The sequence below is a fragment of the Mugil cephalus genome, chromosome 15, assembly GCF_022458985.1.
Source record: "Mugil cephalus isolate CIBA_MC_2020 chromosome 15, CIBA_Mcephalus_1.1, whole genome shotgun sequence".
NCBI classification, from domain to species: Eukaryota; Metazoa; Chordata; class Actinopteri; order Mugiliformes; family Mugilidae; genus Mugil; species Mugil cephalus.
In genome coordinates this window covers 23,408,889-23,553,067 of record NC_061784.1, presented here as the reverse complement: position 1 = coordinate 23,553,067, position 144,179 = coordinate 23,408,889, and the positions used below count along the sequence as shown (strand labels likewise).

The 144,179-nt window shown below is 40.4% G+C and overlaps 5 protein-coding genes across 6 annotated transcripts; 3 read left to right on the top strand and 2 right to left on the bottom strand.

The window, feature by feature from the left end:
• Nucleotides 1-17,865: 17,865 nt before the first annotated feature.
• rad50 (RAD50 homolog, double strand break repair protein) lies at nt 17,866-43,649 on the top strand. The gene is made up of 28 exons (XM_047607837.1): nt 17,866-17,956; nt 19,006-19,143; nt 19,455-19,538; nt 19,661-19,812; nt 19,891-20,076; nt 20,243-20,447; nt 20,581-20,709; nt 22,019-22,184; nt 22,747-22,805; nt 23,342-23,476; nt 24,952-25,158; nt 25,249-25,431; nt 25,540-25,697; nt 25,793-25,968; nt 27,316-27,553; nt 29,442-29,631; nt 30,301-30,427; nt 30,555-30,748; nt 31,505-31,615; nt 32,996-33,088; nt 33,187-33,300; nt 33,677-33,804; nt 33,902-34,003; nt 34,496-34,618; nt 40,483-40,568; nt 40,657-40,799; nt 41,559-41,692; nt 43,018-43,649. Exons 2-28 carry the CDS (start codon nt 19,015-19,017, stop codon nt 43,202-43,204), a joined length of 3,939 nt encoding a protein of 1,312 aa, XP_047463793.1. The 5' UTR covers nt 17,866-17,956; nt 19,006-19,014; the 3' UTR covers nt 43,205-43,649.
• Nucleotides 43,650-57,427: 13,778 nt separating this feature from the next.
• Nucleotides 57,428-60,080, bottom strand: pou4f3 (POU class 4 homeobox 3). The gene is made up of 2 exons (XM_047607219.1): nt 59,809-60,080; nt 57,428-59,448 (listed from the first exon to the last, which is right to left on the bottom strand). Exons 1-2 carry the CDS (start codon nt 59,929-59,931, stop codon nt 58,507-58,509), a joined length of 1,065 nt encoding a protein of 354 aa, XP_047463175.1. The 5' UTR covers nt 59,932-60,080; the 3' UTR covers nt 57,428-58,506.
• Nucleotides 60,081-62,939: 2,859 nt separating this feature from the next.
• On the bottom strand, nt 62,940-84,482 carry rbm27 (RNA binding motif protein 27). Of its 2 annotated transcripts, XM_047607912.1 has the most exons (21): nt 84,287-84,482; nt 82,371-82,489; nt 81,531-81,658; nt 81,237-81,316; nt 79,380-79,561; nt 78,601-78,921; nt 77,991-78,218; nt 76,017-76,214; nt 75,162-75,308; nt 74,382-74,535; nt 73,946-74,099; nt 73,265-73,498; nt 73,035-73,166; nt 72,130-72,255; nt 71,903-71,977; nt 71,603-71,779; nt 71,346-71,450; nt 69,075-69,299; nt 67,193-67,276; nt 66,947-67,066; nt 62,940-65,227 (listed from the first exon to the last, which is right to left on the bottom strand). In XM_047607912.1, exons 1-21 carry the CDS (start codon nt 84,343-84,345, stop codon nt 65,126-65,128), a joined length of 3,150 nt encoding a protein of 1,049 aa, XP_047463868.1. In that variant the 5' UTR covers nt 84,346-84,482; the 3' UTR covers nt 62,940-65,125. The 2 variants fall into 2 exon arrangements, with proteins under 2 accessions (XP_047463868.1, XP_047463870.1); XM_047607914.1 differs by lacking the exon at nt 76,017-76,214.
• A 249-nt stretch (nt 84,483-84,731) lies between these two features.
• lars1b (leucyl-tRNA synthetase 1b) lies at nt 84,732-106,442 on the top strand. The gene is made up of 32 exons (XM_047607226.1): nt 84,732-84,856; nt 85,142-85,263; nt 86,237-86,324; nt 86,411-86,491; nt 86,673-86,810; nt 87,013-87,174; nt 87,406-87,518; nt 88,198-88,261; nt 88,342-88,430; nt 88,520-88,745; nt 88,835-88,922; nt 90,520-90,596; nt 90,719-90,772; nt 90,865-91,005; nt 91,286-91,363; nt 92,200-92,285; nt 93,113-93,178; nt 93,270-93,352; nt 94,612-94,750; nt 94,912-95,124; nt 95,801-95,858; nt 96,112-96,175; nt 97,614-97,797; nt 98,779-98,869; nt 99,044-99,184; nt 99,860-100,000; nt 102,344-102,454; nt 102,579-102,689; nt 103,957-104,061; nt 104,408-104,503; nt 104,660-104,792; nt 105,526-106,442. The coding sequence occupies exons 1-32, from the start codon at nt 84,851-84,853 to the stop codon at nt 105,729-105,731; spliced, it is 3,555 nt and encodes a 1,184-aa protein (XP_047463182.1). The 5' UTR covers nt 84,732-84,850; the 3' UTR covers nt 105,732-106,442.
• Nucleotides 106,443-107,670: 1,228 nt separating this feature from the next.
• On the top strand, nt 107,671-114,605 carry plac8l1 (PLAC8 like 1). Its single transcript, XM_047606204.1, has 6 exons — nt 107,671-107,755; nt 108,101-108,230; nt 109,094-109,347; nt 109,735-109,961; nt 111,058-111,194; nt 111,500-114,605. Exons 3-6 carry the CDS (start codon nt 109,322-109,324, stop codon nt 111,629-111,631), a joined length of 522 nt encoding a protein of 173 aa, XP_047462160.1. The 5' UTR covers nt 107,671-107,755; nt 108,101-108,230; nt 109,094-109,321; the 3' UTR covers nt 111,632-114,605.
• The last annotated feature ends 29,574 nt before the right edge of the window (nt 114,606-144,179 follow it).

Below are 144,179 nucleotides of genomic sequence, written 5' to 3'. Positions count from 1 at the left end.
TTTCGTGTTTACTTGTTGTTATCTTTGACTAATATCTAAATTTGTCTGATGATCTGAAACGTTTAGTTGTGACAAACGTGCAAAAAAATAAGCCTCACAGAAGCTTTTGAAATTCTTCGAAGAAAAACATCATAAACAGGACGTCTCCCGTCTGTAGCTGAACTCTGAGGAGCTACACAACATCAAGAAGGCGTTTTTTTTTTTTTTTTTTTTTTTTTGGGCCATCCGTCAACAGAGTCGCTTGAAAAGCAGAGACACCGTTTAGCTCTCCTCTCAGAAGTGATTGCTTTTCAAAGGCGAACTGGGTTTTCTTTGCTGCACGGTGATAATGAAACATCAGTGGGAACTGATGAGACTCGTGTTGAGGTGATTGTGGCGAGATGACACCGTTTGTCAAACCCGGCGCAGCATCAGATTATTCTCTGTGAGGCAGCTGAATGGAATAAAAAAAAAAAAAAACTCCAAAATGCAATATTTAACTGACATGCTACTGTGTGTTTTCATGTGTCAGAAGTAAGAAGGGAAAAAGAGAGAGAGATGGAAAGAGAGAGAACGGGTCACGGGAAAATGTGAGACTAATCCGTGACAGTGATGTCCCTCAATGGAAACAGAGACCCCAGCTTGTAGACTGATCCCGTCTCTCCCTCTGTCTTTCACATTCAGTCTCTTCCTGACCTCTAAATCCTCTTTGTATGTGTGACAGCCGTCAGGTCCCAGGTTGTTGCTGCTGCTGCTGCTGCTGTTGTTATTGTTGTTGCCTCTAAACTGCAGACACGGAGCAACATGAAGGAACAGCACTAATCCCTGCACTGAGCCTCCATTACATCCACTCCAGTCACATCCCTGACCTGCACCCTGACAGCACAATGAAGAGAGTTCTGTTTTTCATTAAACTTCTTCTTGATTAAAATCTATATTTTTCTTTCTGAGCCTGAACTCTCACACGCAACAATCAGCGTAACACAGGATGTACAATAACAGAATGTATCTGCACTCATGCTGCTGTTCTGTCTATTCTAAAAACCTTGTGCAATACATGTTTACGCTTTTACCACTTGCTGCAACTATATATTTTATTATTATATTTTCAATATTTTGTATTGTATTTTGTATGGCATTTTAACTTAAGCCTGTAAATCTTTGTAAATAATACTTTTGCACTATTTTGTGTATACTTGTGTTCTTATGCCTTGAAAAGAAGAAGCGCTCCAGTCTCTGGTTTCTATTCTATTCTATTCTATTCTATTCTATTCTATTCTATTCTATTCTTAATTTTTTTATTGTTTCTTGGTATCAGTCATAGGCTCCAGGTTCCCACTATTGTGCCCTAAAACGATTGTGTTGTCTTGTTTGTGTGTTCAGGATCATAATCCTGCTGCGTGATATGGGTGAGTGATACTGGGAATTTTGGTATCAATCCGATACCAAGTAAATACAGGGCTAAGTATAATATCCCTGTAACGTCACTAATTAGCAGTAAATTCTATTTGGAGGTTCTACTTTCTCAATACAGTCCTTGTCCCAGTTTACATGCAGCACAAGAAAATAGAATAACTGTTCTCCTCCTCCTCACTAGGGGGCGATACGTGTCTTTTCGGCGGGTTAATACCACGTTAATACGGCCCGATTTCCGGGTATAATAAACAAGAGTCGTTCATGCGTCAGACCGGCATTTAAACAACAACCAGACGGATAATAGTACGTTTTTTAATCTTATACGTAATGTTCGCGCTACTTCTGGTGCAGGTAAGATCCGCGCTGTCCCTCAGACGGCTCCGTTTCTCTTCTTCTTCTTCTTCTGTTATCGGCTTCTTGGACGTGTTTGTTCCGGGGTCACACGCCAGCGCAGTGGTGGTGGAGCATGCGCACACGCATTATCCGATGAAAACTCCAATTCAATCGCATTATGCACTTAAATTCTCCTGTTATAATCCAATTAAGGCAATAATTCGTTTTTTTTCACGTGCATGTAAACACACTGACTGTAGGGCATCCCTGCTAACCACTGAGCCACTGTGCCGGCCCTTCTTAGGTCTGTCTACCTTGGAGAAATTAAAAACACACAGCAAACTAAAGCTCAGGTCTCAGGAGGTTAAACGTATCCATCAGTGGTCATAATGTTGTGGCTGAGTTTAAAAACCCTGCAGAGAAGATTTCAGCAGAAACAGGGACTTTTCCACTGGTGTGGGTGTTTATGAGTGTGGATGTAACTCACACATGTGTTAACTGTCCTTGTTGGACTGTAGCTTATAGTGTTTGTGCATCACAACACTCGTTCCTTTTTCTTTTCTTTTTCTTTTTTTGGTGACAGCTTTTTATGCGGCAGACCTCCAGCTGATCTCATTGAGCCATCAGGCACTTAATTACCGCTTTGCTCGAATTCCCTCCGAGCTAAAAGGGTATTTATTCACACTACATAAGATAACGGGGACAGAGGTGACAGCAGGTAAATGCGGAGCGATGGCACACTCCGATAAAAAGACACTTTCATCCAGCCGTAGTCACAGCTAATAAGAATCAAACAGAAATACAGAAACAAACTGTGTATTTTAGCTTTTTTTAGTTTTTTATGGGCCCGTTTCTCTGGGTACCTTCTATAATCTCATGCACACATGCATATTTCATCTCACTTTCTTCTTCTCATTCTCTCCCGTTCACATCCACCGATTAAAAAAGGTTCCCTGCAGCCGATATTCTGACCATCTGGCTGTGGTTTCATTTGTTAAAGTAGGTTTATAAAGACGCGGAGGCCGCAGTCACGCGGAAGGTTAATCTTGGAGCATATTGCACTCACATCATACGTGTTTGGGTTTCTACCTTCGCCAGGACTCTCATTGATATAATGCGTTTCCCTTTGTGCTTCATGCTCACGTTCATCATCACAACTAACCGTAACTCTCGGCTTATCTAGTTCTGACCTAAATGCTAATACTGAGTTTGAGCATTTGTCATAAATCCCAGTGAAATTGTAAATTAAAAGCTTTTCGAAAATCTGAAGTCTAAGCTAGATTTGATCCATCTGTCGTATCTACAGGTCAGAAGTGATCACACGTTTGCAGACAGATTATCCATCGTAGCTTCATTTATTCTTTGAGTAAGTTTCACTATTTTTTGTTCTATTTTCTAACCCAACAACAACAACAACAACAATAATAATAATAATAATAATAATAATAGTAATGGATTATTGGATGCACTCTAATTATCTTGCATCCAAAAATCCATTAAAGCATCCAGAGCTCTTAACACATATCTCAGGATCAACATTTGTTGCATAACTTTATGACGACATCCCTGATATTATGCAGGTCTCTCTTTTGCCTCCAAAACAGTTAGTGGGGGAGAGTTTTGAGGGGAGGGGCCTCTGTGGATCATTCCACAGATACTCAATCAGTTTGGGATCCAGTGAATCTGGAGGCCAGGTCAACACCTTTGCATGTGTGTATTCATGTCAGGCTGCATCCTACTGTGGGGTGGGGGGTCTGGTCTGGTCTGGTCTGGTCTGGTCTAGGTGGGTGCCACATGTGTAAGTAACATCCACACCGATAATGAATGATGCAAGGTCCAAAGCATGGAGGTCGATGCTCTGTGTTATTTACTTCTCCTTTCAGTGGTCATAATGTTATGGCTGCTACTAACTACTGCCCATCCCTATTTATAACAAAACAGCCGTAGGTTTCACGTGTGAAACCACTGAGTGAAACTGTCAGATAAATGAAGCAAACTGCATCAGTTTGAATGTTTCAGTAGAAAAGGTAGAAAACGTCTCGACGGTTTGATATTTCTCCTTCACAGTCGTACGAGGAGGAGGAGGAGGAGGAGGAGGAGGAGGAGGAGGTGGAGGAGGTATCGTCTTTTACCTGCAGGGCTCCTGCTTCTTAGGAGCATCACAGAGATGAATGAGGAATCCTTCACAGAGGTCATTCATTGATGATAATATACAAAGAACCTGCTATATGTGTGCGTTTTATGTGTTTATTGTGTGAAAATATAAAGAGGGAGAAAATGTAAATCTTTTTACGTGGAGGCGATGAAGATGGAGCCACCGTTGAGTCCGATCTGACTCCGTGCTGACTGTGAGGAGCCCGTTTGTCTCGGAGATGTCCTCGGGCCATATGCTGTGCACCAAAGGACTCGACAGCGAAGGAAAAGCCTTTTTTCTCCGGTTATTTCTGCGGCAGCGTGGCAGGACACCGGACAAGTGTTACGGCCTCCTTATGAATTTTAATCACTTGAGGGAGTTTATCGACGTCTGTTCGCCACATCGCGTCTTTTAATCTGCTCTGCCTTGTTCTTTGTCTCACACTCGTGCAGTTCAGTGCTGAGAAGACGCTCGCTGCTTTTAAATCCTAGTCAGCGCAGCTTTTTATCCTGCTGCAGGAAGGTCAAACTCTCTGAACTCGGAGCTCTGGATGTCCTGGTTTAGGCGGCGATTTGCCACAGCAGCCGTCATGAAGGACACAAGCGTGGACTGTGTGAAACGAGGCCTTTCACAGAGAATGATGACGAATGAAACACCTCTGTTCTGTTGAAGCCTCTTAATATAAGCTTATGTTCGTTTTATATTAGTTTTTTCCCAAAGTGTCACCTTACTCCGTGTCTGTCTCTCTGAGACTCTCTGAGGAGAAGTTTAATCATCAGGGAGCAATGGAAAGAGAAAAGCCGTCGCTGGGAAGTCATTTCGTGGAAAATGCTGAATGTGGAAACGGCACAAAAGTGGGAATAACTTTCACAAGGATGATTATAGTGCAAGCGAGTTTATTGCAGTGGGAACATTTATGCAACTTGTGCCATTAGAAATAATAAACAATAATAAATAATTAAGTAGTTAATTGGCCTATAATTGACAGGTGATCCTGATAGATCTTTAATGCTATGACATATATAAAGTCCAATTTCCCTCCAACGAAGTGGAGAGATTTAGATCTGGCCTTGCTGGAAGACATCGCTGCCGTGCATTCAGGAGAGAGCGCGTCTTCAGGAAATGTCAAAACATGTTTGACCACCGTGAAGAATGGTTCATGAGCCGTTTCCAGCTGCCGAGGCGCGTTTTGATGGAGCCTTGCAAACTCCCTGGAGCCGCATCTCCATCACCAGACACACCGCTCTCACCCTGAACCTCCTCAGGTACTAGTCCTGTCCGCCCTCGGTTTCCTGGCTGCAGGTACGTTCCAGAGGGAAAAAGGAGGATCGAGCTGGGACTTCACAACCCACTGAACCCTGTGTCATCCCTGAAGGTGTTAAATGGCATCATAAAACAAATGTCCACTGACACTGCTCTGTTCATGTGGCACTAAACGGACGAGGTTTACAATGGTTCTGATTTACTAACATACGCACGGTGGTCAGAGCAAAATTGACCTGTACGCATGTGTCATGAACCCGACGGTGATTTGGTGCAAGTACTTTTTTTTTTTTTTGCAGAGAATGAGTGTACGGACCCATAGGAACTGATCAAATAAAATAAAAATCCTTTAATTTAATGCTGTGACTGACATGCACCCAAGAGCTGTGATAGGTCAGTAGTGTGTTTCCTCTTTAGTATGTCGCTGCTTCTCCATCTCCACAGTTTTTTTTTGTTTGTTTTTTTTGGATTAATAAAGAATCTGTAAGATTAACTGAGGTGTCATGGTTCTGTGTCTTTGTCATATTCCTGTGAACGTGTTTCTTGGTTTCCTGTCTGGTCGTCCTCCTTGTGTTTTCCCTTGATTGCTTTATTGGTTTCACCTGTGTCTCATCACCTCCCTGCCTTTCCATCTGTTCCCCGTTGCCTCGTTTTAGTCATTTTGTCGTCATCCTTACTCAGTAATTTTTATTTTTTGCCTGTGTTTTGGTTTACCTGCCTTTTGTTTCCTTTTTGTTACTTACTTAAAAATACTTTTGCCTTAATCATTTACTGTCCTGCACCTGGGTCCAACCTTACAACCCACCTTTCCTGACAGAACGACAGAACCACATCATGGACCCAGTACATTTTGACCTTGTGACGAGGCTGAGGAAAGAAGGTGAGCTGTAGCAAACTCTGGCTCAGGCCTGAGATTCGGCCTCTTTGAGGGGACTTTGTTCGTCATGAGGCGACATGGAGGTCGGCCTGCTGACCGGCAGCCTCTGACGTTCCAGACTGTAAACCACATGGCGGCTGTTCCCCAGCCTGCTAGCCATCAGCTAGCCATCAGCTAGCCAACCTCCAGCAGCCGGTCACCTCTGCTCCTGCTCCGTCACCGACCTCCAGGTCTCAGTAATGAAGCACATGCACAAGTGCAAAGAGCTGCAGTTCATCGAGTGGCCACTAGAGGCTCCAAAAGGGAACAAATCCCCATAGATGCCCATGTTAAAAAGCCACAGCTTTATTAAACATGTTTACAGCCTGGTACAAAAAAACGAGTTAGTCTCAGTAGTTTATTTAACTATTGGTTTATTTTTTATTAAGGTTTAAAATTAAGGGCGTTTCAGCGTTGAGAGACAGAGAATTGGGTGAGTGAGTCTCAATGTCTGACACAACCCCCATGTCACTATTTGGAGTAAAGCTCATACAACATGGCGACCGCAGGCTCCGCCCACTTCACACTTAATTTACAAGGTTCAGAATCAAATGATGATGTCACAGTGGGTTTGTCCACAGTGTAAACAGTCAGTGGTTACAGAGACTCTCGCCAGAAATGGCTACGTGCAAAATCTAGGTCCCTCTAAAAGCATCTTAGGGAAGTTGTAGTGATCAGACGTGAGACCAGAACATGCAAACAGACGTGCAAGAAGCAAGACTGACAACAACACTTGCAAACACATATTCAAGAGTAATTTTGCTCTTTGCAACTTGCACATTTAATTAACTCGTAAGCTTGAGATTAAAACGATGAAAAGGTTAAACAGGACTGTCATCCAGTAAATGAGATTTTTTTTTTTGTAGACAAGGAGACACTTCCAACTCATTGATGTGTTACAAAGCCAGAGAAAGTGTTTCTGACAGAAAGCCCTGAAGTGTGAGGTGTTCTTCAGAGGTTAAGACCCTGACAGTGAGGACAGAGATCCAGACAGTTGTTCTCCGCAGTCGTCATCATATCATATCTCTCGTAGTTTAATTCAGCCTACGCTTGTTAGAAAGTGCATGAGAGTTGGTCCAGCATTTAATAAGATAAAGACGTCTAAATCTACAGGGTTTAATATTAACATTAACAGAGGTATTTAAATATGTGACACAATGAATATTATTTCATTTCCAGTGTCCTCGTTCAGCTCAGCGTTAGCATTGTTCCTGATCCGTCCCCGGCTCTGAAGATCAAAACGTCCCGTAGACAAACACGGATACATCTGTTCCCGTCCTCCGCTGTGAACGACACACTTTCATCAGCGCTCCTGTCACTCAGCCCGCGGTCACACAGAGTCCTGGAGTGTTGTCTTTAATAAAGCTCCAGGTGAACTGTCAGCTCCTGTGCGCTCGCCGACTCTGACATTAATAGAAAATGTGTCGGTGGAATCACAGAAACGTTATTTTATTAAATGTACGTTTGACGCAGAGAGAGACTTCAGGCCAAGTCGTCCGTTAATCGCGGTGGACGTCACAGATTCATCGTTTTACATCATGATTTAAAAACGTGTTGCTATGTGATGGTATGAATATAATGTGCTCAGTGTTTGACACATGAGAGAAAATAATTAATACATGCATTAGTCATGATGAGAAACAGACAGTAATTTAATGCCTCAGTGGAAAATAATGAGCTTGATTAAATATTTGTCTCCAGTGCAAACGGAGTCTTCTCATGTACGTAACTGTGAGACTGCACGTTTCAAATTTCTGCAAATCTTTGGGAAACAGCTAAATTCAATGTTATTTCAGCAGAAGGGATATTTCATAGATGAAATGCTGAATATAAACAATGTACTAACACTTTCTGTCCCTAAAATATTTTATTTCCATTTGCGCAAGTACAAGAAAGTAGGTACATGTACACAGGAATGCTTGTGCAAGAAAGTAAAAAGTAAACATTTTAACCACCGTTGGAACCATTATCTTACATATTTTGCATCTTTAATTTAAAAATGAACTGTGTTCATGTATTTACATGCAGTTCCAGGGTTTTACCTAAAGGGAGCTCCAGTGTGGAAACGCACAGAGTCGTATATTAGAGAGAGTCTGTCCAACTCTAATCATGGCGCCATGTTTGCTACATCAGAGGTTAGATTCTACAGTGTAACTCTATGTTGAAATAAATGTCTTATTTCCACCATTAACGTTCCTATAAATGTTATTGTCACTTAAATATCCCAGCGTCTACTTCCTTTAAATATCTTAAATGAGCTGTAAAAAGCTTTGTAGCCCAATCACCTCATCAGTCATGGAGCTGTGTTTACCTTCTCCTCAGTCTCCGTGTTCATCCATCACTGTTAAAAGGTGGAAATTACTCAGAAAAATTAGAAAAACTATTAAACTAGTCTCACTGTTGTTTAGTGTTAGCGTTATAGCATCAGCATGCTAGCTATAATAACTTAGTAGTAACTGAGGTAAAGTTATGTGTCAGTTAAATGTGTTTATCTACATGGACATAAATTACATGAACACATGGGTTTCACAGTATATATATATAGTAATTCCTTCCAGACAGAGGATGAAGTTTTACATTTCCGTGGCTGCATATATTAGATCATGCATGAAATATATACTTCAAGAAGTAAGATTAATATGGGATGTGACTGTGATGGTGTTGAATTCTGATTGCTTTGGTTCTTCTGCTGTTTCCTGTTTTATTCCGTGCTCAGTCTTCTTGTTGGATTTATATTTCCCTTCTCTTTGTCATGTTGTTTGTGTCATCAGGTTCATTTCCTGGTTTTAGTTTCTTTAGTTTTCTTTAGTTTCTCAATACTCGGCCTTTTTGCACTTTCTTAGTTTGTAGTTTTTTTTGTTAAAGATTTAGTTTCCTTCCTTTTGTGTCCTGGATTTACTGTCACCTCCACCCTGTGTTATTACTTCTACATACCCTGAAATTAAAAGGAAGAAAGAAAAAGATGCCTTTTATCAATAGTTTAAAATGTAAAAAAAAACTTTATTCACATAGAATAAAATAATCCAAATAGTCTCTAACACCAGCAGCAGAAAAAAAGTCATTCACAGAGGAAGCACATATATGTGACGCAATATTTGTATCATACTGTATTTGTATTATATTTTAACCTCCAGAGAGCCTGCGTCCTCATATGGGGACGTTAAGTTTTAAGTTTGTGGCAGCTCATTCTGCTTCATTTAGACTTTTATCTTCATAACTAGACACTAGTTGGTGTAAAAACACGACAGTGGGGATTCATTCTGAGGCCGATCACGTAACAAACGTGGACAAAGTTCAGAACCTCATCAAATTTTACAGATGAATCTTTGTTTAGTTATGACTATTAACTTTTCTAGTTCAATTCTATTAACAGTAACGAGCTATAACTAATTAGCAAGTACTTGATTGAAGACATTAGGATTTCATTATTTGCAATTCTGCTTTTGCACAGGAATGTTCAGACATGAGAATTAACCTTTTAATATACTTTGTTACACATTAGTGACTTTATTATAATATTGAGTGAAATTACCCGTGTCCACACATGAGGACATAAATGTTTCCAAGCATCGTTCAAAGATGATGCTTAGTTTTTATACTTATTAGATTAGATTTGATTTAATTTTGTATTTGTCTCAAACAAACACAACCATCACAACAAACAGTGACAGAGAAAAGGAGAAGAAAAGGAAATGAAACACTCTGTGCACATCTTTAGTAAAGTGCATTTTTTTATGTATTTCCCCAAACCTCAACACAATAGGACAGATATGGATCAACAGGAGCATCGTACAATATTAGAGGTGATTTCTGATCTAAAACATGTTTAATTTTACCAACTGTCCCAATACTTCTGGATACTTTTGAGCACAAATATTTAATGTGAGGTTTCCAGCAGAGCTTCTGATCCATTATAACACCAAGAAACTTAATTTCATAGATTCCTTCAATTTCCACATTTTCAGCTTCCAAACATACGTCTTAGGTCCTGCTAATAACAAATAAAGAGAAATGGGGAAATTAAAAATGCATAGCAAACAAAAGCTCCGGTGTCAGGAGGTTAAAACATTTCTATAAAATATGAGTTCGTGGGTCAGGACTAGTGTGAAAAAACATTATCTTTTCAGCGTCCGTGGGGTTGGAGGTGGGGGGGGGGTGAACTCGCTCGGCTTTACCTCTCCCGATTTCACACACCATCTCATTCTCTATTACCAAAGTCGCATCAAAGTGGAGCACAGAGCTCGCAGCTGAGATAAAGATGGAACGAACAAACAATATGAGCCTCTGCCAATGAATGGGCCCCCGAAGCATCTGCTCGACACGTTCGCGTTTCTGCTCCAGCACACATGATCACACGGTTTGAAATTCAACACGGTATTAAAAGAAACTTATGCGGCATCGGCTCAGTGTAGCAAAATGGATCCTTGGAACAAAGTGTATTTGTATTATAGAGGCGGCCGTGTTATTGTTATTCAGCACAAAGCTGCTGCAGATGACAGATCACAATCGCTTTTAGTGAAATTAATGGAAAGCAACAGATGTCTGACACAAATCTTAAATCATAACATATAGAAACAATATAGACTAGAAGTGCCATTAGGAAAGGCTATAAAAATGATTGTCTCTTTTTCCCTCCCCTCGTCTCTCTCTCTCTCCGTCTTTCCTCCTTCTTCCCTTCCCTCGTTGATGTGATGTCGAGCTGCTCATTGCCGCAGCCGCAGTGGAAGGTGGCTAATTTATTTCCCATTACGAGTCCGGCACGAAGCCTCTGACCTTGTGCGCTAGTGTCTGCAGAGGAACTCCCCTCGGCTGCAGAATCTGCTACCGTGTGCGGAAAGAGATGGCAAAGTGTGTGTTTATGCATGTTTGTCTTGTGTGAGGAGTGTGTGCGCCAATCAGCTGTGACTCATCAGAGAACGGACATTTTGAGAGGAGGAAACTGGTCGTCCTGCTTTGGATGGCCGCTGTCATCAAGTAGTGTCATTGCTATGGGGTGGGGGTGAATAAATGAATAAGGCTCAGCTCATATCTACTTCTCCTGTCAGTGGTCATAATGTTGTGGCAGATCGGTGCAATATTTGTTGCATTTGGCACAGCATTGTGTATAAATGCAAACTATTTGCATTCCCCAAAAGAAACATCCTGCAGGATAGTGTCTGCAAACCATTGCATTACTGTAACATTCCTCAGATCCTTTGCTGAAAAGAGGTGATAGAAAACTTAAAGATGCAGCAGAGGTTTCAGACGTTGTCATGGAAATGAGTGTTTATATAGTGAATATTGTGAAAGCTGATGTGTTGCCATGGAGTCCTACTTTCAAAATACCTTCCAGTAATGACGACGTTTTAATATTGTGGCTGATATAGTGTATGTGGATTTTACAGGTATTTCTCTAGCTGCTGCTGCTCCTTCACACAAATTTGGCCAATGTCACAAAAAAAAGGGCAAGATTTGTGTGGTTTTCATGGGCCTGTGAAGTCGGACATTTGTCAGTTTAAATTTCTTGAATCTGAATTACCAGCTACAAGCGTTTTTCATGGAGGAGAGACTTTTTAGGCGTTAAATGCTTCATTCCAGCTTCTCTGGAGGTCAGAGCTGAGATTGATGTTACTACCAAGCTGGCTGCTCGCCCGAACAGGGCATATTATGGAGGACCAACTCTGCCATAATTAAAAATAAATCAATAAATGAATAAATTTTAAAAAATACCTACAAATATATGCCATGAATGAACTTATTTATTTATGCATGCAAATAAATAAATAAATGGAACTTATGGCATATTATAGTATTTATTTATTTAATTGTCCCAGAATCCTTTGCTTTATTGTTGTTTTTCCGTTTCCTGTGATAACAGAGTCTCCCATTTAACAACAGGGCATTAAGTTAACAAGAAGGTGCAGAAGGTTTCAGAGTCTGGTAAAGATTGAGATTTTAAAATGAACGTATTTTTGTGTGTTGTCAGTGGTTTAAAACACTCTCAGCATGAGATGCCAGAAAGAGAAAGACATAAAGGTCGTGTCCTTCTACAGTCCGCTGTCCTGGCATGGTCGTGGTCCCTGGGGTGCATGGATTTCTTGTCTTCTTTGGCCACACCTGAGCAGGTCATAGTGGAAAGGACAGCCAGCAGAAGACTGTTTATTACTGTTTATTGTCACATTCATACCAGCTTTTGTTGCTCCTTTGCTGCGCTGCCTGTTGAGGATATTCTGACGTAAGAAAATCCTAAAAATAAAAGGTTATTTCAATAAATCACATCCTGGCTTCCTGCAGGATTTTTTTTTTTTATCCACGTCGTCTCAAATGTAGAAAATAAAACAATCAATTTAAATATGAAGTAGTGAAGAATCAACCCTCAGGAGTAAACAACTCCCGGATTGTCAAAGTAATTAAAGCCTTACTGGGAAAAGTGTTACTGTTACTGTAGCTGCAGCTTCATGTTCACACATGCTACGTATGCAAATAAACACATTTCCCCAAATGTCTAATTCTCTCTTCAGAGTAAAAGCGGTAAGTGTTTCATGTCTTCCATAGTCACAGGAATGAGGTGACAGCCCACACAATGCAAATGAGACTGATGGCAAATGTTATGCAGCTAGCAGCTTTGCAGCCGGGGCTTTATTCAAAAGCTACTTCACAGGCAGAGAATGACTTACAGACGGATTTACTTTCTCACAGAAGTGTCGTAGTACGACGAGGACAACTGCACCTGAATGCAAACTCTGTACTGTCACGGAAATATTTATAATTAATTCTGTTATTCTGTCTTTATGTGCATGTGTGGAATTTATATTTTTAATGCAAAGAGTAATTTAGAAAGAATGGACAAAGTCAACACAAACAAAGTTCAGAGGACATTTCTGTGACCTCATCCACCCACTTCCACAGGTCACGATCCACCAAATCCACTTGGTTAGAAAGTCACCAGGTGTGGAAACGCACCCAAGGGCCTGGAAGTGAGCGCGTAGATTCGCAGACCTGCTTGGAAAGAAGTGTGTAATTGCTATGCAGAGCAAAACAAACGCTCCGTTCATTGATGAATTATGGATTTGACTTTATTTAGATGCAAAGGACGTCTTTGAAGTGCGCGGACGAAATAAAAGCACTTGGTTATGTTAAGTGGGTAGAAATCGGTGGCATGTGTGACATAATTTTACATTCAGTCCATAGAGTGTGTGTGTGTGTGTGTGTGAAGTGTATGAAGTGTATGAAGAGCCTTTGTCTGTCCGATGTCGTACTCGTTCCCTCTCCAAACACTATTATCAATAATGTACTAATTTCCAGTGCATTTTCTATTTTCCTATGAAACCTTGAGGATAATGGACCATATTTTTCTTTTTTTTTCTTTCTTATTTGTGCATAATAAAAGATAGGTTCATTTTAGAAAGTATACTTTAAAAAGAATAAAAATAAAACACTGCAGCTGGGTTACATCTGTGTTTACTGCAGAACCAGAGCATTAAAATGAATGATTCACAACAGGCTGAAGGATGCTGCTCTAAAAGTTTTTTTTTTTGTCCAGAATGAGAAGTGCTTCAGTTGGAAAAGCTTTTCACAAAACATCTGTCTGTGCTGTGCACTCTCTGAACCGGAGCCACGCCGCGTTTGCACAATAACCACAAACATGAAATCAGCGGCTAATTCCGATCTGTTATTGTGTGACAGCAGCGTCATTTTTAGTTATTAGATTAGATAGATAGACAGATAGATAGATAGATATAAGAGAATTGAAATAAGTGAATACAAGAAGGAAAACGAAATAATGTAGTTCTGAGATTATCTGACAGTATAGAATAGATACAGCCACAGGTTTTCCTGAGAAGACACAGGGTTTTATTTGCTTTCAATCTGCAGTCTCACCACTAAATGAAACTAAATACTAAATACTGGTCCTCTGATGCTCTTAAACCAACCACCGCATGTTCACAGTGACTGTTGCAAGGTTTGAGCTTTTTACTCAGGTTTTCTATTGTATAGATGAGTGCAGCATGTTTGTGAAATAGTTTGAAATACTGTGTATGAACGGTGCATCACGCCCAGTCCTTCGCTATCACTGCAGACTTTTTGTAGACTTGCGTATCTCTTCCTCTTGCATGACATTTTTTCCTGTAATTCATCATGTCCTTCGCTGGCTTTTTGACCCGGAGTAAATGAATAAATGAATAAATGTTCAGCCATGCATGAAGACAAAGAGCAGAGTGTTTTGAAGAGTAGCTGAAAAGAATCCCATCATGCCATGGGAATATTTCTGTGCAGTAAAAAGTGTATAGAGGATGGAGAAGGATGGAGAGATGCGACACAAAACCTTATATTTTTCAACATTAAAAACTTGTATTTTGACCCTTTTAATGTCACATGCGTAGAAAATGCAACCTGAAACCTATCAAGTGCATTTTGTAAGCGACAGCCTCCTCCACTGAAACTCAAACTCATCTCGACAAATCCTGACTGTGTGGGAGGTGCTGTGCCAGATTCGCACAAACAGCAGGACTTTAAAATCAAAAAGAAGGAAAAGATGTTCCGAGACATTCTGCTGCTGCTGCTGCTGCCGTAAAGCCCTGAGCACATTACGAATGTGAAGTCAGACAGCCAAAAAATGTCAGCGTGACACAGGGAAGTCATAAAGCCAGCTCTCCTCGTGACAGCAGCAGAGTACGGTGCAGATCGCTTTTATATACGAATGCATGTACAGCTGAACAGTTCAGATTGAAATGCAGGGAGCGTTTCTGGGTCTCGGAGAGAGAATGGATTTCAATCTGTGCCACAGGTTCCAGGATTCACGTACAAGGAACTGAGAAAGATTAAGAAAAACCTTTATTTGTCCTGAAATGAAAAAACTGCAGTTTACAACAACAGACAAGAGAGCAGCAAAAAAGTCTAGGGTGTAGGTCCTGCAGGGGGGTCGCAAAATCTTTAGTTGATTAGACATTAGATTATTATTCTACAAACGTCACAGGACAAAAGTGCAAAACTCCATCAAATTCTATGGTTAAAACCTGTTTATTTATGCTTATTAACGCTTCTAGTTTGATATGACGCAAATTTAACACATTTTATCAATAGCAATAAGCTACAATGTCACTAGTTAGCAAGTACTCGTTTGAGGACGTCGGTACTTCGTTGTTCCTGCTCCTGTTTCTGATTTTGCTCTGGTATTAAAATAACCAGTTTTATATTTTGTCAAACATTAATGACTTTATTATAATATAAATATTGAAAAAATCCCAGTGTCCACATATGAGGACATTGTTTTTTTTTGTTTCTTTTTCAAAAACTACTTCCTACTTTGAAAGATGATGCTTAGATTTTATATTTCTTAGGTCCTGCTGATCCCAAATACCTTGGAGAAATAAATACAAACTAAAGCTCGGGTCTCAGGAGGTTAAACTCGGTCTGGTGCTATTTATAAATAGTGCAGTTCCTCCACTGACCCTGTAGGGGTCACGGACCCCCTGTTGAAGACCTGCACTGTAGAGTTAAGGCTTCAAAATATACGCCTGTCTTTATTCCCCTGTCTGGACACAGACATTTAATGCCTGCTTATCAAAGTGTCAATGTAATGCCTCATTTTTTCAACATAAATACATGAAATTATCTTTAAAGAATATTTTCAAAAGCAAATCTCTCCCCAAAACATAATTAACAAAAACCAGTGTCTTTGTCCACGTCAGTATTGTACTGAATGCTCCTTAAGAGTTTCTCATGACATGAAGTGCATATATTTAATGTCCCTCCTCCTACAGCCGCCAAATGTCTGTCTCCCCAAGGACACTGAAGCCATTTAAGGTTTAAAAAAATGCCCCTAAAAGAACATTTGTCACAATGAACAATAGTAAGTACGGCCTGGATCATCAGTTTATCACGGAGGATTCAGAGCAACGAAACACGAGATCAAATTAATGAGCTTTTCTCCTTCTTCTTCTTCTTGTTTTTTAAAGACTTTCTCTTTGTCGAGACGCTTTCCAGTGAGTCAGAAGGCAGACGTCCCCTCGGGATTTAATAAAAATATTGGCGCTGCAATTTTTTGTAGAGAGAGGACTTCATAGAAATGTCAAATAACAGACAGTTCAGAGAAAGGTAAATCTGTCAGTCTGGGTTTTGTGTGTGATGTGATGAATGCTGTTGCTTGTCGGTCCAAAGCTTCTATGTATTTTTAAAACAGGAAATATAACTGTGGTTATTTGGCTGCACCTTTTTCCTCTGACACCACGTTTTGATAATAAGTGGGACAGATCGTTCATTCCAGTGCATTTTTCGGCTAAATCCATTGGCTGCTCAGATTGGGTGGTGTGACAAAAAAGGGGTCACGGGACTGGGCTTTGACACCAAGACATGCACATAATAACACACAAATAATACACAAATACCTCCAGTGGTCCAACACAGGACACAAGGTCACGGCATTTTCATGTCAGGACAGAATGAAAATAGAAAGAAGGCCATGAGCTGGACAGACTGAGGCACAATGAGTCAGTGGGCCGATAACACAGACGGACTGAGTCAGTGGGCTGAAAGCAGAAGGCAGTGTGTGTCTTTGTGTGTGTCTGTGTGTGTGCTGTGTGTGTGTGTGTGTGTGTGTGTGTGTGTGTGCGCGCTGCAGTATTTCAAGGGGCAGTGAACAGAGAGGACATCAGGGAGATTATGTTCTTGGGTTTTTAGGGGGTTAGCTGCAGGTGGGGAACACCAGTCCTGCAGCTCCCTGTGGATGTCTGCAAACTGTTTTACGACCTCAAACGCAGGCTCAAAATGACGCCCGCCCCCTTTTACACCTTTTAGATGCATCCACTCTTATTAAATCTTATTAAATCACATGCACATTTCATTCTGCTTGGTGCCTCTTCTTTATCAGTTTTTTCTTTCTTTCCTTCTCTGACAAATTTTTTATTTGACCGTTTTACCGCTAGAGCTTTGCAGCCGATTGTGTTATTGATCGACACGTGTTAAATTTATTCGGATTAACTATGAAATAAACAGAATAGGCGTCTTATCTCTTGGAGATACTGCGGCGGCCTGCAACAGCCTCGCTGGAGCTGTCACAGCGATACTCCAACAAATGAATGCAGAGAGGAGAGGATTATGGTGTCATCTGAGATTCAGCAGCACTGACTTTACCCACAAGGGAACACTGTCCTCTTGTGGTAATGATTTGAGATGAGAGATGGCCAAAAACATCCACAATATGTACCACACTTAGTGATGAGTGATGTGAAGCGTGCACAGCATTAACTGCAGTCATGTTAATAGTGGCAGATGGTTGTTTAACTGACTATGCAATAAATGAACAAGTATCCCATGGCTTTTATCGGTTTAATATTTGATGTATGCATAAATGACAACACATAAATGACTGTACTAAAGTCTAAAGTCTGCACAGGTAACATACTTTCACTCAAGGTGGATTAAGCAATGCGTGAATGTGCACTTCAGCACGCGTGTGTTACGGAAGGTGTTAAATTAGTAGCACAGTTTAGTCATAAAGATAAAACAGATTCCAAGAAGAGCCCGTGTAAACCATGATTTTATCTGATTTTACTGGTTAGTTCTGTTGTATATAACCACAGAAGGGTACAAGCTGCGGCCACAGATTTGGAATTCATAGAGGAGAATCTGGGGTTTGTACTCGTCATTCGCCCCAATTGTGGCACGTCCATTTTTATCGTGTCATAACGAAGTCACTGCGTAAGTCGACACGCGTGTCGTGGGTCCACAAACAAACTATTTAACCGCAGAGAATAAACAACTGTATAAATTAAGTGAGAATCGCCGTTCTATGCCTTCTGATTCTATGTCCCCGTTCCTCATCCCGGAAGTTGATTTCTGGTAAGCTCCTCCTCCTCCTCTCACGTTGCTCTCCAACCAAAGCGCGAAAAGTGGAGTTTCACATCTCAGCAGCGCAGGGATAGGAACCACATCAGGTGAATTAACTTCACAGTATACACCTATATCCAAGCACTGAATGACATCCGTTGTTGTGTTACTCTACGGCCGCGTACTCTGTAAGTTCCGGCTAAACGCTGCAGCTAGCATGATAGCCACAAGTTAGCCGCTAGCAGCCTGAGTTGTCAGGCATGTAAACACCGTTAGCTTTTCAGATTTTCAATTCATTCTTTATGTACATATAGAGTCAATAAGATTACAGACGGTCTCAAAATGCTTTACAAAATCCGGTCTGAAGCCTTCACAGTAAACAAAAAGACGACGGTGGCAAAGAAAAACTACGTTTTAGACTTCTTAAATGAAACAGCTCGGAGATAAAAAAAAAAAATAAATAAATACATGTTATCAAGATGAAATGAAGAAACGATGGCAATTACGGCTCATTTATTTTTTTTACACATTTAATCGTATTTAAACGTATTTAATAAACTGCTATGTAATATCAAAACCAGTGCAAACTGTTACCGTAATAACTGTAGTCAGGGCGCAACATGCTCACTAGCGGTTCCCATCCAGCTGCCGTAATAACTGTTAGTGTAGTCTGTGCGCAACATTTTTTTTTCCATTCATAAAAGGTTGAAACTTGGGGAAGTGCTTTTACGGTCGCCCTGGTAAAGACAGAAAAAGTGAGAGAACAGTAGGAGAAAGGAGATAAACATACATCTGACTTAAGAAAATACGTAGAATCTGAGGATGATACAAATTCAAGATGTAGCTGATGATTACACATGTACAGGTACAGAGCAATGGAAAGCAGTTTAGCATAAAAACAGAAGTGCATTAAACCGTAAGTGCATAAATAGTGTGGGATATAAGCAGTATTTTTTATAGCATATGGACAATATTTGCAGATGAAAACCTGTGTACAGGTGAGTGAGCACTAACAGTGCAGAAGTAATAACTAGTAGTAGTAGCACAAAATTGCATGATGAGTAATAGATAAGAAAGAAGAGGACAAGAGCTCTGTGCTATTCGCTGTTTCCATATGTTCTGAAATTGTACCCGTGTTTTCTGCTCTCTCTTTCAGGAAGCCAAAATGTCAAAGATAGACAAAATGAGCATCCTTGGGGTGAGGAGCTTTGGGATAGAGGATAAAGACAAACAAGTCATATCTTTCTTCACTCCTCTGACAGTTCTGGTTGGACCCAATGGAGCAGGGAAAACGGTACGAGGAGATTTAAAGGTCGACTGTGAAGCGCGACCAGTGGAGGATGAACAAGATGTTCGTCAGTGTCTTTGACAGGAGCCAGCGGCTTCACGTTTTAGACACATGGATTCCCAATTTAAAGTCTTAAATATGAGCATATTTTGCATTGAAGCTCTTAAATTACATTTAATCAAGTCTTAAATACATATGTCCATTTATTGCCGCTTCATTTGACAGTATTTTCCTTCCTTTTCCTACTTGGTGTAGGTCTTAACTTGTTCAAACCTGCAGAAACCCTGTGGAACATTTTCTGTCTTTGTTGTTTTCAGACTATTATTGAATGCCTTAAGTATGCAACATCAGGAGAACTCCCCCCTGGATCTAAAGGAGGAGCTTTCGTTCATGATCCAAAGGTGAGTTTGTCTGATTGAAAAAAAGTGTTTAGTTTGAAGTGATTATTCTGTGAAGTTTAATACATTTCACAATAGCTGAGGGGCTCTTTGCGCTTGTAAAAGTGACGCTGTGTGATTTGCAGGACGCCCATGAGACAGACGTACGAGCGCAGATTCGACTTTTATTCTCAGACGTCAACGGAGATAAAGTCACGATCCATCGCTCCATGTCCTGCACGCAGAAGGCGAAAAACTACTCCTTCAAAAGCTTAGAGCAAGTCATCACAAGAATGAAGTGAGTCACCGATTAAAGTTTTTGACGTGTTGTTGTCCTGCAAAGCTTCTGTAAATTGTTATTGTCTAACTCTTGCAGGGACGGCGAGAAAGTGAGTTTGTCTTCTAAGTGCGGTGAGCTGGACCGGGAAATGATTTCCTCGCTCGGTGTATCGAAGCCGGTCCTGAACCACGTCATCTTCTGTCACCAAGAAGAGTCCAACTGGCCCCTTAGTGAAGGCAAAGCTCTCAAAGACAAGTTTGACTCCATCTTCGCTGCAACCAAGTAAATCCAACACGTTGTTAATCCAAACCATTTATATAGGTGGGTGTGAAAAATGCTGTCAACTAAGAATGCTTTCAGCATTTATCCACACCGGCCTTAAACGTTTGCACGGTATATATGTATTTATTTTAATCTGCATGCATCATTTCGATGTTTTCCTCTGCAGGTACATTAAAGCTCTGGAAACGATGCGTCAGCTGCGTCTCAAACAGAGTCACACGGTCAAAGAGTGTCAGGTGGAGCTGCGCTACCTGAAGCAGAACAAGGAGAAGGCGCAGCAGATCAGAGAGACCGTGGCCACTAAGGAGGCTCAGCTGATGGCTTCAAGAGACAGCGTCCAGCAGATAGAGAACCAGATTGATCCGCTTGAGGTGGGATTCTTAAAATCATAACTTTATTTTTGTCCAAATCAGGAAACACGCAGAGACAGTGCACAGTAATGTGTACTAAAAACAGCAGAAACATCCTTTGTGTTATTCTTTACTTTTATAATAATGTTTTCAGAATCGTTTGATGGACATTGACGGTAAATTGGGGAAAGTGGTGACGCTGGACAATGACATCAAGGCTTTAGACAGCAGGAAGAAACAGATGGAGGAGGACAACAAGGAGCTGGAGGAAACAATGGAACAGGTAACACAAAACAACACAATGCAAAGATCAAATCAAATCAAACTTTATTGTTACATGTGGATGTGACACAAAGTGGTTCCTATGGATTAAAAACCACATACAAACAGACACAAGAAAGGTTGATCTGAAGCTAAACTCTCATTGGTTGGTGTCGATTTCTGACGACGTGATTGGTTCTAAAGTGACCAGATATTCTGCCTCTAGTCTGAGTTTATCTGAGAGGGACATTTAAAAATGCAGAGAAGTCTGATATAAGAAGAAAATTACAGCTCAGATTAGTAAGAAAAGTCAAAGAAAAGCCAGATGAAGGAGAGGAGACGGGAAGTCAGACTCATCTGAGTTCATCCGGACGTAAACTGTCTCTGGTAAAAGGAGATGAAGGTGGAGACGATCAGAAATGGATCATTATTCATGTTTCACACTAGAATGAACTTTACATGATTTTACAATGTAAAACTTTCTGCTGCTCTGAGCCAGAAATCTCCACTTCAGTCGCTCTGACACAAACCAAACTTAAAACATTTATTCCTAACTACATCCTGCAGGTATTTACAGAGGAGATTTATCATATATCATTCAGAGCCTGATTTATAGAACATTTTACTTCTAAAAACATGTCAAATATTGTTATTTTTTTGGACTGTTGAAAGTATTTTGTGATTAATGGAGCGATACAAATAAATATCCAACATTCCCTCTGTAAATACCTGGAAATCTAATATGTTAACGAAAAGAAACAAGAATTTTGAACCTCACTTTATCCATTATTCAGATTTGTGTTCTGGAAATATGTGCAAATTAGTGCATATTTAAGTAGATAACTCCTCATTTACATATTTAAATATAAGTTCACAGAAAACTTGTAATACAAAAAAAATATTGTATTTATGTAAGTAATAAACTGGAGGAGTTTCATGGTGATATCTGTCTAACCCTATTCACCTGTAGAGTCTGGCCTTAAGTATGCATTTAAATTTAAAATAATTTAATAATCTGAAATTGTATAAAATGAAATGCAGGAACAAAGACGACTGAGGTTAGAAGTGGAGACGACACATCTTCTAATTTGTTTCTCTGTTGGTGGTTTTATTCACCTCAGCACCTGCTCCGTAGCACTCGAGCCTCCACTTATAGCGACATACAGATGGTGAATGAGGCTGTTGTAAATGTGCAGTGTGAAGCCGATCCATTATTGTCACTGTACTCGCTGGTATCGCTTGATTACGGTGGGCCCATATGTTGTTTGCTCGCTGGTTTCCCTCGGTTTTCTGAGTCGTACTCACCGAGCAGCTGTGTGCGTGTTTGGCAGGTTTTCCAGGGTTCGGACGAGCAGCTGCAGGAGATTTACCAGAACCACCAGAGGACGGTGAGGGAGAAGGAGAAGAGGCTGACGGAGTGCACGAAGGAGCTGGAGCGAGCCGGACGAGAGTGTCAGAGGCTCAACAGGGTGAAGGCCGATCTCCTGGTGGAACAAGGTTCACACACACATGCACCACAGAAGCTTTTAAATTCACCCAGAATCACATTTTAACTGAATTTAAACCGTGCAGCCTGAAGTACAAAGGGGTCAAAGGGGGTCCAACTTTTTACTAGCAAGGTTTACCTAATAAAGTGAGTGCATGTTCCATTCTTTATTTACTTGGAGTAGATCTGGAAACATTTCCAGTAAGGAGGCTGTACTTTGATCATGAATAAAGATCCATGTTGGTTTGATATAAAATTAGCTCCTGACGCTTCCTCTAATTTAGTTCAGTTCAGATTCATTGATATGCAGAAGGAAATTAATTTGCCAGCAGACATCACATGACATCAACAGAGCACAATGACCACAATAAAAGGAAATAAATACTACTAATAAAAATACTACTAATAAAACATGACTCATTAAAGTGCAAACAATGTATAAAGTGCATAGTAATAAATGAGAAGTAAAAACTATGTGTACAGACAAAACAGACAAACCTAGTCCAGAAACTTAAGCTTTGCCGGACGGAGTGAGACGTGATTTATTGTTTTATTATTATTTCATTGTTTCAGGTCGTCTCCAGCTGGAATCTGATCGTCACACTCAAAACACCAAGAGCCGCGATAGTCTGGTGAGAACCTGCTTTAACCTGATGCTTGATCAGATCGTGTGACGTTTTCAGCTTCACTCGAAAGTGAAACTCGGCACCGGTTTGTGTTTGACATTGAGAGACCGTGAAAAAAACAAAGATATGATAGTTTTGATTTGATTGTACGGCCGAGTTTGTTCATAGTTTGAAATATTTGTGCAGAGTTGATTACATCTCAGTTTGACGTCTTATTTTACATTTGAAATATTTAATACGAAGCCCTGATGTAGATTAGAATTACATCAAATTGTTTTTTATAGTAATAAATAGTATATTTTCTCTATTCAGATTTGATGATATTTGGATGTTTTTGGGACCAATATGTTTATAAATTGGGTTAAAGAAAAAGAAAATGTATATATATAAATAAGTCAGATGATGGAGGTGAATTTCTGCTGTCATGGTGTGGGAAACTTTTTCTCATGTGATATTTAAAGGCAAAGTATTATTTTTTATTATTATTTTTGTGTGCTGCTTAATGCTAATGAGAGAAAAACTCACACATCTCCGTCTGGCAGGTGCGCTCTTTGTCATCCTTTCTGGAGATGGAGGGATACGACCGGCCGCCCTTCAGCGCTCTGCAGCTGGAGAGTTTTAATCGACACGTCGCCCAGAGACTGGAGCAGGAGAAGGAGACGGCTGAGCAGGTTATGGTAAGAAATGCTCGGGTTGATTCTAAAACAGCAGCTGTTTAAGATCCTCGTCTTAAAGGTGTGTTTTCTGTCTGACGCATGAATTCATTCATTTATTAAAGAAACAGTTAAAAGCAGAAAGAAAACAACCGATAATTAGTGTCTGAACAGGAGTAGGTTTTAGTACAACTTATACTTTCCCTAATCAGGACGCATTTTTAAGTCAAAAATGTTTGTGCTCCACCTCCGTCCCCATAAATACAGCGGCCATATAAAGCTTTAATATTATTTAAGATGACTGAACTGAATCCTTTTAATTCTCTGTTGCTAGGCAGATATCCATCTTTACTCTCCAGTTTCAGTGTGCAAGTACAAAGTGGTCTGATAACAACAATCATTGGCTTCTCACATGTCCAATACTTGAAGGAATAAATGAAACTAAATAATGAAAAGAAAATTATTCTCACTTATTTATAAATAAATGGAGACAAAAAGTTTCAAAGCTTCAAATGAGTCATGAAAACTGAAAAAAAAAAAATTTTTTTAATTGATTTAAATTGGTACTTTGTTGCAAACCCATCAAATCCTGATAATTATATTTTCGCGATATCAACAAAAATGTAAATAATAATGGCAAAATCCGGGAAATGCAGCTTTAACTTTATTTATGTTGTTTCTTCTTTTTTTGGGAGATGAATTACACTCAAAATAACAGCAGAACGGAAGAAAACGGGGACAGATGTGGCACTGGATCATTTACACCAGGAGTGCCCATGTTCTTCCCAGTGGAGGACTGAAATTGAATCTGGGGGAGGGTCGTGGGCCAAAATGTTAATTTTGTTAAGTTAAATATGGTTATATGTAGCATGCATGTGAAAAAAAACACTATCACAAATTAATTATGAAAAATGAATGACACTGAGTAATTGTGCTTCACATTTATGTTCAAAAAATGACGCATAAACATTTATCTCACTTCTTTAAATAAGAAAAATAATTGAAGAACTCTGAAATATTTGAAGACAGACATGGATCATTGCCAGACCTTGGACCTTTATCTTCAAATATAAAGACATTTAGTGCAATAAATAAAATAACATGGGACAAAACATGCCCCCATTACTCATACAGACTTTAGCCATACAACACACACTGCGGTGGAACCGACCTTAGTAAAACAAATAATCGCTTTCACAACTTTTTATTTTTTATTTTCGTCTGTGTGCTACTGTCTATCACGCTCCATCTGCATCCTCTCAGTAGCTGCTGCTCTTCTTCACCTCACAAGAGTTGAGCTGGTGGGAGCTCAACAGCGCCACCCCACCATCAATGTATCCCAATAGTATTTTCTGGTCAGGAGTGGAACTGCACCAATAAAAAATATCCAATGATGCAGGAAGTTTTGGCCAGAATTTACACAATATTATCATATGCACATTTTTAACACGATATTGAAATTTCATTATTTAATACCACGATTATCTCCTTCTCTTTAGGCAGACCTGCAGGAAAAGGAGCAGCAGAAGCAGCAGTCTATCGACGACATGAGGGACAAGAAGACCGGCCTGGAGAGCACAGTGAGTTTAAAGAGAGACCTGCAGGGAAAGAAGCAACAAGAGCTGAGGAACATCCGGGCCGACCTGCAGAGGCTGGAGGGTTCGTCTACTCGGCTGCAAGAACTGGAAAACGAATTGGCCAAAGCGGTGAGAAAATGCACGTCTGTTTATTTATTTATTTATTTCCTTTCTATGATGCGTCCCTTAAAACCCGGTTTGCTTGTCTTTTCCTCTCAGGAGCGTGAGCTGCAGGCCGCGGTGCAGAACTCCAATGTGGAGGAGCTGAAGGCCGAGGTGGTGGAGCTCCAGAGAGAAAAGGCCGAACTCGACCGCACGCAGAGAAACCTCGACCAAGAGATGGAAATGCTCAACACGCACACAACTGCACGCACGCAGATGGACATGCTGAAAAAGGACAAGGTAAGTGTGTAAACCACAGTCATCCCCTTTCTCTGCTCAGTAACCCTGAGTGGAAATCTTTCCTCTTCTTTCTTACCTCCTCTCATCTTCCCTGTTTCTTACGCCCAGACGGAGAAGGAGGAGCAGGTACGTAAGATCAAGTCTCGTCACAGCGAGGATCTGGTGTCTCTGCTGGGCCACTTCCCCAATAAGAGAGAGCTGGAGGATTGGATCTACTCCAAGTCCAAGGAAATCAACAGCACCAGGGACAGACTCGCAAAACTCAAGTTAGAATTTATTTTTTTTTATTATTATTATAATCACGTTAAACAGGACAAAATCTTTTACAGATGTGTTATGTTGTGTTTTGCATTAATTTCAGTAAAGACTTGGCGTCGAGTGAGCAGAATAAAAGCCACACTGCTGCTGAGCTGCGTAAGAAGGAGCAGCAATTAGCTCGGGACGAAGAGAAGTTCTTCAATGTGTGTGGAAGTCAGGATCTAGAACAAGACCTGAGCAAACTGCAAGAAGACCTGGAGAAAGTGTCCAAACAGAGAGGTAAATGACATCTTACCATGTTTTATAACGTTGTTTAGATTTCAGGAAGTGTTTAGAAACAATATAAAGTCTTCTCCACTAGGTGGAGCGAGAACCTCATATGATTCAGAGCCGTATATTAGAGAGAGTCTGTTTAACCCTAATCATGGCGCCATGTTTGTTACATCAGAGGTTAGATTCTACAGTGTAACTAGTTATTAATGTTATTAATATGTAAAAGGTCCTCACTTAAATATCCCAGTGTCTCCTTCCTGTAAATATCTTAAATGAGCTGTAAAAAGCTTTGTAGCCCAATCACCTCATCAGTCATGGAGCTGTGTTTACCTTCTCCTCAGTCTCCGTGTTCATCCATCACCGTTAAAAGGTGGAAATTACTCAGAAAAATTAGAAATACTATTAAACTAGTCTCACTGTTATTTAGTATTAGCATTATAGCATTAGCATGCTAGCTATAGTAACTTAGTAGTAACTGAGGTAAAGTTACGTGTCAGTTAAATGTGTTTATCTACATGGACATAAATTACATGAACACATGGGTTTCACAGTATATATGAGGCTAGCTGCTATTTTTCTAAGCCTTCAGTCTAGATAACTAGCTAGCATAAGGCTAGCATAAGGCTAGGCTAACTTCAAACTTCATTTGTAAAGTGAACTGAATCAACTTTATTTTTCTTCCAACCTTTGTTCTGGTACTGGTTGGCTTCACCAGTCAGAGAAACAAAAGTTAACATTTTAATTAAACATTTTAAATGAATCTTAAATTAAATGCCAGTATTTTAATTAATTACTTGAATAGAATAAAGAATCTAAAGAAATAACAGCTGATCCACTGGCCTGAAGATCAATCCATATTTAACATTTAATTTCATTCATTTTAACATTTGACAGAACTTTAACATGTTTAACTTTGTTTTCCCTTTTGTATTTTATTCTTTTAATTTATCAAACTCAAAATGAAACATCACACATTCATCAAAAAGTCTGTGAAGTCAATGCTGCCACGTGTTCCTAAACGCAATCTAACCAGCAGTTAAACGTGAACTTGAACGCAGCGCTTCAAACAACAAGAAAGTAAATAAAAAATTTCATTGGACTGAACCCACGAGTAAACTTCTACTATCTCAAGTTTGTTTGAATGACGGAGGAGATCCAGCAGCTGGTTATCTACCCTGATGCACTCTGGGAAGTGTAGTCCTACGATCCAAGTAGTGTTGAAAATATGGAAACGCTCCTTCCCTGAGATTCAGCTCAACAAAAGTCATGCATGTGATCATTTTGGCACATGGCCTAACGTACTGTACATTTATGAATTTATTTATTTATTTCTGTTTTATCTGCCCGGTGAAGCCATGCTCGCTGGAGCCACAGCAGTGTACACCCAGTTCATCAGTCAGCTGACGGAGGAGAGGGAGCCCTGCTGCCCCGTGTGCCAGCGAACGTTCCCCTCAGAGTCGGACCTGGAGGAAGTGATCAGCGGCATGCAGTCCAAGCTACGCCTGGTCCCGGACAAACTGAAGAACACGGAGCAGGACCTGAAGAGGAAGGAGGGCAAGAGGGATGAGATGATGTCCCTCAGGCCTGTGAGGTACGATAGGGCAGCCACAACATTATGACCACTGACAGGAGTAGTGAATAACATTAACATTAACATTTATTCCCCCAGCTGGAGCAAAAACACTGCAGGTTTTCTTAAATTCTCCAAGTCACTCTAATCCCAAACTAATACAGTTAATCACTAATTATGGCTCTTTCTCTGGATACAAAGTTAAACTTTCCCAAAGTGACACATAAGCCCTATTCACTCAGGACTAGTTTTTTATTTGGGGACCTCTGGTAATTTCTGATAATAATGGAGGTCGCCTGTAATGTTAATCACACATATCCATGATTTGTAAAGTAAAAATGACGCCATAAATTGCCTCAACCATAATTCTCGTAACACAGATCCTCTGATAAAACTAATCCAGTGCAAATCGACATCTCTCTTGATTTGCATTTTGTCTCTTGAGAGTCATGAAGGATGTGCTATAATTCAAAGTTTGGACAGATTTTAGAGCTCAAAGTCGAGATATCGCTGAACTATTCACCCGTTTAGACGAATTAAACCATTAAATCATCCGTTAATGTGTTCATCTGTGAAGGTGGAGCTGATTTAAATGTCGCTAGGACGTTGGTAATTCCTTCCTCGAGATAAATATTTTTAAAAATATATTTTTATCATCTGTTATAATCTGTCTCTGACACACTGTGTGAGTGAGACGGGAAGTAGCAGAGCCACGACAAAAGATTTGTGAATTTGAGTAAAACACAGAGTTAGTTTATTTTGGTGAATGCGCCACATGAAACACAGACACAGGACGTCCTCAGGTAAAACTAATCCCGCGTGTGAATACGGTTTATGTCTCTTCGTAGCTCATCTAGAGTAGAGTCTAACCTCTCACAAACTTTTTGATGGTCCCCAGAAGGTTTCTCTTAAAGCTGTTAAATACAGTTTCCCATTCCTTAAAATGCAAGTTTAAATTGAAGAATACTTGAGTCCCTGCAAATGGCTTTAGATGGATTTATGGACCTTCTCTTTTCGAGAACAGATCATATGAAGTCTGCTCCACTAGATGGCGCTAGAGTCTCACATCAGTTAGATTTTATCTCTGGATCTTTTTCTGTCTCTTCATGTCGGGTGTGGAGTGACACAGCAGCCTCTGTTTTTATTATATTAAATAATAATAGTTATTATATTAAATCCAACATTTAAAATCTTTACAGCTTGAAAGGTTGAAAGGTTGATATTCAGAGAAAGAAACAGCCGAGTCTTACAAACGCTATCTTTCTATTTCTAATTGAGGTGGTTCAAGCTTCTATCAACTGGCGTAACTTCAGTGGTTGAAATTAATATGAAATCAGATGAAGTCGTTTTATTTTTGCAAACATTAAAAAAGCCCAGTGCTACAAGAAATAAAAAAAAAACAAAAGAAATCAGTAGTGCTTCAGCTGGTATGCGGTTGCTGCTATGACCTCCAGAGTGACAGACGCTTCCAGCCACAACCACAGAAAAAATGAAGACGAAAATGTTACAGGGGCGGATTTTCTAGGTAGTAAGTGTCTGAATGACACGTGGCAGCTCATTGACGAGAAGCGTTACAGGACCCACGTCAGTGTTTGACTCTCTGGTCTGGGAATACCGTGTTATTAAGAAAACCACTAACACCAGACTCTTTCTTTCTTTCTTTTTTTAATTTAAATGTACGTAGTTTAATGTCTCAGTTTACTCTGAACTGAAAGCATAGATGAAATAAACATGGAATCAATATATAACCCACACACATATAAAACACACGTGTGAAATTCTTTCTTTATAAAACGGAATTCAAATACTTCTGAGAAAGTTCTTCCTAGAAACGTGTGTCGCTTGTAGGTTAAAGTTATGAATTCAGTATCAACTCAAAGCACATTTCCTTCCCTGTCTCGTCCCGCAGACAGTCCATTGTGCAGTGCCAGGAGAAGGAGCTGCCCGAGTTGAGGAACCGCCTGCAGACCGTGAACAGAGAAATCGAGAGGTTGAAGGGAGACGTGGAAGAGCAGGAGACTCTGCTCGGTACCTTGATGTCTGAGGAGGAGACGGCCAAAGCCTGTTTGCAGGACATTTCTCTCATGGACAGATACCTGGTACCGTCCTCCTGTCGGCCTCAGCCTAGACTCCACATTTAATAAACTTCCATTCCATTTTGCAAAAATAGCTCTTAATTTCTTTTCTTGAATTCCTTAATGCACCGATCAGCCACAACATTATGACCACTGATAGGAGACGCAAAAACATCTTGTGACAATTCAGTGTTCTGTTGGGAAACTTTTCTTTTGGACCTGGTGTTCATTCATGTGGATGTTACTTAGACACGTAACCCCCACCTAGACCCGGACCAGCCCCCCAACACCCAACCCCATAGCAATGACTCTCCCCCAGCAGGAAGCAGCCTGACACAGACACAAACACAAAAACGCTTTAGGAACAACTCAAAAAAACACGAAGAACAGCACCTGGCCTCCAAATTCACTAGATCCCAAACTGATCAAGTATCTGTGGGATGACCTACAGAGGCCCCTCCCCTCAAACACCCCCCCTCCCCAATACATTACAGTATATGAGTCTGAATCAATGTGCATCTAAACTGACACTTGTTGTAAAGCTGTATCCTGGTTTTATATTTTCCTCTTTCTGTCTCCGTCCCCTTTTCTTCCCGTTAGAACCTTCTTCTTTTTTTTTCATGTCATTTATTAAGTCTCTGACATTTCCACATGTCCGTCCCTTTTTATAACTGTCTGTTTTTGTCTTTCCAGATGGACCTTAAAGAAGTGGAGCGTAAAATAGCTCAGCAGGCCGCCAAACTCCAGGGAGTGGACCTGACCAGAACCATCCAGCAAGTCAGTCAGGAGAAACAAGAAACTCAGCACAAGCTTGACACCAGTAAGACAACAACACACATGTCAATTAAAGTCTCTTCTGTGATGTGCTCCTCTACTTTCACTATTTAGATCCAGACGCTGGTTCTGAGTATAGCTTCTCCTGCCTTTGCCTGTTTGCTAATTTTCAGCGTCCAGCAAGATGGAGCTGAAGCGTAAGCTGATCCAGGACCAGCAGGACCAGATCCAGGTGCTGAGAAGTGCCGTGAACGAGACGAAAGCGGAGAAGCTCCAGCTGAGCAGCGACATGCAGAGGCAGCAGCAGCTGGAGGAGCAGTGTGTGGAGTTCACCACCGAGATACAGGCGTTGACCAGGGACATCAGGGTACGTCCTGTCACGACGAGTCGAAATCTGAACCGAACCTGAGCAGATGATACATGACGGTTTAACTGAAGATGGATAAAAGGAAAAACAGAATTCGGCAAAGATTGTGACGAAGTTGGTCACTATAAATAACAATCGACCCATTCGACCTGAGAGCAAACGGACGCACTAGATGGTTGGACATCACCAACAGAAATTATAAATCCCTAGAAGATCAGACACTTCTCCGATTTCTTGGTGCAGGATCTGTTGTCATTTGGTGAAAACGTGCAAAACCACTGAAACAGCACAGAGGGAAAGAAAAATAAAATGTGTCATGATGTGATAACACTGTAATGATCACAGCATCACTTTCACTCTGCACTATCGTCGCACTTTCACTTGATTTATATCCGCTGTTGGCTAAGAACAGTATCAATAACAATACAATAATTATTATATTGTTATTATAATTAATAATATTGTTTAAGCAGATTCAAATGCATTAAAAACTCAAACATCACAGTTGCATTGTTCTAGTTTCCTCCACATCTGTAGCATCTAGCTAACGCCAACATCAGCTCTTTTACCGTTTGAATTACTACAACATCCTGTCACACAACCGCGCTTCACCCTGTTGTTTACCCACAGAAATGGCGCCGATTACCCAAAATGCATTGCGGCGTTTGCGAATGTGATGTCACCAGGATCATAATTCATCATTACTGGGTTCATTTTATTTTCAACGTGGTGTCCATTTTTTTTTTCTTCTCCCAGGAGGCAAAAGAGCAACTGTCGCCTCTGGCTGCTGCACTGGAGAAGCTGCAGCAGGAGAAACAGGAGCTGGTGGAACGTAAGAAGCAGAAGCATCAGGAAGGACAGGACAAGGTGGACACATCACCTTTTATCTCCTCTTTACTTTACCAGGGCTTGAAGTATTAAAGCACCGTGGTCTCTGGATCTCTGGTGTTTGATCCTGATTAAAAAAAAACAGATCAACATTTAACAGTGATGTGGGACATTGTCAGGGTGGAGCAGTCAGTTGATTTCATCTACCAATAAAATGAGAGTAACGCAGCTTTCCCTCTTCAAGCTAACATCACTAGCCAATCAGAAGTAGGGTGGGCTGCCGCTGATGCTGCATTCAAGATAACTTGGGAAAAACGAGCTCTGAGTTGTCAAACTCAGAAATTACTGCTTCCAAAACAAAAACAAATATCAGCTGCACATATTTAATGTTCAGCAAATGGTGACAATATGCCAAACTTATTTTTTCTCCTCCAAGTTAACCTGTAACATGAACGCTGTGATATCAGAAGTGCCTGTGTCTGAAATCCCTACTGCCCATGTATCATTTCACTATTTACTGAGCTCAGTCCCATCAGCTTTCATAACTTACAAGTTATTAACAACGCAATGATTTTGTAACAAATATGTGTGATGTTCATGAGACATAATTATGTTTAAAAAAAGTTTCAAAGATGTGTCTCACTAACAGCCACTAACAGTGGTGGCGCCACTCAAGATGCAGTGGTATCACTAAGGTTTGGGACACCACTACATAATGGTCCAAAATTGGCTCCTGTGTAGGGGACGATTTTGGACAGAGCCTGAATTTTCCGACTTGGGAGTTTTTGTGAAGGCATCATGTAAGCTGCCGTTTCTACATCTAAGTCACTGATGTCGTGAAGGTGGAGAGTAAATATAAGAAGCTAGGAGAATGTGTCCTAAGTTTTGCAATTTAGAAGAAAAGGTTTTTTTTCTGCTTTACTGTTTCTCTTGGAAACTCAGCAGTGTTCAGCCCCAAACTGTTTCATACTCTGCGTGGACTACATTTCATTCGTTTGTACTGATACTCTGTACCATGATGCTAACGGTGCTGATGCTAACAGTAGTAACCAGACTGATCTGGGTGCTTCATTTGGTGCCAGGTAGTTTTTAATTAGCTTAGCCTCCTTAGCTCTATTGCTGCAGTTTTCACCTGCATGGATGGAATTAAACCTTCAAAAAACATTTGTCAAAAGTTTGTCAGGACTTCACCTCAAAAGATGCGGACTGGTCAACCCCTTAAAAATAAAAAGACACCATTTTTAGACAAAGTTTGTATGTTTTGATTCTTTAAGCCCTGGTTTCAACAGTGCCAGTTTGTCTCCGGTATCAGATAAAACCTGAGATCCTTGTTTTCTCCTCCCGTTTTATTCTGTTTGCGTGACTTTAGAATGAATCTGCTCGTCTCAGTGTAGTCACCGTTGTGTGTCGTACCTACAGATCAACTCCATAAAAGACAGAGTGAAGTCAATCGGCTCCTTGGAAAGAGACATCAATAAATACGTCGACGACGGCAAAGACGAATACAAAGAGGTAAACTGCAGCGCCACCTTTCCTTTTTTATTTGTGCAACTTAATCATGATCTCCTTTCATATTAAAGGCTTAACTAAGGCGTTTATTGTTGTTGCAGCAAAAAGAGTCTGAGCTTCAAGAAACCAACACTCAGCTGCACGAGGCTGAGAAGCATAAAGAGAAGATTAATAAGGAGATGGGAAACATTCGTCAGGATATAGACACTCAGAAGGTACAGGCTCCTAAGAGTTTATTTTTGTCTTTCTGCATCTTTTGAAACTTACTAGTCTGAAAGCCAACCCAACACCATGCCTCTTGTTGTAAAATACATAGATGTCATAAAATCTCTTTGTTTGATTGGTTGTAAGACCATCAAGTTGCATGCAGAGGTGTTAAATCTCTGCATCACTTGAAACATGGACCTTAATTAAATCCAGAAGGCGTGTTAAACTTAAATTCTGATTAGAACTGAGCCTGGTTCTGTCAAGCTTACACCTCTTTTAAAGAAAGTTACCAGTTCAGTCTGTTGAAACGTACTTTTACTTCTACTTTCGCATCAGTTTGACAAGAACAGAGGTAAACATTGTGCATTTCTAACATTTCTCCAGGTCCAGGAGCGCTGGCTCCAGGACAACCTGACGCTGAGGAAGCGCATCGAGGAGTTGAAGGAAGTTGTGACTAAACGCGAGACGCTCATGAAAGAAATGGGCAACATGCAAGTGCGGCAGCTTCGCCAGTAAGATCACTGCACCGTTACCAATAAGCTCTTTGAATCTGCCCCAGTTTCTCCTGCATCAGCTGTGAAACCTTAATGTCTTTCCGTGATTGTCCAGGGAACGTCGTGAAGCGGAACATAAGCTGGAAGACTTGAAAAAGCAACGCAGTATTGCAGTGGGTCGACAGAGAGGCTTCGAAGAGGAGATAATGCATTACAGGTGATATATGCTGTTATATTATATTATATAATCTTGTCACACTATAATCTAAGGGTCTGTGATTGCACCTGGTTATGTGTTTTTATTGTGTGTCTTAGTTTGTCTTAGTAGCTGCTGGAAGAGGAGGGACAGGGACACATTAATGTGGACAAATCTTGGCTTAAAAAAAGACACGAAAAGTTGTTGAAGGTGTTTAATTAACACGTTAAGTACCAATATATTCCCTTCTTTCTCGAGTCTGCTCATCCGTAATGAAACACGATTCATTTAGATGAAAATGAATGATATTTAATCGCGATTAATCGAAATTAATCCAAAGCAACCCTGTGATTAATTAAAATTTTAAGCATTTTACAGCCTAATACATATATATGTGTATCTGTCTATAGACATATATTGATCTGTTATGAGTAACTGATTTTAGTGACTATCACAAAATAAAGTCAATAATATTGTAATATATTTTTTTCTCTTTGAATTGGTTTCTTATAGAAAAGAGCTACGAGAAGATCAGTACGACAAAGCTGACGAACGCTACAAAAACAAGATGATAACGATGAGGACCACAGAGCTGGTCATTAAAGACCTCGATCTCTACTACAAGGCTCTTGATCAGTAAGTTTTCTGCTAACATATGCACTCTTTACCACAAAAAGCCACCCTGTTAATCTTCTATTAACAAATGACTAACAAAGCAGAGGTTTTGTAAATAGCAATGTTACCTTATGCTATACCTTTTTTTGCATGGTGGTCGCACCTAAATGTTTAAGATCATCGAACAAATTGTTTGAAACACAGACTGTGTAGATTGTTAAATTAATGTTTTTTTATTATTAAGGTAAAACTAAATCCATACCTACATGGTCCTGTGTGAAAAAGTGATTGTCGCCCCTGTTAAAACATAATTGTGGACATTATGCAAAGATCCAAAGACATTCAGTAACAAATGAGAAAGAAAGTCGTTCAGATCTGTGAGTCTGGAAAAAGGTTATAAATCTATTTCTCAAGCTTTGGGACTCCAGTGAACCCCAGTGAGAGTCATTATCCACAAATGGAGGAAACGTAGAACAGTGGAGAACCTTCTCAGAAGCGACCGTCCGACTGAAATTACCCCAAGAGCTCAGAGACGACTCATCCAAGACGTCACAAAATACTCCACAACGACATCCAAAGACCTGGAGGTTCTCACTGAGTTCTACTCAGTAAAGGTCAGAGTTCATGACTCCACCATCAGAAATAGACTGGACTAAAATGGCCTCATGGTAGAGTTCAAGACCAGAACCACTGCTGAGCTACAAGAACAGAAAGACCAGAAAACTGATGAAAAATGATCCCAAGACTTTTGGGAAACTACTCTGTGGACTGACGAGACAAAAGTCTCAAAGGAAGGTGTGTGTCCCATTACATCTGGAGTAAAAGTAGAAAGTCATAGCAGCAGTAAACTATGGTGGTGTGATGGTCTGGGGCTGTTTTGCTGCTTCAGGACCTGGAAGACTTGCGCCATGAATTCTCCCTAAAAACCCTGAAGGAGAACGTCCGTCTATCTAGGGGGGAATCACTTTTTCACACAGGACCATGTAGGTTACCTTAATAATAATAAAAAAAGAATCTTCATTTAAAACTGCCTTTTGTATTTACTTGTGTTATATTTGTTTTATGATCTGAAACCTTTATGAGTGACACATAACAGAAGAAATCAGTAAGGAGACACTTTTTCACACCACTGTACCTGTTATCAGATTAATGTCTTTTCCCACAGACGTTTGAGATGCTCATGTGGGCATTTACGCAGACTGGTGACACAAACTGAAACAACTTACCGTGACGCATTTCAGGCTAAAGCTTCAGCTGTGATTATGATAAATTTTTTAATATAAATCTTACTTCACAAAGTAGAATAAGCATTTTAATTGCCTTTAAATATGCTTAAAATCTCAAAAACACAAGAAATACAAGCCCCATATGCATACCGTCATTCAAACCCATTTGTACTCTTGTGTATTATTTTACGTGAGTACTTTCTCTCGTAACCTGTGTAGTTTCAGTATCTTGCACAGTTTTGGGGTCATTGCATTGATCTCTTCACACGCTTAAACATTATGACCACCACCGTCATTTAAGGTTACGGTCGCTGTAGTTGGTATCTTGTCACAGTGACACAAATAAGCTCACGAGGTGGAAACCACAGAGCATGTCATTCACTTCACTGTAGTTTTCCTGTAATAGGCATCCATCCGCTGCCTTCCTTATAATAACTTTGAAATCAGGTCAGAACCACAAAGCTTTTGACATTGTCTGCTACAACATCACTGGCAACACCAGGAAGTGGTGGTAATTCTTCTGTGCAGCATTTCTTCTTTTAGTTCCTTGCCAGTCAAAGTGTCTGTACCAAGAAGTTGAGAACTTTCCTTCCCATTCTGACCTCTCTCTAGATCATCTGCATCAGGAGGGTTTTTGAGACACCAGACACCTCTTTGCTCCTCAACCATTTTAAATCAGTTATCTTGTCTCTGCAACACTTTGTTTAACCACGTCTCATCCGCTTGGCAGCATGTGTGCTACAAATTACTCACAAATCGTTTCTCAGATTCATCATGCCTCTTCACTTTTTGTGAAATATCAATGGTTTTTATGCCTCATCACAGAGGCCCTGTGTTACACCATGCTTCTTATCTTCAGACAAGATCTTTATTGCTTCTCGTGTTCCATGGAAACTGTGACTTGCTTAAAAATGTGCCACGAAGACTTTAACGAAGGCCTCCTAATTAGCAAAGATAATTAAAAACGGAGATTTATACCTCTTGATTTTACTGAAATCCTGCTAATCTGTCACTTACCTGATCACTTGATTTGCCTGCTAAGTGCAGATGTTTCTCTGAAACTGGTGCATTTTAAGAGAAGAAAAAAAAACTTTATCAAACTTTTATCGCCTACTTTTGATCACATCCTTCTCTGAATTAAAACCGACAGCGTGTCATGTGCATCGATGAGATTAAAGTAAGTCACTTAAATACATATGTGTTCGCAGTGTGATATTAATCATTAATTTGGGCGAACTGCAGGAATCTAAATTGTTGAGAATGCTGCTAATGTATTGGATCAGTGGGGTAAGACCTCAGTGAAAGATTACGAGTGATCGTTGCACGTTTCATTTTAATTGCAATTAAAACAAAGCCATAGAAAGGTTTACCCCTCTAGCTGTGAAATGCATTTCACATGTGATTGTGATTAGGGGTTTCTGCAAAAGCTGTGAGTTGAGTTTCTTTTGTGTAGGTGGACAGAGTCTAAACAGGTCATCAGTATTAATGACGTAAACTTGCACTTATCTCTTTCTTCCATCATAAAAAAAAAAAAGTAGCTTTGCTGCGTACGGCATCCAAAGGGTTAATCTACTTTTTGTCAACTGTTGGGAATTTCTTAGTTTTAGTAATGTGTTTCTTGTGACGTAGAGGATGATACGTTAAATTAGATGAAAGAATAAATAAATAAATGATGCACGGAGAAAATGCATTTATATTTTCCTCTGAATGTCCAAACTCAAGCAAAATATCATCACTTTTTCAACAATAGCACTTGAAGCTGCTCATCTAGACTCTTGAGAATGGAGTCAATAAAAGACAGCTAAGAATGAAAGCGCGATTAATTTGCAAAATGCAAAAAAAGTCTTGCATGCGCTCCCATGTATTATGGGACACAGGGTTTGGTCTCATGAAATGCGAGCACATTACTATCAGTGTCATCAAATGAACGGCTTCAGTGGCTTCAGAATGCCAATCGCACCGTTGGTTGTTGTGATAAAAATGCGCAAGTAGTTAAGGATCATCGGCAAAACATGAGAGGTGCACGTCCGCTACATGTTGATTTCTCACTGTTTAAGTTTCGACAGTTTGATTATAGAAAATTCATGTAGGTGCATGAAATGGGGGCTAAAGAAAAAGTGGCCCAGTGGAACAGCTTGATTTTGCCTGAAACGTTTGGGTTCGTGGTTTTCATCAGGGCTTTAATCATCAGTAAGTTCTTAGGTGACTGGAAATCTTCCAACGCCATCGTTTGGCTAGCCCCAATATGTGTGAATGCAAAATCTTGTGAATGCATTGAGGGAATTGGAGACTCGAATGTGGACTCATTAGGATTTGGTGGGAAAAGATCAAGACGTTCCTGCAGATCAGGCGTAACATTATGACCAATTTCCCTTTGGGTGACTCAAACATTCGACTTTTTCAAATTCCTTCCTTCGCTCTGTGTGTGAGCAGACCTGGACCGTAGAGACTCCATCTTGATTGGTAGCCCTCTCTGTGGTAATTCTAGGTATACCTGGCTATATGGATAATTATGACAAACACACCAAGGAAGTGTGAGCTCACTGTCACAGATACCATCTGAGAAGTAAGCAGCAGCATCATTTACCCATATGTGTGGGTTAGACTGCGCTGTTATCAAGATTGCAAACAAGCCTTTCAACTGACGAGCCAGGTCACAGTTTCTGTCTGAATACACAGAAAACGCTTTCATGGTAAGATGTTACGATTTTGGAGAGAAAATGAATCACTGACTCTGCAACAATTTGTGGGTGCACACAGGGCAAATCCCCGGCAAATGACGATGAGACTGACGAACAAATTCGGCTCCAAACTTACAATCTGTGCTTGTTTTTTCTTCTTTATTTGCTTTTTATTGCATTTTTATAACTTAAATCTAAATAATCTAAATGTGTTTTATTCTTTCTTGTTTGCAACAAATTGCAAACTTCTAGGATTCTTCTGATTTCACCAAAAAAACAAGAATAAAATATTATTATTTTAAATGTTTGAACGGGTTAGTGTTGTGTTGGATGGACTCATTGTCCAGCTGTTTACATTTGAAATGAAAGTGTTTTGACACACCAGTTATCGGTGACAACTTTCAGTGAGACTAGTCTATGATTAAATACCAAGATTTCATAACATTGATCGCGCATCGTGAGGCGTCGAGAAATTCTTTTAAGGTTTCAGCCTCGGCCCGATTTTATTGACCTACTTTCATATCATACGAGAAAAAAGAAACAACAGCAACTATTCTGACAGGATGTGTTGAAGAATAGCTCACACTTACAGCCCTGTATTAAAACAATGCAATGCTTTCTAACCTCACGAGACCCTGCGTCCTCATACGGGGACGTTAAGTTTTAAGTTTGTGGCAGATTATTCTGCTTCGTTTAGACTTTCATCCTCATAACTAGATACTAGTTGGTGTAAAAACAAAAAAACAATCACAAAAACAATGGCAGCGTCATTTCAGCTGATTCATTCTGCATCTGATCACGAAACGAAAGAGGACAAGATACAAAACCTCAAATTTTACAGTTTAAACCTGTTCGTTTATGCTTATTAACTTTTCTGGTTGAATATGAAACACAAATTCTACCAGTAGTAACGAGCTATAACTTCGCTAATTAGAAAGTGCTCGATTGAAGACATTGGGACTTCGTTGTTTGGGATCATCCTTTTGCACAGCAATGTTCAGATATAATTTTTTTTTTTTGAACAAAATTAACAGTTTTATGTTTCGTTACATATTGAGTGAAATAATTCCCGTGTCCACACATGAGGACATTTTTGTGTTTATAGTTCTTAAAACTGTGTAACTGCCGTAAATGTAAACATACTTACATACATGGGATTTCACCTGGGGACTGTATACGCACTCTTTGCAAATTTGCAGCGGAAAAATAAAAAGTATATAAAAAAAATGTCTGATCAAACAAAGATTTTTGGTTCATGTACGTTCTTTCTTATCTTGGGACTCAACAACAATTTCCCCGTTGGGGTCAACAAAGTTATCTTGAATCTTGTACGCGTGTCTTCTTATAGCCACAGTGAATGAGAGAAACTATTAAAATCTTTTTTGGACTCGAGCTCAAACTATTAGCAGATGTGTTAAAAAGGTTTTATGGGCTCAAATGTGAAAGTGCGATATTCTTTTGATCATGACCAAGGGTTTCGCCTCGCATGAGGGAAAAAAGAGGAAGTCACTGCCTTCGCTTCGTTGCACAGTCAATCATTTAAGTTTGGTATATTAGGTCAGATGAGTGGATAAGGAGACCTCTCATCCTCCTGTTTTCTTCCCTCGAGGCTCGTCGTCCTCTACTATATATGGGCTTCGTAGCTAGCGCTGTTTTACCGTTATCGCTGGGGTTTTGTAAACCACACAGGATTTCTTGCCAGTTTGCTAGATTATAGACAAAATGCTTCTCAGTACAGAGGAAAGCAACATCCAGCGGCCTCGCCACATATCTCCTATTATCAAAATCTATCGTTTTGTATCAATCGTAGTTCGATTAAGTTCACATAAACTTGTTTAATCCGCGTGAATTTTTTTTTTTTTTTAAATTATTATTATACTTTTAAATTATTTAATACAGGATGATGCACAATTTGCTTCATCTAATGAAGCAAACAATTATTTATTGTTAATTATCGGATCTTCCCCCCTTTACACAGAACCATCATGAAGTTCCACAGCATGAAGATGGACGAGATCAATAAGATCATCAGAGACCTGTGGCGCAGCACCTACAGGGGTCAAGGTGCATCTCGCTTTACAAAATAAATAAATTACTCTGTAGTAAGTTCTCATTCTGACCTCTTTTGCTTTTTCTTTTTTTTTGTTTTCAGACATTGAATACGTGGAGATCAGATCTGATGTGGATGAGAATTCGTCTGCTGGTGTCAAGAGGAGGGTTTACAACTACCGGGTAGTTATGGTGAAAGGAGACGCCGCTTTGGATATGAGAGGACGCTGCAGTGCTGGTCAAAAGGTGTTTATAAAAGAACAACAAAAAAAAGAGCCACAACATTATGACCACTGGCAGGAGAAGTAAATAACATATAAACCATCTTGTGACAATTCAGTGTTTCTGCTGGGAAACTTTTGGACCTGGTTTTCATTGGTGTGGATGTTACTTAGACATGTAGCCCCCAGCTAGACCAGACCAGACCAGACCAGACCGGACACCTCCCACGCCACCCCACAGCAATGACACTCCTTGACTGCAGCAGGATGCAGCTTGACACAGATTCACACAAAAAACGCTTTAGGAACAAATCTCGAAAAAACATGAACATCAAAAGGTGTTGACCTGACCTAAAAAAAAAGCTCCCTGTTTTGTTGCTGCACGTGTCTGAATCTAAACCACAGAGCGTGGACACTCCACACTGTACATAAGTCAACAGTCTGATAATTACACGAGGGAGACAAATGAATGTCCTAGAAACTTATCAGTGAAGCTCAAAGTTTGTTTTCCTGAACGCTAAGAGGGATGCGGTTTCAAAGAAGAACAGCACAAGATGTTGACCTGGTCTCCAAAATTACTAGATCCCCAACTGATCAAGTCCCCCCCCCCCCCCCCAAACAAGGCCCATTTCTTGATCTCTGATGAGTCACCACATGGGAGAACTGCACAATATTACTATTAAGGTGGTCATAATGTTACGCCTGATTGATGCATATTTTCCAATCGACGGATGAACGCGGGAAACATCGTCGTCATCGTTTCGTTCCTGTCTTGTGTGTCCAGGTGTTGGCGTCTCTGATCATCCGTCTGGCTCTGGCTGAGACCTTCTGTCTGAACTGTGGGATCCTGGCCCTGGATGAACCCACCACCAACCTGGACCGAGAGAACATCGAGTCGCTGGCACATGCCCTCGTAGAGTCAGTACACACCCGTGCATGCGTGTTTTTAACCACTGTTATTTATCACAATCTGCACTGGTTTATGCACCCTGTGGCCGATGCTGTGACCTTGAATCCAAACCTAAGTGTAGCCTGGATGCTAAGTCTCCACAATTGTAAAAAGTACGGCTGGACCGTCCCGAGGGGCGGGGCTTAGCTGGAAGCAAAACATGTCAAACACTACAGCCTGTAAACGCCAGTTAGCATATTTCAACGGACTGTTTTGTCCAGAAGAAAACATATATTTTAGAGAATACACTAATAAACTCACTCTCTGAGACCGTGAGTGTTATTTTAACAAGTTGACTCTGACTGATGGGACTATATTCACCGTCCTCTTACACTCTCACTCACTGGATGGACGATTTGACCAAATGAGGACACAGAGGGGACGAAGTCTGGTCTGTCTTTATCAAGTGAAGCCTCTAAAACAAAGATATTACAAGAAGTAAGAGGAACCACTGTGGAGGGGAATGTAGCAAAGCGCATTGTGTTGGCTAGCGGTTAGCATTAGCATTAATATGTGACAAGAATCTCCCAAATAACGATTAACTTAACTTAATTTCAGTCACGATTTATTGTAACCCACAATATTATCCAGGCTGAAACTGATGATGCATCACATGTTGATCTTATCTGATATCAAACGTGCGCTGCAGACAGAGATCGGTGTTGATGATAGTCTCGCTCAAATAATTTATTTTAGTCAAACGAAGTTGTCTGCGACTGGCAGTGACTGGTGTGCAGTAAGTTAGTGTTTCTGATTTTTTCGCTTTCGGCACCAAAAAACACAGCAAGGTGACATTTCCGTGGTTGACAGTGAGAGCGTTCGCCTCCAGCTTTTCTCTGTTTTGCCTCCAGCTAACGTCGTGACGTCACAGTGACGTAGACCGTGAAGGGGTCTGAACGCGGAATACAAAGCAGGGTGTAAAAATGTTTACGCGCCTTTAGGAATTTAAAGATCCTGAAAGGTTTTCACTGCAGCATGAATCTGCTGTTTGGTCCTGAACTAAAGGATTAGCTCTGCGCTGCGAGGCGGCTACAAGCGTGTGTGTGTTAGCACGTAATAGATTAGCAGGCGCAGTTCAGCAGTTCAGCGGGTCGGGGTGGTGTCAGTGGCGGCCCTCCCTGAGTGGTTGCAGGTTGTGGTGGCTCTCGGTGCGATGCTGTGCATGTGTGTGGGTCTGTACGTGGGGTTGGGCTTTATTGTTGCGATGCATTTTGAACTCATGTAAACTCTGAATCCTTAGCCTCGCATTGTGAAGGTGATAAACATATGTTGGTTCTTTTTCGTTCTTCTCCAGAATCATCAAGAGTCGCTCTCGGCAGCGTAACTTCCAGCTGCTGATCATCACCCACGACGAGGACTTCGTGGAGCTGCTGGGCCGCTCCAGCTACATCGAGCACTTCTACCGCATCCGCAAGAACCAGGACCAGAACTCTGAAATAACCAAGTGCAGCATCAGCTCCCTCTCGTCCTACCTCCACTGAGGAGGAGACGTCCTGTGATCAGCTCCTTTAGAATGTGCAGTAACGCTTTATCTTCTTGATTTAAATTCATTTAATTAAATTAAGTAAATCAAATTTCAAACCAAAGAGACGCCTTTAATACAATATGGCAGATTGTTATTACTATTTTTAGTAAACTTGCATCCGTTTCTGCAACAAGAACCAGGTTGATAAACGTACCTGCAAAATGTCATGTGACTCTAAAGCTTAGCATGCTAATCGTTAGCACAACCAGTTTGATGCATGTGTAACTTCTTAGTTTTTTTGTTATGGTGGTGACTCATAACTGCCTTTAATACAAGTGCACTAATGTTTATTGCACGCTCTGTTTGAAAGATAAAAAATAAATAAATATGTTGGACAGTGTTGTAATTTGCAGTCGCATCCTAATGTTTCAGCTGCTAATAAATGTTTTGAGGGAGTAAAATTGGTATTCTTTCCTTTTTCTTTCTACCCCAAAATCAACCACGTAGATGCATTTCAGAGAAACACGGCTCCTGTTCATCGACCACAATCACACAAATCTTATCTGAGACGCTGCTGACTGCATTAGTTTTTTCTCTCTCTCTCTTTTTTTTTTTTTTGTTGGTCGTGGGGCAACATGTCAGAGGCGTGGGTAGGCAAAGCGAGTATAAATGTTCTTCTGCTCTCCACCAAGACCTCAGAGCGATCTGCGACCTGACAGTTGAACAGTTGAACATTTGATTACTTCGAGGGGCTCCCTGAACTCACTTTCACCAAACTATGAAGACGACCGCGTTCCTCCTGGCCGCTGTGGCTCTGCTGCTCACTCTGGACCTGACCACTTCTGCTCGGATCGCCAGATCTAACGTCAACCTAAACGGGATAATAGACGAGACCATGAAATTCAATGAGGTGAGAGCTCCTCCTTCTCGTAGAGCCTTGATACTTTTGCACCGGTTTATTTTGTGCGTTGAATTTTTTCTTGTGGGAAGAGAAAAGTGCTCCGATGAATAATCTACTTTTTGTGTTGCTTCGTGCAGAGCTTCTACGTGGAAGACGTGGAGCATCTGGCTAATAATGGATGCAAGGTGAGGACGGAGAATTGAATTCCACTCGTGATGGTTTTTCTGTTTTCTTGTCACTGAAGAAATGATGTTAAACTATCGACGGCTTTTTAACCCTCACATACTGTTCGGGTCAAATTTGACTTGTTTTGACTTTTGACTTCAGTGAAAATACCCTAAGCATCATTATTTTAGCCTGAAATTTTATGACTTTTCCTGAAGTGACCCAAAATACATACAAATAAAAACATTTTGTTAACTTATACTTTTATATAGGTGCTACAAATGTTTGGACACTGAGGCTGTTCCGGGTCAGATTTGACCCGTATCTATTCAGATGGATTGTAGGTCCACCAGTGTGGGTCAGATAAAGGAAAATTGTGGTTTTATGGAATCTTTAAATTGTGAGAATGTACATGTCATGTTTGTGTGCATTTTACATGTGAAAGAGGTGACTGTCTGTTTTCCCGAACATTTGTCCAGGTTCGTGCAGACGCAGACACCTGCTGGTCTTTGAGGGGGCAGGGGAATCCCAAAAGACTGAAATACCAACAAACAACATGGGAGGGATCATATATGGGAACAGAAGAGAACAGAAGTCATCCAGAGGTCAGACGGTGCCTTCACATAGACACAAGATGTGCACCTGCACCTGCACCTGCACCTGCACCTGCACCTGTGATGTAATAAAATAATGTAGAAAGTAACAAATTAGAATCTGGGAATCTTGGGTTGGGAGGGAGGTGGTGGGGGTCACAACATTATAAAGATGTAGTGATGGACATCATGGCGGCAAGACCGAATGTCCAACAGGCCCTGGATCTACTCTTCCAAGATAAGTGTGATTCTGATTTAGAGGATGTGTCGGAGCAGGAAGACAGCGTAGAAAAAAATTCATCATCCCTCTGATGAAGATGACTCTGATGAAGAGGTGCAGACATTTATGTATAAAATACAGTGCTATCTGTTGGTCGTCACTTCCACATCCTGTTGCAGGCAGGACGGCAGCAGAAAATGTCATTCCAATGAGGACCCTCGAGACTGACCATCTCCCATGCAGATGACATTTTGCCAACATTTCAGCTCTAACTTTTCTCCACACATTGAAAAAAAAAAATCCCATTGAAATGACAAACTTGCAGGGGATTAATCGTTATGGCCAGGAATGGAAAACCATGAATGCAATTGACCTACATGCCTACACGGGGCTTCTAATACTGGCTGGAGTGTACAGATCAGGAGGTGAGGCTGCTTCCAGTCTCTGCAATGCTGAGGCATGAAGACTGATTGTTTGAGTGGTAAACACATGTGCAAGATCCACACATAGAAAGTGTTTCACCTCTGCTTTGAATGCAGAGACTAGTTCAGGATAATCACTTTATCTCGTGATACAGCAGCGAGGACAGTGTTCAGTGGTTATATTATGAAGTTTTCAGGGTCAATAAAATATATTCAATATATAATATATTCATTATAGTTTTTATATTTTTACTTCTTACATATATTACATGACATTATACTGTGTAACAGATCATCTTCACCAAAAACCAGTGGTGTAAAACCTAAAAAATACACTTTCCCTGCTCTTTGAAACATTTATGAAGGTTTAATCATTCATTTTTTTTAAGTGGGATAATCTATTTAAACATTCTGAATAGGTTTGTAGTTGAATATTTTGTAGAAATACTTGCTACAGGGGAATTATTGGTCCAGGTCAATTCTGACCCGGACCATACTATGAATGTACAGAATATGAACAGCATGTAAGGGTTAAAGCGCTCATGTGTCGTTCCTTATGTTCCACGCAGAGTGACTTCTTCTGCAAAGTGCATCAAATCCTGAAGGGGGATAAACTGAGCGACCACAAGATCGTGCGAACCTTGGGCAGCTACATCACACAAACAAACGTAAGAACTGCTTTCGCTTTTGTGTTTGCCAGAAGAGATCAAAGATGTAAAATGTGTCGCGGTTCACGGAGCTACAGTGTCTTTGCGCGGACACACAAATGCAGATGCACTGAATCCACTTGTCTTGTTTTCAGGTGAACTGCACTGAGGTTCTAAAGGGGGTGAAGGACACAGGCGTCAAGAAGCCACTGCCAGCTTTGCTGCACAATCTCAGGGAATGTTGCAGGAGGAAGAACCTCGCATCCTGATCGTCTCCCAGACGTGTGACCGGTCAGACGTTTGGGGCGATAACGCCGACAGGTCCCGAAAATAAAACGTGAGCAACAGGGTTGGAGATCGAATGAATCATGTTACAGTTTATTTCTTATTTCTTTTGTTTTCTCAGTTTTTTTTCTTTGTTTATGCTGTTTTTAATTAGTGCACTTATTTTATTTGGGTTGTGTTGAAGTCACATGGCAAAATATCCTTTTATTTCTTGTTAGCCATTCACCTAAGAATCATCGTCACCCTGATCTGACTGCAACACCTACACCTGCATATTTATTATTTTATTTTATTTAAGTTAATAACTGTAAAAGCGTTTTAATATATTGGGAGGCATGGAGGCTGTATGTGAATGCTTTGAGAGTGATGATTAATCAGCATTAACGGACATGCCTGTTTTTTTTTTTTTTTATCAGCTCATGTGAGATTCTCCAAAATCTGTTAAACACTCCTGTTTCCTTTCTGTCTGTGTGTGTGTGTGTGTGATAACTGACCCATGTTTCTTTAACTTTTAGATTTGTAGCACTGAGCGTTTGCAGTAACTCAGACACCAGTGTGGTGTTGAGTCCATAAAAAGCATTGCAGATTGCAAAAAATAAAGGCATTTAAAAAAAAAAAAAAGAAATGGGTGATTCTTTGAGATTTATAGAGCTGAAGTCCAATTGTAAAGATTTCTTTTTTTTTAATTTTTTTGCATTTTGCATTTTGCATTTTACACATCAGCGTAACAATATAAATGGAAACTTAAACCTCTGAAGACGCTCTTGAATTTCAGGCTACGTGAAATGGGTAGTTTATCTTCCTCGGCCTCCGTGTGTCCTCGTACGTGTTGAGGTTTTTACGGTGTTTGTTGGTGGTTGCTCGGGAAACAACTCCTCCTCGTTTAAACGTTGGGCCTCGTCCGGTCTCCTGAGAGGAAGTTTACAGCTGCCACTGGTCCTCCTGACTCCTCCTGACTCCTCCTCACTCCTCCTGACTCCTCCTCACTCCTCCTCACTTCTCCTGACTCCTCCTCACTCCTCCTGACTCCTCCTCACTCCTCCTCACTCCTCCTCACTCCTCCTGACTCCTTCTCCTGACCACTTCCATTTTTTACGGAAAAAAATACTCATGTTTCCAAGACTTCCAAGAATTATGAACATCTAACAGCTAAAATTTTCATGTAAGAGCACACACAAACACACACACACACAAAAAAAATCTTCTGGAAATGAATTCCATAACAGACCCTTCATGTCCTACATCACTGACGTCATGTGACATTAACTGGAGGCGACACTGTCACTGTCGACCATGAAAATCTCGCCTTGATGTATTTTTTGGTGCAAAAACCTCAAAAATCGAAACCACTAACTTGAAGTTTTATCACGTACCGGCCGCTAACAGTCGCAGACGACTTTGGTTGAACACGATTAAAAGAAAAGATTTGAGTGGGACAATCAGCAACAACGTGCAAACTTCATATCAGGTCAGATATAATGTGATGCATCATCAGTTTCAGGCTGGAAAACGTTATGGGTTAGAATATATCGTTACATGTTAATGCTAATGCTAACCGCTAGCTAACTCAACATCAGTTGTGTGTTTCAGGTTTGTCCAAGCAGAAGTTCTATTAACTACGTTTCCCTCCACAGTGGTTCCTCTTACTTCTTGTAATATCTTTGTTGGAGAAGCTTCACTTGATGAAGACAGACCAGACTTCGTCTCCTGTGTCCTTTCCCGAATTACATTTCATCATGGTAACTATTCCACATGTTGACGCCTCCAACAGAAACACAATAATAGTCTAATACTAGTTTTGATCCCCTCAGTTCACACAAATTCTCTCTGCTCTCTAGTTCTACTTTGTGCATTATCTGTGTTAAATTCAAGTAAATCATAAAGATTAAGAAAGAGTGAATTCATTTGTTCTGTAAAACTTGATCGGTTTATAACTCTCATAGCTCTATTTTATAATTTAAAAATAGGATGAGTATTAGTTTTATATGCATTAGATTCCATAACTCATATCTGGACACAATTGTAACCGAGAGCAATAACATGTGTAATTTTATAAAATATAGCAACGGTTTTTGACATTTTCATGCTCTCTTTCTATTTCAATATGATTTACTGTGATTTTAATCTGATTTTTAATTTGTTTGGTTCAAAGAAGAGAACAGTTTCTGCACACTTGGGTTTAGTGCAACGGTATCACTTTTATATTATAAAATATTTTTACGTTTTTGGTCATTACAAAATGAGCAGACAGGTTAAAAAACAGTCACTTGGCAGCTTTTATGCAGCTTTAATGTTCTTGAGACGCTGGCGACGGGGCCTTCAACACAAGACACAGATGTAACAGATGCAGCAATACAAACAATATCAACCCTGAAGTTCTAAATGTAAATGTGATGACACTAAAAACAGTAAATGTGGCTCTAAGGGGATCAGGCCGTCACAGAATAGATCCACAGATACACAGAAAAAATCTGCAGAAGAAGAAGCTTTTTGAACGTGCCTGCTCTTTGCATCATGATTATGACTGAAAGCTTAAAAATATTAAAGTGATACCGCTGCACAAATTCAAGTGTGCGGACAGTTTTCTCTTCTTCTTTGGGTTCTTGACTTTTCCAGCACCTTCACAAAGACTCGGTCAGGTTGAGCGCTTTTCCTCCTACAGATAATTAGTTTGGTGCTTTGTTTAAATTCAGTGCTAACGTCACTGACTTTTACTCTTTCACAGTGTTGAACTTTTATAATCGCTCCTTTAATTTTAAACACATTTAATTTTTTTTTTTCATTTAGACGTGACGCAGCTGAACATGAAACCCAGACCACAGCGAGTCTCAGTCGGAACAGAGGTGAGTGCTGGGGTGAGGGTAAAGTGTTTGTTGTGTGTATGTTTGCAGAAAAAACCGGGTGGGTCTTCGACGTTTAGAAGTTCAAATGAAAGCTGAAATATTAATGCTGGTGTAAATGATTCAGCCCTGGAATAACGGCTGAAGAACCCTCTTTTCCTGGGATCAGCTCTCCACTAATCGCGGCGCCCCAGAAATGCGTCAGGCGGTGGGGAGTCGCTTCCCTCTCAGGGAGAAACATGTTTCACCACTCTTTTCCCCATTGCCTTGGACAATGTACCCGTCACTCAGTGACTTGATGCAATGTGAGAGCTGTGGGGGGAGGCCGGGTCTGTGTGTGTGTGTGTGTGTGTGTGCTGCTGAACCGTGACTCTCTCATTACTTAATAAAGAGAATCACTCTCCTTTTCAACAGCGCTTTTTATAGGACTGGTGGAATATTCTCGATACTCCGTGTGATCTTCCTTCCTGTGTTTGAGACGAATAAAGTCTCACCTCTGAATGCACAGTGTGTGTCCCTGCACTCACAATGCAAAGACTAAACTCATTGTGCCTCACAGTGTGTGTTTAATGTTTGCATCACATGCTGCAAAATCTAAACTGCCCTTAAGTAAATGCACTTAGATGTTTTCTGCTGCCCTGTCCTCTGTATGTTCAGGAGACTCGACAAGTTTATGTCTCGTAATTCTTTCTTTCAGAAGTTATATCACATCTAGATTCAAACAGCTTCTCACTTATATATATAAAGAGTCGTCCATGTTAAAACCACAGGGTTTTTTTCTTTTGTTTGTTTTTGTCATGTAAAGAAATAATAACAAAATCATCATCCACAAACTTTTTCAACCTTAATTTAAAAAAATTACAGTCTGTTTTATCCATTAAAAACCAAAATGGCTTTACAAATAATTTTATTTTAATTTTTTATAATTTTTTTATGCTTAACTATCCAATTTCTCATGTGAATCAAGTGAGGAAATATAATAATAATAAATATATCCACTTTAATTTAACGTACTACATATTTAGATAACATTATTTACATTTGACCTCTGTCTAGTTAGAAATACATACTATCCACTTTGTTAGTAACTTAATTATATTCATTAAAAATAATAATAATAATAAATTGTGCTTTATACACTGTTGCCCATGAAATTAGATTAATTCCTCTTTTTATTCTTTTTTATATATTTATTTATATAAGACATAAAAAAAAAGTTTTATTCCAGTTATATTAGAGAGAGTCTGTCCGACTCTAATCATGGCGCCATGTTTGCTACATCAGAGGTTAGATTCTAGTGTAACTCTATAGGGATGTGCTGTGTTGAAATAAATGTCTTATTTCCACCATTAACGTTCCTATAAATGTTATTAATATGTAAAAGGTCCTCACTTAAATATCCCAGCGTCTACTTCCTTTAAATATCTTAAATGAGCTGTAAAATGCTTTGTAGCCCAATCACCTCATCAGTCATGGAGCTGTGTTTACCTTCTCCTCAGTCTCCGTGTTCATCCATCACCGTTAAAAGGTTCAAATTACTCAGAAAAACTATAAATTCTCAGAAATAGTGAAAATTAAACTAGTCTGGACTAGCCCATGAAGCACGTGACCGGCTCAGAACCAATCAGCATAGAGGGACAAATCAACTCAGTTGTCCAGACTCTCCTGTCGTTTCTGTCTCTTTAGCGACACCAGTGGCGATTAGTGGTAACTGCGTGTTTGTTTTTAAACCTCGGGGTGGGACACCTGCTGTCCTGGACAGACACCTCGTGTTTGTCTGCAAAGTGAGTGACATATAATTTCATGACGGGTTCAGAGAGCAGATACCAACTTTTGCTTTAATTTTTTTTTTTTACCTCAGCTCACGATGAAATCAGATTTGTTTTAGGTCTTAGGCCGTTAGTCTGGGTTATAGGGAACGTCTACACATTAAATCTCCACATGGGAACTCTTGTAAAGAACTGTATGCAAATGAGCTTTAATGAGCCTAAGGCAGAATAACCTGACCTGTTATTCAACCAGCATCACAGCGGCTTTGTTTTTCCTGCTTGAGTTTCTGTGTCAGATCTTTTCTCTCTGTCACCGTGTAAAAAGCCTGATGGTGGATCGTTACTCGTATTTAGGTCCGATTGATAAACGTTCTTCTTCTTCTTCCTGACTCTGCTGCCTCGGCTGCTTTATTGTGTTCCTGGTCGATTAGCCTCGGGGCTGTCTTCAGGGCCCGGGGCCGGTGGGAGCAGACGGGGGGAGGAGGGCGGGTGGCTGCATCTGCTGGGGGACCTCCTTCAGGGGCCCCACGGTGGCCGGGCTCGGTTTTCATGTCTGTCTTCAAAGGCCCCGTGGAGAGAGAAGGAGATAGGAGGGAAGATGGCTCATCAACAGGAGGACAGTATAAGACATGAGACACGGTTTATTTAAGATAAGATACTGTGTGTCTTTATTCATCCCACTATGAGGCGCATATGGGTGGAAATATAATAAAAATAAGAACATAAATAATAGAAATGATATATTGCAAACAAGGCAGCATTCAAGATATAAGAAGATTTAATCCCATGTACGTACAGTAGCAACAGCACGGAATTTGACAAGAATATTATAATAAAAATATACAAAAAATAACAACACTGTTAAGAGAAATATAGAATATAAAGACATTCTGTATGTACAGTGTGGTGGTAAAACTGGTAAATAGACAATAAAATCAACAGATTTTGGTCCATCTTCACAACTGGTTTATTATTATTATTATTATTGTTGTTGTTGTTGTTGTTGTTGTTGTTCATGAAGTGATTGAACACAGATCGACTGTATCTGTGGAATCATTCAGTAGAACACATGGTGTTTTTTAACGAGGTTCTAATTTCTGATGCAGTCGATTTAAAATCTGAATGAAGTGGTGAAAGATCATTAACAGGATGATGTCTCTCCTCTACAGGATGGATGGTGTGGCCTCCTCCTCCTCCTCCTCTTCCTCCCGTCCTCTGGTACTGGGTCCTCAGGGTCCTCAGGGTCCTCCTCCTCCTCCTCCTCCTCCTCCTCCTGCTGCTGCTGTCATCCAGGTTTAGTGCTGGACAGTTTGAGGCAGAGATGAAGTCACCTTGACAATATCAACTAAAAGAACCAGATCCACAGTCAGGACAAAAAGTCAAACAGTCTTTCTTTCTTTCTTTCTTTCTTTCTTTCTTTCTTTCTTTCTTTCTTTCTTTCTTTCTTTCTTTCTTTCTTCATTTCCTTCTTTCTTTCTTTCTTTCTTTCTTTCTTTCTTTCTTTCTTTCTTACTTCCTTACTTCATACATTTCCTTCTTTCTTGCTTCACTTTCTTTCTTTTAATTTCCTTTGCTTCCTCTAATAGACACGTCATGAGATTCTTCCTTCATTTTCTTCTTCTTGCCTCTAACGGTTCATGATGATGATGATGATGGTGACGATGAGGATGAGGATGAGGATGATGATAGTGATGATGATGGTGATGATGATGGTGATGGTGATGGTGACGATGAGGATGATGATGATGAGGATGAGGATGATGATGATGATGATGATGATGATGATGATGATGATGATGATGAGGATGATGATGATGGTGATGGTGATGATGATTATGATGATTATGATGATGGTGATGATGATGATGACGGTAGTGTTGAAGGTGATGGTGACGATGCGTTCACGGTGTCTAATCTTAATCCGAGTTTGTGTGCAGACCTTCACCTGAACCATCTAAGTGCTTTGTAGGAGAAAGAAAAACCAAATCACGCCACACTGAGTTATTTCTGGCTGGTTAGTCTTATTTCTCTGGGCACTTTGATAATGGAGAGGAGTTGAATAATGAATGGAGTGTATAATACTCTACCTCAGACCCACTGAATGAATTAACCAAGTGCATATGAGTGTCTCTAATACCCCCCTTCTCCCGCCCCCCATCCATCCTTTGTCTTTCACTACCGAGCTCTTTTTTGGCATTTCTGGAATTAGAACTGAACACTTCAGTGTAAATAAAGTCATTACAGTCTCTAGATAATAATGATAATAATAATAATAATAATGTGGTTGGGTTTGCAGACAGGTCGACCTCCAGCTCAGACTCTAAATGTTTCTTCCTGGTGAAGTTCCCTTGTGTCTGATGCAACAGCAAATTAATTGCAGTATTTTCAATGAAGGAGGATTATTAATATTTCACAGCCTCAGTGAATGTGTGGCTTAAAGTCAAATAGTGTAACTAAAAAGCAAATAAACAAAAGAGAGAATGCTAGAGCTCATAAAATGATTAATTTCTTTTAAATTTGCTCATGACTCTTTATTATTATTTTCATTTTATTTATTTATTTATTTGATTGAATGAACCAATCAGAGCTCTGAACATGAGTTGTGTTTGAGTAAATGCTGCAGTAAATCATTACAAGATTCAACCAATACATTTTTTTATTTTTTTTTTAAACCCAACAACTTCTTCTTAATTTTTAACTGTGTTCCAACTTTGATTCCTCCAGAATAAAACCACTTAGAGAGATTCTGACTTTTGTGATAGAAAATTCAGAGTCTTGTCTTTAAAAAGAGACCAAGACATTATTCAGTTACTTTGTCTTCGTCCTAAATCTGCTGGAATGACGAGATGTTAATAGATACAGGCTCCAACAGACAGATCAGACTTTCCAAACTATTCCATTTACAGAAAGACAAAGGACATGTTCACATATAAGACACTGCTGCTACAACTAAACCATCAAGATTATTTTTGTTTTATTAATTTTTCAGATTTTATTTATCAGTTAAGTAAAGTACAAAAATGTGAACGTCTGCTCACACTGTCTCTTTCTTTGAGAGCTTCCCACTTTTCTTCTTCTTCTTCTTCTTCTTCTTCTGTGGACGTCTCCTCATTTAGCCGGAGTCTGACTCCAGGACGTTGTCATCAGGAGCTCAGTCTGTGTCACATCCAACTCAGTCTCGTGTCAAAATGTGAAACACCTACGTTTGTCCACAGAGCAAAACGTATCAGTTTCACAATCCGGGCCTGAAAATTGTAAAATGTTCACGTTTTTTAATCCTGTTCTTTTCCAACACAACCTCATCTGTTGTAGAACTTCTTCTTCTCCTTCTTGACTCTTCTGAACTCAGTGAAATACTTGGAAATTCAAAATTTCAAGCCTAGACTTTTATTGTACGGCCTCACAAAATGTTTTTTTTCTGGTGAAATTATTCAGATTATTATGAAAGTTATTTCTAATTTTCATGGAGAAAAGTTCTTTCTTTCTTTCTTTCTTTCTTTCTTTCTTTCTTTCTTTCTTTCTTTCTTTCCATATCTGGTTCCTCGTCCTTAAACTAATGTAAACATGTGTTTAGAGCATTAGAACATCATCAGCGTCATCACATTAGAAACATTAGGACACTTGTTCTTCTTCATGGTTCCTAATAAACCAGTTCAGAGGGGGGACCTCGTAGACCACATTAGACCCTGATTAGACCTGACAATGTTTCCTTGATCTTCTCTGATTGCGTGCTCTGATAATGTGCTTAAAATGTTCAAATTATGCACCCACACTGAAATAATTGAACCAAATTTTATTTTGAAAAAAAAACAAATATTAATCCAGCAGGGTTTAAATGATAATAAAAAATAATAAAAATAATAAAAAAAAATTTAAATGGTTTACCATGAAACCGGTATTTGTTACAGCCCTGGAGAGGAACAATGAGATGAAGTTACCAAATATGGTTCCTGGACCCTTAAAGGGTTAACTGTAGGGGTGGGACAAAAATATCAATATGCCAATATATCGCGATACTTTTTCTTCCGATACAATATCGATTTTAAAAGAAAAAGTCATGTTTTGGCCAGATTGTGAACAACTCCCACACCTCCACCACAACTTTGTCTGCACAAGTGAAATAAATTGGAAAGGGATCATTTGGACTCAAGTTGTCCAATCAATTATCACCATCATCTGATGTACATAATTATATACAACTTGTGTTTTAGGCTGCACTTAAAATTTACGATATTGCAATATATCGCAATAATATATAGTATCGTGACTCAAGTATCGTGATACTTATCTGAAGTCCTTGTCAATACCCAGCCCTGATTAATTGTGTTGTGATAGTAAAAAAAAAAGTTCTCTTCCTTAAATTTAAGGAAATTAAAACACTTTCTCTGTTCCCTGGTTTAGTTTGCGAAGTGGACTCTCACGATGAAGAGAAACTGGTCCACCTTTAAGAGACCTTCGTCACCTGGGCCTCAGGTTTCTGGAGAGTAACACAATCTCATTGTGTGTGCGCTCGTGTGTGTCCATGCCTGTGATGCACGCAGGTAAATGTGTGTGTATGTGTGTGTTTGTGCAGAATCCAGCGGTGTAGGTTGGTCCCTCGCCGGCTCGGCTTCTTGATGATAATAGGAGGCGACTAACAGAGAGCGCAGAGGTAGCTGTCTCCCTCCGCGCTGGTCACATTCTCATTTGTTGCTACTGGCATCGGATGAATTATTGAGTTTTGGGTGTCTCGGCTCCCACCCACCACCCCTGTCCCGTCCCCTCACATTCCCTCAGTCTGCTCCCATGGATGCCAGCCACTACGTATACGTGTGTGTGTGTGTGCGTGCGCGCAATTAAACCGAGCTTTCACCCTCATTCTGTCACAAACGGTCTGCACTGCATGAAAACATCTGAAGTAAACACAAACATTTTTTATCTTCTCTCTTTGCTTCCTCGTCGGTTTCTTGTTTACTTTACTCTGAATCAACAGCAGCTGGATTCTGAACCAGTTTTCCTATAAATTGGGCCCTAAACACACACCTCGATTATTGCATGAGAAAATGTAATATACCTTTGAGCTGCTGCTGCTGAATAATTGAAGCGCCCTCAGTTGCCACATGCTGCTAATGCTCAGCAGCCTTCAGCTCAACTTACCACATAGCTGGACGTTATGATATCAATACTGGTATTACAAGGATCAATTATTCACACTGAGAGGCTCCTGTCTGTACCTGAGGACGAGAAACGCCTCATTCAGCGCAGCGACTTCTTTTGTTATTATTAGAGATATTTTTTAATGATCTAAAATATGTCACTCTAACAATTAACGTTTTTTTAATTTTATTTTGCCTTCGGCCTATTTGACATAAATTACAGAGCAGGATTAATCACCTCTCATCTTCAAAGAGAATATTAATCAAGAGCCACAAACGTTTCCGCGTATCTGCGAAGTTTTGATGGCTGAAACAACCGGCCGAGTCTCACAGGGAAAAACCACACAACCGCAGGCCATGTTCACTGAATCAGACGGAGTTTTTATTATTGCTATTATTATTATTTTAATTATTTTAATAATTCCTTATTTTGATTCCTTCATTTATTTTATTTTTAGCAGTGTTTTATTATGAGAAAGTGCCCGTTGGTCTTAGCGGATAATGGAAAAAATAGGAATTTAGAGAACTCGACTTCGGGTCAGTTTAAACCAACATGAATATACGGAAAGTCATTCATAATAATAATAATAATAATAATAATAATAATAATAATAATAATAATAATAATAATAATAACAGTTTGGTTTGGTTTTTCAATGCGTAAAGTTGTGCGCTTTTACGCAAATACATAAAATACATTTAAATAAGTGAAATAACATCTAATAAGAGAAATTAAAAGATAAAATACTTACTTGGCCAAATAAGAGAGGGGGAAGCAGAGACACACACAGAGACAGAGAGAGAAAAAATCATACTTCCGTCTTCCCTGAGTCAACCTGTGGTGCATCCAGAATCCCCCCAGAGTCTCCAGACTTCTGCTCCCAGCTCCTCCACATTACTTCGTTTTATACCAATAGGCTGTATAATTAATATTGCATCGTCATTACTTAATAATTTCAAACCTCATGCGCGACATAACCCGGTGACATGACGGCATCCATAATTAAAACCGCAGTAATTAGTGAGAAAGGGGCCATTAGCAGCAGCGTGTAGAGGACACACGTTTTGCGCTCCACGGTGTGACAATCCCTGCGAAAAAATGGAGGCCCCTCGTTTTTCTGCGCCTGTATCATACACGACAATACATATTTAATCCCGGCAGAGGTCTGGGGATTCATGAATAAAACAGCCGTTCGAGCTGCTATAAAAAAGAAAATACAGTTTACCAAGAATTTGTTATATTTGTTTATTTTATCGTCCGTTTAATTCAAGGAATTTTAACTCCGCATTCCTGAGCTTTGCGCCGAGATTAATGATGGTAATACGATTTAATGAAGCACAAAAATAAAGTCTTTAGAACTTTTAGAAAATAAACAATAATTTATTAAGTTTAAACTTCACACATTTTTTTTTCAAGTGAAATAAATAGTGAGGGAAAAAAATAAATACTTAGTAGGTGATGTAGGCCTTATATACTGTATACAGCCGAGCTATATAATAAATATATACAGCTCCAAAACATGTTCACATCAAAATACTAAAATATAGCAGCAGCCAAAGCCACACGGGTGTGCCTCATATAAGACGGTGCCATTTCCATTATTATAATTATTATTCATATTTTTTTAAATAATTAAAGATAAACAGACTCGGAGTGTCACATTTTGTGAAAGCTTTTGTGCGTAAATGACGAATTACAGAGTTCACGGGGAGCGCAGATTCAATTAAAAAAAATGGTGTTTTAAAAAGTGAGTTTTACATCCTTGGACTCCACTACATACTCCACATGTGAATTTAAAATAAAACTGAACAGGTGGACATAGATGATCGTGTTGGGATGTGGAGGATAAACTCTGGTCTCAACCAAAGGGGAAAAAAATCTATTATTTTTCTTCTTCTTCACAAAACCGTGACTTAATTCTCCTCTGCCTTCGTACGGCATCAGATTATCACCACTGACAAGTATACAACACATAAATTTAGCCTTTAAACTCCACATTATGGTGTTAAAAAATGACTTAATATCCCTGAATGTGACAAATTGTCAGGGCGGATTTACTGAACGTCCATACAGTGTGTGCAAGAAACATGATCGACAACATCAAAATCCTCTTCCTTCACAGATCAACAACACATTTAGAAGTCCAATATGACGAAATCGAAAAAGTGCAACAATGAAGAGTGAAAAAAAAAAAAAAAACACAACTGGAACCTTTTTGGAGACGATCCCAGATGAGACGTGAGGATCTGTTGATAAATCCCTGTTAGTTAGGCTACTTAGGCTATTATTAATCACTCGATCAAAAATGTAGTAGGCTATTTTATTCATGACGCGTGGAAGTCAGTGTACCGCAGAGTATTTCATTCGTTTCTGTTTTTGCCGCTGGTTGCAGAACCACACTCGAACCACGTTCTTTTTCAGGTCCAGTTTTTCGGCGATGGCCGCGATTTTTTCCGAGGAGGGTCGGGGCTGGATGGCAAAGTAAGCCTCCAAAGAGCGCTTCTCTGGCGCGGCGATGGAGGTGCGCTTTCTTTTCCTCTCGTTCCCGTTGAAAAGGTCCGGCTTGCTGCTTTTCTCCCGGTGCGCAGCCTCGGCTTCCTCCAGCCAGGCCTGGAGAACCGGCTTCAGCGCTATCATGTTGTTGTGGGACAAGGTGAGGGACTCGAACCTGCAGATGGTGCTCTGGCTCAAGGACCCCACGCCAGGGATCTTGAGGTTGGCCAGCGCCGACCCGACGTCCGCTTGGGTCACCCCGAGTTTGATCCTTCTCTGTTTGAACCGCTCCGCGAAGGCTTCGAGCTCCCTGGGATCCGACTCCACGTCACTGACGCACGCCATGCCGCCGTGCATGGACAGGGAGTGAGGGTGGGCCATGTTGGCCATCGCCTGGTGCAGCTGGCCCATGGTCTGCAGGTGGTGGTGAGGGTGCTGGTGGTGGTGCGCAGTCGTGGTCATCCCTGGAGGCTCCGGAGCACCCATCCCGGACACGGCCAGGCTGGTGGAGAGGTGGTCCAGGAGGTCCCCGGCCTCCAGGGTCTGTCCGAGGTGGTGGTGGTGATGGTGGTGGTGGGAGGCGATGGTGGAGGGGACGTGGGAGATGGGCACGGTGGTGGAGGACGAAGAGGAGGCTGAAGTGCAGGGGACACTGCTCATGGTATGGTAAGTCACGTCTGGTTTGAACGGGTGACTCTTGCCGTGAGAGACAATGCTGTCAGCAGCCGCCAGAGCCTCTGCCCGTGCCAGCAGGCTCTCATCAAAGCCTCCGAATATATTGCCCTGCAGCTGCAAGCAAGAGTGCGCATACTGGAGTCAGTGGGGAATTCTGTCAAGCAGCTCTCAGGATCTAAAAAACATTTTCCAAAGGCAAGCAGCTCTGAGGAGAGGAGAGAACCCTCCTCAAAGCGCAGGTCATAAAAATTAATATGATAGCAAGAGCATTGCTTGAACAGACATGTGGGTGAGGAGGGAGGGGGGGGGAGAGGGGTTGGGAGGGGGGGGACACAGACAGAGGGAGGGAGAGAGGGAGAGAGATAGCGGATAGAACAAAGTCCTGTCAAATCAACTTTACAGACATTTCCAGGGCTGTTTTTTCCCTCCTCTCACCCAGCATCCTCCAGCCGGTCTCCCCTGACCTGAACGTACCTGCGGGGCGGGCAGACAGACTCTGCGCATGCCCTCCGAGCCCGAGTGCAGGCCGGGATACTTGGGCTCGTGCAGGGCCGAGTGCATGGAGAAGTGCTGCTTGCCGTTCATGGTCATCATCATCCTCCTCCCTGCGAGCACCGCGCGACCAGTGTGGCCCCTGGCATGAAGGCCGGGTGGCGGACAGCTGCAGAGCTCCTTTGGTCTCCGTCACCAGACTGAGCTGTTAACCTCGGCCGCGCCTCCCGGCTTCCCTCTTCCTCCCCTCCTCCTCCTCCTCCTCCTCTTCTCCTCCTCCTCCTCCTCTTTCAGCCTCCCTCCCTCCCTCCTCCTTCCCTCCCACCAGCTCCTCCGCTCAACTTACAAGTAGCAAAACTGTGGCCTCTGTGCGCAAGCGTGCAAAAATATTCTCATCCACAGTTTCTACATTATTCTAAAAAAGTGCCCCTAAAGGATATTTATTTATTTATTTGTTAGTCTTATGTTTCTATTTAGTTGTTTCAACCCAAAGTGACAAAGCTGCGCACAGGTAAACTGCGCCAGTGTTTTCAGCACCATGGACAGCGCACGGCAGTTAACAGACTGGATGGAGAACAGAAAACAGAAAACAGTTCCGTGTCCCGAACACGCTTCAGACCGGATCACCCCGGTGACCAGCTGACCCGGACCTGGCCTGGTCCTGGTCTCCTGCCATGTGGACGCCCATCCTCAGACTTCTCAAGTGGCCGCCTGGTTAAAACTCATGAAGCCGAGGTGGACCGTCCGAAAGAGGAGCCAGTCGGGCCGAGGCCGACCGATGACACAGCGGGTCCATCCGATCCCGCTGGCCTCCTCTCCGGTTTCCCAGACTCTGAATTATTTAGCCTGGAGGTGGCAGGCATCCATTACCACGCTGGCATGTTCTTATTCATTACACAGATTAAAACGGACGAGCTCTTTTCTCACCACGCGAACCTGTTGCAGCCAAACTTTTAGACTTTGGATGGAGGAGATAGAGATGGAGATAACTTTAAAGTTCCTCTTTCGGATTTTTTTGCTTTGAAGTTTCTCTATGAAAAGCACTTATTTACATCCTCCTACCTCCTCCTAGTCTGTGTGTGTCCACACATTTTCAAAAAGACCAACCTCGCTGTATGTACAGGCTTCAAGTTTCCTCATCATACTGGTTCAGGACCGGCCTCCACCTTGATGTCACCAACGATGCCTCCAGCTACTCCCCTCAAACTCAGATTTTAGTCGATCTCAGAGAATCTTTTAAGTTTCGACAGAAGAACAGGGAGACTCCTTCAAGCTTCAAGCTTTGAACATGAATGCAGCCTTTAAAAAGTCTGATTTTGCTCTTTAATCAGGGAATTCTCTTACTGACTAAACCTTAGATTTTTTTCTAACTGATGAGAGTGTGTGAGATGTAACCACATTCCATCAATTACTTAATTGTTTTTAGGATGAACTGTCTTATTTTTTTAAAAAAACAAAACAAGATTAGACGTGAGGAGCTGTCTGTGCTTATAATGTCACCACTGTTAATAATTCAGTGGCCATTGTTTACAGCTTCATCATCCCTGCGCTTTCTCTTAAGCCGGTGACATCTTTTATGAAGAGCGTTGTCATAATTTGTGGCCAGATGTGACAGCGCACCCCATCCTCACCCTCACCCCCATCTGGCCAGCATACAGCTGCAGCTTTCACACCAGATGACCTGACTGCTGTCACTACATTCACTGTGACGGAACTTCAATAAAAACTCAAGTTAGCTACTAATCAGCTCCTATTTGTGTAGAAAGAGTCTGTTTGTTTATACGTGTAACAATTTAATTTGGCTTTTCATTATATCTGGTACGTTGGGAGCTAGTGAATTTGGAGCCCATCATCCACAATATCTATATGAATGAATGAATGAATGAATGAATTCCAGGTCCACAAGTTTCCCAGCAGAACATTAAATTGTCACAAGATGATTTATTTACTGGTTATTTACTTTTTTTTTCTTTTGCTTTATTTCATGTAAGTGGTCATAATGTTGTGGCTGATCTAACAGAGTATGTCCCATTCTCCCCAAATGAAAATTCTTTTAGGCTTAAATCATTTGCTGTAATTCAGAGACTGTATCTCAGCTTCTATCCACAGAAGTGACTGATAGTTTTACAGTATATTTGCCCCAAACTGAAATTTATTCGCTGTAAAATTATATAACTTTTGATCTTGTGTTAAAGTTTAGAAACATCGTTACCGTTTAACATTTCTGAATGACATTAACTGGTTTCTCTTCTCTTTGTTCTGGTAACCAGGTCACTACGGGACGGGATGGGCCCGGTTTAAAACCCCTTCCTCCCGGGGGAGAGCTGGAAGTTCTTGCATTAAGCTAAACAGATTCTGAGTGTTTTCACTTGACTTCCTAAAGTAAGAAACACTGATGCATTATTCAAATTAAAAAAAAAAGAAAGAAAGAAAAAAGAAAGAGTCTCTAGTCGTGATTAAACTGGATTTGTTCGGGGGCTTGTCCACGACCACGATGTCATTCGTTATTATTAGGAACAGGAAATATGATGAGTATTATAGTGAGTTTTGGTATTTAAATGCTCCTCTTGTCTTTTTCTGTAACTTACATAGTGGAAAGTTTAACCAGCTGTTCCTCATTTGTTCAGATATGGCTTCTGATTGGCTGCAGGGAGTGTCCATTAACGCCACCACCTGACCCACCTGTCAGTGACATGAATTCACATCAAAGAAAGGTCAGAAATAATGAAGATTTGCTTTTCCTGATGCTGGTTTTAAAGTTTTTAAAGGTTAGAATGTGGAAGGATGAAGAGGAGGAAATAAAAATATGTAAAGACATCACACATTTTAAAAACAATAAATAAGATAGATACTTTGTTTTGTGTCTGTGTAATAACCTGATATAAAGGAAGCAGAAGAAACGATTAGCTTCATCCTGCTCCTTCTTAAACTAGATTATTATGTATATTATTTTATATTTATTTTTTTTATTAACTCGTACTTATGTGTGTTTATGTGCTAATGGTTCAAGAAGAATAAAGATCAAATCAAATCAACCTTTTCTTCAGTTCTGCCTGTTTCAGTTGCGTTCGTGCATCAACGTGTTCTGGAATAAATGAGACCACACAAGAATATAAAGTCGTATTTTCTGGAATGCTTTTGCTTGCATTTCCCCCCCTTTGCCAATGTTTTCTCATCTTTTTAATCTTTTTTTCCTCTCTCCTTTAACTCTTTTTTTTTACCTCCAAGATCCAATTCATAATTTTTTTCTTTTCTTTTTTTTTCTCTTCTTTGTGTCAAGCGCCCCATTCCTCCATCTTTATTGGCAAAAGCAAACATGCTAGTGAATTAGAAATCTTTTTTTTTTTAAACATACAAATTACAATAAAGAAAATACATCCACATCCTGCAAATATAAACAGTAACAAATCCAAAACTATTATTCAACAAACATTTTACATTTTGTTTTTTTTTTACACTATTGAGTGATGGTACAGAGGATAGTACAAAAAAAAAGAAAAGAAAAGTGGGGGAGCTGTCCCGTAGATCTGTGAGCGCATGAAAGGAAGGAAAAACACACAGAGGGACGTGAGTAAGATGCTGCAGGTGGGAGGAAGTCGTGTTTCGCCACCGTGTGTGCGTTAGAAAACCAGTCAGGTGGTTTATATGTGCACACGTCTGACCGCGTTTCTGGGAAGTAGTGAGACCGCTACAAACTCACGAGTTCATCTCGCTGCTTCGTTCACACACACACGTCAGACACCTCCTTCAACTCCATGTAAACAGTTTGTCACAAGTTAGCAAAAAAATAACTCTCTACAGATTTAATTCCTCCCATCCTGAGGATTCTAAAACAGTATAGGTTAAAAAAAAAAACAAAAAAACAACAACTCTAACTACTGTTATGTGTGTTTTTCCTCAGTGGTGAGGAGCGAGTGGAGAAAAGCCCGGGGTGAAATATTCAGATGAGACGACGCGGCATCGACGTAAATATCAAATATGAGGAGGTGCAGAGTTTTTTTTTTTTTTTTTTCTTCCAAAGCTCTAAAAGAAACATTTAGTGAAATAAAAAGCGGGAGACGCATTGAGCTGCGCTCTCACTTCTTTGACCTCTTCGTTCCACTTCCTGCAAACGACCTCGTCATTCGCTTGTTTTTTTTTGTTAAATGAGCGAAAAACAAATAAGTACAACTGTAATTTCTCTCTCAAGCATTTACAAAATGTACAAAAGTAAATCACAAATCCTGTAAAAAGTCAGCGATCAGCTGATCGTGTAAGGCAAAGAAATTATATATATATATTTATATATATATATATATATATTTACACATATATATTAAAATCAACTGCTCAGTTTTACATTCAAACACCTGTCTATGGATCTTTTTTTGAAATCTGACCTTTGACCTGTCGGGCTCTTGTGACAGAAGTTTAGGACAAGTGAAAATGTTACACACTCTTAGAAAACACCTGTTAGTGTATTTACACCGAGTGGCACTGGACTGAGCAAAAAAAAAAAAAATAATAAAATAAAAAAAATACAAGAGGGTAAGTAAATGTGATTATTTACTAGGAGACTGTGACGTGCGATCTGTAAACATCGAGTTATTCTATTGCACCGCTTTCCTTCTGTACCTCCACCGGCTCCACTACAAACACAGGAGGCTCTGCTTTAGTTGCATCCTGCAGCTTTTCTGGGTTTTTTTTCCTGTCGACCAGAGCGAAGTGAAATGAAAGAGTGTGGGTACGGCGCGGTGCACGTACGCAGCGGGAAAATAAATAAACCTCTGGTAGCAACAGAGTCCGTGTGGTGGAATGGCTCCTCTGATCCGAGGACAAGATTTAGGGTTTTCTTTTTTTTGTTGTTGTTGTTGTTTTCTATTTTTTTTTTTTTTTTATACAAAAACCGGTGAGAAAAAGAGCTTAAATACAGTATGTATAAAAATACCTATTCACACTTAGACACAAATGTTGTGCGTTACTGATATCAATCATCTGGTAAGCACACTCCTCTCTTCTATCTATCCATCCATCTATCTGTATAAGAACAACTTTTATCTTTCTCAGCAAAAGTGACACGTGTTCAACAAATGTTTAGTCGCGGGACACAAAAAAAAACCTGTCGACCCTCGACTCTGAACTTCCTGTGATGCACAATAAAGTAAAGATGCTCTTTCGTTAGCGTCTGAAATCAATCACGAAAACACTGGAAATAATAATAAAAAGTTCCTTTGACTTCGTCTGCGCGTTGAAAAAACAAAAAAAACAAAAAACAAAAACCAAACAGCCGGAGAGATGTTGGAGACGATTCGCTGCGTCTTCATCGCCTCCAAGAACGACTCTCGTACTCGTCGTCTTCGTCGTCGTCCTCCTCCTCCTCCTCTTCCTCCTCTTCCCCGGGCAGATAAGAGCTCGCTTCCTTCTGTTCAAACGAAAGAGAATCGACCTGGAGTTTAGATTCGTGCTTCTCTCCGTGTGTGAAACATTTGCAGACTGTCCTCTAATGCTCGTTCATGGAAAACTCTGTCCCCGGCCTGGTCTAGGTGGGTGCTACATGTCTATTGGTTCGTTCCGTTTGAACTCAGAAGTCGGAATTTCCGAGTTGCGGGTTCTAACTTTCAACTGGAACTTTTTTTCCCAAGGAATTCGTAGAATCCAAGATGGCCACCCCGTGAGTAAACATTCAGGGCGTTTACATGCAGCTTAATGGAGCTATGCACAAAATTCTACTTTCTGAATGTGGTCCTTGTCCCAGTTTAGATGCAACAGAGACACGTCTTCCTCCTCCTCCACACTAGGTGGCGATATGTGTCTTCAGCAGTTTAATACGTTTGACCTATTAGGTCATATAATAAACTAAACTCTTTCATGTGTCAGACCGACATTTCTTAGTCAGATGAGGAGAACTCTGATTTTAGTTGTAACATGTTTACATGCACTTAAATTGTCCAGTTAAAGTCGGATTAAGGCAATAATTTGTTTTTTTTCACATGCATGTAAACGTACTAATTAGAAGCTCCTGTAATATTCTGTTTATTACCTCTTCTGATTAGTTTTTGTTGCATTAAATCAGTCGTACAGACAGGATATATATATATATATATATATGTTGAAATGCTGTTACAGTGTAATTTAAAATTTTTGGCTAATAACGGCTAAAAATAGCAGCCTAATAAAGCCAAAACAGAACCAAACAACACTGGGATAAACTGTGATTAATAATGTATTTTTCTCGACATTTAAATTAAACAATTAAAACTTTTGAATATTCTTAATAAATTTCTGCCTCGTGTAGATTCATCACTGGAAATAATTCTAGTTAAAAAAAACTCATGAGTTGGTTCAAGTTATCTGTTCCATTTACAATAAGTGTAGCTTAAATAGACTTAATTTAGTTCAACTTTATAGCAATAATTTCACTCTACACTCAAAAAAAAAAATTAAAATTTAAATATTGAACACACCAAGTTATATTCAGACTAGTGAAAGGCTTTGGTGGAGGCGGCCATCTTGTTTTCTCCCGTCAGTGGTCGTAATGTTGTGGCTATTTCTAATAATAATAATGGAGCGCTGGTCCAAATATATTACATGCATCCATCAGCTGACACCAAAACAAGTAGACAGTTTACGAACTCCTTACGTATCTTTTTATGATTAAATAAAAGGTTCAGACCAAAGTTAAGTTCCTTTCCTCCATCAGCCACCGTTTTTCCTACAGTCGCCTTTTGCTGCTGTATCGACGTGTGTTACTGTCATTTATCATAAGAATAAATAAATTAGTTTAAGGCACTAAACTGGAGCAGAAGTCGACTCCCTAAAACCGGAGCCGGCATCGAATTCATGACCTACTCCGAAACAAGGAAGGTCGCAACCTCAGAGCTCGAACCGTGAAATTACAGTACGAGGATTTCACCTGACAGTAATGCAGCTTTACTCCAGGGGCTGAGATGCTCTTAGTACTGAGAGGCTTGCCCTGATTTTCCACCGGGAGCCACGGTGAAAAATTTAGAAGCCCCGGAGAGAGAATGTACAAGTAAAACCAGCGAATGTAACTAAAACTTCCCAAAGTTTCCCCACTCAGACGCTTTAAGCCGACTCTCTTCCCCTGAACGGAAGCAAAACCTCGAGTCTCGCGTCGTACCGTGTTGTCCTCATCTTTGGACTCTTCTTCCTCCGGCTCTGTCGTGACAGACGGCAGCTTGGGTTTGTACCAGGAAATCTGCAGAACGCGACCTTTGAACTTGGCTCCCTGGTTGGCCGCCTGAAAAAAACAAAAAAAAAAAAAAAAACAGCCCAGTTACAGGTGCAGCTTTTCATTCAGTATAAATCACCAGAGGATCATAAAATGCTTTTATATATTATTAGTCAACGGGGTCACGTGACTCACATTCTCCGCTTCGCTCCGCGTCTTAAATGTCATGACGACGCTGTTGGCGTCTTGGTCGCGGAGCTCCTCGATCTCACCGAATTTCTGAAAAAAAAGAAAGGTTAGTACGATCAAACCAGGGATGTGACGATCGCTGGTTTCATGATAAGATTCCCGACGGTTAGTACAGAGGGTGCACAGTGATGTCACTTCCTGCCTGAGGCCACGCCCCCTGAGTGGCAAAAACACGGTGAACTGTATCAGTAAATACAGAGAGAGCAGGAAAAATGAGGATTATTAGATCAAATTAAGGACGATTAGACTCAACAATGATCCATATGAACTAGTATGGATTTGGAAAAGTGGATTCGCCTCAATTTCATTCAAGATGCTAACGCTAAGAGCTTTATTGAGAAGTAACGTTACCCATATAATACTGTAGCGTTAAAAGGATGATGAGGAGTGATCACAAATATTCACTTTATTGTTTTGTTGTTATTTACTGTTGGAGCTGAAATAGTTGCTGTCAACAAAACAACAACATCCACAAACTTATCTGACAAACCTCCAGAACGTAACTTAAGAAGTTACTTCATCAATAAATATCTATATCTATAAAAATATATCTGTGACTGGTTGGTTCAGTCAATCACACAACAGCTCTTCACCTTTTTTATTAAAATTTTACATTTTAGACTCTTTTAAAGTCTGTGATTTAAACTAATCTCCGTGATCAACTATCACTTTGTGCCACTTTCTCCTGCTGTGACATCACATAACCTCTATTACCATTTCAAACTTTTACCATCATTAAAACCGTATCATGAAATAATTCAGAGGCAGAAGCACTCGCTGCCTCAGACGTGCGTGGACAGTTTGCTCTAAAGACTCTGGAGACACGGCGCAGGTAACACTTCTACTACACAGCAAACGCAAGGTAAGTTTACTCGTAGCTGAATGCATGAAGGAACAGAGGAGAATGTCCTGGTTTGCTCTAGTTCATCAGTAAAGGAAACTGGAGTTTTAATTGTTACCCAACTTTACTCCTGTAAAGATACATGTTATTGACACGTAGCAGCAGAGCAACACGTGTTTCTGTTGTGTAGCGACGCTGCCTCTTAATTATGAATGTTTGGTCTGTTTCTGCTCCGCTTCCAATATGAACATGAATATTTAAATATGCCTCAAATGAGGCTCCTTAACCTCCCAAGACCTGAGCTTTCATTTGATTTGCATTTTTAATTTCTCCTCTTCCACTTATTTGGGACTCGTACGAACTAAGAAGTATGAAAACTAAGCAGGAAGTAGGTTTTGGAAAAAAATATGTCCTCATATGTATTTCACTCAGTATTATAATAAAGTCACAAATATGTAGTTGCAAATAGTTATAGCTTGTTACTATTCATAGACTTTAGAAAAGTAGAAAAGTTAATAAGCGTAAATAAACAAGTGTTTACTGTAAAATTTGATGAGGTTTTGTATCTTGTCCTCTTTTGTTACGTGATCGGCTGCAGATTGAATCAGCTGAAATGACGCCATCATGTTTTTACACCAACTAGTATCTAGTTATGAGGAAAAAAGTTTAAATGAAGAAGAACAAGTTGCCACAAACTTAAAACTTAAGAGGACGCAGGGTAAATTTTGAGAAAAAAACGTTCGGTATTGAAAAAAATTCTAAAGGAAACAGTGAAACATGTTTTGTTTTCACAGTTTCAACGTCAATAACAATAAATTTGCTTCTTCCATTATTTACAGAGTGCAGCAGCGTCGCTATGGTTACTACATCCCCAAGTTCACGGTGCTAGTTTTTTGTTCAAATTTAGATGTATCTTAAAACTTAAAGGCGTTTAAGTGACTCGTCGTTGGGCGAAACTCATCACAAAGAATTTTAAGACGTTCTCACCACAAAGTGCGGCATCAGCTCCTCCTTCTCCTCCTGCGTGACCCCTAAAATAGCCAGCGCTCTGGGCCTGTGGTCGACCACCATGCGGTTCACGGTGCCGCCCCGTCCCGACATCATGTCCCGGCTCCGGCTCCGTCCGCGGCCGCCGTGCGCGGCGCCGGCCTCCATCTTCCCTCTGCCCCGGCCCCGGCCGGCCGGAGGTCGGATCAGACCCAGACGTGTGGCCTGACGGAGAGAGGGGGACAGAGAGGTGGTGAGACAGGGACACATGGACGCCACCTGGCTGTGTTAAAAGAATCATTACGACCAGATGTGGGACCAAACTCGGGCCTTGATGCTGCTTCTAGTATGAAAACAAACACCCCCCGTCCACCTCCAGCAGCCTCCTACTCCATCACTCTCTCTCTTCACCATTAGTTGTCACTCCTCCATTTTTTAAAAGCGTCATCTCCTCATGTCATAACCGCTCCACGGCTTCACAGACACTCTCTCCTCCATTTGTCCCTCCCCTCTCGTCTCCCTTTAATTGTCATCCCGCTACTTTCTTACAAGGGCCCGCCGCTCAAACTTTAATGAGCCGGGGCTGCGTCGCTGTGCGACTCGCGACTGATTCGCCTTCGTTAGCGGCCGCTCCTCTGGGTTTGCTTAAGTGGCTGCGGTTTAATGTGCAGAAGGAGGGTTGGTGTATGCATTTATAATGACTTGCTAAATTAGGACCCCGAGGTTTAAGGGATCACAAAAAAAAAAAAAAAAAACCTGCTAAGGAAGGTGTTGCTAACAAAGCTACGATGTTGTTGTTTATCTTGAGACGACATCATCTGTGTCCGTGTGGAGAGGAGAGAGGTTAAAATATTTGACTTATTTTGCAAACACAACCTTAATTGCTTAAAAGCCAATAGAGACGCTAGAGAGGATCCACAACACTAAGCAACTCCATGACAGATTCTGCTGGTCTGGACTCGAGAGGCCTGCACAATGTCTGGTCATAATGTTATGCCGGGTTGGTGTGTTAGTAAATTCCATAGAGACACGAGGGTTAAAGTTAAAACAAAACTCCTGAGCCTGAACTTATTAATTTTGAGGAATTATTCAATTAGCAATTTAACCATTTAATTCAGTTTCAATTTATATAAAAACAACTGCAACTACAACTTATTCCAACTCTAAACGGCTAAATTTACATCCTAACATCTAATATTACTTATTATTTTTAACTATTTTAAAGTCCTTTGTTTGTAGTCAGGACACATTCTCATAGCTTCTTAAATTTATTCTCCATCTTTCCAAAAACAGTGACTTTCATGATGCGTTCATGAAAATATGGAAATTTCAGACTTCTGATATCACTGCGTTCACGGTACAGGTTGAAAATAAGGTTGATATGTTGTTACCATTTGTTGAACATTAAAATATGAGCAGCAGATATTTGTTTTTATTTTGGAAGCAGTAATTTCTGAGTTTGACAACTAAGAGCTCATTTTTCTCAAGTTGTCTTGAATGCAGCATCAGCTGCCCCCCCCCTACGTCTGATTGGCTGGTGGTGTTAGGTTGGAGGGGGCTAAGCTGCGTTAGGTTGCGTTTTCTTTCTTTCTTAAATAACAACAGCCTTGTTAATAGAAGTTACTAATGCTAATACTTAAAACGTATCCTGTGGTTTCTAATTATATTGAATCTGAAATTACCAGGCAATATTTTACTTCACTAATTATATCAGGAGCACATTTTATATTGGGTTTTGTGTATAGTGTTTGCAGCGTGGTATCGTAGGCATCTCTGTGGGTCTCTGCTGGATGTTGTTCTGTATTTTTGTGTTGGGACTACAGATGGAAATTAGCTTTCTCCTAAATCTGATTCACACATCCGTTCATGTCTTTGACACCGTTTAATGTCCATAAGCCTAAAACTAAAACGAATATGAACCTGTCTGAGGGAATGAGAAAATGCTCAACTGTATTATTTGTATGATATTTTCCTCTCATTCATTTACGTATTTGGGTAAAAACCTGTGCAGACACAACTTTCTGCCTCCCTCTGTAGAACTGATTGTGACGACAACCTTATCTGCAAACATCGTCTCGGGCATTTCTCGGTTTCCTCGTACTCGCCTCTCAAGAAAAGTGTCGATGATGCAAGATGCTGTCACTGCTTGCCTCTATTTTTTTTTTTTTTGTGGTGTGTGTGTGTGTCTGTGCACAGTGTGTCCTAACCAGTGGTGGCACCAGCTATCTTTTTCAGATCATTACAGTCCCAGGAATGTCGTGCATCTGTTACCTCCACTTGTAGCTGCCCCAGTTTTCTCTTCAGGTCCGTCGTGTCCTCCCCAGAGCCCATCTTCTTGTGAAAGTCCAGCTCGGCGTCCAGCAGCTCCTTCTGGGCCTGTTCATGCATCATGTAAACAGAAAAAACAGACCTGTAGTAAAAGCATGCACTAAGGGAATAATATGCAAATGAAAGCTGCTAAGCCCAGTTTGCACACTTTCTCTTTAGGATATATAATATAAAATAAAAAGAAAGTAACCCAGGCGTACATCGGTCTTGGTTTTGGGCTGGTTGTGGTTGGCTTTGCCGCCGGAGACCTGAGAGGAGGGGTTCATTTCATTCTGCAGCTGGCTAATCTTCTCCGTCAGCTCCTTCAGGGTTTTCATGATATTAGCTCTCTCCTCAGGTTTCATACCTCGGTTCTTCTCCAGGCGGTTTATCAGAGCCTGGAAGGAGACGGGCAAAAAAAAAAAAAAAATATATATAATGGAAAGAAAACAATACACAGACGGAGCACGGGGGGAAATAAAAGATAAAACATGCAGGAGAATAGTTGCAGAGATTCTTACTTTCTGACACTCAATCTGCGTCTTTAACATCTCCTGCTTCTTCTTCCTCATGTCTTGTTGGAGTTTTAATGCCTCCTAGATGGACAAAAAACAATTAGAAACATCAATATTTCAGTGGAAAACAAACTATTTGCTGTCGGTTTTATTTCCGAGGAGAACTAAATGACTAATCCTGGCTCCGCTGCTCTTGTCGCAGTCAAACTCTGTCGGCAAATCAAACAACATGCCTGTTTCTTCTTGAGAGCTTCCTGCGCTTCGAGTGCTTTTCCAGTTTTCCCAAAGCTCTTCGAGGACGACTTGAAGCCCGTGGACGTGTACGGGCCCTTCTGGGTGTTTGTCAGAGCCGGCGCCACCTGAATGCAACACACACACACACACACACACACACACAAAGAGACAAAGGACACATTCAGGCCAACAGAATGAAGATGGCAGCACAGCAAGAGCCCAGAGTTTATCAGCAGGATGTCAGAATGAATTATTCCCGACAATATCCTCAGAGACGGACAAAAAAAAAAAAAAAACAGGAACAAAAATGGAAATGTCTTGACTTCAGATGTAGGAACCAGCTGTTTAATCTGGCTTCATAATCAACTTTGAATGCCCTATAGCAGCGGTTCCCAACCTTTATTCCTTCCCTCACACCTTGTTTTTACACAAAAACAACTGTAGATCATATTCCAACTCTAAAATGCTAAACATTTTATATTAATTAATTTGTTTTGAGTTGGGACATATTCTCCTAGCGTCATAAATTTACTCTCCATCTTTTAGACAACAGTGACTTCGATGATGCCTTCAGGTAAAATCGGACATTCTATATTCCAACTCAGAAATTTTAGACTTCTGATATCACACCATTCATGTTACAGGTTAAAAAAAAGAAATAAGTTTGGCATATTGTCACTGCAGCTACTTATTAATTTAGGAAGCAGTAATTTCTGTGTTTGACAACCCAAAGCTAATTTTTTCTCAAGTTGTCTTGAACTCGGAATCAGGTTCAACTGGTGTTGCGTCCCATTTGAACTCAGATCCGAGTTGGAATTTTCAACTGGAAGGGAACCACCGCCCTATGGTCACTATGTTTTGCTAAAGGCAAAAGAAATAGCAGTGTGGTTGATTAAAAACGTACAGTGACAGCATCTGTATTTGGGTTCAGGCCGTCCGTCTTAGTCGTGGTCGTCGTCCCAGACGCTGCAGGCAGGTGAGGCTTTTGTACGGTCTTGTTCAACACGTAGGCTGCAGGATTATGCTGCTTGATGCCCTGCAGACACATAAAAAAAAAGAGAGAGAAATTGGAGGATTTTTAAAAGAAGGATATAAAAAAAATAAATTAACTATCATCAAAAGAAGATGGCTAACCTTGTGCATGTTGCCGTGCTGCGGCCCCTGGTTGGGGGGCGACCCGGCCGCTTGGCCCCCCGAGCTCTGGTCTTGCGGCTGAAGCCCCGTGTTGTTGGCGCCGAGCTCGCGGTGCCAGTACACGCGGATGAAGCGGTTGTTGAGGACGGCCTCCGTGCTGGATATGGCTCGTCTGGCCTCTTCGTTCTTCGTGTACTGGATCAGCGCCGCCTCTGGGTCTCCACCAAACACAACCTGGGTTCAGAGCAGAAAAAAAAAACCCTAAACAGTCAGTACATTTACATGCACGGGAAATAAAGAAATTATTGCCTTAACCTGAGTTTAACTGGACAACTTAAGTGCATGTACTCAGACTAATATCCTCGTTATCTAATTAAGACATAATGTGATTGAAAACTGATTTTCTCTGGCATGTATACGCCTTAATTGGACTTTAACTAGACAATGCGTGTACGCTGTACAAGATTAAAAAGCTGAACTATCATCCATGTGGTTGTTGTTTGAAATAATAGGTCAACTGGAGGGTGTATTAACCCAAGACACATATCGCCACCTAGTGTGGAGGAGGAGGAGGAGCATGTAAACAGGGATGAGGAGTCAAATATTGAGCGTAGCTTGATTGAGCTGTGCACATAAACACACACAGAGAAAACTAGAAGCCTTCTGCAGATCTGGTTTTACCTGGATATTGACGATGGTTCCAAACTTGCTGAAGTGCTCGTTGAGCTTCGTGATGTTGTTGAGGTCTCGCGGGATCTTGCGCACTTCCAACTTTGTGTTCACGTAGTGATTCCTCTTGGGGAAAATGTTCTTATGCTGGTTGTTGAAACTCGGCCTAAAAACAACAAATTTACAGGCGAATCAAAGCCGACGTAGATGGAATCAAGCTCCCACAAGTAAAATGAACCTGAAGCCTGAACCTGATCAAGATGGATTACATTCTAGTCATGGATCTTCCAGCAGTGAAAAGAAATGGGAGCGAGGCACCAATTTGATCAAATTTTTCTCAAAACTAGAGCTACAGACGATAGGATTGTCCTTTTTATGTCAAGTTTTATGCATTTAAAAACGTCACGGTTTTATTTTTAGGGTTTTTGTGTATCTGTGAAGTGCTTACTTGTCCATCCAGGGCTTTTTAGCTGCTGGTCCCTCGGCTGTGCTGGGCCCCATATTCCTCTTCCTGTTGTCCTGCTCCGAGTTGAAACGAGAGACATTACTTCCAGGTGTGCTGGCTGTAACAGCCGGCTCTGTCTGGATCACGATGTTGGCGGCTGAACAGTGGAAACGCAGAGAAACCAATCACATATGCAGTATATACAGTGCGGTAAGAGCCAGAATATGCTCAAAAAAACAGTATTAAGGCGAGACACATTGATAGATTTTGAGTTTTTTTTAAGCTATTTTGCATCATTTACATGTTTTCTATCAGACTAGTTTAAATAAATCAGTCAAAATGAAAATTTAGATTCATTTCTCTACACTTTGTCTGTGTTTAGCCTCTAATTTACTCCTGAATTCACTAAAATTCAACTTTGTAAATCAACCCGAAGTCTCTATCTGGTATATGAGGAACTGTTGTGAAGCTCTTTATCTCCTGCAGAAGTCTGTCAGCTCCAAATATGGTCACATCCTTTCTATTTATCGACCAATCATGGAAGTAGAAAGGTTGATCTGAAGCTAAACTCTCATTGGTTGGTGTTGATTTCTGACAAAGTGATTGGTTCGAACGTGACCAGATATTCTGCCTCTAGTCTGAGTTTATCTGAGAGGGACATTTAAAAATGCTGTGAATTAATACTGTATTTATGTAATTAGTAAACTGGATAAGTTTTATGGTGATATCTATTAGTTAAAAATGTTGAGCTGTAGCGTCTCGCCTTAAGAACGAAGCACTTACCTCTGGAGCCTTGTCCTTCGTTGGACGTGAGGCCGATGAGATTGGAGCGTTGAGTCTGCACCAGGGGAATGAACTGACGGTACGGATGACGACCTGCTGCCGTCAGACCTGGAGATTCTGGGTTGTAGCCCTCGGGGTCGTAGTTATCTGATGTGTAAAAAGACACAGAGAGAGAGTCACAGAATCCGTTAAGAGAGAATCTGCTGGTGAAACTATTCAAACAGGATTAAATGTGTGGACTGACATTAACATTAAAATATTATACACACACACAAACAAAGCAGGAAAATTCAAATTACAAATATACTTTTTTTGAAGAAAAAAAAGACATAAAATATAATTAAAATGAAACAATGTGAAATCATAACTTTTATGCTGCAACACAAATTAACACTCTACTGTTAATAATGTGAAAAACAAACAAACAAACAAACAAAAAAAGACACTGTGATAAACTGATTCCACCTGAACAAAATGAAATAATTCCTTAAGGAAGAAGCACTCGACACAGTGAGCGTTCATGCTAACATCTCTTATCTTAATAAACAGCGCTACCCTCTGGTCCATAGCTGTTACTGCAGCCAATACAAATGACCACACATCATTTACACACTGCATACACGACAATATTGCACACAAAATTAAAATGACAATTAACTAAAAAATAAATAAAGACTTTAATTAGTAATATGAGTTTTTTTTTAAAGCTAAATTGGACTGATTTCAAACAGAAAATGGAGGAAAAATAAAGGAAATAACACAACTAATCTTAAAATAATTGAAAAGCCACAGCAACGTCTCCTCCATAAACAAAACAACAGCCCCGATCTGAATAGGAAACGCACGTCTGCTTACATTCAGACTGGACATATTGGGGACGAAGAGACACGGACGAGGACGAGGATGGAGGCGGAGGAGGCGGAGGAGGAGGAGGAGGTAGACGAGGAAGAGTCGGTGGCCTCCCCACCCCGGGCGGTCCGACGGGAGGAGAAGAAGTAATCGCTGATTGGTGGTTGGGGGTTTCGATCCCACTGGTTGCTATCAGTGGGGGTCCTGAGGGAGACACAAGCCCAAGCTAATGTCTCAGGTACGTATCGCAGCACGACAGCGAGCGAGTCACCGGCGGCTTTAATTTGACAGGGAGCGTGGTGGGAGGTCCCGTACATCATTTAAATTTACAAAAAACTATTTATATTTAACATATATTCTTCCAAAACACATGAGCAAAATGAAATGTTAAACTGACTGATAATAGAAGCCTCTGTCTTGCGTCTATAAATCAATGAGGAACTGATCTGCTCCGTGATTTTGCTGCATGCTGCACACACTTTATGCCTTGAGCCAAATTAAACATTTAAACTGAGATTTTCAAGGGTGATTGAATAAATTATAAATTGCAACACAGTCAATTTGTGCAACCAAATCCAATAAAACATAAGCTCGTCTCTGGGAAAGGGGGGGAAGGGGGCATCTGACAGAAGATCGTTCCTTCCTGCTGCTCTTAGGCTCCATAATGACACATTTGTAATGTGTGTATCACTATTACACCTCAGGGTTCAATACTTGTACCATTCAACTGTGAACAACTATGTGAACAATATCCAACAATCATTATCTGTGCTAGGGCTGACACGGTATACCAGTATTGGTGATAATCGTGGTATTAAAAAAAATTTTAATTTCAACATTGTGTTAAAAATGCGCAAATGATAATGTCATGTAAATCCTGGTTAATCCTAATTTGCTCCTTAACGTCTCATTAAACACTATTTATTGGTGCAGTTCCACTCCTGACCAGAGAATGACATTGAGATACATTTACGGCGGGGTGGCGCTGTTGAGCTCGTGCCGCCTCAAATCCAGTGAGGTGAAGAAGAGCAGCAGCGAGTGAGAGGATGCAGATGGAGCGTGTTAGACAAACGAAAATTAAAGATAAAATAAGTTGGGAAAACGATTATCTTTTCACTAAGGTCGATTCTACCGCAGTGTATGATGTTTAACTGAATCTGTATGATTAATGGGGGCGTGTTTTGTCCTGTTTATTGCACTAGTAGGCTAAGTTTGTCCCATGTTATTTTGTTTGTTTTCACTAAAATGTCTTTGTATTTTAAGATACAGGTCAAAGGCCTGGTAATGATTGTGAGTGAGTACTTCACTTATTTTTCTTATTTAAGGAAACCAGAAAGCTGTTCAGTCATTTTTTGAACATAAACGTGAAGCACAATAGCCCAGTGTCATTCATCTTTCAAAATTAATTTGTGGTAATGTTTATTTTGCACATGCATGCTACATTATACTGATATTTAACCAAATGTACAGCAAAATTAACATTTCGGCTCATGACCCTGAACTGGGAAGATGCATTTCCTGGATTTTGCCATTATTTTTTAATTTTTTTGTTGATATTGTGATAATATCGTTGTCGTGAAGTGAAAACCTGATATGGTGACAGCCCTAATCAGTGCAACTCAATACATTTTGCATTTATATAACAACTACTTTTATTATATTATATTTTATCGTATTATTCATCTTTTATACAGTCCATTGCAAACCCCACTGCAGGACAAATAAAGGTTTTCTAATTTCTATTCACTCAAAGACAGGATGGTATGAAAGACTGATCCACTGCAGCACAACCTCATTCCATTAACATCCAATACAGTCAGAAAATTAAAGATAAAACCTGAATATATATATTTCTGATATGTGCATCAACCCACATACACATCACAAACATCCAGACTGTCATTAAAAGTGACTTTAAATGACATAAAAATGAAATGCGACTCCACACATCAGGCGGCGTATAATCGAAGCGATGCTTACCCGTCATGGGGAAGATGCCCGGCGGCGGCGGTTGGCCGTAGGGCGGCATCGAAGGCATCCTGAGGGAGGGGGGTGGCTCAGTGATCGGGGGCATGGGCAAGCCGGTCGGGGGCAAAACAGGCGGCGGCGGGAACGGGATAATGTTCGGTAGATTGACATCATCGACGATGAGGGGGTCGCTGCCGTGGTCGAACGGACACAGGTCACCGCGGACGCAAAATCCTTTTTCTGTGAGGAAGAAAAACATTTATATATATTAATCTACTACAAAGCAGAATGAAAGAGAGATAAACAAGACGAACTAAAGCACACAGAGCTCGTATTTACCACCACACGGCCTCATTAAGTAACTGGCTCCCTAGAGTTTGAGCGCTGTGACAGTTCAGAGAGGAGGCTTTGGGGACGGTGGGTAAGTATTAACCTTTCAGTGGGGACTAAACAGTGGTCATTAGTGAAGACACTAAACAAGGTGCTTAACCCTCGTGGGACGATAACATTAAGGACGCCAGTTACTGGAAAACTACATGCTAAGCCAAACTTCATCTTTCCATCGCACCGGACAGATTAAAGCTCAGACTTGGATCAAAATAAATAAAAAGACCGTTCTCACCGTCGTAATCCCTGCAGCGCTGTTTGAGGGGCTTGTTGATGAACGGCTTGCCGACGCCGTCTTGCCTCTGGGCGCCGTAGTAACCGGACCAGCTGTCCGTAGTGCTGTCGGGCAGGTGAGCCGGCGTTGCTATGGGAACCCCTCCAGCGGACGATGAGGAAGAGGAGGAGAAGGGGTGTGGAGGGGTGGGGAGGGGCAGCAGGGGCGATGGGTGCTGCTGCTGCTGCTGCTGCTGCTGCTGCTGCTGCTGGGAGGCCGATGGGGTCGAAGAGTTGTAGCCGTCCGTATCCTTCCTCTCCACCTCGAACTTTGATTTGAAGTCTGTTGAAGACAAAACGGGGAAGATCAGTTTCACAAACACGTCATAAGAGTTTTAAAAATCTCCCATCGTCGAGACAAGCAGTTGTAGGCAGAGTAACCTTGTGCGTAATAAGGCCAATTCCAGCCCATGTTGTTGAATCCCCACTGATGCGAATGCAAAGCTGTCCACATTCTTCCTTCCTTCCTTCCTTCCTTCCTTCCTTCTCAACAACTCACAGCAACACTGACTAGTAATCCGACAGAAAACCATACAACCTGCTACATCCACAACTTTGCCCAGTTTCTTCTCATCAATCTAAAGTGCCTCATATCTAAGATGTCTCCTCTGCATCAATAATGCACGGTTCAACAGCGCTGACAGCAGCTTCGGGAACCTGTGCACTCCTGGGTCTCCTCCTCCTCCTCCTCCTCTGAGCTGCTGTTATTGGCTGTGGGGTGGGGTGGGGGGAGCTTCTCACCTCTGCGCTCCCTGTCCCTGCTCTTCCCTCGGCTGCCGCTCCTGCTGCGGCTCCGGCTCCGGCTGTAGCTCCTCCCACAGGGGCTGCCCCTGCGGCGTTCGTGGCGCTCCCGCTCGCGGTGGGAGTCGCCGCCGCTTTTCCCGTGCCGGTCGAACTCGCGGCGCTTGCGTTCGTCCCTCCTCCTGTGTCGGGGCGAGAGGAGGCGAGAGAGGGAGCACATTTGAATTCATATCTTTATGCTTGTTTTAAATCCAACAGTCAGGCAGGTTTTCATGGAGGGGCAAAAAAAATGTGGGTGCAATTACATGAAGACAAGTTTATCTACAGGTACTAATATACACTTGAAATCAGCTTAAATCTCTGATTAAAGTAGTTTGCTGCTGTTTGCTGTTAAATAAAAGCATTTCCAGTTCCAAAGGCTCCTTCATGTTCACAACTGAACTGTTGCAAAATGTAAATCACACATTAAGGTGAGACACTACAGGTGAGTAGGGTAAAGATTTTAACTAGTTTATTACTTACATAAATACAGTAATTTTTTATATTACAGGTTTTCTGTGAATGTATGTTTAAATATGCAAAATGAGGAGTTATCTATTTAAATATGCCCTAATTTGCATATATTTCCAGAACAGAAATCTGAATAATGGATAAAGTGAGGTTCAAAATTCTTGTTCCATTTTGTTAAAGTATAATTTTTCCAGGTATTTACAGAGGGAATGTTGGATATTTATTTATATCACCCAATTAATTACAAAATACTGTCAACAGTCCAAAAACTTTTTGACATGTTTTTAGTTTGGTTTGTGTCAGAGCTACTGAAGTGGAGATTTCTGGTTCAGAGCAGCAGAAAAACTCATTTTAAAGTTTTATATTGTAAAATCATTTATATTTTTATTAGAAACCACTATGAACCCAAACCAGATCTACTCAGGTCCTTCTAAACATATTATCTAAACATAACACATTAAATTTTCAATAAGTTCATTTTCTATCGTCTCCACCTTTGTCTCCTTTTACCAGAGACAGTTTACGTCCAGATGAACTCAGATGAGTCTGACTTCCTCTCTCCTCTCCTTCATCTTTTCTTTGACTTTTCTCGCTAATTTGAGCTGTAATTTTCTTCTTATATCAGACTTCACAGCATTTTAAATGTCCCTCTCAGATAAACTCAGACTAGAGGCAGAATATCTGGTCACTTTAGAACCAATCACGTCGTCAGAAATCGACACCAACCAATGAGAGTTTAGCTTCAGATCAAACCTTTCTACTTCCATGATTGGTCGATAAATATAAAGGATGTGACCATATTTGGAGCTGACAGACTTCTGCAGGAGATAAAGAGCTTCACAACAGTTCCTCATAGACCAGGTAGAGACGAGTCTACAGTAAATTAGAGACACAACACAGAAGAAGTCTAGAGAAATTAACCTAAATGTGCATTTTTACTGATTTTATTAAACTAGTTGACATGTCAATGAAGCATGAATCTCAAAAATGATCAATGGTGTCACAATGTTTCATATCACCGTGGAAGAGTTTGTCCCATCAGCTGTAACTAGACGCGTCACAGCCGAGGGACAAGTCACTGGACACCAGGGCCTTCATCAAGCCACAAGCTGGACTCATGGGGTTTGAAACTAACCATGCAAATACAGCCACGAGTTCACATCTCTGCTCTACTACAGCATGCAAAACGATTGGTTTTCAATTCAGCCGGAAGATATGCTGCTGTGCTGAAAATGTCAAAATGACGATGTCGTACTTCTCACATGTCGTAGAGTGTGTGCCTGCGCCTCGGGCTTGGCCATTAAGATGTAGTTAAATATATCCCTGACACCACAGCGACAGTCATACCTGGAGTCGTTAAAGTCAGAGCGGGTTCTCAGAGGACTTCTCCTCCGTCTGTTTTCTCTCTCCTCCTCTGGAGTATCAACCTTAAGGGAGAAAAAAAAATATACGCCTTACAACTTATGTTACGTTCTGACTATTAAAAGAGGTGTAAAGATAATCACATTTATCACATGCTTTGATTCAAAGCCTGAAGGAATCAGGATGATTTTCACATAAAACCACTTTAAAGTTGTTCTAATAACAAATGAGCCATTCATTCTCAGTGTCCAAACATGGCCGGTCAATTTCTATTCTTACCTCAACAGCATCAGTCTTGACTGCAGGAGGTTTAACTTCTTCTTTAGGAACTTCCTTCACAGCAGAGTTTCCCAGGTAGTTCTTGGTCGTCAGACATTCGAAAAGTTTATCCACGAATCCTATCGTCTCTGCAAGGACAGAATTAATTGTGTGAATAGATTTAATCTCAACTAGAACTGTGCAGAACAAAATGACCCTCAGGCATGAGATCTATCGACGTTCCTGCTGAATCACCCAACACCTCAAAAAAACAAACAAATAAACAAACAAAAAAAAACATTATTGTCCTACTATGGTTGCATAATTGTACAATTAAAAATAAAGCAAAACTGTTATGCAATTTAAACACGTGGATGCCAAAAATGTAAGAGCGGATAAACTGTAGAGTACAATCAGGGGATGTTCTCTCCCTCTGGTGGCCTCATATGGGAACTACAGGTAGATGATTATAATGTTGCACACATGAATGAACTGCTGAATGTATATTTGTGGTTAGAAGACAATTCATTTATATAAATTATTAGCATAAGTATAAAGCATAAGTTCCATGAATAAGTTGGCCTCTAGTAGAATGAAACTACATGTTTTATAGTGTCAGACCAACTAAATGGGTAATACAGTTTTATGATATAAGTTGATCCATGAAGATTTAGATACGACTCTCGAATAACCAGATCACACATGAATGAAAAGTCTTTACTGTGTGTGAGACGTGCAAGGGAAGCAAGCAAAATAAATTCTTTCTGTTGTCAACAAATATATGAAAGGAAAACATAGTGTGTTTTCTTGAGAAATCAGTTTAAAAAAAAAAGTATCTGTTACTTTATGTCGAATTCATACCTTTTTGTAGAAAGACGTCGAGCTGGTCAGCACAAAGCGCTTTCAGTTCCTTCTCTGGTTTGTCTTTCTTCACAAGAGCCACAACATAGTTGGCTAATGCAGAGGGGTCAGCATCGCATCTGCAGATTAACATATATGCATCCACAGTTACAGCTATCCAGGATATTCATTTCATTATACAATGCAAACAGGAGAAAGCAGGAAGCTGAGTGGAAACCGTGACACACACAAAAAAAGGAGAAAACTAATTCTAGGTTTTGACCTTTTAACATTCTGCTGGGTGGGATATGAGACAGCAGCATCTTTTTGAACCAATCAGAAGTCTGTACACGAATTGTGTTTGAGTAAAAGCTGCATGCAATGTCATTTTCCTCTGATTTCACTGATAACAGTCAACCCCATTCTTATTTTTTTTAACTGTGTGCCAACTATGATTACTCAAGAACAATATTACATTAGAGTGATTCTGACTTTTGTGATCGACACTTCAGAGTCTTTGCTTTCAAAAGAGAGAATGACCATGCATGAGCTCCAAAGTGCATTCAGTTCACTTCAGGTACGTCCTAAATAGGTGTATTTTCTATCTGCAATGCTAAGAAGCTAATTTAGACCAACTGCAATATACGTCGTGCGAGTTGTATTTAAGTGGCCGTGCATGCAGAAGTTTTTGAAATCAAATCTAAAAATATCAAGCAGCAAGCGACACAGAACCACAAAAAACATGACAAACGTGATCACACCGCAGTTTAAAGTCCTCTCAGAGTGCAAGCACAGCGGTCACAGATCTTTTTCTCACCAGACATTTTGAATAGTCATAGTAGAGGAAAGCATAGATGTATTACTACTGACAGCTGCATACAAGCTTTTTGTTGCATGCACTACCACGGATTACTGAGCCACCTAACAAAACTGAGCCATCACTGATGCCGTACGGTGTTTACTAGTGAAAATTCCTGTCGTGTAAAAGATCTGTTGCAAGATAATAAAAACATTAAGCACAAGAGCAGCACTCTTAACATGTCCAAGCACATTTACACCCAACTGCTCCTCCTCCTCCTCCTCCTACTACTACCACTTCTACTACTACTACTACTGGGAATCTGGCTGAACCAGGAAAGAAAAGAGCAAATGTTCCCTGAGTAACCTTGGATTTTGGTTCAAATGAGACGTGCCTAAAAACTAAGCCAGCTATAAAGTGAAAGCTTAAATGAGCAAAGCCACCTGATCGGGAATACAGTGGTTAGCAATGAATGATTTTACACAACAGCAGCAGCAGCACCTGTTAAACAATAACCGTGTTTAACAACACAGCCTCCACTACACATTAACTTCTCGTTAATTATTATTTGTTTTAATTAATGTGGCTGCGTATTCTGTGTGGCAGCATCTAAATCAGTTTATGATAAAAATATCTTTACTTGGGACAAAGCGTTACAGAGCATGTGTATCTATGGTAACTCAAATGGGAAACTATTACCCTTTATTTAGGGATTAAACACGTGTAAACAATAATGGTCGTAGCTTAACTCTGTAACGAGACTACGCACAAGGTCCAAGATGCTACACAAATAATTCAATTACGAGGAGAAAGACCACAAGTTAAGCTCTGGTAAAGTTACACCATGGTGCCCTAACTGCATGTCAGACCACCCGAAAATAACAGTGCGACAAACGGGGACAAACGCCGTGCGTCGTGCACGGTTTCAACATATTTCGCTACGCTAATGATACGTTTTCGTGTCTTTCTGTGTCCACGAAACACCAGCTAGCGGCGGCGGCGGTGTTGGGTTTGCTAACTCGTGCAAGAATCTGCCATCGTATTCCAGCACGTCCCCCCATTCATGCCCGGCTATTTGTTAGCAAGCTAACGTGGCTATGTAGCGCCAAGCTAAATGTCATTTCAATTCAATACTCACATCGGCTCCAGGAGTTTTGCCAGCCACGACTTCAAGGCTTCCACATTCTCTATGATCATCGTGAGGAACACTATAATACTGACTATAAAAAGAAACTGCGTTTCGATAAGCCTACTTTCATCGTCTATAAATTTATAAGCTTTAAGGCCTTCTGTCTCTCTTCACTGGCAGGTCGGACAAGACGATTTACGGCATGGCGACATAAACCGAGTTGTCGTAACGCGGGCCTTGACGACGGACGTTGTCGAATCGTAGTTGTCAACAGCGAATAATTAAACTCGCACCGTCGAAAATAATGTTGTTTTCTGAAACTGAAAACCTTAATGTATTTGTTGCCATGCATATAAAGAAACTATTATTATTAAATAATAATAATAATTGACTGTAAATAATACGACACATAAAAGTTGCCACATGACTACATTTCCCATAAAACCTCGCGAGAACTTGGTGGTGTGTGTCATCAGCCAGACACCGGCGGCGTGGGTTTCCCTTGTCAAACTATTCTCGCTGTTTGTTCTGTCAAAAATAACAGAGTAGCGAATAGCTTGTATTTAGGTCAAAATGACGGTAGGTCCAATGCTTTAATAAACATCAGTTTAGAAAGATTAATGGCAGTTTAGAGGAAAAACAAACGCTCTGTTTTAGTAGATTAACTTGTAGCCGTTTGCTAAGCTAGCTAACGCGAGCTATCGATGCAACTGCTCCATTAGAAATCTGACTCCGATAAAACGAGATATTACTACAGCTGTTTCTATATGCTTGTTATAACACAGTTCTTATGCAGTTTACTTGCACTTGTCGCTTGTCTTTTTTTCCTCTAACAAGCTTTTAATGTCTCGCTCTGATTTCCAGGAACGAAAAGGGACAGCAAAGTTGGACTTTTTGAGAAAGATTGAACTTGAAATCCAGGAGAAATGGGAGAAGGAAAAAGCTTTCGAGCAAAATGCTCCGACAACAGTTGGGGAGAGCACGAAGTGAGTAGCTGCCTAATTCTTACTAACACGTAGAACCAGGTGTTTTGTTTTTCTTTGCAGGAAAATGCAGTTCCTCATTGACTCCCATAATCAAGAATGTCAGACCAGTTTAAGCATGTGTCATTTCCTTTTCAATACACTACAGTGCACCTATTATTTCTCTAATAGATATGCAGAGCATTTTTCTTTCTGGCAAGAAAGAAAAAAATAATAAACATGCAAGTGAGTGTGAATCTGTGAGGATATTGTTCAGTGTGCATACGGGAATAAGGAGTAAGGGAATAAGATAACATAGGACTTAATTTATCCCTATGGCAGGAAACATAAGTGCAAAATACAAAATGTAGAATAAGGTCAAGACAAGAGACTATATAACAACTTTATTTACATATTGCATCAGGTTTAAGTAGCTAACCAAAAACAACAGCTCACTTTAGTCGAAGGTTGAAGTGGTGGAGGCTGAATAAACGTAATGACATTCATGAATATCAGGAGTAAATACAAATTCCAGTAGTAGTTACACCAAGTATTCCACCAAAGTGACACGAGGTAATGACAGGGTTTAGCTGGTATACAGAACATAATAGATCTAAGTTGAGATAAGATTAAGTATTATCTTACCTTAGATGTATTAAGTTGTTAGTATGTCCAAGAAAAGAAGCTCTTTACCAACATCCTCCTCTCCTCCACCTGCTCCACTGAGTCCAGGATGGAGCTGGCTCTTTATCAGTTCGCCCAGTCTCTTTTTGTTCCTTTCTGTGACTCCGCTACACCAGCAGACGACAGTGTAAAAGGTTTCCGGTGCAGCCAGTGTCATAAAATGTCCCGAGTAGTGTCCTGCACAATAACCTAAAGTACCTCAGTCTCCTCAGTAGGTGAAGGTGACTTAGTGTGGTTATTGCACCAAAGACGTATTCCTTGTATGTGTGAGAATATGTGGCTCCCTGATGAACTGTTTTTGTTTTTATTCCAGCAAAAGCAAGTACTTTGTGACCTTCCCCTATCCTTACATGAACGGCCGCCTGCACCTCGGCCACACTTTCAGCTTGTCAAAGTGTGAGGTGAGGAAATTAACGTTGTTCAGCTCCGTTCACAGACCGATGGAGATTTTTAAATCTGTTTTTTTCTGTTATTTCTGTTCTTGCAGTTTGCTGTTGGTTACCAGTCTCTGAAGGGAAAGAAATGCCTCTTCCCGTTTGGGCTGCACTGCACAGGAATGCCAATCAAAGTTAGTGTTTATTCATTTGATTCTTCATTTCATTTCATAAGTACAGTTTGTGTAATTGTAAGAACTAGATGTGTTAAGATGTTGCCAAATATTTGTGTAGATTCTATTTAAGGACTGAATTCACCGTGATATAATGCATCATCATAAATCATAAATCATAAATCCACGTTCTGTCCACCAGGCCTGTGCAGACAAGCTGAAGAGGGAGATGGAGCTGTATGGAAACCCTCCGGAGTTTCCAGACGAGGAGGAGGAAGAGAAGGAGAAGCCAAAGACGAATGATGAAATCATCATCAAGGACAAGGCAAAGGGCAAGAAGGTCGGGACCCGAGGGAGACATTTCCCAACACTTTTAAAACAGACTTCAGTCCCTGTTTTTGTCACAAACATTACAACTCATGGTTTTTATGGAAATTATCAATTGGATATGAAGCAGAAACATAAATGGAGTCACTTTATTTCACGTATCCCCTGCTTTCTTACTCATAACACTTTTTTACCTCTTTTAATTTCTTTGCTAGAGTAAAGCAGTGGCTAAATCTGGGACAGCCACCTACCAGTGGGACATCATGAGATCTCTGGGCCTGAACGACCAGGAGATTTCTCAGTTTGCCAGCGCTGAACACTGGCTGGAGTACTTCCCTCCTCTGGCCATCAGAGACCTGAAACTGATGGGAGTCAAGGTGACTGATTTTAATAATTCCTCAGACTTGTTTCTCTGTGTCTGTGAAGGTTTTCAGTCGTCCAGGTGATGTTATATCCAAAAAAATATTTTTAGTTTCCCATTATTCTTAGTAGCAAAACCCCAAATTAAAGCAGTTTATAGACAGAAAAAGAGGCGCTTGATAAGAAATAAAAGCCATTAGTTCTAGTCGGTTTTGTTGAAGTGTTGGTATCGTGTTATCACGTCGTAGGTGGACTGGAGGCGTTCATTCATCACTACAGACGTGAACCCCTTCTATGACTCCTTCGTCAGGTGGCAGTTTCTCACACTGAAAGAGAGAAAAAAGATCAAGTTTGGGAAAAGGTGAGATGTTATCCAGGTTTCTGTGGAACAGTTATACAAAGATTATAGCCAGTTCTACAGAATAAAGGTATCGGTAGATAAAGTAGTTAGACAGACTGGGTGGTATGACCAAAAATGTATGTCATGGTATTTTTCAAAATTCACGATATATTTATGGTATTTTTTATTTTTTTTTCGTGCATAATCATGTGTTTACGACATTTCTACTGGTTTAGAGAGGAATTAATGCAGTAGATTGACTAAGGACGGACCGTTTTACTGTGTTGATGAATAAATATTGAATAATAATAATCTCACACTATTAGTAAAACAGGTTTGCATGACTCTACTGTGTATGTAATGTCAATAGCAGTATGACTGGTTACCGTAATAACTGTAGTTTGCGTGCAACATTTTTTTTTCCCCATTCATAAAAAGCTAAAATTGGGGACATTTTCTGGGACAACTTTAGCCGGGGGACAAGTCATCCAAATGGGGGACTGTCCCCAGAAATCGGGGACATCTGGTCACCCTAAAAAAAAAACAAAAAAAAACAACTCAAACAACCGACGCAACACAAATCTTCTTGTTCTGCTGCTTCTTCATTTTTCGGACCGTTCCATCTTCTCTCAGTGATGAAGTTGCACCATGTGTGTTTAGAAGCACTTCATGAACATCACTAATGTGGTCTCTCCTGCAGGTATACCATCTACTCCCCCAAGGACGGACAGCCATGCATGGACCACGACAGGCAAACGGGAGAGGTAGATTTATCAGTTCTGTTTTTGAGTCGTGGTGATTGCAGAGCTTCGTTTTTTTTAACACATTTGAACCTCACTTGCAGGGAGTTGGCCCCCAGGAGTACACCCTCATCAAGATGAAGATAGTCGAGCCTTACACTGCAAAATTCAAATCCAAAGTCTTTTACAGCAGGTGATTTATCACGAGCACTTTTTTTTATGATTGTTTGTGTTAATCTGAGACAGACGTCCTAACGCTTGCTGTCCTCCTCCTCCTCACAGCGGCATGAAAGGCAAAAACATCTTCCTGGTCGCTGCCACTCTGAGACCGGAGACCATGTTCGGTCAGACCAACTGCTGGGTGAGGCCCGACATGAAGTACGTCGCCTTTGAGACGACCAGCGGAGACGTCTTCATCTCCACCCACAGGTCTGCCAGGAACATGTCCTTCCAGGGCTTCACCAAGGAGAACGGAGTGGTGCCAGTGATCATGGAGATACTGGGCCAGGTATTCACTTAAATAAATGTCGTTTTATTGTTTGTACTCTGAAAGCAGGATTAGTTGGTGTCATTATGTTTCTGTATTTTTCTGTGCAGGATGTCCTTGGCTCTGCGTTGAGTGCTCCACTCACCTCTTACAAGATCATCTACGCGCTGCCTATGCTCACCATCAAGGAGGACAAAGGTACGAGTTTATGATTCACATTAGTCAAATCATTCTGCGGTGGTGAAAGTGTCCTTGAGTGTGTCACATGTTGCTGCTCTCCATCAGCCTGTCACCGAAAGGTTCAATAAAATACAGCCACTTTATCGTCTTTGTACTTTAGATATTAATTTCTGCTTAGAATCTGCTCATAAAGTGAGACACGACAGCAAAAACACAGTTTCTTCACCCACTGATCAGTTTTGAGATTCATTAACATGTTTTCTATCAAACTAGTTTAATAAAATCAGTCAAAATGGACATTGAATTGTCTCTGGTAAAAGGAGACGAAGGTGGAGACGATCAGCAGTGGATCAAAAAATGAAATTTTAATCTGATATTTTTATATTATATATGTTGATATGATTATATGATGTGTTTAGAAGAATTTGAGTAGATCTGTTTTTGGTTCATAGTGGTTTCTAATAAAAATATCAATGATTTTACTATGTAAAACTTTAAAATGAGCCAGAAATCTCCACTTCAGCAGCTCTGACACAAACCAAACTTTACGCATTTATTCCTAACTACATTCTGCAGGTATTTACAGAGGAGATTTAATCATATATCATTCAGAGCCTGATTTATAGAACATTTTACTCCTAAAACATGTCAAAATTTGAGTTTTCTGGACTGTTGACAGCATCTTGTGATTAATAGAGTGATAAAAAGAGCTGTGCAAAGTTCCCTCATTAAATTTCTGATAATCTAATATGAATATATATCTAATATATATAAATAAAACAAGAATTTTGAAGCTCGCTTTAGCCATTATTCGGATTCCTGTTCTGAATAAAATGAAATGTATGCAAATTACTGCATATTTAAGTAGGTAACTCCTCATTTGCATATTTAAATAGAAGTTTTATGTTGATGTCTATTAGTTAAAACTTTTACCCTATTCACCTGTAGTGTCTCACCTTAATTTACCCTTTTTATTTAAGAGAACGCTCTTAGGTAAATGAAAAGAAATCTGGAAACCGTTTGTCAGGGACACAGTAGAATTAAATGTGTTGCTTTGTGATGTGACTTTCACAAAACCACAATCAGACACAGGAGAAGACGTCACTACTCGCTGATACATCAGATTTAGTGGCCGTAAAGACAAAAATCAGGAAGGAGGAACACAAATAGTGTGGAGCCAGTAAAACTAGTAAAACTTTTACCAACTTAAAGAAGGAGGGACAGATGCAGATGTCAAAGGCGAAATAGGAAAGGCAAGGACACAAAAGAGGAGCAGCAACAAACAAATAAGAATCTTTAACTCAAGTGTAAAATAAGTCCTGTTCCATGGAGCCGAGAATCTGGAGAACAACAAATTCCACAAACAGTACCAGATACCACCAGTATTGAACCATATAAACCAGACGCAGTTGCAGAGTATCGGTCTTCGATTATTATCCAGTGTTTTATTTATTTATTTTTATTTTTTCTTTCTTTCTGGTGCTGGTTTGTATTCGGTCCCTCACGCCTGCTGTGTAATCTCGTTTCTAAGGGTAACAGAGGGATAATGAGAAATGGTAAATCTCAGTTCCAGATCAGTTCCTTGTGAGGAAATGATTGTTTGTGTTTTCCTCAGGTACTGGTGTAGTTACCAGCGTACCATCCGATGCTCCTGATGACATCGCTGCTCTGAGGGACATCAAGAAAAAACAGGTGTGTGCACCTGCGCTCATTAATAGGCTGTTGTTTCAGCTATATGTTTCCAGGTCAGGTGGTCAAAAGCAGCTTTTTTTACAGTTTCATTACATCCCTGTTATTACTTCCACTTCTAAAAGGCCCTGCGGGAGAAGTATGGAATCGAGGACAAGATGGTGTTGCCTTTCGAGCCGGTAAGATTCTGCTTCGAACACAGTGAGTCCATTTGGTTCGGTTACTAAACTCATCATTAATATGTGTTTGTGTATTTGTGTGCACACGTCAGGTCCCCATCATTGAGATCCCGGGCTACGGGAGCCTTTCTGCTCCACTAGTGTGCGACGAGCTAAAGATCCAGAGCCAGAACGACAAAGATAAACTGGCCGAGGCCAAGGAGAAGGTTTACCTCAAGGGATTTTACGAAGGGGTGAGTGTTTTAATAAATAAAAAAACGCTACATGGGTCAGCAAAATACGACCTCTCTAAGCTAAAGTTGATGTTTGAAGCTGTTTGAATGTTTTCTAAGCCTGTCACAACAACACTTAACCTGTTGCCTTCACTGTCAGGAAATTTTAAGTTTTACAATTTGCAAAATCTGCAAAGGGTCACATGTGTGGATACACAGAATGAGTGTTTTCCTACCGAGCTCTTCACAACCATGAATGTGTTAATGTGAATGAGTTTCTGCTAATAAAATGTTTCCACAGATCATGCTGGTTGACGGCTACAAGGGCCAGAAGGTCCAGGACGTCAAGAAGCCCATCCAGAAGATGATGGTGGAGAAGGTAAGACACTGTGGTTAAAATATACTGTAGCCTCCGGGTTTGAAAAGTTAATTCTCTTTATTCTGACTTGTCCTTCTGAAAGTTTGTCTTTGACCCTTTTGTACCGTTGGTTTCAAAAACAGTCACAAGTGGTTTCTCTGTCCTTGTAACTTTCACTGTGTAGCAGCAAATGGAATGATTTTTGGTGAAGAACCTTAATTTTGCATAAATTTTGAAAATTTGATTGATTTTAACGTTTTAAATAAGTCTAAAATACACTGTGGGCTGCCTTTCATACCATTTGTGGCTAAAGACAGACACTTTGAATGCTGTAAAAATATATCAGATAAATATTTGTTCAATTTTTTTTTGCTTAAATCTGTTAATCAGCCTCAGTAAAAAAATAAAAAATTCAGTTTTTGCCCCATTGACTCCCATTATACCTACATTTTTTTTTTACAAGTCACAGATATGGGGAATAATAGTTGTATCCTTGGACAAGACACTTAACCCACTTTGCCCTCATGTCTTGCCCAAGGATACAACGGACTAGGGAAAGGGTGGAATCAAGCCGCCAACCTTTCGGGTTATTGGACGACCAACAAGCCAATGTAATGGATAAATGGTGAGATTTGGTAAAAAAAAAAAAAAAATTGCCAAATTTGAACCTTTGTGAACAGTGGAAATCACCAGCATAAAATTCATTGTTATTTAGTGTAATTTCTGTGCATTCAAAAAAATGTATTTATAATGGGAGTCAATGGGGCAAAAACCGCCACGAACAGCACAAGAGGAAGTTTTAATGAAAGTTTGATTTTTAGACGTTTATTTATTTATTTATTTATTTATTTTAACAGGGTGATGCTATGATCTACATGGAGCCAGAAAAACAAGTCATGTCCCGTTCAGCTGATGAGTGTGTGGTGGCTCTGTGTGACCAATGGTGAGTGCAGTAAGAATCTTATTACAGGAAAAACTGATGTACTGATGTCATAATTTCCTTTGGAGACTAATTCTCTATCATTCATTCATTCATTCACTCATTCATTCACTCAACCTAGTTCATAGGTCTTCAACAGGGGGTTACAGTTACTGCACAGGAGTCATAAAATCTTTGGTTGATTAGACATTTTACATGTATATATTTTTGGTTTTCCCCACAAATTTCAGTTTCTTTAAATGCACATTGTCATGAATCCAATATATTTTAATAAAGGGATAAATGGAGGCAGAAGACGTTATCTTTTAGGACATTCATTCAGCAATACCATATATATATATATATATATATATATATATATAATTTTTGAAGCAGTTAGATGCCCACTCTGTTGCACATATTTGTAATAAGAAAATTAACATTTGAACCTGTGTATTATTTGAATAGCTTAATATTGAATGTAAAATTATAATAATAATAATGTATAATGTTATATATATAATATATATATATATTATATATATATAATATATATATATATATATATATATATATATATATATATATATATATATATATATATACATATATATATATATATATATATATACATATATATATATATATATATATATATACATATATATATACATATATACATATATATATATTCTATATATATATATATATATATATATACATGTATATATATATATACGTATATATATATATATATATATATATATATATATATATATATATATATATATGATAATGTATGTTTTTTTTATGAAAAAACGTAAATAAAAGACTTGTTACGTATTTTGCAGGTATTTGGACTACGGGGATGCTGAGTGGAAGCAAAAGGCCAATGAAGCCCTCAAGTCTCTAGAGACGTAAGACGTCTGATTTCCCCTTTTCTTTAATATGTTTTTTATTTTTCCTTTTTGCTGTGTGAAATTGAATTAATACAATTATTTGACACAGGTTTTGTGACGAGACCAGGAGAAACTTTGAAGCGACTCTGGCCTGGCTGCAGGAACACGCCTGCTCGCGTACATACGGTCTCGGTAAGCGGCTTCCTCTGCAATAAGGGGGAAATAATGAATTTTAGGATCCTAAACTAGAGTTTGGAGTTTTTGGTCCATAGATGGAGACAGAGGACTAACGATGAAGCACCTAGCAACAGTCGGCCTCTCCTCTTACAGGAATAGATGCAGACTGAAGGCCAGCTGGCGTAGAGCAGCAGGCAGAGCGCTACAGTGTCGCTCTGTGGTAGAGTTCTACTGTAGGAAAGTGTCTCCATTCAGAAACACAGACAATGCTGCTCATGTTCTTTTTTTATTTTTTTTTTACTTGTGGAGGCAACAAAAGAAGAACAAAGAAAGAAATAAGTGCTTTCGTATTTTCCTGCAACAAATTCTATTTATGCTACGATAGCTAAAAGTACAAAGATGTAAACAAAGTGTGTCATTATTCACGTTGTGTAAGTGCAAGTTATTTATTTATTATTATTTTTATTGTTAAGGGCACCCAGAAAAGGTTAAGTAACATAGGATAAAAAATTTTAAAAAACACCTGTTAATAAGTTGTGAAATGAATTGTTATTTTAGTGTCATTTATGTGCATTCAATAAATATAGTTATAATGGGAGTCAATGGGGCAAAAACAGCCACAAACTGAACAAGAGGGAGTTTTAATGAAAGCTTTAATGAAACTCCCAATATTTTTCCCTATATGTGACTTTTTTTTTTTTTTTAATGGCATTTAAATTTTGAATTTTGACCAAACATTTTGAATCTTTTTTTTTTTTTTTTTTTTTTTTTTAGTATTTAGTACTTTTGATCAGTACTGAGGTTGATTAAAAGATTTAAGCAACAAATATTTATCTGATATATTTTTACTGCAGTCAAAGTTAGTGTCTGATTTCATTCACGAACGCTACAAAAAAAAGTTTTGAGGGACAAATTGTCAAAAATGTGAAAAAAAAAAAAGTTGAGGCTTATTTAACATCAAGGAGTTAAATTTCACTTTGTTGGCAAGATTAACTTGAAGATTTGAATTCCTTTACATAATGTTGGTCTATAATTGTGTGTTCTTTGAACAAGTACACATCAGCCACAACATTATGACCACTGACAGGAGAAGTGAATGGCATTAAAATCATCTTCTGATTATTCAGTGTTCTGCTGGGAAGCTTCTGGACCTGGCATTCATTCATGTGGATATAGACATGTAACCAGATTGACAATCATTTTTGATCATTTTTGTTTCATGCTCATGGTTTTGTGTGTGTGTGTGATGCTTGTACGTCTCCTGGTTACCATAGGAACACGGCTGCCTTGGGACGAGCAGTGGCTGATTGAGTCGCTATCGGACTCCACCATCTACATGGCGTACTACACTGTGGCCCACCTCCTCCAGGGGGGTGTGCTCAACGGACAGGGAGTCTCACCACTGGGCATCAAGTACGGATACAAGACGCACACACACACCAGAACAAAGACATGTTAATCTCAAACAGCCACTTTCCTTCTCCCTCAGCCTTAGATGTGAATTATATGTGGCACAAAATACTCCTTATAATAACCAGTTTTAGTTATAATGATTTTTCTTTCCTGTCCCACAGACCTGAGCAGATGACAAAAGACGTGTGGGACTTTATCTTCTTTAAGACGTCTCCTTTCCCTAAGACGGACATCCCCAAAGAGAATCTGCAGAAGCTGAGGAGGGAGTTCGAGTACTGGTACCCGGTGGACGTCCGTGTGTCTGGCAAAGACCTGGTGCCCAACCACCTGTCCTACTACCTGTACAACCATGTGGCTATGTGGCCCAAAGACAAGTGAGTTCCCCCACTTCACCGGAATTTAGGACTTTTTAATTTTTATTTGTCTCCAACAAGAACAAACTGTTTATGTAATAGACAAAAAAAAAATGATACACTGTGATAAAGTGCAAGAAGAAGCTTGAAGAACATACATGATCCATCCAACATTTAACTTTAATATGAACCAGAGACCTGATTATAGAGGGTATGCACTGATGTCACTTCCACCGCCCTGAGTGGGAAAAACATGGTTAAATGTATCAGTAAATACAGAGACAATCGAACTCAACAGTGATTGACATGAACTAACAAACACATGATCCAGGAACATTGACATGTGGCCAGAAATCAGTTCTCCTCATATTTCTATGGACCTGATTTCAACACTAGTAAATACACAATATGACCTTTTCTTACTTTTATTTGGAAAAGTGGATTAGCCTCAGTTTCAGTTAACGTATTTCTTATCCAACACTGTACATCCATTAAACTAGTTTAGAGTTTATACACACAAACGTGTTCAAAGCTTTGCCTTTGATTTATTCTCTCAGTCTATTTGAATTCTTTTGTATGATGCTGGTACGATATTCTGTTGTCTTTATCGTAAGCTGAAACTGTTCAGTTAAAGTTTTCACTGATTCCTGTATAAAACCTGGAAAATGACCAAATCTTCTCATGTCTTGTTTTTTAGTGGGAAGTGGCCACAAGCTGTACGCGCCAACGGACATCTGCTCCTCAACTCTGAAAAGGTGTCAAATATTAATGCCGTCATATTAAAAAATATAGTTTTACGTCCTTTCTCTAATTTGCTTTTATGGTTATACTTGTTTCTCAGGCTTCACAGAAGATCTAAGGAAACATTAAGCATTTTACAACTAAGCTTGTGTCTAAAAATCGAACCGTCTGTGTAAATAATACAGTTTTAAACCCAGTCGACGTGGATCTATAGCTTCATAACGTCTTGAAACATTCTGGTTTCTAACACGTGTTTTATTTCCCCAGATGTCCAAGTCAACAGGAAACTTCCTCACCCTCAGCCAAGCCATTGACAAGTTTTCAGCAGACGGTAGCATCATTTTTTACCTCATCATTTTTAATATTTCTGTCTTAGGAGGAAAAACCTGCACAGTTCGAGCTGATTTTCCCAGCGCATGGACCATTACACTTGATTATATTATAAACATGTTTTATCCCCCTGTGAGGATAATTATAAAACCCCTCATTGTGTGAGATATGATGTGTTGGTACCGGGTGACATGAGGTGTTACTGTGTGTGTAGTGTGCTGTAATTAATGGGTTTTTGTGTAGTAATTTATGATGCAAGCTTCAATCCAGCTATAACCAGCAGTCTATGTGCAATATACTCGCTCTGGTAGAAGCAACTAATTAGTGTCTTCATTAACACATTCATAATATTATAGAAATAGACGTGTGTATGTGTGTATAATCAGTCAGTTGTTTGTGTACGTGCGTGATCTTTATTCTAGGAAGGCTGTAAACTCCTGACAGTCAACAGGATATAGACGAACATTTGTGTCTAAAAATATGGTTTCAAGCAAAATGCACACACAATTAATTCATGTTTTTCTTCCTTATGCTGTAACCGTTAGTCTGGATTTATTTATTTATTAATTTATACCTCGTTGTTATTGAAGGGAAACTGCTTGCTCACTGTGGCTCAGCTGTAGATAAAAATATACAAATAAATAATGAAATGAAATGAGAAAAAGACTCTTGAAAACCACTAGTAAAAAGGAGAGTACTCAAATATGGTTATTTAAAATGAAATAATAAGGACATAAATAAAATACAGACTCTTAAAAATAAAAAAGCAGCACTTACATATCCCCTTCTCCATGAATTATTAATAATAGTTGTTTTCTCCCGCTTCCTTTTACATTACTCCTTACTATTAATAATATAAACATATTCAAACATACAAATATACTTAAATACACACATATACTTTTATATATAAATAATCTGTAAGTAAGTAATAATTAGCTAAAGGGAAAAAAATTGACGTAAAGAACAATGAATACCTGGTGACTCTTGTGAGAAACATTTATTTTTCTAAGTGTTTTAGAAGTGGTATAATTTTGGACATTCTTCCTATGTTTAGTTTGTTTGTTTGTTTGTTTGTTTGTTTGAGGGTGGTTATTTTCATCCTTTTTGTTTTTATCTTTTAAACAAACTGAATAATAGATGAGACTTGTCTCGTTGTTGGTGGAGAGAAACGTCGCTCTCTGACAGCAGGAAGACGTGTTTAAGTTGAGTCTGTGTCTGGGAGCCCGGGGTGATACCTGCTGGATATCTGAAGATGTTTCCAGATTTATTTCCTCAAGCCTCTGAGCTTCACCTGTCAAGGCATTTTGCAGAAGAGTAAAGGAAAATACTGCGTCAAGTGTGTGTGTTATAGGAAGAAAAGAACCCAAATAGTTTGGATGTTTAATTAGAGCACATGAACCTGCTGCTCTAACACACCTCTTCTCTCGCCGTCTCAGGTATGCGCTTGGCTCTGGCCGATGCCGGGGACACGGTGGAGGACGCCAACTTCGTGGAGACCATGGCGGACGCCGGCATCCTTCGCCTCTACACCTGGGTGGAGTGGGTGAAGGAGATGATCGCCAACCAGAACAACCTGAGGACGGGACCTGCAGACACTTTCAACGATCGTGTCTTTGCCAGGTAGATGGACTGAAGGGCGTTCCGAGGAGATTCATAGCTAAAATAAAAATAAAATGATATGCAAGGCCATAGCATAGACTGTATATAAATATGGACGACGCGTACCCACGTCCTGTCATTGGCCAAACTGAGCTCCATCTTGAGTTCGGAGCCCGAAGGGTCTGATCAGTACGGTCTGAGGGCGGAGCCACAATGTCAATGCCCCGCCCACACACTTCCCTCCTCCACTCACAAATGTTTGTATTTAATCAATACTACGCTCTGCTCTACCTCCACCAGTTGCAAAGAAATGTTGGATTATACACTGAACTTATTTATTTTTAAAAACACTCGCTTTGCAGAGCGGTTGGCATGACAACTGGCGGTCGCCATTATGTCCCATCCTGTTCCTGTAGCGTCAAATAACGAACTAAAACGATACTTATCCAAAATATTGACACTTGAACATGCATCAACATTATATTAACAACCTAAAATGTCAGAAACCATCCTTGAAAATAAAGCTTATGGAGCTTATGACCTACACTGCAGCCTTTAGCCACCAGGGGGAGCTCTACTTGCTTTGGTTTCACTTTAGTGGAGCAGTTCTGCCATCCAGCTCTACATATACAGTCTGTGGCTTCGATTTATGGACAGTTATGCAGAGTCTGGATTTCAGCATGACAAGAAAAACATCCTTGAACAGCTACAACATGAGTGGAATTTCACTTGATTGATTAATAGATTCACTGATTTCTTTTAGTTAATAAAATCATTTCTCAGTCAGCTCATCAGTGGGTCAGTGTCAGGTTAAGTGGATATATGTCTTAAAGTTGGGATTTTACTGGCTTGTGTGAACTGAATGTTTTGTAGTAATTGCCATTTGCCTCTGAAATGAAAGAGATGAAACCAGTCGGCTGGAAGAAAGCCAGACCGGCTGAGCTTTTATATATTTCAGCGCTGAAAAGTGACTGATTGAAAGACGTTTGTGCACCTGTCTAGTGAAATAAACGCCGGCATCCTGAAGACGGAGCAGCACTATGAGAGGATGATGTACAAGGAGGCTCTGAAGAGCGGCTTCTTCGAGTTCCAGGTAAATATAACGCCCCTCTGCTCGTCGTCCTTTACAGCTTCGGGCCCTGCACGCTCCTCGAACATTTTATGAGATCACACGGATGCTGCACTGAAGGATAAAACCCTCAAGTATATGGAGCATAAGACGATGGTTGGAAAAACCTTTTAACCTGTTTTTAATGTGTGTGTTCAGGCAGCCAAAGATAAGTATCGGGAGCTGGCCATCGAAGGCATGCACAGAGACCTCGTCTTCCAGTTCATAGAGAGACAAACTCTGCTGCTGGCCCCCATCTGCCCACACCTTTGCGAGTACACCTGGGGGCTGCTGGGCAAGGTAAGCAACCGTGTGCACTCAAATCCGTATTTCATTTAAATATTTTTGCTTTCTTTTAATGTAAAATAGAAACGCAAAGCCAAAAGAAACGCTTTTAGCTTCTCTTCTTCATTTACATTTATGCGTGCGCCTGAGATTAAGAAGCGAAGGTTCACGACGAAAGGCGCCGCTCCCACGGCTCATTTACCTGTGTGAAATAACCACTGACACATTCCCGGTGTTGATGTACTCGTCCGCCGGGAGCCAGTCCTCACACCACAGACCTCCTCTCTGCAGCGCGTGAAGCGAATGCACGCACTGCTGCACGTTTCCAGCAGCACTGAGAGCCAGGAATATTTTTAACACTCAAATTTATGAATATGAAGCAGCGCTGCTGTGCTGCTGGAGATGGATTTTTTTATTTATTTATTTATTTTTTATTTTTTTTGGCTCACTTGTCGCTTAGCAACAACAACAGACCCACAAACCAGTGTTTTCCTCAATCGTGCACTGCTAGCAAAAGAGCCTGAGAGCCTTCACACACGCCCGGCTAATGTGGCGTCTGCTAGTTTTATTCTGACGGCCGTGGGACCTCTGGCTGTGTAGATAATATGATTCTAAAGAGTGCGCTTCAATGCAAACTTTTTTTTCTCCCTCTTCACTGACTCCCCTTCCCTCTTTCCACCCCCACGACAGACGACTTCCCTGATGAAGGCTTCGTGGCCTGTGGCCGGTCCAGTCGACGAGATCCTGATTCGTTCCTCTCAGTATCTGATGGAGACGGCGCACGACCTCCGCCTGCGCCTGAAAGCCTACATGCAGCCGCCCAAAAGCAAAGTAAGACGTGTGTCCAGGCTTTTTTTTTTTTTTTTTTTTTAATTAACAGTGAAAGTTAATATTGATTTTGAATTTCACTGCTTTCTCTTTATTCGTTTTGTTTTGGGAGTGTTGGAGGCTTTTGTCCGTCAGGGCTCAGTGGTTTGACCCACGGTGTTTTTTTTTTTTCATGCATACTCATGTTACAACGTTCATGTAGAAGATTGACTAAGGATGAACTATTTTACTGTGATGATGAGTAAATATTGTAGAATAATCCCACACTAGCAGCAAAACAGGTTAGCATGGCCCCTGATGTGGAAATCTGGAGACTTTTACAGCTCAGAGATAAATATAAATAAATAAATAAATAAAATATTAAATGTTATGAAATGAAGAAACAGGGACAATTAGTTTCATTTATTTTGATATATTTAAGCATATTTAAACTGCTATGTCTCTAATGTCAAAGCAGCATGGCCGGCTACCGTAATAACTGTAGTCTGCGTGCAACATTTTTTTTTTCTCATTCATAAAAAGCTAAAATTGGGGACATTTTCGGAGACAACTTTAGCCGGGGGACAGGTCGTCCAAAACAGGGAATGTCCCCAGAAATCAAGGACATGTGGTCACCCTAAAAAATGCATACATGCATACAGTATATTTAAAACCACCGGTCTGTGGTATGAACCACTCAGTCCTAACAGGATGCAGAACATGATGAAAAACTATCCATCAGAAGCCTGAACAGATCAAGCAGTTTAGCATCAGTTTAGCTCTGCAGAATTATTTGAAACTACTCATCGTAAACTACAAGCTGTAAGTAGTTTTATGTCTCTCTTTGCCGATTAAAAAGGTTTTTATTTGTTTCGATATGAACTGAACAAACTATTTTACCAGTTTGGAACATGATTCAACATTTTTATTTTATTATTATTTCCTTCTGGTCCAAACTTGCTAATCTGACATGTAGCCGTTGCGGACCGTTGAAGCGGTCTCTTTGTGACACTCCAGCAGCAGCAGCATCCTGCATCACTTTGGATTCACTTGACGACTTAAAGCCTTCGTTGTTTTCACAGCAGGAAAGTTAAAGGCAGTTCAAGTAAGTGGCCGAGGGGCTGCTGGGAGAAAAGCAGAAGAAGAGTATTGACGGGATCCAAAGCGGCCGATATTTCAAGCTCCCAGGCCGCCGCTATTGATTTGTTGCAAATGTTTTGTTGCCATGGCTGCTGCAGGATTGGAAGGATGAGAAGAAAAAGACCGGAGAGGCTTTTAAATTGTGTTTTTAACACAAGATGAATGTTAAGGAGAGCACGACATGGGAACACCGCCATGTGTAATTGTCCATATTTTAAAAAAAAAAACAACAATAGTTGATCTGGAAATGACAATGAGTGCATCGATTGATTTTCTGTCTAATATCGGTGCTACAGCTTTTTCTTTTCTTGAATAAATTGCCTGCAACTCACATATTTTTTTTAGGGGAGGATATTAGCAAGGACTTAACGATACATTCGATATTTTGATATTGCGTTATTCTACACAGTTCACTGAGACATTTTTAATGCAGCTTAGAGTTCACATTGTATATATGTCAGATGACAGAGATTATCCATTGGACAAATTCAGTCAAAAAACAATATTAATTCAAATTATCTTTTTCCAATTTGTTGCGCTTATACAGGAAAAGTGGTGGTGGAGAAACATGACTTTTTCCTTTAAGCCGATATTAACCCTCTGAATCCCAGGCCATTTTTGGTCATTTGTTGTATCTGTCACACTGTGGTCTCATTTTTCTCTGCACCTCTATAGATTCAGGAGCCCTGGGGCTTTAGGCCGATGTAACTCAATTATGTCTCCATGCAGTGTAACAAAATTTAAAAGCTATAAATCATTAGAAAAAACAAAAACGTAAATGATTTTTCATTTCTTAAAATCTATATCATGATCTATTGCCGTATACATATATTTTTTTTCCAATCCCTAATATTTCCGCTTCTAAAACGTCATATCAGGACATGCTGTTTGGGACTAGAGTAGACTGGACAGCTGTCCCCTAAGATAAGTTCACAGGTCTCCACGATCGCTGACACACGGTTCAAATGAGATTCATCGGAAATGTTTCTTTTAAAACCTCCTTGTTGGAGGCGTTTCGTTTAAATACGTATCTGACTTCCTTTCAACAGGAGGAGACTGTGACTAAACTGGTGATTCCACTTTTTTCAAACGTGTATCTTATTTTCTTCTGCCTCCTGTTCTGGTATAATCTGCTTTATTGGCCAAGCTTGTGCGGCTCGACTGTTTGTCGGAGGTGTATAGTACCGGGGTGATGGTTTTTAGTTTAATCCTGTTTTCCTCCAACAGAAAGGTGACTCTAAGCCCCCAGCCAAGCCCTCCCACTGCACCATCTACGTGGCCAAGAGCTACCCCCCGTGGCAGCACAGTGCCTTATCCCTGCTGGGCAAGCATTACAAGGTGGGAAACAAACAACAGAACCTGGCGTTGCACGATGCATTGAAATGCTTTAAAGAAAAAAAAAAGAAAAAAAATGTGTCTGCTACGGTTCCTTATCTCTTTGTGTCTTCCTCTTTCTATTCAGAACAACAATGGGGTTCTACCAGACAACAAAGTGATAGCAACCGAGTTAGGAGCCCTGCCGGAACTGAAGAAATACATGAAGAGGGTCATGCCTTTTGTGGCCATGATCAAGGTAAAGCTCCCGGCCATGTTGGACTTTTTATGTTATGTTTATTTTATTTGATACGGACGCTACAAGTACATTTACTGCATTTACATGCACAGATTAACGGAGCTATGCTTGAAATTCGACTTTCTGAATGTGGTTCTTGTCTCAGTTCACATGCAACAGAGAAAATCTAATAACTGACGGGAACATGTCCTCCTCCTCCTCCACACTAGGTGGCAATATGTGTCTTTTCAGCGGGTTTATTTGACCTCATTCACGTCTCTTAATTCATTTTAACCTCAGACAGATCACTCTCAGGTTTATTGCAGATAGAAGTACACATGGAGACTGTTTTCTGCGTCAGGTGGTTATGATGTTTAACTATTTACGTTCTCTACGTTGGTTTTGAGTTTGTTTACGGCTCAATGAGCTGTTTGAACCATGTGACTTATCTTTTTATGTTTGTGAGACACGGCTCTGCCTCTGGTTGGTCTAACGTCCGCCCTGTTCTGTTATTTCACAGTAAAATTGCAGTCTGTGTTTCTTTTTTTTTTTCATTTCCCTTTGTGTCAACAACTTTTTCCCGATACGCCGAAACCACTTGAAGAAGTGTAGCATTGACTTCACAAATAAACACCCCAGAGTTCAATGTGTTCATTGATCGAAAAAGTACAAAACACACATCAGCATTCATAAAAATCAATTCCTTTTTGGGATGCTAGTCTGTACGTCTTGGTCCACCAGCTCCTATTTCAGCTGCACGTCCTTCACTTTGCTTTTGATCTAAATGCAGCATCCAGCAGACAAACACACAGGACGCTAATGATGACACTAATAAAATAAACATTTAAAGTGTGACTGCAGTCACTGACAAAGCTTTAAGTTCAAGGATGAGTAAGAGATCAGAAGCTTATTAAACTTTCAGATGTCATCTCTCTCGGCTGCTCTGGGCTTTGTTCAGGTGTTGCCGTTTCACTGCAACGATCAAACGGAACGAACCTAATAAATAGTCATGAGCTTTGTATTTGTCCGTGGTTTGTTTCCCAAGCTGGTCCTTCCTGCTTTCAAGCTGTTTTCTCTGCCAGCTGTCCCAGTTTGATGGTTTGTTTTAGCTCTTTGGTGGCGGCATCAACACTGTGCTGCGTTTTCTATTAGTGTCTCATCTTGTAGTTCGTGAAAAAAAAAAAAAAGCATCAATTAAATCCTGGTCATTATTTATTGATTTCTTAGTTGTTTTGTGCTTGTATGTGCGCCACTGACAACGACGGGTGTTTTGCTTCCTGTTACGTAGGAGAATCTGGAAAAGAATGGACCCAGAGTTTTGGATTTGGAGCTGGAGTTCGATGAGAGGGCGGTTCTCATGGAGAATCTGGTCTACCTGACCAACTCCCTGGAGGTACGTGGGGATTGTTCATTGTATTACTAAATGTTTTCCTTAGACCATGAAACCAGCAGCAAAGCCAACATCTCAAATCCCAGAGTGCACAATTGAAGGTGAAGATGTTCATAGTTCACAGTAATGTGTAAGAATAAGTCATTTGTGGGCATGTTGGTGTTTTTCTCCTCTTAAATTTAACCAAATACAAAGAGTCTCAGTGGAAAACCGCTCCCCAGGCTACGTGATGGATTGCTGTGAAGCCTTGAGGCCTGGTTAACACCACCAGCATTTTGCCAGTGTGCATACTAAAACCCACAGCACACTACCTAGTGCATCATCTTTTATTTCACGTTGTTGTGTGCAGCTGGAGCAGATTGACGTCTTGTTTGCATCGGAGGCTGATGACAAAGTGAAGGAGGACTGTTGCCCAGGGAAACCGTTTTGTGTTTTCAGGACCGAGGTAAAACCGTTTGCAGTATTCACATGCTTATGTGTGTGTGTGTGTGCGCATATATTTGTCTTTCTATGTACCAGACTTTCTAATTAACACTTTAAACTGTTTGTTTTTTTTGTTGTTGTTTTATTTTTGTGTGCGTCATGCTTTTGTCTCCACTAGCCTGGAGTGTCTGTGTCCCTGATCAACCCTCAGCCGTGCAGCGGCCTGTTCTCCACAAAGGTTGACATCCGACAGGGGGACAGCAGAGACAACATCATCCGCAGGCTGGCCAAGGTCAACAGGCTGATAAAAGGTTAGTGGGATAAATGGACACAGCGTTCCTGTCCTTCACTACTTCCAGAGAAAACACGGGTTTTATTTTTCGGCTGAATCACAAAAAGTTTACTCATGCTTTCGGTGAAAAGCTGATTAAGACCTAATCTGCCATCATTGTGAACAAGGACGGGAGAAAAAGAGAAAAACAACCAATTCTCTGTAGTGATGAAAGTGTGGAAACGTGGAGATCACGAGTTATTTCTAAGCTCTCTACTTGTGAGTGTTTCCAGGAGCTTAATTAATTCATTAAATGTGTCATTAAAATATGAAATAAATATGTTAATAAATAAATTGTGTCACTTTTGGTCAATTAAATGTGTCATTATTTGATACATAATAGAAAAAATATACATTAAATTAGTTAATGATGTCACTGTTGGCTAATATTATGAATTTATTTGATCTGTCATTGTGGCTTTTCAAGCGCCCCTTACATCCGATTGGTTACCCAGCACAGGCACTCACAATACATTAATCCCAAACAGAAAGGATTTAAATTAGTTAATTAATTATGACATTCCAACGATTTACACCTATCAGGCATAACATTATGACTAATATTCCTAATATTGTGTAGGTCTCAATGTTGTGACTTTAATGTTATTTCCTTCCCCTGTCAGTGGTCATAATGTTGTGGCTGATTTGGTGTATGTGCTTTATGTGATGATTTATCTTATCCTCTGACCCTTTTCTACCTACACACCGACCAGATCTGTCCCGGGTGAAGCTGATGCGATACGAGGACCCGTTACTCGGCCCTCGCCGCCTCCCCGTCCTGGGGCAGGAGGAGAAAGGGAAGCTGCCCATCTCCAACACGTCGGTCTTCAACGTGAGCGTGGAGGAGAAGAGGGTGACTCTGGCCGACAACAGCCTCACTGTGGACGTCGGGGACACTCTGGTTTATCTGGTGCTTTAGAATAAGAGTCGCTGTTAACACACAGACACATGAGGGCACATCCAGCAATGAACAACTAAAATTAATCATGACATGTTACAAATAAAGCAGCACACCACCGACTCAAATACTGGTGTTTTCTTATTAATTTCTCTGCACCTACAGCCTGTGCTAGTGGTGAATGTGACCTAGTGGGACCTGGTAAAGTTTGCTTCTGTCCTCCCTAACAACACATACAGCTATTAAATCCAGATCTGGGTTTAGTCATCCCTCTGATACGGTCCTGCACCTCAGGGCTTACAGTTCTGACTTTTGTTGTACGCGAGGATAATACCAGAATTTGTATTCCGTTCTGCCGGACTCAGGACATGAACCCCCAGTCGACTGTGTCAAAGTCTGTTCTGTTCGATCTTTAAATTTGCTTCCTTTCTCGTGCACAGTAAATAGGCAATTATCCATCTAATTGTGTTTTAAAATGAATTTGAGGCATTGAACAAACACCTTTTTTTTGTTTTTGTCAGTGGCCAAACACTTATTTTATGTCATTACATCGCTCCTGAATGTGTTCACGTATGTGTCTGTCGTGTTGTTTTATACATCGTAGGTGGGGGACGTTCAGCTGCTTCTTGTTTTTGTCGGACAGCTCTCTTGTTTTCTAGCCGGGGATGGGGCCTGTCTGGTTTTTCCATTTAAATAATAATAATAATAAAAATAAAACCTATGAATTGTTCAGCCTCGACGTTGTTCCTTTCTCTTCTCTTGCTGCTAATCACGGCCGAAGCGAGAGACGTGGTGTTGGGGAAGTTATTGGGCCCATTTGTGTGGATGGTGAGGGCTCTTGATTAGCTGGAGTTCACTTGGGAGTTTGGATATGCAAGGAGAAGAAGTGGCTCACTGAGTGAATAAGTAAAATACTGACAAAATTAAAGTGTTTATTCAAATAATTTAAGTTAATATAGTCTTGAAAAAAAGTTCTGCATTTAGGGAAATCTGATTAATTTCATGATGCACGCAGCTAGCATATCCTAGCAAAAAGACTAGAAGAAGAAAATAGGGGAAATGTTAACCTAGTTTGTCTGTAGATTAACAAGTTGGTTAATTGGAATGTGTGATTTTATTTGGTTGCCTGGCAACTGCTCCACCTGTAAATAATTAATAATTAGCTTAAAGGCTAAACAGCAAATAAACATTGTTTCTTCCTTTTAATGTAAAGGTAAAAGCAACTGGTTTAAATGTTATTTACTGTAAGTTACAAACGTAAAAATCTAAGTAAGTAAGTAAATATTCTTATGCTAACCTAGCATGTCTATCAGTTTGTGTTGTTTACAGGGATGCTGACAAACTGCCGCGGCTCCCTTGGTTATCCCATTATAATTTACACATGACTAAAACTGTAGATTAAAAAAAAAAAAAGTTTACCAGTTAACACACTGGATTTATGTAGTTTAACAAATTAATTAAACAAAATGTCACTGTTTAATAAATGCTTCTCTTAGGTGGAATGTGTCATTAACTGGTCGCCTGGCAACTACTCCACCTGTAATTAGCTTAAAGGCTAAACAACAAATAAACAGTTCTTTCCGTTAACCTAAACGTGAGAGAGAGAGCAAATGTTATAAAAAAAAGTAATTATGTTTTGTTATTTACAGTTTAAGTTACAAATGTAAAGATTTAAGTTAATATTTCACTGCAGAATCAAATTGACTTTAGCTAGCTAGCATGTCTATCGGTTTGCGTTATTGTTTGGATGCTGAGAAACTCCACCGGTTATCCCATTATAATTTACACATTACTAAAACGTGATGAATTTGTAAATAAATATGTGATGTGCATAAAAATTATTTTTTTTTTAAAAAAAGTTTAATATTCAAAACGTGTCACACTTTATGGCCGTTAATGGCGGCGCAGCTAGAGACGCAATGCATGATGGGATGTCCACCACCGGTTTTAACTGGTTGCCCGGCAACCACTCTACCAGTTAATAATTAGGATTGAGTTTATAGGCCGGACAACAAATAAACACAGTTCCTTCCTTTAACGTAAAGGTAAGAGAGCAACTGGTTAAAAAATAAATAAATAAATAAAAAGTATTTTCTTTTTTTATAGTTTTTAAGTTACAAAAAAAAAGATACTTCACTGTATAATCAAATAGACTTTAAGTAGCTAACTAACTAGCGTGTCTGCTAGCGTGTCTATCAGTTTGTGTTATTGTTTCCACGGGTGCTGACAACCTTCCATATACTTCATTTCTCACGGTTTTGACTTGAGTGGACGCCTCTGGATGAAGCAAACCTGTGACACTTTCGCTACATGTCCTTCCACCACGTACGATCTCCCCTTACTTGTCTCTTTCTCTTTTATTTATGTCACCCACTCACACCTCAATCTAGATTTCAGGAAATGAGACCCCTTGTAAAGAAAACCACAGGTGTTTCGTTGCTTATAAAATGCACGTTTCACTTCCCAGCTCTTCACAGCACCTCATAGTACGGCCCCTGTGTGTGTGTTTCTGCCGTGAGGGTAAGTGCAAGATTTACTTTTTTAAAACATCAGTAACAGAAACCAATGAATATTAAATATGAATTTAATATTCATTGGCATTACAGGTAGAATAGAGCAGCACGACTCACCCTGAAGAGCTAATATCATCAGAATGCACATAACCTTAGGCTGGTTACTGGTGAAGGATCGGACAGTTATTTCTTTGCTTTGTTTTATAAGAATTTTTCATTATGTAAAATCCCGAGTGTCCTTTACCATCTCCTGTCATATAGTAGTGACAGGCATGACTTAAACATTAGGCATGCAACACGAGGTTGTTTTTCTCTTCCTGCCTCAAAAACGAATGCAAGACAACGCACAGAGGAATGAAAACATGGAACAGTTTGCCACCAGTCACTACACATTTAACGAGGGCAGTTGTTTTTAAAAAGAGTTTGAAGAAATACGTAATGTCACAGAACAAACCTCTGAATTACATGGTAAATCTTCTGTAGTTTTAACTGATTCATCACTATTTACCATCTCTTCTGAGCTGTAATGAATGGTTGTGGATTCATTTTGTGTGTTTTTTGTCTTGGTGATGTAATGTTGACTTATGTGTGGACCCCAGGTAGTAGTTAATACCTCTGGTTGTGACTAATGAGGATTCAAATAAATAAATTGTTGAAGGTCATGGGTCAAACATTTAGATTTCTAGCGTTTTTGAGCTTGTTCTCCATCATCCATCCATGAAAATAACACTTTTACATACCACATACATACGTTTTTTACAGGATTTTAAGGTTTCCAGCACTGCAAGCATCCATATTACTTTATGCCAGAATTTCATGTTCATGCACTTTGATGCGTATCTGCGCATTCTGCATTTTCCGTATAAGCAGGGCGCACAGCGGAGTCTCAGAAAGAAGACGACTACGAGACTTATCTCTGTCACACAGCTTCTGGAGGAGCCATCTGACTGCTGGTTTATCTGCTCCGACACACACCCTCTCACCAGGAAAGTGTCACTCCGCCCCCTCGTCCTCCTCCTCATTCCTGCTGACTCTCTGCTCAGTCTCCTCTGTCGCCTCCTCGTCTCACCCCTCTCTGGATGCCAGTAGCTTCTAGTCATGGAGGAGACGACAGTCACACATCAGTAAGTGTTTTTCTTTTCTTTTTTTTTTTTTTTTTGCCCTACCAGAACACATTGTTGTCAGCCCCGAACACAGCAGAATTACAGCTCTTTTATCTTACCCTGCTTTTGTATGCTGCTGTGTTTCTTCTTTTTATGCCTCCATGATGAATGATAATACAAAAGAAGCAAGAACATCTTTCAATTTATTGTTCCTGCAGCTTTCCCTTTTATAGCACTTGCTATAACAATAAAAAATAAAAAATAAAACATTTTTTTTTGTCCTGGCTACAGAAAAAAAAAAAGTTTGCTAATTACACATTGTTTGTTCTGAAACTGAGTATGAGTTGAGGAACTTGGCTCGCCATGTATCTATAAAAAAAAAAGATTACTTTAAAAATCTAATTTCAGACCAGAGCTGTCACTTGAAAACGCATCAGCACTTCAAGAAGAGGAAGTGATCAGCTTCACCGCAGGAAGTGAAGATAACTCGAGGTCAAGCAGAGTCCCTGCTGTGACGGACCCGGTGCTCACGCAGCCCGGGATGGGCGTCACCACGACAACCATCACCACCATCACACAGACGGGAGGAGGCTGGAGCACTGGCCTGTTCGACGTCTGTGGAGACAAGACGACATGTAACGCCAAACACACTTGTATTCAGCAAACAAATAATGATCGTGTGGATGCAAACGTTTGGGGCAAACAAGAGCTACTCATTGCTTCACACTCCACACACCGTGTTTTATCCCCCTTTTATTCCCCTGGCAACCAAGGTGTCAGTGATGATTTGTGCAGCAGAGGACAGTGTGTTGTCCTGCATGGAAATGATTTAACTGGAGAGGGAAGGGGTTCCTTTTTTTTTATATATAACATGGCCACAGATGCTCCTCTTGGAATATTTGCTTCTGAACAGCACAACCACTTTCTTTCCAGTGCTGCATGGTTGTTGGAAGCGGTTAGCCATCGTCCAACCATCTAAAACTCAGTCTATTTGAACAATCCAGCGTAACAGAGAATTCATCTATGAAACAGAAAACAATGCCCTCATCTATTTTTGAGCCCGCTGCAAATGTATCTCTGATCCGAATCACCTACCTCCAGAGACACCAGAGCAGTTTTACTCATTCTCTGCAAAACACTGGCTTTTTTTATAGCTGCACTTATTAATTTTTCCAGGTCCAGTGTGCAGATTTGTTTGATAATTGCAAACAACTAAACACTTAGTTCCCTTTAGAAGCATGTGGGAGAACCTAGAGTTGATGTTACTTTGATGTAAAACACGTTTTTTTCCCGTCTGGGCTATTTTAAAAAGCTCAGTTGCCCTATGTAGTTGTGAAGGGCTCACTTTAAGCTAATGAAAACGTTTTTTCACTGGTGCTTTATCAGGCCTGAACCACTCGACTCAATTTTCAGTTGTTTTTTTTCTATGCTTTTCATTCCTCTTGCTGAACAGTGCGCTACACCAACATTTCACAGACTTCAATGAAACAACTGACTCGCTTCACACCAGCTCTTTAAGTAGGCCTGCCTTTGAGATCAAAGTAGCTGGAGAATAAAGTTTGTTTGTAAAGCAAACAAATTAATAATTGAAAAAGACAGGAAAAATAAAACCGAGAGCTAAGATCTTTATTATTCTGACGTCCTACCAGAATTCCAGTTGCATAATGGCTTTATAGTTTGGTTTTTAAGCTTTTTCATCGTTGTTATCACCGTTCGGTTTTCTGTTTGCAGGTGTTCTCGGGGCCCTGGTGCCGTGCTGTTTGGACCTGAGCTTGGCCCAGCAGTATGGGGAGTGTCTGTGCTTGCCTCTCCTACCGGGATCCACATTTGCCATGCGCGTTGGGATCAGGGAGCGTTACAAGATACGCGTGAGTGTTTGTGTGTGTGTGTGTGCGCATAGAAATGCAAAATAATATTCTTTATTTGTTAGCTGGAGATGAACACGTGGGGCTTCTGTTAATGCACAGATAGCAGATCGGATTTTCCCTTAGAAAGAAGCGTAAAAGACGCCTCGAACAGACAGTTCGAGGTAGATTATTTGTTATATTCTTATGTCTGTTCATGACCACGCATGTTTTTCTTTTCTGCCTTTTGTGTCCACATCTGTGCTGCTTCTGTATATGTTTGCATGTATGCATGCACCTCTGCATCTCTGCTGCATGCTTATACACAGGGGAGTGTGTGTGAGGACTGGACTACAGTGTATTGCTGTTACCCCCTAGCCGTGTGTCAGATGATAAGGGAGACGAAGCGGAGGATGAAGACTCAAACGTATCATGTGTCGACTGCACTAGAGTGCTCCTGAAGAAACCTGAGACAGTAAATGAGGCCGGTCTCCTTACCGTGAAGCAAAGATTACTGGTATAGATAGCACAGAGAATCAATACTAGAAGGCTGGAACTTGCTTTTCAAATGCTCCTGAGCTTTCCTGAAACAATAAATCAAGTCTATCCTACAACATTCAAGAAAGACAGAAAGGACAAACTCTGATTAATTGCATGAAAAATTAGAAGAATCCCGACTGTAAGGTTAAAGCGACCTTTAAACTGCTGCTGCTGCACTTCAGTTCGAGAAAATTATTGTGATCTATGTTGGAAATTGGATTTAAATAGATTTAAAACAGGCAGTAAAAACATCCTCAGGGTTGGGCTGCAGCTAAACAGCAGAAACCTCCCAAACACCAGCCAACTTTGTTTTATTGCAAATGTATTAACAAGCATGCAGTTAATTCTATAACTGTCACTTACTGTAAGTTTTAATCTGAACGCAGCCATCCTCAGAGTCATTAAACCCTGCTTAGATGTGCGTTTATTCAGATTCCTTCATGTGAGAGATCACCCGATATTTACCACCCCATCGAATTCAAACCTCGGTTGAGTCTGGATATGGAAAATGGGAAAATGGGGAGCTGTTTTAAATAGGAAGTGGTCCTTATTAAGTAAGTGTGAAATCTTGAATATGATTTGTGTGGACTGAGCCCTTTAATTTCGTCTCGCATGCCAAAGGTCACCAGACGCATTAATGTGCCGAGACAGTCTGTGAGGAAACAGAATGCTGTCCAGACCTTGAGGCACAAACTGTGCAATTAGTGCAGTAAAATATATCCGTCATTAGAGCCCATATCTATGAATCAGACTGAGAAATATGATTTTTAATGTAACACAATTAAAACTAAACCCAAGTAGACAGGTACAGGAGTGTGGGGGGCCATTTGTAAAGTTGCTCATATTAAAACGAATGCGCATTTTTTCCTACATTTAACTCCAAAACACTAAAAATTATCACTTTTACTCAATGTTAAATCTACACGTAAAATCTGAATCTTAAATCTACATTTAACATTTATAAACATTTAGATTTAACATTTATATTTTGCATTTAGCGTTCAGATGTAACATGTAACATTTAGATTTAAGATTCAGATTTAACCTTTAGATTTAACATTTATATTTAACATTTAGTAAATGTGATTTAAAAAAGTGACTTTGAAAAATTCACACCACATTTTTTTAGTGTTTTTTAGTGTGTAGCTACATACACCGCCCCTTCCTTATTTACTTCCTTAAATAAGCACAATGGTTTTATTTTATTTTAAGACTATGGGGTTTAAAGGCGTGTCCATCCGGACCTGCTTGATTACTCGGCACATGCTGTAGCTCCAGTTAAAGTCACGTAGAGTTTTGGGATAATAAAGCATATTTTTTTTTATTTTGTTGTTCCCTCATCTGTGCATTCCTCGATCCAACCCCAGGCATCCAGTCACATTATTATTATTATTATTATTATTATTAATCCAGACCTGATCGCTGTGCTTCCCTGAACCTGAAATACCAAGCAGAAAGAGCGGATATGAAAATGTTATTTATACACAACGCAGATGGGCCCTCAAAGGGCAAACATATAATTTGTTAACCTTACAGATGTGCTCTCCCTCCAGCCGGCAGCCTGGTGAAATAGGGGGCAAGGCAGACGGGATAGATGGCAGAGAATGGAACCTCATATGTGATTAAATGCTTTAGTTCTAAATTGACAGCTAATGTAATGAGAAGCAGGGAAAATGAAAGTGTTACGTATTTGTGAATAAGGATTTCAGATGATACTCCTACGTTAATTATGCGCAGCAGGGTGCGTGTCACTTCTCAGCTCCGCCAGCAGTAGGACGCATATGAATCACTGCTTTGCATGTGTGTGAAGTTTGCCTACGAGTTTGTATCCCACTGTGCACGCTGTGTATTCACATCCTATACCTCAACGTCTGTGTGCACGAGCACTTCAGAGAAACCGACCAACACAACCAACGTGGAGCATTTAGAAAAAAAAAAACATCATTAACATACGGCAGCAAACTCTAGTGATGCTAATCAGATCGGTGTGTGGAGTGTATTCTGCGGTGTTGGTTTATTTAGTCTCCCCAGTCACTTAAATAAAACATACACAACAATAAGGCATAACATTATGACCACCATCATTGTAGAACAGCAGAACACTGAATTGTCACAAGATGGTTTTAAAGTTATTCATTTCTCAGTCAGTGGTCATAATGTTGTGGTTGATCGGGGTACTAAGCTGCTGCAAGATGAATCCAGCTTGTCACATTTGTGCTAAAGTCAACAAGAACTTACTAATGTCCTCATTAGGCTGCTTTGTTTCCCCGAGTTGACCCTGGGTGGATAACTCAAGCACAGACATAATATCTTTCCATCTCTGCGAAGTAATTGCACTGCTTCATTATTAGCTCTCAGCTGGATTTGTAAATTGTGAAGCTGACTGGGGGAACGTTGGGTCACCGGCTCAAGATGCCGGATAACAGACAACACATTTCTCCACATTTTGTGAGTTCAAATGCAACTGATTTATTTGCGAGCAGCTCCACCAAAACATTCAAATTACAGTTTACGTAAGAGCAGAAGATTAGCTTGGATATGAAAAGTTAATTTTGAAGTTAATTAGTGGTTGAAAGTCATTTAATTTGGGGAAAACAGGGTTGTGTGGAGGCTCTAACTTAGTGAAACATCAGTGAAGGGAGGTGCCCACTTGAAAACACCAATGATGTGTGGCTCACTGAGTCCTGGTGGCTAAGCTAGTTAGCTGGTGTCTTCTTGTTGGTTGCTAGTTGGTGGCTTCTAAATGTGTTTTGTCTGGGATCATAACACAAGGGAGTGTAACATCTTATCCTGTGTAATAATGAATAACACCTTCATTAGAGGAAAATTGTGGAAATGACTGCTCTATGTTACCGCGTGTACTTTTTACACTTGATTAAAAAGCTGTTTCATGAACAAATGTGGGATGTTGCTTCATTATTCAGCTGATTCCATGAGTAAAGTTTAGAGATTCCTGCACCTTTCCAACATTTACAATATGTTTTATTCTTTAAATAAAACTGTTTACCATTATAGGTGTTTTTTTTTTAAAAAAAATATATTGCTCATCCCTTTTATGTCAATAGCAGTAGACATCTCTCCATATAAAGCCATAAAATTCAACAGCACTGCAAACTACATCCTCCAGACTGACCGTAAAGCTGAATCGATGCCTCTCTGAGGAGTTTAAGGATTAAGTGCACAACTCTCGTGTTCGACTGCATTATCTTCAGTGAGGTAAACTCTGGCAGTTTCTCCTGCCACTGTGGGAACACAGCACGCTAACGCTCATTTACTCATTTCATACACCACATGCTATGAAAGAGTCATAATAATAATAGTTTGGTGGGTGCACACAAAACCATTGTTGTTCTTTGAGTGAACTCTTTATTAACGGCTGTAGATTATGAGTTTGTATCTAATTACGTTCTTGTGTTCCTACCACAGCACTTTCTGGTTTTATAGAGGATGACGTAGGGAACTGGCTCAGTCCATCTTACATCTTAAACGGGACTTTATGCGAATGCTTTGACTCATTTAATGTGTGTTGAATGATTGTAAATAGATTTTTAATTGTTTCTGATATGGAAGATCTGTGTGATTGAACTGATGATGTCATTTATTTCAATTAACGATGGTCTGGTGCAGTGGGAGGGGCTTAGCCTTTAAATAGAGGACAGTAGGAGTGGCCGATACTGGGACGTTTGGTATCCATCCGATACCAAGTAAATACTGGGACAGTATCGCTGATACTTGAAATGTCATGATCATTGAATAACTTCCCAATTTTCCCTTTACTTTGTTGACTGTGATGAAATAGAGGACAAATATTTTAGGCAAATAAACCAGTTTTTATTAACTAACTACGATATAAAACAATTTAACAGTATAAAATTTAAATATTTCCCCTTTTACTTAACACAATTGTTTTAGAAAAAAGTTATTAGTGCAAAATAAGAAAAAGGAACAAATTAACAAAACAATATGTAACAAAAATATTAAAATAACAATGTAATCAACACAACGACAGTGGAACATAAAGTAAAATGTTGCTTCATTCATTTTCCACCAAAGAAGTGAGTCTACATCCCGTGTAATTGTCTTCTCTTCTGAGTCCCAACTCATTTTCATAACAGCATCTGTTCCAGATGTGTGATGCTGCTGTGATGCTCAGAGTATCAAACTCTTCCACCTCCACCTTTTACTACAGGTGGAGGTGGAAAAGTTCCTGACGCACACAGACTTGGAGAGAAGCTGCATGAACTGTGTGAGGAATAATTTCTTGGACGTAAAGAAGAGAAACTGTAACAAAAAGTATCGATCTCATCACGCTAGTATCGACCCGATACCGATCCTAGCCTTGGTATCGATATTATTGATATTTAGATCGATACGCCCAGCCCTACTCGTCAGTCAGACTAGACTAATGGTGGTTTCAGGCAGAATTTTGTAAATATTTTTGTATTTGTATTTTTGTTAAATTATTTAAAACCATATTTTTTGTTGTTTGTTTGTTTCGCGTCAAATAGATTCGGCCTTGCTTCATTTTCCAGCTGTTGCAGGTGGAATTACTCCACTTTTCCAGTCAGCTTTTTCACCAGACTACCCTCATTCTAGGTCAGAGTGCGACATACACCTGATAAATTGGCTTTTTATTTATGAGCCTGGCCTTACGTCATCTCTACCACCAGCAGACACACCTCCCGGTCTGAGCCATCAGGGGGCAGTGTTGCCCCAGATCTGACCACCGCCGTCTTGTTTTTTGGATTCCTCCGGCTGCTCAGTGGGGTGAAATCAGTTTTAAGTGCTGATGTGGGTGAGTGGGCGGATGGGCGGATGGGTGGGGGTCAGATTTGGGATGTCCACAGCGGTCGTACGGGTCAAGATTTGGAACAGTGGAGCCCTTCCCCTAAGTCAGCAATCAGACAGGCGTCATAAAACACATCCGCTCGTGTTCTTTCCTGCCGCTTCAGCACAAAGACGAGTGTCCCCACAGATGCATCAGGTGTAGAGTGCCGGCTGTTATCGACAACAGCCCCTCAGGGAAGTGTATGTGTGTGTGTGATATATGCAAATGTGTGTGCAGAGAGAAACCACCAGTCGTCCGAATCCAGAGAAGACAAATCAAACACGGAGCTGAAGGCTGAGCGTTTGAGCTTTCACAAACCATCTGACGTTTATTTTCATATCAGAACATGCATTACTCCCCTCCATCCCCGTGTTTCCTCCCAGCAACCTCTTTCTTCTTCTTCTTCTTCTTCTTCTACTTGTGTTCCATGACGCCTGCTGGTGCATGTTTGGGAGGAAACATAAAGAGAGAGAGAGAGGAGACAGAAAGGAAGAGGTGTGGAGAGACCTGCTAAGCTGGAGCAGTCGTCCCCCTGGTGATACTTCGATCCAGGACAACAAGCACCACCTGGGGTTTACATAACAGACAAACACGCTCCCTCTCTTTATATCAGTTTCTCTGTAACGCCCTCTGGTCTCCTCCCTGTCCTCCGTCTGTCTCCCTTTGTTTTTTCCTCTCGTGCACATTATTATTGTGGAAAGGGGGGACGCTGTAGTTCGGCCCGGAGCTAGTAGGCCTCGGCAGTTTTGTGTGCGATGATGGAATTTTCTGGCTCCTCTCCTCAGACTAAGCAGACGGTCGTCATATAGATTTGTTTTATAAACGAAGACAGACAGGAGGGAGATTTCAGCATCGTACGGACGGTGTTCTCTCCGCTGAGGAATTCATCCTTATTTCTCTTGCACGACGAGAAAGAGGGAGGATCATCTTTTTCAATCTGTGCATCCTTTCAGGTCATTAAACAGCGGCGGCTGCCAGAACTTCCTCCGGCATTAATTAAAATAAACAAATATGGGCTCTGTTTACTATTCTGTCACAGTCACGGTGAATTATTGGAAAGCATTAAGTCCTTTGAGGATAAATTCTATAGCGGCGATACATTACGTGCACCTATCAGCCACAACATTATGACCACTGACAGGAGAAGAGAATAACATCGAACATCTGGTGACAGTTTAATGTTCTGCTGGGAAACTTTTGGTCCTGCATCCATTCATTGGTGTCGATGTTACTTAGACATGTAGCCCCCACCTAGACCAGACCAGACCAGACCCCCCACACCCCATAGCAATGACACTCTGACACACACAAAAACACTTGGAACAACAACAAAACAGGACGACAAGTAGCTGAGGTCCAAGAGATTTTAACGTTTCTGCAGAAAGGAAGGAAAAAAATAAAAACATTTATAAGCTGCAGATAATAATAACAGAAGGATAAAAAGAAAACAACCACCAATGTATCATTACACCAAAAGTGGAGGATCAACTCACAAAAAAAAATACTTTATTTAAAAGACTTACACTGTATGAGCGGCAAGACGGTTCAGACCTTCTCACACAACTGTGTGAATTAAACACCTTTTTCTATTTAAACATAAAGCTCCTCTGATGAATGATTCAGGAATATTACTCATTCTTGCCTGAACGCGTCAGAAAAGAAGCAGCTCTTATATAGATTTTATTCTTAATGTTCATTTCGACTTCTGCTCTTGTTGTAGATGTTTCATGTTCAGGTGTTTTCAGACTCTGAGCACCTGTAGAAACCTAACGCCGACATTCCTGAATATTTCTAACGTGGGCGTGCGTTTGATAATCATACACTGCATGTCCGTGGTCACTGACGTGTCGGAGGCTTCCTGCTGCTGCAGCCGTGTGGTCGTCTTTGTGATTTGTCGCTGCAGACTCGGAGGAGCTGCGTCGCGTGCCGTCGGTCCAGAGCACCGGCCTCTGAAGACCTCAGGGGATAAACGCTGCCTTTGAAGGCCTCGTGATGGCTTCTTTCTCCTGGCAACTTCAAAGTAAATGTTTAGGTCGCTCCTTGAGTTTGCCAGAAGGACGTTTTGACATTTCACTGCGGAAAGAGAAATAAGTCGCCGCCTGCAGAGCCCTTTCGTACAGAGGGGAGGCCCTTCACCTCTGGTCTGTGCAGGTGGTCCAGACCAGGGTTCAGACTCATCTATGGATGTGAAAAGTAACCAGCAATGAAAACCAGTTAACCCCTAAAAATGTGCAAAACCTAAATATTGTGATAATGGAAACACCTACATTTCTAAAAACCTCTCATATCTAAAGCTAAAACATTTCTATTCTCTCATGAGGTGGTTTTTCAGACGTATCGATATAAAAGTGCAATGGAAACACTTTCCCTGGCGATGATGCAGGAGGTCATGTGACCAGTTCATTTAAAGTCCATCTTCCTCAAAGTGACGAGAGTTTAAGAGAGAAGAGAATTATGGTGTTTCAGCTCATTCACGAAACTCTTTTCAACGGAAACACGTACAAAGAGCAGATGGACTTCATCAAAAGTTCAGAAATGTCGCTCTTATTTTGAAAAACGTTAATGGAAACGTAGCAATAGACAGATTTACATTCCTACGGAAGCCCTAAGCGGCCATGCATTCATATATATTATTTCCTCTGTTTTCTCAAGTTAATTATCTCCAGAAACATTATCTGTAAACACAAGCAAGACAAGACAAGACAAACAGCCCATCTTACAGAGGGCCTGTTACATTATGATATTATGTTAGTGTTAAGGTCTCCATTGGTCAGTGAGGCAGGTCACGCCCTTGATTAAACATATCGAGATCTCAAGAAAACAGAGGAAATTAACTCGTTACTCGTTCAAAAACAGAGATAATGATATGTATGAATGCACAACCATCAGCTGCCCTGAATTATTTTTACATCTCTTCTTGAAATGAAATGGTTCCACATTTCACGGGAACATCTTCTTCTTTTATTTGAACTATTTCTTCACCAAACAGCTGCATTTCAGTTTGTCAGTGGGTTTAATCTGCCTCCATTCACATACAGCTGAGACTGAAAATAAATGGAGATTCACAACAAAGTTAAAGTAAATAAGTAAAAAGGTAGTTTTGCTAGCTGGCTGAATTCTTATTTTGAATTATAATACTAATCCATATTAAAACAATAACAATCTGCCACCAGCTTCACAAGAATCCATAAAAATATCTTTACAGGCGACTCACCTGAGTAGCAGTGTTTTTTACTTTTAGTTATTTTGTGTCGAGACCTTGCGTCGTTTCAGTGGATTTACATTCCCCACTAGAGGACAGTGGACAGAGGATGGTGGATAGTGGATAGTGGATGGTAGATGGTGGATAGTGGATGGTGGATGGGTTTGTGTGTTATCTCAGTCTGGGTCGTGGGTAAGAAAAGGTCAAGTGTGTTGCAGTGACTTAAATAAAGCTCTTACAGTTGCTACACTGTTCTGTGTGTAGCTCCCAATCTATCTGTATAAAAAAGAAGTTTGTGTGGTTTCATTAAAAACGCTCTCGACTGATCTCTTTAATAATTTATGTTATGGATCTTTTTCAGTACCTGTGAGTCTCCCTCTCAGACTTTATGTGACCGTGCTGTGGGAAACTAACGCTAATATTTAATCCACGGAATCAATAGAGGCTATGCACTGAAGCCACGCCCCCTGAGCAGCAAAAACACAAAAACATGGTGAAATGTTTCAGTAAATACAGAGAGACCAGGAAAAATGTGGATTATCAGATCAAATTAAGGACGACTGGACTCAACAATGATTTATATGAACTAGTATGGGTTTAGAGGATTAGTCTCAGTTTAAGTTAGTATCAGGTCATTTCAGTTATGATAAATGTAGCTAAATAAAAGATGCTAATGCTTTACGGAAAATGGCTGCTGAAATCGGACCTTTTGATTGACACCTCATTGAACCAATTCAGAGCTGCTTTGTCCCGTCAACATCCTTCAGAAGCCAGTGAGAGCACTTTCCCCCTTCTTTCATTCATAGACTGAGCCAGGTGCAGCCAACCCAGTGTCACAGATGAGCTGCTCTAAACAACAACAGGCTTCTTGTCCAGGTTCCTCTCAGACAGACCTGTTGGTGCCTAATTTTGTAATGAGAAATTATGCAAAACTCTGTATCTGTTGGTCAAAAGAGACCAAGACCATGAATGAGCTCCAAAATGTTCATCAACAGCATTCAGTTTACTTTGGCTCTGTCATAAATAGACGTTTTTCTGCAAAAAGGCCAGAATAAGGGGTTAAGAAGTAATTCAAGGTTTGACTTCATGAAAAAATACAGCGTAAATTAATATTAGCTGACACTAAATGTGAACCACAACACCAGGTTCCTGAGCCTGGATCCATTTACTTCTCTGTTCTTTGGCAGATATCTGTAAAAATATAAAATATATCTGTGACTGCTTTTCAAATCTGTTGGTTCAGTCAATCACACAACAGCTCTTCACCTTTTTTTAAATTTAATTTTACAGTTTAGACGCCATTAAAGCCTACGATTCAAACTAATGCTGCTAATCTCCATGATCATCTGTCACTTTTTTGCCACTCAGCGGCCGTAACCATGGAGACGTCTGCTAGCTGTGACATCACGTTCATACTCCTCCATTAGCTCCATCGGGACGTAGTCTTTGTGAGGATTTGCGTTATTTATTTATATGTTATTTCCCCTTCAGACACAGAGGCGAGCCCCTGCCATGCTGTCACCTCCAATCAGCAGCTCCTACAGGCCATTTTCAATCTGTACGTCTTGTCACATTATTATTTTTTTTTTTCCTGTACTGTATGTTTTCTATATGGCGGTCCGTACAGATGAAACAGTCGTCACGTGGCCTGTAAATCTGTAAACGCCCGCTGGATATAAGCAGGGCGCCTCTCAGCCGACATGACATGAAGGCTTGTTGCAGGCTGGCATGTGTTGCATAATGTTTTTATCTCCCTGGCACACAGTCTTGCCATTGATGTAGGTGTTCTTTCATCTGCTGGCACCTCTAAAGTGTGTGTGTGTGTCTGTGCATGTGTGTGTGATTACTACATGTCAAAAGGCTGCAGTGCAGAAAAATGTGTAGGTGTGCACCGTGAAGGCAGCTGCATCGGTGCGGAGAGGAAAAGGAGAGCGAATGAGAATAACCTCAAGTCTTTGGGATTCATCTTCCCCGTCGTCGCCGCCGTCCTCCATCCTCCGTGCGCCTCTTCCCTTCATCTCCCCACCCCTCCGTCCCTCCACTCCTTCCCGTGCTCGACTTCAGATGCGGTTTAGCGACTACAAATATACCAGCTGCACGGCGCTGATGATTAAACCATAAAAGCTTCCGACTCATGTCTGCAACTTCTGCCACAGTAATTATATTGGAGTAATAAGGAATCTACATTACAATGGCGTGCAACACACATCTTATTCCAGCAGATTACACACATGAACGCACTGGAAACATGACTGACTTGTTTTGACGTTTTGTTCCTTCTGCACAAAACTGGGACACATGACACAAACACTCCATTATTACTGTGTCATTCACGGCGCACGCCGTCCTGGATTAAAACATCAGCAAACTGATCTGTAAAAGAAGGCTCATTCATAGTTAACGCATGCGGGGGCGCTTTTTATTTTAAATTAAGACGTACAGCCGGTAAAATAGTAAACTGTCTGCGTTTGAATTCGGTACAAAGCTCTTTAGAAATGATCCTCATTCACACATGCACACAGACGCACTCCAGCGAGAGGAGGCAGAGCTTCAATGAAAGGCGGCTTCTCCATCTCCACAATTATTGAATTGATTGTTTTGGATAAATAGAGATGAAACACATGAAGGAAAGGTTAGCAGAGGACGTCCAGAGCATCTGAAAGACTCGTCTTTGGGGAAATCTCTGTGAAAGTTTCAGTCGCCGTTGTGAAAGTGAAGCAGGAAGTAGAAACAAAAACTTAACCCGACGTGTGTTTAGATTTTACAGAACGAACTGATGAGTGAGAATCGTATAAATGTCTGTCACCAGTGTCGGCTCCGTACGTACGGGGCCAGGACACTGACTTTAATCTTTGACAGTGAAAAAATAATTTGGTTTTGTAGAATATATAAATAAACCGCAATTTTCTCAGAATAAAGCAGCACGATGTTCACTTCACTGTCCACATCAAACTAATGTCAGTACAAAGTAACTGTCTCACTTGGCTGAAGGTTAAAAACACATTTATTTCCTAATTACTTTTTTATTAGGGAAATATCAGTGACTAAACTAAACTGAACATGGATACAACACCAGACTAATGTATAGAGACATGATGACGTGGAAGAAAATCTTTTTAAAGAATTATTGAAAAAGTAAAGCAGCTCTGTGTAGCTGTCTAATGTTTAGTTGAGGCCGTGTACAATTAATTAATGTAAGTCTAAATAGTTTCATGAGATCCAAACTATAAATGTAATAAACTTCTAATGTAAGTAGATACATAACTGACCATCTGAACATTTATTAATTATGCTAACAGCTACATGCATGATTTTCCTTTTTGTTTTGTAGATTGTTGTGAGGTGGTTTTTAGTTGGTGTTTGCGTTGCTTTGTTGTGCGTTGTGTTTTGAGTAATTGAGCACTGCACTGGTTTTCAGTTTCGATGTTTTGTTTTTGATTAGCACTGATGCCTCCCAGCGAGAAAGTCCGGTTTCAGGCGTTTTTCACGCACATTTGTAGCCACTCCCCCCAAAGCCAAAACATTGAAACTGAAGAAAAATAAAATCAAAATCGTAAAAAGACAGGAAGCTTTTGTTACAATGCCAAATAGGATTTTCAATGCCAAAGATTAAAGTCAGTGTTGTGGCCCCATACATGCACAGGTCTATGTCCCGCTGAGGGGTTCACTCAATCAATAACACAAAGTGTAGGTAAGTTCAAAGACACGTCAGAAAAACAGACGTTCATCCTTTCACTGTGAAGTTCGTTCTTGAAAAGAGTTTTACTGAAAAAAAGCTTCTGTAATTCTGAAACTCACCCCAACTACTTTCGTCAATAAGAGGGTTTAAATAAGAATCCCAAAGAGTTATGCTCCATGTCTGGTCCATGACATCGTCTAAAGGTTCAGAGAGTCCCAGAGAAGCTGCTGTTGTGTGCGAGGGCCGAGGCTGAGAACAATAACAGAACGGCCGTGATCTCTTTGCCCTCAGGCGAGAGATGTGTGGATTTAAAACATATAATATTCTATAGTGGAAGTCACAGTACGTGCACAAGAACATAGTTCATCGCTGCATCAACAAAAGGAAGAAATCCACCGCGTTGGGCTGGGAACTTATTAACAGGCACGTAGTAATCTGATTATCACAACTAGGCATCACTCCAATTAACGTGTTTACAAGCCTTCCCCGATATATATTAATATTCCTCTTTCCATGCTAGAGCCTGCGATTAACAGCTGAAGACGTGTCCTCCGTTAAAATGTCAAAAGTGTCTCATGAGTTTTTTTAAACCTAAATGTTTCTCCCGTGATGCCCGCGCAGACGAAACCTCACAGCTACAGTCATGAATATTGCAAAAGTTCGGAAGCTTCAAAACGCGTGGAACGTGAGCGCGGACCATGACACAGCCTCACTTCAAATACGGGGAGTTAATTTGTAGCCCTGAGAGTTTTAACGAGTGATGAAACAACGTAAGGGACAGAGTGAAATGTCCCAGCGAGCAAAACATTTTTCACCAAACGCAATTAACTGTAGATTTGATTAAAGCCAAACGCGCTCATTAATTATTCACTAATTTAGGTACAGAACATGCTTTTTCTCCCGCTCCGCTCACTGTCAGGTGTTGACAGCCGATGTGGATTTTAAAATATTCATACAGCGATGAAAATAGATTCACTGCTTCTTCAAGGATTTCATGAGAGTCGACTGGTCTTATTTGCGTATTTTGAAATCTGTGTTTGTTGATTTGAATAACCTGCAGGGTTATAATATAACTGGAACATTAGTCAATCAGATGCCATGTGTAAACACAAATAAAAACATAATTAGGGACAAAGACGTGATCTGTGCATGTTTATATTCACACAAACAAAGCACAGGAAAGAAACTCGTTGTGACAAATCCGCTTCGGTTTAATAGAACCAAAAATAAAGCAGACGCTGTTTTGAGCTCGTTAAGATGCACACATGCAATTCAGAGACCTGTGATAAATTAAATAGCACACACAGCACACATGCTTGGTTATGCACATGCAGATAAGTGCACTGTGCACCGATCAGCCACAACATTAAAACCACTGTCACAATTCAATGTTTGGACCTGGTCTTCATGTAGATGTGCAGATTTTTTAAGTATTTTAGAGCATAAAGACCTGAACATAATAAGGGACAAAGATACTTCAGTATCAATTTGCACATCCCTAGTCACATCTGTTTTGGAGGCACATGAGAGACTTGCACAGTATTAGGAAGGTGGTTATAATGTTATGCCTGATCAATTCAATTAATAATTCTTTATGTTTAAAGATGTCGACTGTAGTTTCTTCTGCCGGGATATTAAATTTTAAATATTATAGCTTCAATGTGTCCGCGATGAGCAGGATCTCTTCACCATTAGAGAATCACACCCGCCTTCCAGCTCCAGCAAAAACCTTCGACTGCTCGTCTGCACCGGGGTTAAGTTTTCTTCTCGCCACCTACATTTGCTCCTAAGCTGATTATTCTGTGAAAAGATAAGGTCCACGCGTGTCTGTTGCGAGAGAGTTACAGCCAGAGAGTCGACCGGCGAAAGCAGGTTTCCTCCTCCGTTCATCCCGGTGGCGGCGAACAGCAGCTCCAACCAATAAATGGATTCCCTTATCAGGAGGCTGGAGATGAGTTTGCGTGTTTGCTTGTCACAGTCGTCACTCAGAGACTTGACCATAGAATTGTCAGAATTGGGGTCGGTTGGTTTCTATAAGCTTCTCTCGTCCGTATCTGTCGCCCTTCTCGTTTCAAATGCCTCAAATTGTCCATAAACTATGTTATTTAAGAGGTAAATGCTGTGATCTTTTTCTGACTCTTTCAGTGGTTTGGGTTTCAGCTCTTCTCATGAGTCTTTGGTGCTAATTAAATCCACTGGAAAATGTACACAATGAGGCACGGGGATTTGATTTTTTGGTGTTTAACTTATCAAATTGATTCAAAGTCCAAACAAGATCTTTACTTATCCCACAGACCCCTTCATGGTCTACATCACTGTGACGTTACATCGTTAGTTGGAGGTAAAACAGAGGGAAGCTGGAAGCAAACACTGTCACTGTCAACCACGAAAATGTTGTCTTGAAAAAACAAGCACACTAACTAGAAGTTAGTGTTTTTGTTTTTATCAGCCACTGCCAGTCGTAGACGACTTTGGTTTGGCTTTGGCGATTAAAAGAAAGGATTGGAGAGAGAGAATCAACTACAACTCTTACACTTCATATCTGATTAATATGTAATGTATAATCATTTTCAGCCTGGATAACGTTATGGGTTAGAATAAAGTGTGACTTAAATTGTGTTACGTTAATCATTATTTTCTTGTTACATGTAAATGCTAATGCTATATCTTTGTATAACAATATCAGTCAGAGTACCTTTTAAAATAACAGTTATGGTCTCGAGGAGTGAGTGTTTTAGTATATTCTCTAAAATATATGTTTTCATCCTCCATTCCTTCCCAAACAGTCCGTTGAAATATGCTAACCAGCGTTTACAAGCTTTAGCGTTAGATGTGTTTTGCCTCCAGCTAAGCCCCGCCCCTCAAAAAACGTCACACTGTTTACAAACCATGAAGGTTGTCTATACTGTCTGTTATGCAGCCACTCTGTCCAATCACAACCTGAAAATGGGAACAATTGTCTCTCGTCTCTTTCAGGTCTTGCTAACGTCTGATTGGCAGGCGTTGAGGAAGTTTGTGAGCTCCACCTCACCCACTGTGAACTTCATTTCTCCTTCCTGACTGGTAAAGGCAACACATCTTAACTCGGTAACTATAATGATCATCAGCTGCTTTTTGTGTGACAAAAAATTTGGGTTATTTCTATTTGGAAGTGTATCAAATACCTGCAAAAGTCCTGATATGTTAATGAGTTGAGTGTAAAGACAGTTTGATTTTACGGGCGCGCTGAACCCTGAAAAAAAGAAGGTTTACAAGTATAAATTTCAGTTCCATGTGCATGGTTGATTAAACCTAAGGTCAAAATAAGGACGATATCTGTTAATTAGACTCAGATGTATCTTCCAGGGACTGACCTGGGTTTATTTCTTCTGGTAAATACATTTTAAAGTAAGGTGAGTGATCCTTATGAGGACACTAATAGATTGTCTTAGTTTTACTTCAGCATATTTCAAAGACCTTCTTTTTTTTTTTTTTGTCTCGAATGAAAATCTCGGAAGCAAATGATCTGAATCCCGTCCTGATTTGACACGCCTCGCCAGTCTCGCAGCCTCGAAACAAATATTAAAGCTAATGTGCGACTCACCGAGGCCCTGATCTCCCCCCGCGTGAGACGTCTAATCAAAACACAGTCTGCAGAGAGCGAACAAGTACGGGAGACTATAAATAAACCAGAACCAAGCTGCATGTCTTTCTACAAACGCGGTCCGGGCTGAGATCGCGCAAGCGTGTCCAATCTAGAGTTCCTGGGCGATGCAAACATCTTTTTGAGGACGACGTGTCAGTCAAACAAACGAGGAAGCCATGAAGAGCGATGAGGCGTTGACTGAGAAGACTGGTGGAGGTGTCATTCAGCCAACAGAAGGTGCACACGCGTAGACGAGATGGACACACACAAATGAAGTTACACAACAGAATAATGGATGGTCATGAAGACTTTTACACTACAGGCCAAAAGTTTGGAAGCAACAGCACTTTTGTACATAAGAGATGTATATGATATGAGGAAAGGAAACAGAGCAAAGAGGTTTGGAGAAGGTACAGGACCAGGCAGAGACAGACAGAGTCAAACAGCAAATAAAGCAACTGTTTTGAAGACAGAGACCGACTGCGAGAGATCATTGCCACGATGAGAACGAGGGAGTGAGGTGCACAGTGGCAACAGGGATTCAATTACAGACGATTGTTCTGACTCCCACTCCCTGGGACACCAGCAAACATCAGTCTGTCAGTGGGAACAGGAGGGAGGGAGTAGGATGTGTATGTGTGTGTAGTCAGTTTGTGAATATGCAGGGATGCAGTACATGGTACTGTAGGTGTGTGAGCCTCCTCTGCATGGACTAAAACTCTGCTCGTGGCTGAGGTGAGTCTTGCCCGAGGGGAGCCCTGTAGAAAACTGGAAAATAAATGACAGGCTCCATCTAACCGGCTCACGCCTACACATCAGTCATTCTTTCATTAGTGCAGCTGAGAGGTGTACGAGGATAGAGGGAGACGAACTGAAGGACGGATGGAGACCAAAATACACAGGAAGAAAAACGACGGTAAAAAAAACAAAAAAACAAGACGGAACCAAACAACGACAGCAAGACAAATATGTATGTAAAAGAAAGATGAGAGGGGTGGTAGGAAGCATGCCACCAATATATACACAGGGGGGCGGGGGGGCGGCATTACAAAGTTGACATCTGGTGGAACAGTGTAGGAAAAAGAGTGAACAGGTGAGGATGAGAAAGAGGGGAAAAAAGAAGCATAGAGAGAAATGCAAATGACAGCCGAGGTGTATGGAGCTCCTCAGATCATCCACATGACAGACAGGATGGTGGGAATGAAGTTAGATGACAGGTGTATACAAAGCTCCATTTGCACTGCTGAGCTCAATGCCTCAGTGCAGCTGGAGGTTATCCTGAAGCTGAAAGGTCACCTGAACTTACAAGGAGCGTAGACATTCAGTACGTTTACATGCATGTGAAAAAAAAAAAAACACCTAATTATTGCCTTAATCCGACTTTAACTGGACAATTTAAATGCATGTAAACATGTTTCTCCGACTAACATCAGAGTTCTCCTTATCCAATCAAGACACCCAGATAATGTGCATACATACATACAGCATATATATGCCTTAATCAGACTTTAACTGGACAACTCATGTGCACAAGCCGGTCGCAGAAGAAGAAGGTAAACAGAGCCGGTAGAAGAACCACCTGAGGGATAGCGCCTTCTTATCTGCACCAGAACTCGCGCACACATTACATACAAGATTAAAAAAGCTGAACAACTATTATCTATCTGGTGGTTGTTTGAAAAGTCAGTCTGACACATGACACAGTTGTTTATAATATGATGTAATAAGTCAAACAGAAAGGGGGCCATATTAACCCGCTGAAAAGACACATATCGCCACCTAGTGTGGAGGAGGAGGAAATTTTCCTGTTATTATGTTCTGTTGCATGTAAACTGGGACAAGGAATACTGAGAATAGCTTGATTAGGCTGCATGTAAACACACTGAGTGTAAGACACACAGATTTAATCTAAGCGCTGATTCATGGCAGAGTTCGCAAAAAAACATTTACTGCAAGAAAACATTGTCTACATCTTTGGTTTCTACTAGGAATGGGCGATAACGTATCGTACATGATATAAAGCCCAAAACAATCCCCACGATAAGAATTTGCCATCTTGCGATAAATGTGACAAATGTTGATGACATCCTCACAGCCATAGCTCACTTGTGGCTATTGCTAACTGCCAATGAGGCTTCAACAAGCTGGAGTACGATGAGAGCAATGAGTCAGGAGAAAGAAAGCAGCCACATCCTCTGGATGATAATCAGACTTAGTCAAAAACATGGATTGGAATTAGAATCAAAATTTACTGGGATACAATTTTTAGCCCATCTGTAGTTGCTACCACCATATTTGCCAAAGTCAGGCTTGGGGCATCAGGTAAACCTAAATGAAGGTCTAAATGAAGATGGTAGCTCCATCCATACACTACCAATATTGGGATATAGTGTTCAAATTAGGGGCGGCTCGGAGGTTAGCACCGTCATAGAACTGAATTAAATGTATGGATGAAACTATTGTTTTCATACTTTGCGTTGATGTTCAGGCCTCTAATTAAGCCTTTTGTTCCCACCCAAGTTTGACCTAAAACCTACCACAGGTGTATACTCTCATATGAGCACGCTTACTTGATGGGTATGGCCTTGCAGGACTCCAGTACACCAGCTGCATTCTCTGTGAAAAATGCAGCCCAAAGGAGAAAATGTAGCAGCAAAGGGTTTGAGGTCTATTTTCCACTTGAGACACCCATGCCAGAAATATGGATTTTGCCCTGCTACTGCGAGGCATTTAAGACGAATGCTTCCACGGGCTGCCCTGTGCTGTTATTTATTACAATGAAACCACATTTTCCCCGCCACTATGGCGCGGTGAGAGCGAGCGGAGAGCGAGAGATACCCACAGAAGGTGGGTAAAGGATAAGGAATGGAGGTGAAGAAAGGTCAAGGAATTAGATAAAGTCGAGAGGAAAGGGCCGATAAACAGAGAGGCCTTTGTTGAATGTGTAATGTTTGCGTGGTGTGATGAGGTTTAGCGGCGGAGTAAGTAAAAGGACAGTCGCAGCGTAAAGTTTTCCACCCTGCCGACACAGATGAGAATTTTTCATGCTTCACACAACGAGCAAAAAATGGTTCAAGTGTTGCTGAAGCGCTGGTTGACCTGGCTCAGTGCAGGTTGTCCATGTCTAAATGTGGCATGTAGCCTGGGGGTAGTGTTTCCCATTAATGTGGCTCTAAAGCCTTATTCACATGGCATTAGTTTTACCTGAGGACGTCCTGTCATTCAAATGTTACCCCCTACATCTGTGTTTCATGTGGCACATTCACACGGGATAAACAACCTCTGTGTTTTATTCAAATTCACATTCTGTTATCATGGCTCTGCTACTTTCCATCTCACTCCACTGCGTCAGAGACAGTTTTAATCACTTTGCAAATTAGAATGGATGATAAAAATATATTTTTAATACTATTTATCCTGGGGAAGTAATTACCAGTGACCTGTCAGTGTTTAAATCAGCTCCACCTTTACAGATGAACACATGAATGCTTGATTTAATGATTTCATTCGTCTAAACTAGTGAATAGTTCAGGGATATCTCGACTTCTCGCTCTAACATCTGTCCAGACGTTGAATTAAAGCACATCCTTCATAATTATTAAATAACAAGGGGAAAGAAAAAAAATCCACAACTCAAACAAAAGTCTCAAAAAAGTAAAAACTTCTAAATCACAGATGTCGATTCACACTGGATTAGTCTTATCAGACTCTGTGTTACAAGAATTATGGTTCAGGTAATTTTTACTTTACAAATCACAGACATGGACGATTAAGATCGACCTCCGTGATTATTAGAAATTACTTGACGTCCCCAGGTAAAACTAATCCCGTGTGAATAGGGCTTAAGTGTCACGGTACCTTTGCTCTCCGCTGCAGAGAGAGATGACGTCTCAACAAAACTTTTCAGGGCAGCTACTTGTCGATTTGTACACATTTTTATAAGTTTTATGTTCATTATGATCATGTCTTTATGAAATACACATTTATTAAGGAAACAATAACTTATTAATAAAAAAATGAGTAGATGTCACTAAAATGTATCTAAATAACCATCTGACTTTAACCTCCTGAGAACCTCCGTCCTCTTATGGGGACATTAAGTTTTAGGTTTGTGGAACAAGCTTTCTAGTTAAATAATTTAACTCATGCTCATGCAATTCATTGCAATTTTGCAATCCTGGTTTTGCACAGCTATGTTGAAATAAACACTTTTATAGTTTGTTACACATTTGGCGACTTTACTGGATAATACAGTGAAATAATCCCTATGTCCACTTATGAGGGCGTTATTTTTATTCTCAAAAACTGCTTCCTGTTCAAAGATGATGCTTAGTTTTTATACGTCTTGGGTCCTACTAATTGTAAACTGTAACCACCACCTTCTAATTATAAAATTGGGTATAAAATGATGGATGTTTTTTTTGGCAGTATATAAACTTATATAAAAAATAACAAATTGTATCCGAGAAATCACCAGGAAGTGAGTTAAATCCAAATCACATGACCTGCTCCAAGGCTGGTTCTTCCTCCTCTCCATTAGTTATTTATTATAGTGTGGATCCACAGTGTTTTATATATTATATATATTTATAAAGAACTTTCAACACACTAAACTGTGCCGACAGAGGGAAGGTGGCGTTAGCATCAGGAGATGCTGAATGAGCTGTTTAATTAAGTTCATTATGTCTAAAATAAACCGGAATCTGTGAGCAGCTCATATGCACAACCTGTGAGAATGTGACAGCGCAGCAAGGTCACTGGAACGAGGCAGAAAAATCAATAACTTTAAATAGTGCCTTTCAAAAACAGCTGTCCTTGAGCACCCTTATCTACTGTCTTCCTCCTTGAACATGATCACACGCCTGCAGCGGTAACCCTGATTAGCCCTCTGGAAACAAACCTGCATGGGTGGAGCTGCCAAGGCTAAAACAGGGAGTCTTTGTCTCCTATATAAATATATAAATCATTATTCTGCACGACCATTGTGCATATTTTGTTCTTCCAGTTACAGCTGTTAATGTTCAAGATCATTTTAAATATAAGAAATGTAAATCAGAGGAGCAGGAATTAGTATTCATATGAGTTTTCTGTCTGTTGCAGTTGGACAATAGGAACAAATAAATATGAGAGAAAAAATATTTTTGGTGACATGACCAGGTGAAGGTACGATTTGTTCCTGCAGCCAAGGTCAACAACGTGACAAATATTAGTGCAGAAACCTGTTTGTGGACAATGGGACAATCCATCACCTCTGGTGTCTGATATAATAAAGTGGCCATATCTCGGATGAAATAAGCATCAGCATGTGAAGCATTTGTGCACAAATGAGTTCCTCAGCAAATATATACGGAGACACAAGAGAAACCTACACAATACAGAGGGCGTGCACGGGACATCACACTTATACACTTTTACTTCGGTTCAAAGGTGTAGAAGAGTAAAAGGTGTAGATTTATGGAACAACTTAGAAACAGAAGTGAAATAGATTTAGAAATATATTTAAAAATAATATTATAAAACAACATTATGAACATTTTCATGAACATGTATTTCTGGTTGTGTTTTTTTGTCAATTTTTGTTCCTTTCTTGTGAAAGGTAGTACACAAAATTGGATTATAAGAGGAGAGACACAATAAGGTAGCTTATATTTATGTTTATATTTAAATATATATTGCATTGCTTCATCCCACTGACTGAAATAAATAAGTGAATAAAATAGGTTCTGAAGGTATCTGGGCAGAAAGTCCAACATGACGCCTCTATGATCGAACCGACCTGACAAAAATGCCAGTCCTGTGTTCCACTGTAGCAGAGATGCTCAGATTAAACAGGCCTCAGGGGGCAGAGGCGTCCATGTTTTCCTCACGTTCAGGAAATGTAGTTTTCTTCTCAGTCAAGAGGAGGTTTAAAACACAAAGAAGGCTCCATGTGCACCAGGACCACTGATCTATGTGTGGAAACGTATGTGCATATCAGCCACACATCATATTATGATAACTTCTCCTATTAAAATGGGTTATTTCACATTTAAACTTCAAAAATGTCGAGGAACACCCAATGTTTCCAGTATTTTTCCCCTAATTAAGTCGTCCCTTCCCTCATTTCTCCCCCAGTTCTCGATGTGCTCCGTCACCGCGTCTTTGTGTCATCGTCTGTCTGAGCGTTGACAATCGCGCAGACAGCCGTGTGTAATTAAAGCTGCTTGTGTAGGAGAGCGCTCGGTTGTAATGCTCAGCCGGGGTTCAAGGAGCCTCGGCTTCACGAGAGGAGGCTCAGAGCATCAAATGAACGCGATGTCTCAGTCGGAGGGAAGGCGCCGGGGTTACGTGGAGCTGGAGCACAGGGAGCGAAGACGGCAGGAGAAAGAGAAACCTGGAGGACGTGACAGCGTGACAGACGAATCAGGCTTAGAGGAAGCAGGGGGCGGGGTGGGGGGGGGGGTTGAAGTGGTGTAGGAGAAGCAAAATGGAGGTCAAGGTGGGGGAGGAGGTGAGACGCTGTCATCCACCATGATGCTGCTGACATAATGTATCACTGGAGTGGAAGGATGATGCACAGAGTATTTTTTTTTATTATTGGTCCAGTCTTATTTCCATCAGCTAAGAAGACACATCCTGTCATCTACAGAACAATTAATTCCCCCCTTTCATTTCCTCCTGTGGTGATTATTATGATTCCCTCCACTCTCGCCTCAAGTCAAGCTGCTCGAAATCGATAACAAGCCTTCAGCTGTCAGACCATCGGCCACAACTAACCGGCGCTCCGACATCAGTCATGTTCCTGCATCCTCTCCACCACTTATTATAAAGAACAGACGCAACTGTAAGATCCTGCTGATTACATGTGAGGAACCGTGGACTTATCCCCGACTTAAGCTCAGTTTACACCTCTGTGGGACATTAGCCACGTTTACATGGAGACTTTATTCTGATTCTGATTGAAGGTTTCAGATCAGCCGTTTCCATGTGAGGTGATCTATTAGAATAGAAAACTTGTTTGTCCCACGGTGGGGAAATTGCACTTTGCAACAGTATAGATAAGAGCAGAGTAACAAAAACAAAGAGTGGACTGTGTAAAAGACAACACTTCTATCATTAAAGTTTGTGGGGTCGTATCCTCTTTTGCTGCTGTGTTGTTGAGCCTTATAGCAGCCGGTCTTCAATTCATTTTTAATGGAGCTTTTTAAACAGTTTCTTTCTGCTGTCTAAGTGCGAGATAATGTCTTTCAGAGCTGTTATTACAAACAAGCTCTCCAGTCGAGGAAACGAACGTCACTGTGCGTCTACGTCCAGACAGAGTCTGACTTCAGATCAGTTTGGGATAAGAAATATTCTTCCCCTGTGAAACCGAATGAACTTTCATTCAGTTTGGGCCTGTTTATTACAATTTTTGTATGGATTCCCATGTTAATATGTCAAGGTGAGTGTAGGTGAGGACCCAAATACAGAAAGATGGAGAGACACGGATCCCAGGAAAAAACAGGGTTTCAACGAAAACACACAACAAAGAGCACTGCAGGAAAAACCAGAACTAAACATAAACTCTAGGAACATGACTTGAAAACTCACTAGAAGAACACATGGACATAACACATGGACTAACACAGATAAGTAACACAACTACATGACAGGGAACAAAGGGAAGGCAGAGTTTTATATACACACAAGGGATGAGAAGACACAGGTGAAACTAATGAGGACAATCACACCAGGAGAAACCAATAAGCAATTAACACACAAGGAGGCACGAGAGACAGGAAGTCCAGAAACTTAACAAAATAAAACAGGAAACTCAAAATCAGAATCAGAATATTTGACTCCATGTATTGATGGTGTAATTTACACTCGTAGGCTCATCAGTCTGGTTCCCTCTCTAACCACTAGTCTGCGCTGGGTCTTTTTTTTTCAAGTTGGGTTCATTTTTGTTTCTACTTCCTGCTTCACTTTCAACAGTGGCCTCAGTTAATCTTCCCTCTACGTGTTTCCTTCTCTTTTAATCCAAAACGTAACTGTAGGAGCAGGAACATGAAGGAACACGACCAAAGGGACCAATCACCACCGCAGCACATGGTTAGATTTATGGGGAGATGTCTGTTAGTAGTGACGTTCGATACCACCAATTTCCATTCTGAACCGATACTGGGTAAAATTCAGGCTGATATCGGCGATACCATTCTGATACTTTGTGTCTGCTACACAAAAAACAAAAAAAAGTAAAGTATTTGAAATCATAGCTTCATAAAGAATACAAAACATCAGAGTAATTTATTTATTTATTTTTACTATGTAGCTGAGCTAATAAATAAATGACTGTTTAACTATTAAGAACTAGTATAAAATGAAGCCTTGCATCTTAATTGTGACCCTGTTCTCTCCTCTTCTGTCCTCCTTATCATAAATGTCTCATATTCTGTGTTGTGTATTAACCTGAGTTTGTGTTTCACAAGATTTGTTGTGTTGCCACAACTCAATAGTTTAGTTCCTTTCCACTGAGTTCCTACATTCCACTTTCATATTTGTTGTAAAAAGATACTGAAACAAATATGAAAAATGAACCGTTGCATAATCTCTTTGATACTTTTATGAATCCACCCACAACTCTTTGTTGTTTAAGTTGTTGGTTTGTCACAGGGTGGATTCTGATGAATACCAAACCTTCGTCCTCTTTAGACTCGTGTTTTTCTCGTGGTGCTTCAGCGACATTAAGAACCGACAACCTGTAAAATAGAAGGAATAAAGTTCACCACCCACGCAGCACATTTCCCTATAACACGGCTTCAGCAGTCGAAGGTCGAGGCTTTATTTATCCTCCCAGAGAGACGTTAATGCTTCCAGTGATTTCCTGGAGCAAAGGAGCCAGTGTTTACTGGAGACGTACAGTCGATTTCTTTGCAGGAAATTTCATCCTTGGCTGATTAGGGGTTAAAGTTTGTGTTACTGCAGCTGCTGTTGTTGTGTGTTTACAGCAAGTACAACACATGCTTGATTGAAATAAAGTGACTGACCAATGCAGAATCTGATGTTTGGGAAAGGAGCATCCTCTGATGGTCTCCATGGGCTACACACTTCATGCTGTAATTGCCTAATGAGGAACACATTTTTAATTATAGTATTAAATATGAACACGTACCACTTTCAAGCCCCTAAAAAAAAAATTATAAAGATGGTTGTAATTCCTAAACCTTTCCTCCAATCTGGATTTGAACACACTCTAATTAAAAAAAAAAAAAAAAAAAAAAACATTTCTCGTCTCTAATGCATCCGAACGTTTCTTTTATTTGTTTTAATGGAATTAACGTGGCGGCACAAACCTCACAACATGCTCGATCGCAGTAACATGTTACACTGTTTTATTTTTATAACGTCAGCCTCGTTTCAGCTGGAAGCAGCAGCAGCTTTTTAATTTGCTCATGCACCAGTTTGTTGTTTTTGGCACCGAAAATGTTGTTGGGATTTTGCCGCGGTGGACTCTGTGAATTATTTTATTCAGATGTTCTTTTGTGCCTGTATCCTGTTGTGTGTGTGTGTGTGTGTGTGTGTGTGTGGTAATACCTCTTGTTTCAGGCTTATCATACTGGATTCAGGAGGAGATGGATGGGCTAAGCGGGCAGAATGTGCAGGCACACAACAGAGCCAACAACCAACCAGAGATGGTAAGCAGCTTTTTTTTTTTTTTTTTTTTATGTGCAGGGTGGTAAACACACACACACATACAAAAACAAAAATGCTACAAGAAAAGGGTACGGACACAGACACGCACACACACTTAGTTAGACATCGAGTGAATGTTCGCCTCACTGCTCCTTCTTCCGTCCAGTGGAGCGTCGCGTGTCTCTGTTGCTTCTTGTTTCTGGAATAAAAAATTGTCTCAATTTTGACACACAATAATATAAAAGTAAGCAAGACGTTAACATAACAACCCTGGTGTTTCACCCTGCACACACACACAGTACAATCACTGTATATGTGTTTTCTTTATACTATAATTATTTTTATTCCCTAAAGGTCGATTAGTTTTTGACATGGAGGAGAATCTTTCTCGACTCTTCCTACTCACCAGTATTTGCCGGAAAAATAAAAATTTAAACCTAATTGTGTTCGAGGGGCGCTGCAGAGGGAGCACCATGACTTCTCTCTACTGCATGTGAGCATGAAATCTATGACAGGTTGAAGTTTCGAGCTAGACTGAATGCACCGAGTGCACTGAGAGCCCCAGCCACAGGCTGTCTGTGCCATTATTAGTCTAATTATAAAGCTGGATGGAAATGGGGGGGAAAGGCGGAATGAGAAAGACGGCGAGGGCGGAAAAACAAACGTGACAACTCAGAGAATTCATTTGCAGAAACAGTGTAAACATAAAGTAGATTTCCTGAACTTTGCTGCCTTGTTGTGGTGCGTAATGTACGGCGAAGGAGAGACAGAAATCAGTCAACCTCCTGGGACCCAGCGTCCTCATATGGGGACATTAGGTTTAAGGTTTATCTGCTTCATTTAGATCTGTTGACCTCATAAGTGGACGTTTTAGTCTGCCACCTAGTGGTAGCAAAAGGTCAAAGGTAACGAGACAAAAGTGGGCAAGGTACAAAACCTCATCACATTTAATGGTTGTAACTGGTTTATTTATGCTCATTAACTTCTCTAGTTTCATATGATACAAAGATTTAACAAAGTCTGTCAGTAATAAAAAGCTAAAACAATGTTCAGGTATTGAAATACATAGTTTTGTGTTTTGTTTGCCTTTTTTTCCCCAAAAACTACTTCCTGTTCAAAGACGATGCTTGGTTCTTATACGTCTTAGGTCCAACTAATCCCAGATATCTTGCAGAAATTAAAAATGCACTGCAAACAAAATCTCTTGTCTCAGGAGGTTGAAGTGTTTACGTGCTGAATTAATTAATGTCCTGACATATTGCGTCTCGTTTCTGTAACAAGTCTCACCTGGATCCTCTCAGAGGGAGACAGCAGCTCTTCATTGAGACTTGTTTTGGTGCTTCCTCTGTTTACGATGGCGCATCCTTGATTCCACTGAATAAAACATTCATGTTGGATGATCTGATTTGACTCAGAATAAATCTTAAGCCTACGGACTGTACGTAAAGCTCCTAGTCTGACGGCTAATGCAGAAAGTGTCAAAGAGGATGAGCCCGACACTGATTATGTGTAAGTTTAAGCTTTGATATAATTAAAAAAGTTTGCGTTAAATAAACATTTACCCTTCATGCATTTGTCAGGGTTTTACACGGCTCAGCCTCCCTGGAAAAGAAGTGTCCGACCCATCGCTGGATTCAGGAGGAGTGATGTGGATTAAGTCCTGGTCGTGGAGCAATGGACCAGAGCTATTTAAGGGGTCATGGGAGTTTGATGATCCAGTCTGGACTTGGAGAAGGCCTACGACCGTGTCCCCTGGGGAAATCTGTGTAAAGTCAAGCACATTTCTGGTGGGTGTTGGACTTCATGGTATTCATGGGCAGGCTCTCAAGGTTCATAGATGTGGTTCTGTTGGCTCGAAATTACCACTTCATCTTTGTTCCAGTCCTCATCTATGGTCATGAACTGTGGGTAGTGACCAAAAGAACGGCATTGAGCCTGGGCCCAGCCTTAGAGATGGGACGAGGAGAAACAAAGGCATGGCTAGCCCGGAGAAAACCCCAGGGCAGACCCAGAACTCGCTGGAGGGATTATAAATCTCGTGTCCTCGGGACTCCCCACGATGAGCTGAAATGCGTTTGTAGGGATAAAATGAATGAATGAACATTAGCTATAGAGCTCCGTTAAGCACAACGTCGCCATATTGATCTGATATCTATTCGGTTGACATCAACTAACTTAATAACCAGGGCCTGTTGTATCCCAGGATGCCAGGGAGACAAGCAAAGTGGAAATGGTTTTATAGGATTCCCAAAGATCCCGTGAGACGGCAGATAACTGCAATAAAATGAGAAGACGGAGCGGTGACATCCCTCAAGAAACAGATTTATTGTGTGTAGCGATCACTTTCCATCAGAGACAGAATCCAAGTGTAGCGTCTTGTTTATTTAGCACGTTTTTAACACGATGTCCAACATATTTCTTTTCATAAAGGCAAGTTAGGCTAATGCTTACAACATGGATTACAAAGGAATGTTGCTCATTCAGCACTAAAACTACTCACAATGAGAAAGAAATTCGGGATTAAACAGTAACTTGTGTGACTGTGATTATGTTACAATGTATAATAAATAAAATAATTTCGAATAATTTCGTGTATGTTGTGATGCATTTAGACATGTGTTCTCCGGGATGTACACCATGATGTCTGACTTCATCCATTTGGATCCCCTTTTAACACCTATGTGTGGATTTACTTACTTCTGCAGCCAGCCTCAAGTGGACATTTAATGACGGCATCATTCATTATTTTTCATTCTTACAAACCATCCACTGTAGATTTTGTCTCCTATTATAACTGTAAAATTAGACTGGATATAGATCTTTCCTGTACGCACAAAGAAACACACTGTAAATTTGCAGTTTAAAACTGTAGTTTATGAATAATGAATGAAGCTTAATCCCAAAGTGAATCCATCTTGTGAATTTGTGCTCGACAGGAATTCTAATTCTTGTCTTTTTTTTGGGGAAGGGGGCTCCGTTGTGTTTGCATTGCATTAAAATTTGTCTGTTTACTTGATTTCACTCCAGGGTAAACTCTCTCTTCTCAAGTGACATCTGCCATGACTGCCTCTCCATCTCTGTCTTTCTCCTTTTCTTTGCAGCGCAGCCAGATGCTCTCGAAATGAAGGGCTCTTCTGAAGCCAAGAACTCCATTAGATGGAGACGGAGGAAGTCAAACGCTGCCACGTTTTCCTCTTCTTCCTTTAGTTATTTTAGGAAACAAACAAATAAACCTCAAATCTCCGGTATCATCCAGGCACAGACTGAAACGAATGGTGGACGGTCGAGATTAGCGAGCAGCTGCCCTGATCCTCCATGAAACAATACCTACTTTACATGCACCAAACCTCTACTCCTGAATTCACTGCCTGATTTATTTGGAACTTTTAAAGTAGTTTAAATTGTCTCCCAAATCAAATAATCCATCTCAACCCAAGGCCGGCGCCGACCCACAGCGGCGGCGTGCCGTTTTTAACACGCGGGTTTAACGATGACGACTAAATGCATTTGTCTGTGACACCCTCTATTATGCTAATGGGACGTGTTTGTCTGTTTCAGGTCGGCCTCGTACGCTCTGACAGCTGCGCAGGCGTTTGGAATGGAGAGATAAAAATAATCTCTGTCACTGCTAGAAACTGAAAATATGGTTTTCCCCGTTTGGAAGACGGTTTTCGCTGTCATCACGTGACCTAAGTCAGGTTGAGCTCTTGCAGCCTCCAGACTCCCTGTTGCTCCACTGATAGTAGTAGTTCCCCCTACGGATGTTACGCGACTGCAGCCTTTCTTCGTCGTCTGCAGGGCGAAGCAGAAGAAAACGTATTGAGTGGGCTGTGGTGTGAGCTGATGTCTTGTGACTCTAGGACTCTGGCTGGATGTTCTCACAGTGCAGACACCGAAGGGACTCCCACTGGGATCGTTGCGATAGCTCAGGCTGCACTGTCTGTGTCCATATTGATCAAAACTGGGCTCAAGGGTTCTCATCATCATAATAATAATCATCATCATCATCATCATCATCATCATCATCATCATCATCATCATCATCATCATCATCGTCTCCCTGCAGCCATTTGTCTTATGTTCGCCTCCTTCTCCGTTCCCTTCATCTTTTCCATGTTGGGTGTCTTTACATTGAACTTTTGTGTTTTGCCAATGTTGACTCAAGACGCAGCTAAAATGATAATTTGTGTAAGTGAAGCTTTAACATAAACACATTTGTTCTGGAACTCGCTTTCACCAGGTTAAGGGGAGGGATAAGGTAGGAGATGGGATGAAGAGAGATGTAGACGCCTTCATGTCCAACGTCACAGTGACGTCACTGCGTTAGCTGGTGGCAAAACAGGGGGAAAGCTTGAGGCGAACACTGTCACTATCAACCATGAACATGTCGTCTTAAAGTTTTGTCACATACCAACCACTGCCAGTCATAGACAAATTTGGTTTGGCTTTTGGCAATTAAAAGAAAGAAGGTCAGATTAATATGTAATGCATCAACAGTTTCAGCCTGGATGACGTTATGGGTTAGAAAAGAATTCTGACTGAAACTTTCTTGTTACATGTGAATGCTAATGCTAACTGGTAAGCTAACACAACGTGTTTCAGGGGTGTCCAAGCAGAAGTTGCATTTACTACTTTACCGTCTACAGTGGTGATATTTTTGTTGGAGAGGCTTCACTTGATAAAGACAGCTCCTCTGTGTTCATACGAATAAAAGTCATTGTTAAAATTCTTCTATTGTGAATCTTGCACATGTCCATATAAGACATTGTTATAGGCGTCTAACGATTTGTTTGCCTTCAACTTTTCTTTCATGTAGACGCTGGGTTTCTCAGTTAGTTTCATGTAAATGTCTGCTCATTGCATGGTGAGCAGTCCTATATGTTAACGCTAATGCTAACTGCTAGATAACTCAACATTAGTTGTATGTTTCAGGAGTGTAACCACAGTGGTTCCACTTCCTTTTTGTAATATCTTTGTTGGAGAGGTTTCACTTGATAAACACAGACCAGACTTCATCCCCTATGTGTCCTTTTTAATATAACATTAAATGGTGTCAGGGAGTGAGTGTATTAGTATATTCTGTAAAATATACATTTTCCTCATCCATTCTTTCAAAAGTCCATGGAAAGGCATGGGTGTTTGAGATGTTCTGCCTCCAGCTCCATTGAAGATGGTGAGATGTCCTAGAAGTTGGGCTGCATGCTTAGGCTCATCCCAGTTCTCTGGTGAATGACGCTTCTCACAATTTCAGGAGACGGAAACAACCACGTGTGATTTATTAATGTCGTGTTTATGAGACAATAGATTCTAGACGACACAGGACAGTAAATTAATATTGGAAGAAGCGCTTCTCTACGGAATTAGCAACATCCCAAAAGGGTTTATTCCGAGTGATAATTCCAAATAATAAATGCAAAGCTAGTGACACCTCTTTAACCTCCTGTGACACAAGCGTTTGTTCGTGATGCATTTTTAATTTCTCCAAGGTATTTGGGATTAGTAGGATCTGAGATGTATAAAAATTAAGCATCATCTTTGAACAGGAAGTCCTTTTTGAAAAATAAACAATTATCGCATATGAGGACATGAAGATTATTTCACTGTATATTGCTAATTAACGTTGTTGTAGCTCGTTATTATTGACAGAATTAGTTAAATTTGTGCATCATATCAAACTAGAAAAGTTAACGAGCATAAACAAACAAGTTTCAACTACAGAATTTGATGAGGTTTTGTACTTTGTCCACTTTTGTCCTGATATCGACTGAAGAATGGAATACGTAATGTCCCCATATGAGGACACAGGGTCTCAGGACGTTAAGCCTCCACCGAGTAAGACACCAAAATAAGACTTTATCTGGGAGCTCCCCCGCGGCTGTACGCCTGGAAAAACACTTCACTTTTGCTGACAACACCTCAAGAGGACTTGATTACTTTTCGATGATCTAACTGCAGTCGCGTTACAAGAACATTTGAAGATTTTCAAACGGGCTGTGCAACAAAATTACACTGTGAGTATGTGCTGATTCCCTGCCTTGGTGCCGCCGCTGCTGCTACTGCTTCCCTGAATCTCATTTCGCCTGGAATTGCAGTCGGTGGCGACGCTCGTGCATCATTTTAGAGAGGGACTTCTCTGAAGATGAAATTAGAGCTGGGGTGGCGAGGTCACAGGAGGAGGCCTTTGTAAAATCCCAGACATGGCTTTCTGCACGAGCTTAGAGGTTTCACGGGAGCAGAACACCATCATCAGCAGCATACAGCTAATTAAACCGAGACGGAAAATCAGTCCCAGTGAAATATTAAATATTAACTTGACTGCGGCTTCCAGCATCTATCATTTGATAGACACTGCAATTAAGATAATGAAGTTTAAATGCATTAGTAGTTCTATTTTAAAACGTGGAGCAGATTTTTTAATAATTTAATAATAATATAATTTAATTAAGTGTTAAAGGTTTCTGCTTTGTCAAGTCCTTTTTTTTTGTAAACACAAACTTGTCCCAACAAAGTTATGACTTTAGTTCAGCTCTTTCATTATTTATCTTTTAGACGGTGTTTTATATCATCATCTACATGTTATAAATGTTGGCCCTTTCTGAGGAGAATATATGGTAATTATATTCCACTCTGTTATAGCTGTAAGACGAAGAGGAAATAGAAGCTGTGAAAGAGACAAAATCCCAGTCTGCTGTCTGGGGCTCAGTCAGTTTCTCTCTTTCCTTTTTGTCTACAACCTTCAGAAATGATGTGACATCCGCGTCTTCACTCACGATTCAAGACAAATATGAATCTTTTATATTCATCCTCAGCGTCGTCGCTCCTCCCTCATCCATCCTTGCCCCCCATAGTCCCATCCATCTCTAATTTCAGCCTTTCACTTCCTTCCATCTCTGTCTCCTCCTCCTCCTCCTCCTCCTCCTCCTCCCTGCTGCTCGTCAGACGCTGGAGGGCAGAGAAAGAGAAGAGTCAAAAAGTACAATCAGAGGTTGCTGCTGAAACTGGCAGATGCAGAAGGAAACTGGCTGCCAAATAATAGAAGTGGCTTTAAAATACAAAAAACTTGTGGTAAACACTAGGTCAGAGGTTTTTATTCAAGGACAAGGACCCTGAACCTGATGGAGAGATTAAGTAGGGACGCCCTACCTACTATAAACTAGTGCTATTTATAAATATCCATTAGTATTATCATTTTGCATTCATTATTAAGCTATTAAAATAATACACAGGTTCAAATATTCTCTATTTTTGTATTTCAAACATGTGCAACAGTAGAGTGGCTGTAAACAAACCTGCATGCATCATGCACTGTTAGCTTCTCTTCTGCTAACATAGCATCTGGGATTTCCTCTGGGGACTGAATACACTCTCGGCAACCTGAACCTGAACGAGTCAGCGTGTCACATGTGGTCTCGTAATTTGCTCAGCAGCGATAGAGGCGGGGCCTATCGTGTACAGTAGTACCTCTGCAGCACCTCTGTGGACCC

Coding starts and splice junctions, on each gene's coding strand:
- rad50 (XM_047607837.1), top strand. CDS start 19,015: ATGTCAAAGATAGACAAAATGAGCATCCTTGGGGTGAGGAGCTTTGGG. Junction 20,710..22,018: donor TGGAGGAAACAATGGAACAG/GTAACACAAAAC, acceptor CGTGTTTGGCAG/GTTTTCCAGGGTTCGGACGA. Junction 29,632..30,300: donor CTCTCATGGACAGATACCTG/GTACCGTCCTCC, acceptor TTGTCTTTCCAG/ATGGACCTTAAAGAAGTGGA.
- pou4f3 (XM_047607219.1), bottom strand. CDS start 59,931: ATGATGATGACCATGAACGGCAAGCAGCACTTCTCCATGCACTCGGCC. Junction 59,449..59,808: donor TCTGTCTGCCCGCCCCGCAG/GTACGTTCAGGT, acceptor TCTTGCTTGCAG/CTGCAGGGCAATATATTCGG.
- rbm27 (XM_047607912.1), bottom strand. CDS start 84,345: ATGATCATAGAGAATGTGGAAGCCTTGAAGTCGTGGCTGGCAAAACTC. Junction 72,256..73,034: donor CAAATACAGATGCTGTCACT/GTACGTTTTTAA, acceptor TGTTGCATTCAG/GTGGCGCCGGCTCTGACAAA. Junction 71,978..72,129: donor AAGCTCTCAAGAAGAAACAG/GCATGTTGTTTG, acceptor TTGTCCATCTAG/GAGGCATTAAAACTCCAACA.
- lars1b (XM_047607226.1), top strand. Junction 88,262..88,341: donor ACGACAGGCAAACGGGAGAG/GTAGATTTATCA, acceptor CCTCACTTGCAG/GGAGTTGGCCCCCAGGAGTA. Junction 94,751..94,911: donor GTCTCACCACTGGGCATCAA/GTACGGATACAA, acceptor CCTGTCCCACAG/ACCTGAGCAGATGACAAAAG.
- plac8l1 (XM_047606204.1), top strand. CDS start 109,322: ATGGAGGAGACGACAGTCACACATCA. Junction 109,348..109,734: donor GAGACGACAGTCACACATCA/GTAAGTGTTTTT, acceptor ATCTAATTTCAG/ACCAGAGCTGTCACTTGAAA. Junction 111,195..111,499: donor GGGAGCGTTACAAGATACGC/GTGAGTGTTTGT, acceptor GCTTATACACAG/GGGAGTGTGTGTGAGGACTG.